Below are 144,179 nucleotides of genomic sequence, written 5' to 3'. Positions count from 1 at the left end.
CTGCTGTTGGATCTGCTTCAAAAGCTTTTTTGGGTAAGCTGATGTATTTATACCTTCCAGCTTTGAAGTTTGGTCTATGCCATATCCATTAGTTAATGGATGCTGAAGAAAGTTCCAGACAGTTACTATGCAAGAATGCAGGAGGTGGTATCTGCAGGAGACAGCAAGCTGCTGGTGATAATGGCTGCATAGTGACCTCTATCCCTTCCTGTCCATTTCATCCTGCCAACGTGTTGCTCTGCCTTTGACCTAATGGTGCTGCGCCCAGCATACATCAGGCCTTAGCGTGAGCTGTGTGTTAGGCCAAAACTGAAGCAGGAGTTGCATGAGCAGAGTTATGCAGTCATAAGGCGTTGCAATAGCCCAGGTCCTGGAATGCAATGTAATGTTTCAGTAGTGTAGAGAGCAAGAACATTCAGTCAGGAAGAGAGACTAACAAACAAAAAAAAAAAGGTATTAAAAAGACAACCATTTTTCTTTGGGAAAATCTTATTGAATTTCCATGGAAAAAAAAGTGGTGAAAATTTTTGATGGAAACTAAAAATAATTAAGTGGGAAATTTGCATATAAAATCCAGGGTCTTGTCACGCCAAAAACCTAACTGAAATGTGGAGTTATGATTTATCCTTTTCAGAATTCACGTCAAATCACGTAGCCCATTCCTATTGCAAGTATTTAGTTTCAGTACTGTAGGGGAGGAATATTCTTGCTTATTTGCTGTTAACTATTGCATATTTTTGTAATGTTTAGTATTTCTTATGTCTGATACAATATCCTTGCGTTTATCTGTAGCATCATGGAGGAAAAAATGTAATGTTAATTGAAGTTCAGTGATGCCAAATAAGGAGGGGTTTTGTCTATTTTCCTTAAATCCCATATCGAAGACCAGAAGCTTTAATTTAAATTATATCGCAATACCCAGAGAGTTTGAAAAGGTAAAAAAGCTTCCTGTTGTATCCCAGAGGTGACTGTCTTTAGTGCACTTTTATACAGTTGGTAAAGAGTGTTTTTTCATAGTCTGGTCTCTGACTGGCATTAGCAGTGTAGTCGGAAAGGACGGAAAGGCCCTGAAATACTGGGACATTTTCAAGAAAGCTCGCTTAAAATGTCTTTGAGATCCCTCATTTAGATATGTGCAAATCTAACATAAACCTTGCTAATTCTGTATAAACCTAAATTTTGCTCATTCTGTTCAGTAACATTAAAGCCTGTCTTCCATGACTCTGTTATATCAATGTTACTAATATTATCCATCCACCTGGATATCATAGTAAAAAACCCAGCAAATTGGTTTGATGAGACCTAATTTCTACGAATATAGGAGCAACTGGCATTGAAGATCATCAGGCTATTCAAATACTTCTGTGCTAGCTTGAGTGCTCTGCTTACCAAGGTGCCCCTAAAGAATCACTAGCCAAAGAAACCCAGCAGACTCTGCAGCATTACTGCATTTCTATTCATGCTGTCATTAAATTTCCAGAAAGAATTCGTGGGGCAGCTGGGGAAAAAGGTCTGAAGTTTCTTAACTGGTAGACTGTGCTAAATTTGTAATTAATGTAAAAATGCCCATCTGGCAACCTTTGGCTTTTCATATAGTTAGCAAGTGTGTATCTCAGCAGGTATATCCTATCCTCCATTATGATGTATGAAAAATGTAAGTAGTTGTTTGTAAATTTTATCACCTCGTGTGAACTGTATGTTGTTAATGGTCTTTGGAGTGGAGATTATAAGAGAATGTACTTCATTGAAAGATAGCTCAATCATCAACACACTGCCAAGTGCCTGAGATTACATTCTTGTTTTTACTGCAGTGATAGATGAACAGTTTTTATCTTCCAGTGGTTCCTCAGTTGAAGTACCATACTTCCCAAAGTCTAATGGGAAAAGTATTCTATGTTATATAATTCCATTTTCTGTGCCTATGGATTGAAATGAAATGAAAAATTCCGAAAATAGCCAAAGAGATTGTTGGCTATTCTAATGCTTTCTCTATTCAAATGAGAATTCAGAAGGTTATTCTGTTCTTTTATAGACAACATAGGAGGGCCTATATGAATGTATTAGCCTCAAATGCTTTGGAAGTGTCCACAAGGAGACCAGATAGCCACTTCAGCCTCTTCAAATACAAATCCATTTTAGAAGCACTTTTCAAATAGTATATTGTAACTGAGATATCATAACTAGCCCAGGAAATTCTGTCCATCACTTTCTGTAGGAAAGCTGGAAGAACAGCTGGTCGATGACTGCTCAGAACTTCAGTGGCAGGAGCTGCGTGTGTCTGCTACTGTGGGCAATGCCGACATAGGTTTTCTTCATAGACTGATTACTTACCTTTTTAAGACAAGTCCATTTTTGCCATCTCCTGTCTATATTTGGAAGACTCTCTCAGAAGGTGGTCTATGCTCGTTAAAAACTTTCTACTAATTTTAGCATATACGTATTCACAGACAGCTTGTACCTGTTTGCATTTATATGGATGAAAGATTGGTATTTTTCCTGCAATGGCCACAGGCTGATCAAAGTAAATATTTTTTACATAGTTAGTGGTGGCCCAGTGAGTGATCTTCCTATCAGAGAGGATGAAGACTTGGTGTCCTTCATGGGATGATTTTGGATGGAGGAAGAAAGGAAGGAGAAAGGGAGAGAAAGTTTTCCCATGTTAAATAGTGTGACTTATGTAAGAGAAACGCGAAGTAATGTCCTTTTTTCCATTCTGAGCGGATTTATTCTTCTAGATTCATTACTGACTGTACATGCTAAATCTTGTCTTCCAAAGACATTCTTAAAAAAGATAATATAACCTATCATTTTCCATATGTACATCTTCTGTATCCACTGATGGGAGTAGCCTGACTATGGAAGAAAAGCTGTTCCTGCTGCTTTGCAAAACGTAAATAATTACAGTGTAATTAAAATAGCTATCATTTACACTTAGAACAGAATATTTTCTTACTGTAGCCACTGAAAAATTCTTTTTTAACGATCCCTGAATGTATTATCATAAAGTATACATTATATTTATAGATAGCACAAACAAAAAATGACAACACTAGGTGAGCATTAGGACAACCTCACATAACCCACTTAGAACTGTGAGTGATACCTTTCTCGTATGGGTGGTTTTTACTAGTGCCCTGCTTGTGCAAGGCTGGACTGGGCTGCCCGTGCCCTGAGCGGGGCTGAGCTGGGTTGACCAGGCGCCCCGTGGCCAAGTGCCCATTGCCCAGCCTGTCTGAGCTCCAGCTCTGCCAGTGCCGCCGGGGAGGGGGCTGACAGCCCCAGCCAGTCCCTGACGGACAAACGGCCCCTGGCCGCTACTGGGGGGATGCGGGGCAGCTTGCACCCCTTCCCTGGGAGTTAGGGGGAAGGGAGCAGGTGGGAAAAAGGAAATCCACCATCAGTATCAGTCTCCTGAGAAGAATTTGGGATGCTGATGTCACCCTGCATCTCTCTGCTTTAAGAAAACTGTCACCATTGACAGTAGCAGCCAGAGGAAAGGTGAGCATAACACATTAGAGGCATAGGTAACTTGTAAGTCTTCCTCTACAACTATTGGAAGGGTTTTATTGTCAGTGAGTTTTTTCTTTACTAGTTTGAACTATGAGCATTAGTATTTTGTAACTACTGTTTCATTTTGATTAGTGTTAAAATTTTATTAGGCTGACAGTAAATTCTTGGCTGAATGTGTAAGGTGTGGTCCCTTACACTCATAACAAGATTTTTACCAGTGTACACTGCCCTTCGTACTGAAGCTGTATACAGAGCAATAAACAAAAAACCATTAACATATCTACTTCAAGTCACAGCAAATGCTGAGGGAAAATCAAGGCATAGCATGACATACACAATAAGAGATGAAGCTGGGGAGATGAGTGTGTATTAAACTTTAGAAGAGTTTACATGTGCTAGTGGAACCTATGGCTGTATCAGCAGATTTCACTTGCCTTCATTTCAAGAAAAAATTAAAATAAGGCTGAAGCAATAGAAGGGCAAGAAAAAGACACAAGTAGATACATGAGTTACAGAGATACTGTTTATAAACTCACAGCTATTTTTCCTCTTATTTTGCTTCAAATCAAAGCCTTTGTTGTTGACGATGGTGTCAATAGCATCTGACATATGAAGGACATTTTGGAGGTGATTTGTGGCTATTTAGCTCTTTATGCTTCTTGTTCAAAGCATAAGAGAAGTGACCTGAATTTTCTTATTTACTAACTAATTGCAGCCTACTTGCTTAAAACCTTTCAGCAATAAGAAAATGAAATAATAGAATCATTATTTATGAAGTGTCTACTTATGGCTTCTGACTGTGGTCCAACATTATGAAAACATGCAAATGGAGAAAAATAGAGGAAGATAAGGGTGGAATTTGTCGTGGAGCTAAAAAATCGGTGAATTTAAAAGACACAGTGATCTTACTAGAATTGAGCTGGGGATGAGAGGAGCAGGCTGGAAGGTGACAATATAAAAGTTCTGGGAGATGCACAAAGTTGAATTTTGAGCCTTGTCATTACCATGCAAAACTTGTCCAGATTTAATATCAGATCAGGTCTTGCCCCTGCAGCTGAGAGAAGCTGAGGTGGTGCCAATAGAGAGTCAACAAATCTAGAAGGGCCCTTCGAGTTATCCAATAGGGAGTTACAGTTTCAGTATCCAAAGCCTTTAAAAACTGGAGAAATTAGCAAGGGTGAGTAGAAAACGAGGTCAAAGTACAATTGGATTCACTTATTTTTATTTGAGAAATCCCTTGAAAATATTTTTTCAAACAGCAATTTAATTCTGCAATTAAAATAAACAAACTGACTAGATCTATCACTTCACAAACGGATCATGCTTATTCATGCTTATTCTTGTAATTTATACCCTTTTTTGAAACCTATGTGACTGGATCAGAGTTTTAGGACCATAACTCTTTCCCTAGGACAGCTCTCATTCTGTTGTGACAAGGAATAATGATGATCTTACGCAGAAATCTCCTCTGTCATATTCAGCCTTGTTTTCCATCTAGCACTGTTGATGAGCTTGGTTGGACTTTGTTAAAAATCCTGTAGAGAAGACTACTTTAAATTGTGCATAAAATCACCACCACGCTGGAGATGTTATTATCTCAGAAAACCTTTTGGGATATTTCCGTGTTTCATAAACAAAGTTTTCATGAAGAAAAAATTGTGGGGGTTTAATTTTCAGTGCTAGAAAGCCTGAGTGATTATGATCCACTGTACCCGCCCTTAACACATTTGAAAGTTGATAAAATAGCAATATTTACACAGGTAGTGGTAAAGCAGAACCTAATAAATGCTTGTCTCATCTTAATGTGCAGTACTGAAGGTGAGAATTAATGCTGCAAAAAAGTGTCTCTATTTCTCTGAATAAAAATGTGCACTAGATTTTAGTCTTTTTTTTTTTTAATCTTTCTTAAATGGAAAGATTTCAAGAAAAATAATCTCAATTAATTTTTGTTGGTATGTTACTTTGTTTTCAGGATTTGAATAGAAAGTGGATCTTGCAGATGCATAGGCACATGCATTACTGAAAGATTTGTACCCAAGGAGTTCATGCAGCCATCTGGAATGCGTTGCTTTTCCTGATCTTTTTATGAAGAGGCAATCATTTTATCAAGAAGCAGAATTGTTCTCACATAGCATATGTTATCATCACTTTCCAAGTGAATGAAAGAACCAAATAATTTTGGTAATTACTCAGAGACCAAAATGTAACGCTTAAAGCTTAAGTGGAACAATTTCTGGTAACTGCAACTTTCTCAGAAACAAAGTCTGTTTGTAGCAGTTTTCCAAAATTTCCTAACTGCAACAGTAACAACAAAACAGCATCAACAGTGTTTTGAAGCAGGAAATCAAGGCTGTCACTTTCAGAAATACACTTTATTGTTAAATGCTTCCATTTTTGTTTAGCTCAACTTGAGATCTATTATGCCTATCAAAGTTGCATAGACTCAATATAGGCAAAACCAGGGCAAAACTAAACTGTTGAAGCATCCCCCAGAAGCATACATGTGTACCGTGTAGCTGCCTAGCCACTGGTTAATTGCCTACATCCAGAGCGTAGCTTGGTGTGAGAACGTCTCTGTGCGTTCTCCCTAATCGAAGCTGTCGGTGCAATACTAGGAAGGGCAGTAAAGGTGCTCTTTTCAGAGTTGTACCCTGAAACCCGTGTTTGTTAGGCTTGTCCTTTTTTCACTTCCAAAAAAGCGGAGGCGGAAGATGAGATTGGTAAAGAGCAGCACTGCCCTCCGCTGGGCACATTAATCCTTCACAGGGATAAGGCTTAGTTTTTCCTTCAACACTTGGAAGAGGTTTGTTTGAAAAGCAGAACTGTAATGCCAGCAAAACATATGTCCATGGCATTGAAACTTTCAAGCTAGGGTTTGAATATGAATAATGAAACCCCCTTGTTGTTGTTGTTGTTGTTGTTTTTACAGAAATCTGTAAAATATTTCTAGGCAAGATTAGAAATCACTGCAAAATAAAAGTGGAGTAAATTTGTCTTTAGTAACCTGTAAACACTACAGTGTCTAAGGAAGAGTTCACTTGCTTCATGTCACATTCACTGTCTCATGAGTTTTCAACCCCAAGATGAAGCATTTAATGAGGAGTTGCCATTAATCTGTTTGGAATAAAATATTCAGCTTTTTGAGATCTTAATCTTTTGGTCACCGGACAAAGCACAGCAGACGCTAGCTCAGATAAATAGCAAAAATATTCCTATTTGAAGCTGATCAGAAAGAAGCATGAGAATAAAATGTGTATATTTTGTGTATATACAATTATGTTTACATAGAAATAATTCTTCCTCTTTCTGGTGGTTTAAGCTGTTATATTTAGTATCGGTATCTAAGCTTAACTCTGTAAGCAACTAATTGTTAACAACATCTTTATCATGCTGCTTCTGGGTTTGGCTGTGGTCTTTTAGCAATGTTGAAAAACTTACCTCTATTTGATAAATAAACTTTATAATACTGTATTTTCCTTAGCTGAGTTGTTTATTTTATCATAAATATTATCATGCTTGATAAAAGCAAACAGATTTGGAGCTTTCATGAAAAATACCCATGGCTGTTTTTCAAAGCTCGGTTCTATAATACATTTGGATTTTTGTCTAGTGAAAGATAATACAGACTGTGCTGAAATTAGTCCATCATCTGTAGAAATAATTATGATGGAGTTAAACCAAAAATTTAATCATCAACTTACTGAAAATCAGTTTTTCAGGTAGTGATACACTACAAGCATGTCCTTCTTTCTCTTATGTGTCAGGTGCAATTTTGATTCTCTCATCTCACCTCCACCAGCCAGTAATGTTGTCTTAAGTGAAGAGATACCACTCTCCCAGATTCCACTCGGTGATCAATATGAGGTTGGCTGGCTGTATTCACGTGAGTATCAATAATGATTTTACAGACCAGCTTTGTCCCTGGTTCCTATGCTGAAAGATGCCAATTGCAGAACAGCCTTAATGTTCCATGTGTTCCAAGCAGACATTTGAACTCTTCCTGCTCACCAAAAAACTCTTTCCATACATATTTACAGATTACTTACATCTCCCTTAATACAATCCTATATGTTAATACTGAGATTTTTAAAAGAACATTACAGGAAGAAGTTACTCAACTCCCATTTATATGCAATAAACAGTAGATCGGTTATCCTACTTCTTTATACTCCTGTTAAATGCCATTTCACCAACTGCCCAGATCATAGAAAATGCAGGAAGGATAAGGTTATGTAGTACATCTGCACCCAGCATAAGATCAACATGTTTCATTCTTGAAGTCCATTTGAACTATTCTCAATACTTACCTCATTCCAGTGCCTCAGTATCCTTAAACAAAAACTGTATATCTATCTAACCTGAATCTTTCTTGCTGCGATTAAAACTCATTGTTTCCTGCCCCACCAATATGATGAACACATTATTCTCTTTTTCTTCACAGCAGCATTTTACAGTATTTGTAACATTTTATTGTGTTTCCCCATCAACTTCATGTACCTGAGAGGTCCTCCTGTATTTCACTATAGTTGACAATTTTGATGCTTTAGATCCTCATAATGGTTCTTAATTGGATTTTCTTCCATCAGTCCACACACCTTTGATGTGCAGTCATCAAAACGGAGGCCTTAACAGGGATGAATAGAGAAGGAAGCATACTTTGCTTGTCATATCAAGACAGCCTCTTGTCTCACTTTCTGACTGTAATCTACTTAAATCCCTGGACCCTGTGGTGCAGAACTGCCAGTCGTCCTTCATTCCATAGTTATGTCTCCAGTTTCTGCTTAAAGGTAATCCTTGTGAAACCCTTCCACAGGCATCCTTCCAGTTACCAGACTATCGATGGCAGCCTTCTCAGAATGCATTTTGAAAAGCTTTGCATCCACCTTGCAACTTTTTTATTATGTGAAATTTTCCCATAAAACAGAATCAGAAGTCTAGTTAAGTCAAAATATCTGACTGACCCAGGCTACAGACTCTGCTACCCTAGGAAAAAAAATGGAATTAGATTGTTCTGAGTGAATTGTTCCTGAAATGTTCGTGTTGTAACTTCCCTGTTTTCCTAAAATCTCTGTTCCATTTAGAATGCTTACAACTGGTTGGAGTAATTTTTCCATTGTTTTTGGATGTTTGTTCTGTGAATTGAACCTGCACTGATAGATCTGTGATTTTCAGCCGGTCCTTTCTTCCTTTTGGAAATATATTACCTGGAAGTCCTTCTGCAGTCATTTAATATTTGTATTTTAAGGTTCCTTTAGAGAGGTGTTTTGGGACTTTTAAGTACCTTAAGAAAAAGTTCCTCAGATCCAGTTAGCTGAAAACATCTAATTAATCCAAACTACTGTCTAACCTGTTCTTTCCCCCCATACTTCATGCTGAGGCCTTGACCCACTCTTGTTAATATTGACTTCTTTAGCCACATGAACATGGCTGATATTTCTAATAAAGGAGTAGTATTTACTCTTTAGCTCTTTTTATTGGCACATCTTCCCTTACAAGTGTATTTTTCAAGCTCTTATGTCATTTTTACCCTTGTATAGTCTCACTAGCTCAATAGAAATTCCTCAGAGGGAGCATTTTTTACTCCCCTTGTTTTTCACTTAAAAGACTGAACTGACTTTTACCAGGTCCATACCTGTAGTAAGATGGATAGCATTCCTGATTGTGACATAAACTTGTGTTTCTTATCCATCCAGATACCATCTGTTTTACATTAATAAAAAAATAAACAAACACATTGCATATAATCTTCATTTTCAGATGGATCTGTAAGTCTGCAATTATCATATTCCTGTCTCCTAGTACCTCAGTTCTCTTGACACATTTCCACTTCCCCCTGCCCATCTCCTCAAGAGATGCAAACTCATACTTGAACTCTTACACTATAGCATCCCTTTCTCTGTTTTAATTTACTCATTCATGTTGGCTGCACATTACAGACAAGATTAAGCAAAGTATGATAGAACATCCTTAGCATTAAGCATATGTTTTCATGCTTTACTGAATCAAAGCTAAAATTATGAATCAAGTTTAATTTTCTTTTGATGATTTTCCAGATGTTGTGGTAATATCCTTCCCTCAACAACTAATTTGTTTAATATTCATGAACATGCAAGATATTTTAAAACTATTCTCAAGTTGACCATCGGCCCATCCCACCTAAACACTTTTTAAAACACGGGACTAAACTTCACTGATGTTAATCAAAATAATGTAGAGACTTTTAATGTGGTTTAGCTTCATTTTAAATATTGACAGGAGTTCAAAAATAAGCTGAAACTGTTATAAATACAGTAACTGAACAACATGCATTACAGTTGGTTAGATAATTACTTTTAAATATGTTTTCTTAATTAAATATATATTTAAGAAGCTGTATTTGGATATAGATTTAAAATACCACTGAAATCTGGGATATTAACAGTGAATTTAGATTTGAATTAACCTCTATAAGTATGTAATGCAGAAAGATTCAAATGTAAGTATGATTTTTTATGTATTTTTTTAAAAAATATAATCACCGTTCCGTGATCTCCTAGGGCTTGCCTCACAACCAGCTGACATGAGTGATGGTAGCAATGGTGATGTCAGTGAGAGTCCGTGTTAGAGTGGACATTGAATCAGGCCTATGAGCAACAATTTCCAACTATGAGCAACTTGCTTTATAAGAGTTAGTTGACATAATTCCTAAAAAAGCAGTGGGCTATTCCTAAAGAAATGAATGCATTGCACCCCTAAGCTTAGCTGATCCTTTCAGATATTAGAACAGGTAACCTAATTATCTGAATCTGCCCATTTTGGGTGATAAAAGGGACATATCTCCTTGCTATCTAAATGCCAGTATACAAAAAAAGACCTAATGAAGCTGAACCCACAGCTCCAGGAAAGAACATTTTAGTTCTATTATTCTGCAAAATTGCAAGAGGACTAATACAGCCTGGGGAAGATTGTAAAATGTATTATCCTTAGCTGCACTTTCCCTTATGGCCTGATTCCAAAGCAAAGCACTTTACTTTCATTCCCTATAAATATCTTTTCCTGTCATCCCCTGGTTTATTTTACTTTAGGGACATGATCAGCTTTTATCTGCTTTTAAAGATCCATTTCTGACAGAAGGTAATGACATTTGGAACCTTTTGCCTTCACTATCACTTTAGACTTTTTGTGCCATGAAATTGCTCTTTTTTTTCTTCTTAGTTTGCAGATGGTGAAAGCTGATGGATCAGCCTCCTTGATGTTTCCCATTGGGCACCAAGAAATGACCAGGCAAAAAGCCAAGTCTGAATGAGATCAACACAGAGACAAAAAAAATTCAACAATGTTGTTTTTTTCCTCAACTTTTTACTTAGCTAAAATTTCATATTGACTCTACAAAGTGGGAAAGACTGACTCTCTCCAAAACCATTTTATTTAACAACCGAAAGCTGAAGTCCTCATTTACTGCGGATGGAGGACACACTCTCTGATTAGTCACTTTGCATACTGTGATGTTTAAGGGAGCAATGAATGATTCAGGGTGCTTGCAGGGCTGCCAGAGCCTGGTTGCCTATATAGTCCCCTGAGTTGAAACTGAATATAAATCCTGAATTTGTCTCCTTTATCCATGCTACTTAACCTGTGTATCTGTTCATCAGCACCAGAACCCCCTGGATCATCTGCCTGCATGCACTTTGGAGTTGGTAGGCAATATGATGAGTCCATGTCCTGTGTTCTGTGAGCAGTTCAGTGGTATGGAGTGAAGAATTAATGCTCTCTGACTCCTCTGCAGTCATATCTGGCATAGCTGAGCCACTGCAAGGAGCACAATTAAAACCTGATATAGCCTGGTTAAAAAAAAAAAAAAAAAATCTCCTTTAGAGAACTCAGAAAGCATTTAGAAACCATAAAAGGTTGTGTGACTCAAAGAAATACATCTGGGGTGCTGTTCATATGGACTTCACCTAAATCTGCACTTAACCCTTATGACTAATAGCAGGATGTCATACATGGTCTTAGTGCAACTAAAAATAAGCTGTTTCCCACTAACATTGAAAGACAGTCTAATATTCTATTATATATTATGTTTTGGTGCTGCTTATGTTATAGAATGAAAAATTATGCTAAGAAAGGTGTAAAAGATACAATTAAAGTTAGATTAAACCAATTAATAATTTCTTGGAGAATATTAGTTTTATAAAATGAAATAAGGGATAATTTTTCATTAATGTTTAATTTTATGTTCATTTCTATTTATTAAATATTTTTTTAAGTTCATATCTACTTAAATTTATAATCATCACAGTATATATAAAGCACTACGAAAAATAAAATAAACACATTTTTGCGTTGAAAACAGAGTTGATAACACAGGGATGTTTTCATTCCTGCTGAGCAGTGCTTACACAGAGCCAAGGCCTTTGCTGCTCCTCACACCACCCCACCAGCAAGTAGGCTGGGGGTGCACAAGGAGTTGGAGGGGACACAGCTGGGACAGCTGACCCCAACTGACCAAAGGGATATTCCATACCATATGACGTCATACTCAACATATATGAAGCTGAGGGAAGGAGAAAGAAGGGTGAGGGAAATTAAGAGTGATGGTGTTTGTCTTCCCCAGCAACCATTACGCGCGTGATGAAGCCCTGCTTTCCTGGGGATGGCTGAACCCCTGCCTGCCCATGGGAAGTGGGGAATGAATTCCTTGTTCTGCTTTGCTTGTGCGCACAGCTTTTGCTTTACCTATTAAATTGTCTTTATCTCAACCCAGGAGTTTTTTCACTTTCACTCTTCCAATTCTCTCCCCCATCCCAATGGGAGGGAGTGGGTGAGCAGCTGCGTGGGGCTCAGCTGCCGGCTGGGGTAGAACCACGACAGTCAGGCAGGTTCTAAAAACGTTGCTATTGAAGTGGTGGTCAGTGAGCAGAACATACATGCTACATTCAAGTATCTGTTTAAAATTTAAGATTCAACAGTAAACAAAGCGTCTGCCTCTTGACACCTAATATGTTTTTCCCAAAGGCTTTCAAAACGAGCAAGGAGCATGATTTTTAACCTAGGAAAGACTCTGAAATTGAAAAATAAAAATGTTTTCATTTGCCGGAAATGTTAAATTCTCTTTTGGAGTTGCACTAATATACAGAAGAAAATTCACAAGAGCTAAAGTATGACTAATAAGTAGTTCTCTTTTCCAGAACAAGGGCCAGAACTAAAGGTTTTAGTGCAACTTCCTGAGAAATGAAATTTAACTCTGTCGCTTAAAAAATTATGAGTAACATCTGACATATATTAGCTTAACACAATGGATTTTAATGTCTTAGATCACATACCAGACAGATCTTTTTTTTTATGAAGTCATGGTAAGTGCTATACATAAAGCTGGAAAGTGTATCACAGTGAGTACATATAAGTAACTCAGCCTATGGGTCAAGGAAAGGAAGCATGGGCTGAAGAAGTGAACATAGATGAAAAATTTTGTAGCTTTGGTTGCAATCCTAACTCTTCCACTCTTCCATTTACTGTCATATTCAATATACGAAGTGATTTCATATATATCCATCAGTAGTTTCCTATGTAAAGTGTGGATAATACAGGTTAGCAAACTACCTTGCAGTAGAAGAGAAGGGATAAACTAGCTAGTGTATATAAAAAGTATTATTAAATATTAGGAAAAGGCAATCTGTAAGACAGAAGGTACTAATTCAAATTGTGAGTAAAGGCCCAACATATATAGCATGAAATCAAAAGTGCTGAATTAAAATAAATTGTTGAGTAAGATTACATAGTGTTCCTATACTGTAGTGCCATAGAAGAATTAATGTCATGTCATATATTTTCTGCTTTACTCATGTTAAATGGTAAGGAAAAGACATTGTATTGGTTTCAGCTGGGATAGAGTTAATTTTCCTACTAGCAGCTGGTGTAGTGCTGTGCTGTGGATTTAGGCTGAGAATAATGTTGACAACACACTGATGTTTTAGTTGTTGTCAAGAGGTCAAGGAATTTTCAGCTTCTCATGCTGCCCTGACAACAAGAGGGTGGGGGGCACCCAAGAAGCTGTGAGGGGACACAGCCAGGACAGCTGACCCAAACTGGCCAAAGGGATATTCCATACCATATGATGTCATTCTCAGTATGTAAGTGGGGGAGTTGGCCAGGAGGTGCGTGGCTCAGGAACTGGCTGAGCATCAGTTCCAGGTGGTGAGCAATTGTGCTGTGTATCACTTGTTTTGTATATTATTATTATTATCTTTTTCTCTCCTAGTAAACTGTCTTTGTCTCAACCCATTGTTTGACCTTTCTCTTTTTGATTCTCTCCCCGCCATCCCACTGGTGTAGGGGGGAAGTGAGCGACCGGCTGTGTGGTTGTTTTAGCTAAACTAAAACAGACATCAAAAAGAAGGATTAACTAAGTGCCATCCACTTGTAACTGTTTCATTTTATCATGGGATTTTTATTGTAAAGTCATACATTACTCACACTAAAACATTTTGCTTTTTAGGTTCAGATAAACTCTTCTGGTTTAGAATGCCTTTCCCCTTTCAGCCCAATCAGAAAGTGTTTTTCTTATTTTGAAGTCTGGGAATTTTCTGCTTTAACTTGGTACCATCAGTTCTATTTTAAATACCTTTCATGGGTGCTTTTTGTAATGAATTATGTAAACTGTAAGTGATAGAAAGTGACAGTGGAAAAAAAAATGCCTTGAACACAGGCAGATTAGTGAAAAATAGGTATACAGGCTATGGTGAGTCCAGTAGTCTCTTCTAACTCTTACATCCTTTGCCAGTTGCTGCAAAAATGCAAACAAACTGTTTCATAAATAGTTACTAAAAAATATGATTGAGAAAAAAATACTTTATCTTAATGAATGTTCCTGTAATTTAGAGTTACACATTTTAAAATAATAAGTACCAGTACTTTAGTGGTTCCACTGAATAAGTAAAATATAATTTTCATTGATATATTACTTTCCATCATAGGCATTTTACAGAACCTAACAATTAATGAAACATCCCTGGTCATGTGTCAGTACAATTGAATCATATGTCACATAATCATAGAATGGTTTGGGTTGGAAGGGACCTTTAAAGTTCATCTAGTTCCAACCCCCCCTGCCATGGGCAGGGACACCCTCCACTAGACCAGGTTGCCCAAAGCCCCATCCAACCTGGCCTTGAACACTGCCAGGGAAAGAACATCCACAACTTCTCTGGACAACCTCTTCCAGTGTCTCACTACCCTCACCGTAAAAGAATTCTGCCTTATATACAATCTAAATCTACTGTCTTTTCGCTTAAAACTTACCCCTTGTTCTATCACTGCAGGCCCTGGTAAAAAGCCTCTCTCCACCTTTTTTAGAAGCCCCTTTTAAGTATGAAAGGCCTCAGTAAGGTCTCCCCAGAGCCTTCTCTTCTCCAGGCTGAACAACCTCAACTCTTCTTAGCCTTCCTTCATAGGAGAGGTGCTCCATCTCTCTCATCATTTTTGTGGCCCTCCTTTGGACCTGCTCTAACATGTCCCTTTCTTTCTTGTGCTGTGGACCCCAGAACTGAATGCAGTACTCCAGGTGGGGTCTCATGAGAGTAGAGTAGAGGGGGAGAATCACTTTGTGCACCTGGTGGCCATGCTTCTTATGCAGCCCAGGATATAGTTGGGTTTTGGAAGAGATAAGAGCTACAATTTTATATTAGAGGAAAAAAATCTCCACAAAGTTCTCAAATTATCGTCTTCAAAGGCAAAAATTCACGCAGCAGTCAACATTCAATCAATTCCAGTTTCCTTAATGAAAGTTCACAGTGTACAGAATGGAAGAATCTGTGTGCACATACACACTGACTGGATAGTCAGTCTCCTTAAGATTTACCAATTGTTAGCATTAATGCATATGGTTACTGAACAACCCAAATCAAAAGTAGCTTGTCTGAATCATGGACACAGTTATCTATCAAGTATGGATCTATGAGGTGACTTCTTGGAACTTGTGGGAATGGTCATGTTGTGCCTTTTTGACTCTGAATTCACTGAGTAAGAGTATGTCTTGAATAATGAGAAGCTTCCTGTAAAATTGCACTGTTTGTAGTACCTTAAATTTTTCTTTTCTGTTCTGCATAAAGTTTCTGGTCCTGAATTCTCATCCGGTAGTTTTAGAGGAACACAGTTCAAGCATAGGGCTCAATTTTCAGAAGATTGCAATCTTTTTTTAAGCATGAATATGACATATATTAGGCCCTGTGTGAAGTTTGAAAGCAGGTTATGCTGTTAGATTAATATAGCTCTAGTCTGCTGTTTGAGATCCAAGGAGATTTTAGCCCACCAAAGACACAGAAATGCCTATTTCCTCACATGAGTTTAAAAAAAAAAAAGTACAATTTTAAGAGTGGAAAACTCTCCCTTCTCTGTGCACTGATGATGATTCATAAAATCGGCTTTCCGACATATCATACAGAACCACAACAGCTCATTTTCCAAGAGATATGACATATATCTTGCATGTTTTTTATGGAATTTGCTCCACAGTTGTACAATAAAATGCCTCAGTGCTCTTCTAGTCATTGGCTAAGTTAAGGTTAACTTTGCAAGTGCTTTACTTATTACAATTTGGTGATAGGCTTTGTTCCTGTGCATTACTCATTTCCTTTACTTGAAACATTTTAAAAGAGGAAATGTGTAGCGTGAGGCCTATATGACCTTTTCAGCACACCTGTATCTTTATTTTGTTATTGATTGTCGTCTTTACTTTGGTTGACGATATCAAAATCAATCCTGAAGTAACTAGGTACATTTTACTCATCAGGTGTTTTATCATGTCAAGCTATTCAGTCACCTTTGAATAGCATTTTTCTTCCTTCTATAGATAATGACATCTCTTCCAGTGCAAGCTCTGAACTATGCAATTTCTTCTGTGAAGACCTGAACCACTTTCCCTTGACTTTTCCCCATTTTAGCTGGTTTTACTGGCAAATATTTTAGTTCTGTTTTTCTGAGATCTATTTTTTCATTCTCATTGCTCTCACTAAAATCATTATCATTTGTATTCAGAAGTGCCCATACCCTCAATATGTTGTATAACCTGAAAAAACCATCCAGAAGAACAAACATCCAGTACCAAGATCAGTCACTATCATGAAGGTGCAGGCAGCTTCCTTTTATTTTCCCTCATTTGTTTTTTTGTGGAGAAAATGACATCCTGAAAAAGAAAGTTAGATTGTAACTAAGCAATTGCTACCCATTGTCTGAAATCAGTGCTGTTTTCTTTTATTATGATAATGTCTAGAGATTTTATGAGTGAGGTGCTATCTTGCAACATGCTGTGCCTGTTGTGACGTCCAAGGTCACAAAATTACTGCTATTCAACTTTTTTTGTTTCAGTGTCCTGAGGCTTAAGGACATATCTGCAGGTAGGTGTGAGTTTATGTGCTCTTCTAAATTAAGGTCGTAGGTTTTGCTTCAACAATCAAATCTAAGTAGGTATAGAGTGTAATTGCCATGGCCACGCAGTTCTCTACTCACAGAAAATGCGATTAAATGCTGAAGTCTTTGCTGAAAAATTATACTGAAGGTAGAACGTGCACATCTGTAGGCAAATAATTCATTCTTAATTCATTAGAAATGGCATGTACACACTCAAAGAAGAGAAGTGCGTCTCTGCAGCCCTAATTAATAGTGGGTAATATTTGAGTAGATACTGGATTACAAAGTAAAAAAATATACTTGAAGGGACTTTTAAAAGATACTTTTAATATATACTTTTTTACATTCTTTTAAGTATATACAATGTTAATGATTTATTTATTTGTATGTGTTATATATATAAAAATATTCCCATACAACCATACTGAAGTGTTTTACTACCCAACGGTACAACTGTTAAGAAGTTACTCATTAACAAAAGAGAATCCTATCCCACCATGGATGGCATAGGGAGTTTTCAGGAAAACTAAGGCAGCTGTAGCCTTCTCTGCTCTCTCACTCCTGTATGCACTCGGAGTCAGAAAATTCTGGTGGTTCTTCATTCTGTGTTCATTGAGTAATTTTCTCCCAGTTGTGGTTAGTCACCTAAAGGTAACTTCAAATTTTATATCCTTTAAGTTTATTATGAATGCTTCAAATTAAGGGTTTGAATCAAGATGATCTGGGGGTACAGAAGATAACTTAAAAATTGCTTTAGCCTAGATTAATTTAAATCCACTTTAATAAATAGATGTTCTTCTCAAAGCTGATGGAAGCTGATTGTCGCCTAGGGAAGGAGGTAAACAAATCCAGGCAACTAAAAAAAGAGTCAATGGGTTAAACAAAACAAACCCTAAGAAAAAGATTGCTAAAACTGCGGTCTTATCATTATGTGTTTACTCTGCTCATAATGACAGTGACTTAATCAAATTCCTGCCTGATGCGAGAGGCATAAAGGGGAATGGAGAAAAATTCAAGCAACTTATACTTCGCAAAAACCTCCAACAACAACAAAAAAAAACCCCTAAAAGTAAAAAAATCCAGCCAGGTGTCTACTAAATAAGCTGAAATGATCTCCTTTTCTCCGGGGAACTGTGCAGTAGAATAAAAAAAATTCTATTCTATGCAAGAAAGGGGCTGTAGCGCAAAAATATGCCACATGAGCGGAAGCTTTCAAATAGTACAGCAATTTCTTGTAACTTTTAGTTTTGGTTTAATAAGAGAGGGGATACGATTCTTCCTTGGGTGCAGTAATGGCAATACAACGCTAAATTCAGAGTTTGTAATAGCCCTGCTTTTTATTTTTAGATGGAACAAGAACTCCCCTGGCCCCTTGATGAAAGAAAGAGTGCTGAAAGCCGCAGACATGGGAAGCAATTCTAAATGGGAAGCACTCATTTAAGGGAGCGGCCCTGTGGCAGCCCCTCTTGTGGCTCAGCCCTCCCAGGGGAGCATTTCTTCCCCCTGGCTTCCTCTTCTCCGCTCTGCAGAGGCCGAGTAGCTCTCAGCAGTTATTTTCCTCAGTCCCCTACTGCCTCCAACCCCCATCCCAAACAAAGGTAGTTTCCAAAAGGCTTTCTAAATAGCACAACAAACAGAAGTTCTTGATCATAAGAGCTGCAGCTGTAATAATGCCATTAACTATCAGCCTCTACCCCGCGCTGCGCTCAGATGCCCACTGCTGCTGCCACCATGTTAACAGAAAGCAGTGAAAGTGCTTTTTTGGTCTTCACCAGCTGTGTTAATGTGAGAATGCTTCTAGTTGCAAATAGTTCTCTCCACTACCTAAAGCTATCTTCACCTGTGCCACTCTCCCAGTAGCACATGCAGGCCTGTGCGAAAGACTTCTAACCAACCCACTCTGGTTTTCGTTTGATCCTCTTGTTGTAAGGTTGTGGGCGTTTGTTTGTTTGTTTTTTAATATGGACTTGATGGTGAAATCAATATTTTAGCCTCATTCCCACATCCTGTCCACTGTCCACTGTGGCAGAGTACAAAAAGAAAAACAGGACAGAAGAAGAAAGCTTAGAGGCCAATAAAAAAGGAAAAGTGGCATAGGGAACATACTTCAGAAACAAATATTTTTCAGTAGAGGGTCTTAAAAAATACAATTTAAAAATTTCAAAGCTTTTTGAAGGTGAAATAATTTTAAGTAGCAGAGTCATAAATTTTCACAAAATATCTGTATCAAGTCTAACAGTCTACAAATTAAGAAGCAGATACGCTCATTAAAATTAATATTTTGCAAATGAAGTGTATCTGAAGCACTTCAACCAACTATCTGCTTTTTGGAAGTTACTGATATTTGGTAATGTTTGGTTATTTTCTCTATATTACCTTTTGTTGCACGTCACAGAACCACAGAACGGTATGGGTTGGAAGGGACCTCTGGAGATCATCTACTCCAACCCCCCTACCAGAGCAGGATCACCTAGAGCAGGTTGCACAGGATCGCCTCCAGGCAGGTTTTGAAGATCTCCAGAGAAGAAGACTCCACAACCTCTCTGGGCAGCCTGTTCCAGTGCTCGGTCACCCTCACAGTGAAGAAGTTTTTCCTCATATTGAGATGGAACTTCCTGTGTTCTGGTTTGTGCCCGTTGCCCCTTGTCCTGTCACTCGGCACCACTGAAAAGAGTCTGACAACATCATAGGACTGATTTAAAACCTATTCAGAATAGGACATATGGGAAAGGTAATTTTAAAAAAAAATCTTATTTAATTTTTGAGACCAAATCAGAACTAATACTCTGAAAATAACAAGAAGTCTGGACTTATATAAACCATGATATGGGTCTGGCTACCACTTTTACTGGCAGGCCTGGAAGACTTTAGTGTAGGATAATTTAGAAAACTATCACGCAATCATTTTCATACAGTGGATAACTATATTCTTCAAACATTATCATTGTTATTCCACACTCTTTGTTATCTTATACAAAACACTGTAAGATAGAATAAGGAAGTAGCTTAATAGTAGCTTAGCACGTATAAGCACCGCAACATTAAGTACACAACAGGTTACTTGTGCTGACACAGCATTAGGTTAGGCTAACTGGAAGCAAGATGACCAGGAAATACTTATGATGTCACAAAGAGGTGAATTAGTGCTCTCCGCAGGTAAAAAGGTCAGAATAAATAACCTAACTGCAAAGTAGCTCATAATTTACAGCCTATAAACTTATGTGAATCCCTATATAGAGTTAAGTAGTTTTATATTAGTGCTTAAGATGATAAAAGAAAGATCTATTATGACATAGTATTGCTCTGACTTTGAAATTTGTTAATGGAGGGGTTTGTATCTTCTTGAAACTTCTCAGAACTGAGCTGTTAAGATTTTCCTCCCTAGGAGGTTAAAATTCCCTACTACCTAAGTAGTGTTAAATAAACATTAAAATAATCACTTTTATCTATTAATATTTTTCCCTTTTTTCTTGTCATTTAGAACCCACAGTGTCACCAACTGTCACCAATGTGTATGCTTCATATCACTGCATTAGATATAAGGATTATCATATCTACTTCATTGCTATTTATTTATGCGGTAGGTTACGTCATTAGATTAAGTAATATTCTATGTATCTGTTGTACTGGGTCTGGCTAGAGGGGAGTTAATTTTCTTCATAGCAGCCTGTATGGTTCTGTGTTTTGTATTTGTGGCTAAAATTGTGTTTCTAACTCCGTAATATTTTGACTATTGCTGAACAGTGCTTGCAGAGTGCCAAGGTTTTCTCTTTTTCCTGTTCTGACCCCCCAGTGAGTAGAATGGGGTGGGTAAGAAATCAGGCAGGGACATAGCCAGGTCAGCTGATGCAAATTGGCCAGAGGGATATATTGTGCCATATAACGTCACGTTTAGCAATAAAAAATACTATAAATACCTTAAACTTATCTTACTGGGGAGATATGCTTGAACCTTTGTAATTCTTTGCTAACCGTTTGGAAGTGGGGGTGTCAACAAAAGGACCTCTGTATCTCAAGGTGAGTGTCTGGGCGTGAATGTGTTCATATCCTGCTGTACTGCAGAGATGAAAGGAAAGGAAATTTTGAGCATATTTTCATAAGCAGATCACTCCTGAGGTAAGAAGGGACTAGATCACTGGAACCAGGCTCAAGCATGGTAGGCAAATGCAGTACTCTAACACATTTAACAGTTGGACCAAGCTTTCCATACAAGAGTTTAAAGGAGAACATGTGTCTCATTCCTCAGCAAGTCAGGATAATCCAATTTCTGTTGAACCATAAACATGTAAACTTGGGATCATTACTGGACTTGTGTTTAAGAAATAAAACAACACAATATCTGTATGTAAAGGAGGCTTTTAAAAAACATAAGGCATGAGCAACTTTGTCCATCTGTCCAGGAAATCTCAATAGGACGCTCTGTCTCTCAGTGAGAGACACCACTTAGGAAGCATACAGACGCCTGGTTACTCCCAAACCTGAAAACTTCAGTTGCCCTCCCTCTGTACCCTCCCTAAGTCTCCTCTGTTATTCTTGAGATAAAGGGAATGGAAACTGTCCATTCAGCAGACGATAGAATCAAGATGAGAGTGCCCAAGGGTTTTAAGCAGCGTTTTAAGTAAATTTTAATGATGTCCTCTTTATTGTTGCCATTAACGCTCCTAATGGTTCCCCCCATATTTCCTTTGCTCTCCTGGCTGCCACCATACACTGAATTGAAGATTTCAGATGACTGCTAACAATTCTCCCAGGATCTTTTTCCTGAGTTATAACTGCTACTTCCAGCTTTAGCATCACGTAGTCACATTGGTGATTGTTTTTTCCCCTAGGTGTCTGATCTTGCATTTACCTGCACTGAAGGTCATGTTCACCTTTTTTACCCATTAATTCAGGTATGAGAGATATTTCTATGGTTCCTCATCATTAGTGCATCTGACAGTTACCCAAAGCTTAACATCAGCAGCAAACTTGGGAGATTTCACTGATTCCTCCTTCCTTTAGGTCATTGCTGAAGAAGCTAGCTAAAAAACAATCCCAGCACCAGTCCTTGAGGGACTCCATTACAGGCTCTTCTCCACCCTGAAAAGTGAGAATTAAGCTCTCTGCTTTGCTTTCTGTACATAAACCAGCTTTACGGGTCCCTATTAAGGGATCTATCTAGCAGTTCCATGGCAATTTAGTTTCTGTAATGCTGCTTCACGTGAAATCTTGTTAAAGTATTTTGAATATCAAGATATTTCCACTCTATCCCTTTATCTAAATGCCTGTTGACACCCTCACAGCACATATTTCCAAAATACTGACTTAAATATTATGCACAATTGTTTCAAAATGACACACACATTTTGTTCATCAAAAAGTATAGACATTCAGAAACACTGACAGTATTTGTTTACATAGTCTCCCTCTTACATTTTAAGATTTAAATCAAAAATCATATATTTGTATCCTTGAGTTTATCTACAACAAAATGACTTTACACTCACAGTTTCTTTCAACACACTCTTTCTTTTAAAGATTTCGTTTACCAAGATAATTTCTTCTCCATTACATGCAAAATTTCACATTACTGTAGATAAGAGTAATCAATTAATGTGTGAATTACTGGACAGTGACAGAAAAGAATTTTTTGCACATGATGTCACACCTTAGCTTATGAATTTTGGTTAGGTTTGGGGGTTTTTTTTCCAAAATTCATGATTTTTTTTTTACTTTTTATTTTTTATAATTCCTAATTATATTATAATTTCCTAATATTTCTGCTATTTTCTTCCCCTAGTTTGCAGGGTTTTTACCTGGATTTCATTCTTCTTCTAGTTTTCCAGCATGACCTAACATTTCCTTCTTTAATTTTCATCTCAGTAAATCTAAATCTCTCTTTGACAGAATATCTCATAATTCTCTGTATACTTATTTTTCATTGAAGATTGATCCTTTCAGAGGATGTTATTTACTAGAGGTGAAAATTCAGCTTTTGTACATTGTTTAACAAATGGTCTATCTTCATGTCTGTGACTTTTGAATGAGCAGGTATATTCTGTTGACTTTCCCAGGGGCAGTGTAAATCCTATTAACTCATCTTCACTGTTTCAAAAGTGTCATATTTTTTCATGTTTTTCTAGAAAATAGTTTAGAAATAATTTTCAAACTAAAATATCTCTAACTATTTTAATTTTTTTCACATAATTCCTAGTCAAAAGAAAACAACTGAAATAATACAATAGCAATAAATGCTATTTATAATTCCATTATTCTTTTGTCTTTCTCAAATTTTTACGCTTTGCACAAATATTATTGTTTGTACAGCTGTATTATTACACCATTTAATAGACATTTTACTAGGCTGCTTCACCCTGAAAAGTTGCCCTTTTTCTTCATATTTGATTATTCATGTCATCATATGTGACTGCAGTGAAAATCATTGTTCTGGGAAATTATGCTGTTTTCAGCCTCCACATACTCTTTTTTTTTTTTTTTTTTTTTTTTGGAAAACACTGCAAAAATGCATGTGATAACACAATTTGACTTTATAATTTATGACCTCCTTTTTCTCTTGGATAAACTTGATCTCAAAGATAAAGTCTCAAAGATAACTTTAAATATTACTGGGGGTGTGGGGGAAAATGTATAGTGGTACAAGCAGGACATTAGTGCCCCCTAATGAAACTGTAAGCTTGTTGAAGAAAGTCAGATGTTTGCTACATTGCAGGAAAATATTTTATTTAAGAAATTAGGAAAATAAAATCAAACAAATTTAAATAAACCAAATTTATTTTCCATGCCTTTTCTTTTAAAAGGAGCCATCTATCATGGTTATTCTTTGTTACTTCTGGAAAAAAACAGAAAGTAGTGTTATTATTTGTTATAAAAGACGTGGGACTCTGCTAATTCAGCATTTACAGATTCTGAATGTTACATCTGCATTGCCCTGCCACCTTAAATCTCTGAAAATTTGTTAGATCTATGGTCCTTATTCATCCAGAGCAGAGTCTTGGAGGCCAGTGTCTAGCAGACTGTGCTAAAATCTTTTTGTCCCCAAGACAATAACTCTAAATATATACGGATTTGTTTTTTTCAGTTCGTAGCAACGGGAAAATGTTGCAATATAGTTTTACCCTAACAATGATGCCTTAGAATATATGTATAAATCAATCTAATCTCCAAATTTTAAGTTAAAGATGATTATTTTGTGACTGAAAATAATTTAATTTTCCATTCAGAGTTTAAATAATTGACAGAGGTATGAGAGAGGGAATTGCATTCTTTGAACAGAATTGCCAGCTTGGTTTCACTTCTGTAATCTTTTATCACTTCTATGTGTAAATGAAATAGAACAGACATCTCAAATCCATTTGCAGGGCTAGTACTTAATAAAACAAAGTTTTAAAGGTAAATTGATTCGAAATGGGTTGCTTATGCAAAGACAGAAAAAATCAGGGCAGTATAGTGATTGCAAAGTTTTGACATTTCTATTGAAATAATTGATGTATCTGTTAGCTGGAAATGCTGAAACTCTTACATACTTGTATTTTAAGGAAAAGTAAGATAGATAAATAAAAACTAAAATGCTGACATATTTGCAAACTTTAACATTCTTTCTTGTAGAAATATACTGAAGCATCCCCTTGCCATTCCCTGTCCCATCCTTCCCATGAGGGAAAGAATATTGTATGAAATCTGAAATATTGGTCTCATCTAAATGGATTTTTTGGCAGCATTGTCATTTGATCATTTTCTAATATTTTTTTTTAACTTTTTGCCATGTTTCAGACTGACTTTAAAAAGCAACTGTTGTTCTCTCTCTTTTTTTTTTATTTTCCTCCAAAGCATATCAAATCTGTGAGAACTGATTTACATGTGTATGTAAATCCTTTCATGCAGAGTGATCCCATATGTCAGTTGTCCAGTTTTCATTTGGTTTTGAGTGGCATTTCTGATTTTCAAGTGAAGACAAAGTGAGGCTGAAAGCTTGTCATAGAAAAAAGCTATACAATTTCAAATATAGTATTTAATATTTCACGTGTTCTGTTATATTTGATATCTGGTATTTTTTCACATTTCGGATAGACATTAAAATAAAGTCATCAATAGTTTTAACAACACAAAGTTATAAAGCTTTTTACCATTCAACATCTTGGGAGCATTTAAATCGTTTTGAAAGAGATAGTCTTATTTCTGTAGCGCTCACAATGGGTAACGAGGAACAATATGAACACAATGACCAAAATTTGAACTCCTGTTCAAATAGACAGATCCAATTATATCAACCTTTGAGAAAGTAATTACATGCTTAGTTGACCTCATTTTCAAAATCCAAGAGCATTTTCCTCATCATTCTGTGTTACCTGTCAGCAACTGTTAAAATAATTATAATGAAAAAAATAAAAGTAAGAAACGCATTGTACATTCTTTATTTTATGTCTCCATCACCTTGTTAAATGTCCAATGTGAAAAGTTAATTCAGTGCAAGAAGCTAAATGGATTATCACAGGGGTCTAACTTGGATGCCTTTCCACATGCGTTTAAAAGAATATAAATTTTCTTTTGTTCAGTAGTTATCTTGTGGGTCAAGTACAGAGAACAAGAAAATAGGAGTGATCAAATCATTTCAGGATCTAACTTTTCATCTGTGTTAACTTGTTCGAGGGATCTTGAAAGATGGAGTACAGTAGTTTACTTATCATTCCTTTTCCCCAAAACAAACACATAATTGTTGCCCTACTGTTATGTTAGCTGTAAAGCGTGACTTTTCAAAGGGTTCTGCACTGATGCAATTCTTCCTCTACAAGTCAGGCTCAGCTTCTACAGAAAGTTTTACCACAAATTCCAAAAGGAAAGGAGCAAGACAGAGGTCAAGTGCTTTTGGAAGTACGTGCAGAGTATTTTTAACATCAAAAAATGTCATGCTGTCAAAATGCTTTGTAATATGCAAAGATAGCAAGCTTATGCTTACATTTGACACACTGAGCACAAGGTAAATGCTTATCAGTGCTCTTTTACAATTTCTTTGGCCTCAGCTTTCTCCTCATTTTGTGCACTATTTATACGAATGAACTCCAAGGATTTCAGATTTACTTCTTCCTATCTTCTCCTTTAAATTGAATATTCTCTGTCTGACCTGCGTATCTGATTTCCCTTTGCTCTAGCTGATGTGGCCAACCAGAAATAACCCTTATGAGGTGGTAACAAATGGCATAGTAATGGAGATATTTGAGGGTTTGTTTCTTATGGTCTGCTTTTCAGAATCTCAGTCAGTTCAGAGTGCTGTCACATCCATAATATAGCTACACAGGAGTACAAATGTTTCATAAAACTGAATTGGATTTCACATACAGATTTCCCAAATCATTCCAAAGACTTATAGACAAACTATCTTGGTCTTTCTAGTATTGATTATATAGGTTAGAAATAGAAATAATTACTGCTTTTTAGGCATTCCTTACACTTTCTGCTATAGATACAATTATGGCTAGGATATTCCAGGGTTGTAAGAAAAGAGATCAGTTCTAAATATGAGTTTGCCTAAAAGAGCCAGAGATTTAGCAAGATGACCTGCAGACTGGGACTTTTAAAGCACTTAAATTTCAGAGAAACAGGTGCTATTTCTATTTTTTAATAGTGAATGCTTAATGATCTTGTAAGTACCTTCAGCTGGCTGATCTGCAGAACGGGGGATAGTAATACTTATCAACTTCCAAGATCTGCAGTCAACAAAGTGTTCAATGATTGAAATAACACTCATGAAATACAGGTCTTAATGCTTTAATCCGTATTTGAACATGACATATCTCATTTTTCATATTATTTTGAGACGTACATTTTTGAATATGTCTGTGTCTTGGTTTCAGCTGAGAGGGTTAATTTTCTTCATAATAGCTAGTATGGGGCTGTGTTTTGGATTGGTGCTGGAAGCAGTGTTGATAATACAGAGATGTTTTTGTTCTATGGACCTGTTCCTGCTGAGCAGCGCTTACACAGAGCCAAGGCCTTTGCTGCTTCTCACACCGCCCTGCCAGCCGGATGGCTGGGGGTGCACAAGGGGCTGGGAGGGGACACAGCCAGGACAGGTGACCCAAACTGACCAAAGGGATATCCCATACCATATGACGTCATGCTCAGCTTATAAGGAGCTTGGGGGAAGAGGGAGATGGGGGGTGGTGGCATTCGGAGTAATGGCGTTTGTCTTCCCCAGTAACCATTACACGCATGACAGAGCCCTGCTTTCCTGGGGATGGCTGAACCCCTGCCTGCCCATGGGAAGTGGGGAATGAATTCCTTGTTCTGCTTTGTTTGCGTGCGTGGCTTTTGCTTTACCTGTTAAACTGTCTTTATCTCAACCCAGGAGTTTTCTCACTTTCACTTTTCCAATTCTCTCCCCCATCCCGATGCAGGGGAGTGAGCGAGCGGCTGCGTGGGGCTCAGCTGCCGGCCGGGGTAAAACCACGACAGTGTGCTAACTAGCATTGACAACCTCAGGAAAGATTGCTGGAGACTAGACAAAGAGAGGGGGGTGCATTTCAATGGCAGTTGTTGAATATTTAAAAACAGTATTTTTCCTCATACATTGCAGAGGTTACAGATATCATGAAATGGTTTAGATAGGATGGAAAGAGGTTAGACTAGCCCATATCTAAGCCTTTGTTCCAGACCTTTTTCTTTTCTGTGTTTTGTGGCCCCTTAACATACAAACAGATACAAAGTTTTTATTCCTTCTTTAGAAACAAATATCTACTGTCAAAAAACTGTGTCTAATATAGAAAAAGTAGTTTGCTTTTATTCTATCATTCTAAATAAAAGCTAAGGAAGATGGAGGAGAACCATTTCCCTGACATTTTAATTTTCTTTTCAAGTTTTCCATATTGGCCTATAAGGTACAAATCTATATGCACAGTAATGTTGCTGTAATTGCTGAAATTCATAGAAACTATTACGTTGTGGTAAATTTACCGCTGTTTTCAGCTACTGCTCCACTCTGGCTTTTACACTAATTCAATCAGAGCAGCAATAATGTTGCTACTTCCTCCTGACCTTTGTCTTTTACCTGCTTATTTTGCCATTCAGTGTTATCAGTCGAGTTAAGACTCTGATTCTTTCCCATGTGAGCTATATCTGTTCCTGCCTTGTCCTGTTTACTTGTCACAGACAACTCTGCATCAGCATGCTGTTTTCATCACTCACATGGTTCTTGCTATTTCCTGTTTTCTTCTGTCGTCAGCCGCCGCTAACTAGTGTTTTATTTATTGATTGTTATTATCTTCACTTTGCTCCTATGATCTGCACTTTTTTTCTCCTAATATTAAGGGGGAATATAATAGAAGCATGTGTATATAGGGGTGCAAAACCAGCTAAATGATTCAATATGACTAAGTAGCTTATTTTCTGAATGGAGGGCATCATGTTATACTCAGCTCACCTAAAATATTTTTCTATGATGCTTCTTTAGTCAATGAAGAATTATTGACTGCCTCCATAAGAAAATTCTTCCCCTCACCATTAGATTTCTAAAGTTAGGTGAAAGTCTTCCTTTACTCTCAGCGCTAGCTGCTAGCTCTGCAATCACTTCTGCTGAAGTAAACTGGATTCATCTCAGATTTCCTTTCTGGATACTTTTAATCTGCCCCAGTTTTTAGTATAATCTATTAAGAAACACGTCTCTGATTCTGACTTAAAATAGGATTCTCTGATTCTGTGTTAGGAACTGCTGGAAAAGTAAGTGAATGTTGAGCTGCAGCTACCCAACAGCACACAAGGTATTGATTTATCTGGAAAGGAACCTCAATGCTGTCTGGTGGAATCTTTCTGGATGTGCTTAAGCAAGGGAAGTTATCATTTTGCTAGTGCTGGAAGGGTTTGTACTTTTGTTGTTGTAGTGGTTGTTTTTGAAAAAAAAGGTCTTCCTTCAAATTATGGGAAAGGTAATATATTCCACTTTTGCTTTCTGTACTTTTTTTTTCCCACCAAGCCAGTCTGAAGAATTACAACTGCTAATGACAGCAGTGCATTTTTAATTACTTTCCTGATATGGATCATTTAACATGGAGACAGATTAGTTTCCAGCAATCCATTTGGATCATTTCATTGAACAGTTAATTGTAATTCATATTTCTGAACCCTCTTCAAGGGTTGTATAAAATCCATGGGGGTTTTATGCTTTTTTTCCCCCTTTTTGTTATAGGCTTATCAGAAGTCAGAATTTAATTAAATTGTGAATGCACAAAACAGCACAGATATTAGCTCGTATGATAGGAATCTAAAACTCCTCAGAACCCTTTGTCAGAGTTTCATTATGATCTTCCATATAAAGTAAATGTATCAGTTACTTAATTGCATTCAGTTACCCATTACTGTATTATTTTGTACATTACGCATCCCATCTGTTTTGTGGTCACTGCTAGGAAACTCTTATTTCTTGTCAGGTGTGTATGTGCAAGTTCTTGGGTAGTGTCTTAGAGCAAACACCCTTCTAAGATGACTCCATGAACAGATCTTCCTACTGCCAGTAAATCTTCCAATGCGATGAAACCTACCAGACATCAACTCAGAGTTTTCAACAATTGTTATTTCAATATATATTTAGAGCCCCAACTTGAGAAATGCTTAGGGACTGAAAGTAGATATCACTGTCCAGTTCCCTTCTCTTATCTTCCCACCTTCAACATACCCTAGCCTAATGGAGACATACATTACCTAGCCCTCTGAGCAGTTATAATATGATCCTGAAACCAGAGGCAGGGTTGGTTTGGTTTTGGAGGGTTTTGGTTGATTGGTTGGTTGGTTTTTCAATTAGCTCAGACTGAATGAATCCGGGGGGAAAATGGGGACATTGTGCCTTTCACTTCACTAAAATACAGGTCTTTCCAAATTTGTTGAACATTTTTGTGTTCTACAGCATAGTTTTTTCATCATCTCTAGTCCAATTTAAAGAAAAGAAAATTACTCATTACTTACATCTTTAATACTGTGCACACTTCTAAAATTTTGTGTTCTTGTCTGAGAACCTCAGGATAAGGAATGTCATCCTAGAAAACTGAAGATTCAGCAAGTCCTCCAAGTTGTACTATCCTGGAAACAGGTGAAAATAAGGTATATACAAAGACGATGGTAGTCCTCTGCTAAATCATGACTCCTCTGCCAAGATATCTCTTGCTGGGTCAAATATGCATGAGAAGATGTTTGAAGAGAAAATAGCACATTAGTGGTGTATATTATGCTATTTTTAGTCAAGCAATATTAAATAATGGATTACACAAAGAATCATATATTTTTACTACTAAAAATTCTAATAACTTATTTAGTAAATGACGTCCATGTTTTTCATTTCATATAAAGTTTGACAGCTAGCTGACTTCCATATCCTCAATACATGCAGTTGGAAGAGTTAAAGGCAATCATTATGCAGAATTTTAATTTTTTAAATGTGGCATTACCAAGAAGTTGTGCTTCCATATGAGCTCCCTTTTAAACTTCTCTTTATGGTGTAATAGTAAAAATAAGCTCATAGTCTGTTTCTGCACTTTCACTGCAGATCCATTGATTTGATTTTCTACCTTCCTCTATGGAAGTCTGCACAGCAAAAGGGACAAATCACTTAGACATCTGAAAACAGCTGCCATAAGAAAGCTGATTTTCATTTCATTTTGATAGGGGAGGGCAAGTCTATGTGGGTAACCAAAACATTTTCCCACAGATAGCTAGCTATTAATGGAATGTCAGTCTTTAGGTATGTTTGTGATAGACTGGGCATTAGAGGAATTATCTGAACACAACATCCCCTCCTTTCTATGTCAGCAGTCTTTTCACCCTGTGCTGGAGATTGATTGAACAAGAAAATAAAGGCAGCCCAATAAGGCTATAAAACCTGTGGAGCTGCAGATGTGGATGCAATATAAATGAACTAAATTGTGAAGTTGTTTGGCTTCTACCATGGCAATGACCTATTTCTTTAAAAATTACCTAATCTCAAATTTCACTAGTATGACTATAGTAACAATTTAAAAAAAAAGAAAAATCTATTATCAATACTTAAATAAGTTGCCATATTTCTCTGGTTTTGAACACATTAATAGAGTATTTGCCTTTATACCATTTAAACTATTTTTAAATCACAGCATAATTGTTTTATCATACAGTTCACAAGTGGTATCATAAAACTAGAGCTTAGAAAATAACATGCAACTGATTTAATTAGTTTTTTCTATTTGCAAAATTTTGCCAATAGAATTGAATAATCCGGTTTATTATTTTTAATTTTATATTGTTTTCTCCAGTGAATAATTTCTGTGCTGTGGGCTGTTCATTACCTGTGAATACTCAAAACTTGCACTAGATGGATATTATCTCTAATTTGGTAAGTACCGTCAGTTAATGATCACTCTTTTTCTGAATGGATCACACCATTTCATCAGTTTAGTCATGTAGCAAACCAATCAAATCCAACTTTAAAGAGTCCTATCAGTCTATAGAGGAAATGGAAGTGAAATAGAAAATTTAGAATTAGAATCAAAAGAAAAAACAACTACTAAGTCTGCAGAAGGAGAATGAACAGGAAGAGAAGTAATTAACTGAGGAATAAAAGAGGAGAAGCAAGTGAAGTCAATGGCTAGTGGGAGGTGCGCAGTTACAGGATGTACTTGTCATTAAGAGACATAGAAATGGCCTGATAGAAACTTCATAAAGTTCAACCAAGTTCAACAAGCGCAAAGTCCTGAATCTGTGATGGAATAACCTATGTACCAGTACTGGCTGGGAGCTGACAAGCTGGTAGGAGTGTCTAATTGCTGTCTTCAGCTACCTAAGGAATGATTGCAGAGAAGATGGAGCCAGACTCTTCTCAGAATTGCATAGCAAAAGACTAAGAAGCAATAAACACAAATTGCAGCAACTGAAATTCTGGTAAGACATAAGGAAAAAAAAAATCACTATGCAAGTAGTCAATGCTGGCACAGGTGTTTTTTCCAGAGTGGTTGTGGGGTCTTCTATACCTTGGAGGTATTCAGATCTTGCCTGGACACGGCCCTGAACAGCCTGATCTGATTTCAGTTGGCCCTGTCTTGGGCAGGAGATTGGACCAGGACCCTTCCAGAATAAACTGCTCTGCTTCTGTAATTCATGATTAATGGTAAGCTAGCATTGGCTCAGTGTTGAAGTCTACTCCCCTCATTTTGAAGATTTACAAATGAGTATGTGAAATCATGGGTTCTTATATTCTTTTTTAACCAGCTCATAGTACAGACTATAACATGTTACAAGCAAATTAATGGAAGAGCTCAGTCTTAATTACTATTAACTCAGTGTCCAGGGCTTGCCTATTAATTATCGCTACCATGACTTGTTGCTAGCTAGAATTGTTTAGCAAGTGAGTTCATTTGTAGGAGTCACAACTCCAATTGGAGATTACCCGTGCTAAGTTATGTCTTCAGCCAGACTGTAATCAATGTATACAAACACATATACGACTTGACTACCACATGTAAGGTGCTAGTAAAAGAACTGAACTGTAAATGCCCACAACTTTTACTTCTCCTCTGGTTAATCACTTCAACATTAGGGCATAAATTCAGAATTTAAAATACAGTGACATCTTTGGGTAATAGTGTTTATCTTTTGCTAGTGATATACAATGTCAGTGATACAAATAGCTAAGTTATGCAAAATATGAAAGAGGAATCCAAAGTCTATCTGTACAAAACTCAGAAGTGTGATAGAAAATGTCTGATTAGGAATAACACAGGAATAAACTAGTATTGTTTTATGCAGCATGGACAATTGCAGTGAGTTGCTGGTTGCCTGATGCCCACCCAGCCGCTTCCTCACTCCCTCTCCTCAAGAGGACAGGGGGAGAAAATAGGAAAGGAAAGCTCATGGGTAAAGATGAAGACGGGGAGATTACTCACTGATTACTATCACAGGCAAAACAGACTCAGATTGGGGAAAAGTAATTTAATTTATTGCCTTCCCCAAGTTGCACAAGGTGACAGGGACTGGGGAGCTGTTGTCAACCCATAACAGCTCCTCTCTGCTCCTCCTTCCTCCTCACATTCTTCCCTTGTTCAATCTGGATCCTTCCCATGGGCTGCAGTCCTTCAAGATAAACCTGCTCCAGCCTGGGTTCTCCACAGGCTACAGTTCCTTCATGAAATACCTACCAGCTCCAGCATGAGGTCCTCCATGGCTGTAGTGTGGATACCTGCACCACCATTGTCTTTCGATGAGCTGCAGGGAAATACCTGCTCCAGCATGGTGTCTCCAGGGGCTGCAGGAGATCCCTTCTGGGTGCCTGGAGCACCTCCTCCCCTCCTCCCCCTCTCCCCTCGGGGCTCGCAGGGCTGTTTCTCACACTTTTCCCCTCAGCCCTGGCTGCTGGGCAGCGCTTTGCCCTTTCTTACCCAGGCTTTCCCCGAGACGCCGCCATGGTGGCTGTGGGGCCCAGCCGTGCCCTGCGGTGGGTGGGCTGGAGCCGGCTGGAACCGGCTGTGTCCGGCACCAGGCAGCCCCGGCCCCTCTTCACAGAGGCCCCTGCAGCCCCTGACAGACCCTGGGCACCTGCACCTGGTGCAACTATCAACGAATTAAGTACTTCCGCTGGATGGGAATAACCTAACAAGTATAACTGAGCAATATCAGGTATTTAGAGGTATTCTGAACTTCTCTAATAGAGTGAAAATTCAGAAAAATAGAGAAAATTACATCCCTTGCAATGAGGGCTATTAAAATTATTGCTGAATAATCACAAATAGTTACAGAGATACCACTGTGAAGTTTTCAGCAGTACAAATTTAATTTGCTGTTATACACACATGAATATATATATACACACGGACACTTTTATATTCGTATATATGTGTATGTGTTATACACAATATATACAAAGCAGTTCTTATTCTAATTCATCTAGCACAATGATTCAAAGATCTCATCAATTTGCAGGATATAGACTGAGTTTACTCTTGCTCTGTAAGGGCAATATGATTAAGCTGCCCTGAAATTTGTTTTAAAAACTTTTTTTTAAAGTAAACAATTCTTTATTGTTAGTAATGGGAAATATTACTAAATTTCTTTAATTGTGTTATGATAATATGCTAAATCAAGGATACTACTGTCAGGCCAAGATTTTGATTATGATTTAGAGTGCTTTAAATCTGATCAGTTGTGTTGCAGGTGTTTTCCCAAAGTTCTCAAAGACTAGGCAGAGAACTGTTATGTCATCCAAGAGTCTTATTTTGAGCCTTTCTAATTTCTTCCCAATTTTTGTTATATCCCTTTCTGTTAATTTACAGGTATCTAGAGCCTCACTCTTCCAAAGATTGACTCAGACAAGTTTCCCTTTCATTTTACGGGCAGGAATATGGCTGGTTTCCTCAGATTCTCCAGTTCGTAAGGAGAGCTGAGAATGTCATGCCATAAATCTAGATTTAGGACCTCTTATCCAGAGTCAAAAACAGTAGCTCAAAGGACACAAATCATAAAATCAGAATAACTTTACTCTTCTGAAGCTGATTTACTCAGAAGTTTTGACAGATTAAATTTGTAACAAAAAGTTTTGGACTGGATGGTGCATTGTTTGTTTAATTTACTCCTGCTTTATTAAGGATGCAGTACAGGCCAATGCTTTAACTTTATCAAGGGCTTGCATCCCATGGCACATTTATGCCTGGCAATAAAATATAAAACAAGCATACATTTCACAATATCTTCGCTGGTTAGCTCTCCAGATATGTGGTGAAAGAACCACACCTTACGTAGGTTAAATTTGTACTGCTGAATTACTGTTCAGTGCTGAACATGTTGCTGAACTATGGCACAGTACTAAACAACTCCACTGCCAGCATTATATCTATAATTAATTTTAACGAAACTTTTTAGGCAGAATGATGAAAATTTTCACTTCAAAATATCAAATGACAAGAAATGGTGCAAATCCAGCGATCAACCTTACATTTCTGTGGGTTTGCTTATTCTTTATGAGACATAATCCTAAGTGCGTCCTTTCTGAAGAGATTTCTTTTCTTTGTATTTGCCTATCTTGTGCATGAACATGACTGTTCAGGAATGTTGTAAAAATCTATGACAGTGAAGTTTTATGGTGTAATTAATTTACAAGCATCTCCTATAAATATCAGTTCATGTGGATTATTAGGCTCCTTTTCAGGTTGAGTCCTTTGTCAGTCTTTAATTCATACAAGCTTTCAAGACAGACATGAAGCTGAAAAAATCATCTGATGAGAAATATGTTCCTCTTAGTTACTATGAAATTTTGTTTGCTTCTCTGCTTGCAGTTCTTGTGTGCGTTTGTGTTGGACTGATTGTACTTTCATGGTTATCAGTCCAGGAGTTAGAACAAGGTAAGTAGCCAATCTTTAAGCTTTTCAGGAGTTCTTCAGTAGACATTCAGACTTTGAAGCTGGTGGTGTTGTCATTGTAATTATATTTCATATTTCATGCTATGCTTTGAATGCTGGGGGGGAGGGGCACACTTTGTGGGTTTTTTTTAATGTGTTCCTTCTCTTCTCCCCTGGAAATTGATGTGAAAAAAATAGGCAAAAATACAAGCATTTGAAGCATGTCCTGAAGACACAGAAAAGAATTTTCATAGTTTAGACTTTGGGAGAGGTCCATGGAATGCAATCTAAGCTATAAAGTTTTGGTTATTCAATTGTATTTATCAACTAGAGAAGGAAGTATGGCAAATTGTGAATTTTTGCTTTGGAGATAACCATGTATAAGTTTTGACTCATTAAGACATCAATAATCCACTGAAATGTGTAGGGAACTTTAGATGTTCTACATTTTTTGGAATCTTTTCATTTTTCTATTAAAAAAATATTTTAGAGTCATTTATTAGTGTGAGAGATCCTGCATTAGACAGTCAGCTCCCAGTCCTATGTAAATTTAAGGTAAAGTCATTCTTAAGAGTCATTTTTGGTGCCTTCATTAACCAAAAGTCCATACTATTTCATACTGAAGCACATGAAGACTAAACCAGCTGTAAGTTATATTTTTTAAAAAAAACCCCCTGTTTTGTCAGAATATTCATATTTATTCCTTTAGTTGCTATTGTTTTTCATTCCAGATTTTAAAACTTCTTCTCCCTACTGACTTTCCTCTCTTACCAGAATACTATTACACTCCAGTAAAATAAAATGTAAAGGTAATGATGGTGTATTATTGCATCTAGTTAAAGACAGGCTTGAAATTAATTACTTAGGTTTTAGAAGTTGAATAGACAAGAATTTAATCATGTAAAAATAATAATTATAAAATATTTTTTAAAATTATATTTGACATATAAACCCAAAAAAGGCCTTTTCTATTTAGAAACATTTGTTTAAACAGATTTGCAATTATAAGGATAAATAGTCATCAAAGAAGCTCAAAGTGGTCTGCTGTTACTGTTTGATAGCAAACTGGTGTCACTAGGCTGTGTCTTCCATCACAAGCTGTTTATTATAGTATTTATTAGCTATCTACTTTTGCATTAAAACTCTATTTGGATGTTAATGCCTTCAAATGCAACCTAAAAATACCACTGGTACTGTAACTGGTAAGCAAAAGGCCATATTAATTCAGGTCTTATCTGAAAATTTCCAGTATGTTACACAGTGAGAAAATATATTTAATATATAATGAATTGCTTTATGCATACCTCATATGCCATAACATTAAAAATCAAGATTAAATTTGCAGTAAGGACCAGTTATCTAGTTTCCTTATAAATCCTCCCAGTATTTCATGCTTTATTGGTAAAAAAGGTCAGGTTGAAAACAGTGTGTATTTATATAAAAAGTGCACAGCATTTAAAACAGAAAGTGTGGAGTAGTAATTCTTAAGATTTTTTTAATCCAGAACACACAAAAACCTCATAAATCACTATCATTCTTCCCATGTATCTTTGTCCCTTGTGTTAGACATAAGTGGACATACTATCCCTTTATCCATTCACAGTGCTGCTGGAAAACAGTATTTAAAACAGAATTGAAAGTAATGAGAACCAAGGGCAAATAGTATTCATAAAAATATGTTTACAGTTGTAACTATTGTAAACTTTGAGAAATGTCTATCACTTTTTAAAAATCAGCACTAGGCAAAACACCTCTCATTACAAAGCAAAACAGAAAGATTATAATTATTGTACTGATGATCTATGTGGAATAAAATTTAATGTAATATTTTTCATTTATTTCTGTATAATTCAAAACATTTAATTTTATTTTTAATTATTTAGCTGCAGCAGATGGGAATACTCATGGCTACACGGGAACATTTAAAATACTCTCTGGGACATCATTCACTCCTGCTTTGCAAAACAGATCATCAACTGATTTCAAAGTCCTTGCCTTTGATGTTGAAGAATTGGTAAGAACTTATGGTCTCTGGTTAATTCAAGAGTATGTGGTAGGTACATTAATTCCCTAACATTAAGTTAGTTCTTGACTTTTTCTTCTCTCCAAAATGAGATATTTCAGGTCCTAAGCCTGGTCAGAACTCAACATATTCCTTATTTGTGCAAATCAGTGAAGCAACAAAGAAAAAGTTTGTTTCTGTAATCTAGAATTGGGAAGGAAAAATTATTTAGTGTTAAAACCATGAATGCAGTGTGAAAGTGGGTGTATTTTTAATTACTACATTGGTTCAAGATTTCTCTTTTCCATATAGATACAAACAGTCTTTCAAGCAAGTGATCTGAAAAACGAATTTGAGAGATGTGACATTTCCCAGTTCACGTAGGTACAGTTTAATTAAACTTTGCAAAGCAACGTCAGAAGTCTTCAATTAGCTATTTCTCTCAGGAGTGCTTACCAATACCTTGTTTTTCAAGATTTCCTTGGGAACATCCTATATTAATTCCCTTCATGTCTTACGTCTTCCAAGTGCTGCTGCGGGAAGTTGGACACCAGCGTGTTTCCCTGGGCAAACGCCCTTCTTGGGCTGTTGTATGTCCACGGCTTGACCAAACAGTAATGCTGAGCCCTAAGGCCAACTCATAAAACTTCTATATTTTAAAGAATTGTTGAATTTTTTTTTTTTCTCCCGATGTTTATTAGTTATGCTGTGTTTGCAGGGTTGCTGGCCCTTGCCATCTAGAAGAAAGGTCAGTTTAGAGATCTGGCATAAACTGACATGAATGGAAATACACTCTTATGTCCGTGTGGACATGGATCCACTTAACTCATATCATAGAATCATAGAATCATTAAGGTTGGAAAAGACATCTAAGATCATAAAGTCCACCTGTCAACCCAACACCACAATGCCTACTACACCAAGTCCCGAAGTGCCACGTCTACATGTTTTTTGAACACCTCCAGGGATGGTGATTCCACCACCTCTCTGGGCAGCCTGTTACAATGCTTGACCACTCTTTTGGTGAAGAAATTTTTCCTAACATCCAATCTAAACCTCCCCTGACACAACTTGAGGCCATTTCCTCTCATCCTATTCCTTAGGGTGTTAGCAAATGAGGCTGTCATTTGACACCAGGTAAATAAAGCTGCACCTTGTGTGTCCTAAAGAGTCCACAAAATAGGTACTGTAAGACCTGCTTCATTTATTAAGCTTGTTTGACCTCATTTTTCAATATCCTGTTATGTTGGTTGTCCTACTGAAGGCCAGCAGGCAAAAAGTCCAGTATATGCAGTGAGGTCTGTAGTGTTAATTCTATCTGCACTGTTCTTAATAAGGTCCTGATTCAGGAAAACACATGTAATACTGTCTCCCATTATTAAACAGTTTCAAAACACATTTCCATCCTATCCACAACATTATAAACTTAAGGCGTATCATATGCTTTTGTGTTATGTTTTGGTTTATTGGTTTTTTCTACAGGAAATCTGAAGACAGCCATGAAAGATTCAAGAAATCAGAGACTAGGTAATTGCATACGACAAAATTTACTTAAAATATGGGCAAGAGACAATGATGCTATTAATTTAGAAAGTTCTTCTGTGGATAGTGAACAGATGAAAGAATACATCTTTAGAGATTGGATAAGGCTCTCTAAAGATCATGTGAAGCTTCAAGATATATCTTTCCTCCAACAACATCCTTTAGGATTAGAAGAAAAAAACATGCAATAGTCACTGGGACTGTCAATTTAGAAAGAAAAATGGGAAAGGTAAGGACAATGTAGTAGGTAGGAAACTAGCCAAACAGGAAAGGATATCAGTTTGTTCTGAACTTACTTGTGGAAAGCTGCTTAGACTGGGGGCACAGATCTCACATTATCATTAGTAACCTAAGTTTTAAATAAGGAAAGGTCTGATGACACACCGTGATAGGAAAGAACAAAACAGCGGACAAAAGATTAAGACTCTAGAAGATCTGGAAGACCTTGAGAAATGAATGATATAATTAGTTGTCTTATAGGTGAGACGGCAAAATTAAAGTGGACGTTATATGACAAAAGATGATACAATTCTGTAATTCTGTGATACCAGCTGTTCTGGTATCACAGAGTGTTTTCTGTAAACACATAAAATGGATAGTTCAGTTGAATGATTGTGCTTGCAAAAGAAATATGGATATTAGCCAGCCATGAATACATGTATGTTGAAAATGGGAGGCAGATTTGAATTAGAGCAATATTTTGATTGGAATAGTGAGGGCATAAACTTAATTATCTAGAAAGGTGGAGTATGATCATTTTCTGAAGGATTTTGTAGCATCAAGGGAATGGAGTACACAGTGGTAGGAGTAAGGTCACTTCCAGGTTTTTGTCCTTGTGAAGGTAGATCCAATCAGTACAATTTCATTTCTGCATGTGGGACTATTCTCATCAAAATTTAGGCATCAAAGATGGAGACATCCCTGAGCTAGTTGCTCAAGACTATCTTTGTAAGAGACGGGGTTTTAAAGTTTTTTCATCTGGTCGATTTAGATGCCTTTTTAGGAGGAGATCAATTATGCCAAAGAACATTTTATTTCTTTCCATCAACTATAATTGGAATCTAGATATCTGCACTGTAAGCATCTATATTTGGTAAAACCAATTCCACCCCATATCTTGACACAAATACCATAGAAATCACAGAAAATCCAATGTCAGTGAATGTTGGATCTGGCTTTTAATACATTAGTAATATTCTGCCTTCATTTCTGCTTTGAAATAATACTTGAAATATTACTTTGTCTCAGAAATTATTTTCTAGTTGACTCTTTTCATTTAAAAAGTGTTTACCCCTTTGGGCAATCTCCTTCTTATTTCATCCTTGAAACTCTGTGGAGTCACAAGGATAGCAATAAAAGCTTTTGTTTGCTCAGCATGGCCTAAAGGTTATCAGAAACATGTAAAAAATTAAAGAGGAGAGTGTTTCCATATATTGCAAACTGCAAACTATGCTCAGCAAAACAGCAGGATTAATCACCCCTTATCAAAAAGGACTGCTGGGTCAGTTGCAATTGGGTAGTATAAATGCTTAAGAATAAAAAAGTTTGCACCTAAATTTAAGTAAATGGAGAAAAACTTTAGCAAGCATCATACTCTGACACTACCTAATAGTAGTGGTCACTTTGTATTATATTTTTGTAACATGAATATACTGTATAATTTTCATAACACTTCAAGGTTCACCATCACTATTTTAGGGCTTAAACTGGAAGACCTGTTGAATAACAATAAACCTACTTCTCCTTTAGCTTATTCAAATTCAACTCCATTGTAGGAATTGATAAGAATGTTGTTTTCTTTTTTCCCCCCAGTGAAAATAAGAGTAGATAAAGAAAAAATAATGTTTCTCCAAGGTTCAAACCTACCTGACAATTAAAAGGTGTTTCTTTATGTGTCATCTTTGCCAGCCAACACTTAAAGATACTCTGACTTTGCAAATGGAACCCGTGTGCAATGAAATATTACCTGGATGATAAGTCATATATCAGATTTACTTCATTAGCTTACATAACTAATCACCTTCTCTGTTTTGTATTGCTAGTGTTGTTGTGACCTTCAGCCTTTATTTTACCCAGATGATAACAGTTGAGAAAGTAAAAACTGAGCTGGTTTTGGGTATCAACGCAAATAAAACTAATCTTACCCAGACTTTGAAAGTTGATGTGAACAGCATACAAGTCACAGGTAATGCTAGTAAACATTTTTTCTCTATATAAATCCTTGAGAACTACAGGTAACAAGAATAAAAACTTTGGCTCCCAAACCACAAAGGGATTGTTACTTATGCTCATGGATGCCTTCCTTCCCCGTTACAGAACATTCAGTAGCAGATGAAAAAAACCATTTACAAACTTGTCAACTAGGAAGTATAAGTCAGCATTCCGTACGTTCACTAAGGAGGGAGTGGAGGACAAAGTAGCGATTTCCCATTGAAAACTACTCAATTTCATCTCTTTTATGTAGCATAACATTTGTAATTTTGTTATCCCTCAAATTAAAGCAATTAAGCCCCGACTGTGGTGTTTTATAAGTAAATGCAATTATCATTTTGTTTTGCTAAAGAATAAGGAAAAGGGCTCAGCCTCACAATGAGTGAAGACTCATTTATTGAAAAGATGTCAGTGAGAACAGCAAACTGAATACAGAGTGTGGCTTCTGGAGAAGTACGCCCAAGGAATTGACTTAATATTCCTCTAAAGCTTAGGTAAAGTGTAAATGGAAAAAAAGCAATGTGGCTTTAAAGACTAAGTAGATTTAAATTCTGCAAATATACAAATATAGTGATTTTATGTAAGTACCAGAAAATATATCAACGCCTAAAAGGAAGCCCAACAAGATCAATGGAAATCTTTGTTTTCACCTCAATAAGCTTCAAAACAGACCTTCACTGAGGATGAGGATAAAAAGTAATTTGAAACCTTTGAAGTGCAAGTTGATTAGCTGACATTTGAAGACCCGCTGGAGATACTAATAAGTATCAACTGATTGCTTTAAGAGGAGTGGGACATCTGGTGTGCAATGTCTCTTACTCTATTCTAAAAGGTGCATTTTTACTAAGTACTTCAGATATTCAAACCCTAAATTCAGAGTCTTGACACCTTTACTTCTCTGTACGACTTGCACCACATACAAGAAATTGTTCTAAATAACTGCACATCACTGTGGAAAGTGATTGCTTATTATACTTCAAAAATGTCACCAAAGAAAATTATGAAGAGCTTTTTAAAAGATTATATATCTATTGATGAACTTTGAAGTAGTCAAACTTTTCTTGCTGTGGATCATTAAAATGCCTCTTTTCACATGAGACATCATCTGTCCATTCCATCAGCAGTGCTTCAATAAAATAACAACTGTAACTAATTAACAATCATAATCATATATGGCACTTTTGCGTCCTGTATCTCAGTGTGTCCTGCAAGAGAAGTCTTATTCCTATTTACAAGAGGGAGGGAACTACAAGACAGGTGTGACTTGCTTGAAATCACAGTTTTCACAGTGATTGAAAGCAACTTACTTTCTTGCAAATTATGCCAGGTTAATTTTTACTTATTTATCTGATTTAAATACTGTTCTGTAAGACACAGGTGCTCTGAAAATCTCCATAGTATAAAAAGTGTCAAGCCAGAGGTTTCCCAGAGGAAGACATTTTATATGCAAGATAATGAAAAGGGATCGAGGATTGAAAGGGATTAATATAGACCTTTCTTCCTTAGGAAGATCATAGAATTTGAGAAAAGGCTGGGAACAAGGTGAGATGGTCAAAAGGAGGGAAGTGGGACACTGCTAGTGATTCAAAGAAAAGTAGTCAGAGTTGATTTTTTTTTTAATCTTTCTTTCTCTGAGTTGTATAAAACTAGATACTGTGCTATAACAGGAGTTTATAATGAACTTGCTTTCTTCCAGCAGCTGCTGAAAACCTTACTACAATGATGCCTTTAACTTCATCAGGTCAGTATCTTTCATAAAACAGAAGCTATTTTTGGCCAGCAATACAACATGAAGAAACATAAGACTTGCTGTTCAGCTGGTATAACTCAGTAAAGCTGCCTTGGCTGTAGTTGGGGCTTCACTGCTAGGGTCCATTCAGTGACAGTTAACCGCCCTTCATCGTTTCTGACCATTTGAGAAAGCAGTGATCTGAAAAGGCTCTAAAAGCTTAGTTAGTGGTTCAAACCAAAAGTTGAGTCTCCATCAACCAGCTGAATCATGAGCTGAACTTTTCACAGATTTAGAAAGGTGGATGAGGTTTGGAAATCCTACTCTCGTGCTGTGGTTACCAATGTATTGAGCAATGTCGATTGATAGACTTTCCTTCCACTATCACTGGAAGTCTTATGACCATAGGGCATGAAGCAAACACAACTCCTTGGTCTCACAAATTCACTGAGTACAAGCCTGCCAAAAGTCAGTCAGAAAGCTGAATAATACAGTAGATGCTTTGCAGCACTAGATGCAGGTTGAGTTGTCGCATACAAACTGCATGCAAATTATCACATACAAATTCTCCAGGGCAGGGTACCAGACCAGGAGCTTCGTGTGATTTATGTGAGCTGAAGAAATGCATCTGTGAAGACAGATATTTATTGATAGTCTAATTACAGCCATAACAATAAAAGAGTTATTATTAGTCTAGTTACAGACGTACTAATGTGTATAGTCCAAAGTGTACAATTACTACAGCTTATTCCCAATGATATAGTTGAAACTGCTAACATACAATTTTTCTCCTATCTATCCCTTCCTCTGCTATGCTATCTCAATGCTCCCCTGAGTCCTAAGTTCAATATTGCTAATCATCCTCCTGAAGAAATTGGGAGGTGGGGGGGAGTGCAAGAAGAAGGGGGAAGGCAGTTGGGAGTGGTCAGCACCCCAGGCTGGAATGGAAATAATGTTCCTGGTGTGGATTCCTTCCCCCTTGATCCTGGGTCTGCTGGGGTTCATTTTTGTATGGTTGCTAACACTGTCGGCTTCCTTGCTCTTTCTGTTTCAGTCCAAATCTCGTGATATACACAAGTTTTACCATGTGTGGTATGTTTACATCTTCTGGATGCTTGGGTTTTGGCTCTGTTGACTCTAAAACCATCCTTATCCACCTCACGTGTTCCTTTAGTGAGATCACACAGTAATTGACCATTTGTGATTTATGCTTATACCACTGATGCCTCTGTCACTGTTCTGTGCTCTTCCTTTCATGGCTTTTGCTGTCAACTTGCACATGCACTTTTGGGAATGCCTGTATCAATCCCAATTTTTTTCAACAGTCTTTAAGATATAGCTTCCTGATAATTGTTTTATTAGAACTGTTTGCTTATGCATGCATCCATATTTTAGGTCTTTGATTGTTTCATTCATTCCAAAATAGTGATGCTTTAGAAAACATATAGAGAGATATGTAGGTAGATACATGTGTCATATAACACTTTGGTAACTACTGTGAAGGTATGAATGAAGCTTCCTTCTCCAAATGTACCTGTGTGAGAATGGTCCATCCAGCTGCACCCTCCCTGCACCTTCTGTTTGGGCTCTCCTCTCTCTCTGCCAGAGAAACTGTGTCCTTAAATTTGCTGACATAGAATGCTCCATAATTCATTTAAAACAAAATGGCCTAGCTCAGCTTAATAGTGTTAGCAATAGCTAAATAAGCACGTTTTTGATAGAAAATTGGTAGGAAGTCCTCAAGCAAGTTTGTGCACTAGTAGGTCTGGGAGAGCAGGAACATCTAACAAAAATCTCTGATAGCCAATGATCTGCAACTTCTACCAGCAAAACTGACAGATGTCAAACTATAGAGAAGGCCTTACCACATCTCTCACTTTATTCCTTCTGGACCTTCGTTTTTAAAACTAAGGGACAGGATCCATTAACTGTAGTGACATGGGGATCTTTTTCAGCTGAGGACATCGTCCTCCTACTCACATATTTGAGTCTTAACATAGAAAGTAAAAATAATTTGAGTCTTAACATAGAAAGTAAAAATAATAAACAGGGATGCTAATGCAAATTCTAAGAGGAAAAAAAAAAAGACTATTTGGGAACTGGGAACACCAGGGACATCCTCAGTGATTGTTATTATAAGCACCACTAAGTGGAAGTTGTGTTGGAGCCATAACAAATAAGTATTTCATTTTTCCAGAATGTTTTGCAGTTTACTACTATCACTAATATAAATCTACTTATACGCCTAGGCATTTGTTCATGTGTAAATATGTATACACAGAGGTATGTATGTATGCCTCTATGTAAATGTACAAATACTAGACAGGTTTGAGGCTACTCTCCTCACACTGCAATAACTGATTTGTTGAGCAGTTTGTTATTTAAAAGAAAATATATTTATATATTTTAGTAATAATATTGAACTTGTCATAACTTGTCTTGTTTCAACAGATCCTATGAGTCTAATTACAAGCTCCCTGACACCAACTTCAGGTCAGAACTTTTACATACCGGGGGAAGACAAGAAAGCATTGCTGTTATTTTAATGGGGGGGTGGGGGGCGGAGTCTTTTGAAGTTATTGAAAAGCGTGTGACTAGAGCTGAAAGAATGATATTTGAAATCCACTTGGGTTCCACATTATTTTTTTTATGTTTATTGTGACATTTGACCTTCAGTATCAAGCCACTCAAGCTGGCATTACCATATCATTACCTAAGCTGGGGTTTGGGGACACAGCAAATAATTCAAATATAAGACCAGACTAGCTGCTGCTTAGTTTTGCCCAAGCAACTGCAGAGGTGCTTCGAGAGAGCAAGAAGTAGAGTTCTAACCTTGGGTTGTGTTTGCCCAGGTTCAGGACAACTCACTACAAGCAAGTCCTCAACAACTGTAGGTAAGTAACTACATATGGGGAGAAGCAGAGAGATTATATGAAACAGTCTGAGATCTTAGCATTATACTGTCTGTGTACAGCCACTTCTCACATCATTGAATTCTCTCGTCCCATTCCTACAAATACATGATATGCCGGTTTACCTTTGATTTGACTAAGGAGGTCTCTTCAATGAGATGGGACTTCTAAGACTGTACATTCTACAAAAATGGTGTATGTGTTGTGTATATTGATGTATATATTTACACTCATACTGATTGCTCATTTTTGTTTTGTATTATTTCCTGGGGCGTTTTGGAAAAAAAAAAAAACCAAACCAAACCAAAACAACAAAAAAAACTTGTTAGCAAACTCTCACGTGACTTCAAATGGACAGAGAGCCAAAGCTGTTTCAATCTTTGAAAAAGTCCCCTACCCTTTAATGTACTTATTGCCATTTTTTAGTTGAGTATAGCAATTACATTGCAATTTAGGGTAATTTGCTGTTTAAAAAAAAAGACAAAATGTTCTCCTAGAAAATGTTAATTTCTTTCTATCCAGTAGGTGGCAATGCTGTTTAGTTTTCTGAGTTGAAGACTAAAACTAGAATTGATCATGTCGTATGTAAACAATGTTTTCTTGCATATTGGGCTTGTGTGATACATATTCCCAGATTATTGGTTGGGTTTTTGTTCTGGGTCTAGACTGCACAGTTTCATCTCTGCTCATCTGTGGCAATTCATTAATTGACACTGTATCACTTCTAACACTTGACTAAAGTATGTTTGGTATGCTTCAATTACCAATTGGATGCAAAATGGCAGCTCCTTTGCATTACACTGCATTGCTAACACTGAAAGTGTTTTGTAAAGCACTTTGCAATGCTACAGTACATCCAAACCAATTTCAGTCTTTGTCACTTATACTGATATACAATACAATATCATACAGGCATTTATTTAATCTGATTACAGTACAGTTTTATGAAAAAATATATCAAGCAATAATGGTTAGAGGATGCAAGATCAGTTTTACAAATTAATATTTCATAGGTTAATATTTTCTATAGAATTTATGCAGTTTTCAAGAATTTTGAAAATAGTCGTTATCCAAAGCTTATTTTAGCTGCATGTTTTTGTTCACTTTAATAGGACCTACTTGAATTCCACAGATCTCTAAGACCAAAATCACCTAAAGACTAAAAGGGCATGTTTGCAGTGAATGAACATTTATGCTGTAGGAAAACACTATTAGTGAGATTTCACAATTTTAAGGGTCTGCCCATGTACTCTTTTTTGCAGAAATTTTCTCTTAACTTCTAAATTTAATTTTGCAAATATGAAAAGAACAGGGTTTCTGATATTCTTGATATTTTGAAATCCAGCCTTAAAGGCTTTCATTTTCAAGATATGCTGGTTAAAAAATGAGATTCTTTAGTATGATGAAATACAACATTGTGATGTGTTGAAGAAATTAAATTAAATTGTATTCAACTAAAACCAGAGATTTTTTACTGTTATTTAAACTGAAGTACAGTTTTCTCTTGTTATTCAAGCATAAGAAATTGGCAAATGTCATATATTATATTGCATAAAGTAGTTTATTTGAAGAGAAGAAGGAAATGGGAATTCATAGAAATTTTCTTCCAGTCCTACTTCAAGCTTAGTTTCAAATAATATGTCGCTTCTGAGAACTTACTCCATTCTGTGCCATATTTAACTTTTTAGTATGTGATATTTCATTCCAGCCTTCTAAAAATGCAGTTTTGTAAAACACAGTAGAGTGGCTGATTTGATTTGTGCTAGAGTAACCAAAGGTAAGTCAATTTTCCTTTGTAGTAAAACTTCATTACTGCTGTGCTGTTATTGCTGTTGTCCTTATTATTTCAGCTGAGTGTTTGCCACCTGCTGAACTTTGTGACGATGGTGTAACCTGCATTAGAAAAGATTTATTTTGTGATGGAGTCTTGGACTGCCCAGATCATTCAGATGAATCTGAAAAAAGATGTGGTAAGAATGTAAACCCCTGTAAATCAGTCTCTTTAAACACACAGTCAATAGTTTGTAAATACTTTCTAGGCAGCAAACTGCACAGTGAAGTCCAAATCAGTTCTACTAAAAATAATGAGTGATTGTTATAATCTTTATCTCGTAAATGGAAAAAAATTTCTTTAAAATTCTTAATAAAGAATATGCTTAATGAATAATGAATAAGTATTCAAAAATAAAAACATTGTTAATAAATAATGAATAAGTATTCAAAAGCTGTCTGGACATGGTCCTGGGTAGTCAGCTCTAGCCAGCCCTGCTTAAGTATGGGGGTTGGACAAGATGACCTCCAGAGGTCCCTTCCAACCTCAACCTTTCTGTGATTCTGTGAAAATCATGCAAACCTGGGACCTGACTGGTTTTTAATGGAAAAAGTTTATATCCTTCAGTGCCAGTAAGTTTGTCTGCCTTTATCTGACTGCCTAGTTTCCCTGAGCACCTTCTTGTGCAGAGCAGCCACTGCTCCACGTAGCAGTGAACACTGTGAAATTGCACCAAGGAGTCTGACTACGTTGCTGCTTACCAAAGTGTGTGTGCAGCTTTTTAGCAGGCAGGCATCTGTGTCAACGTTGTCTGCATTGCTCTTCTCAGTCTCAGCTCTCAGTTAAAAGTCTGTAAAGTTTTCTTGCAAAGAGAAATTTGCAAATGTTTTAGGAGAAGTTGGAGCAATGAACTCCCTGAGTGTTTTCTTTGTTTGGTTGGCTTTTAAATACAGAATTTGGTGCTAGAAATCTGGAAAGCTTCTTTCCCTTCTGCTGTGAGAACAGCCTTCTGAGCTTTCCTGAGAATAATGGTGAGGACTGTCTGGTCTGAGCTTTCAGAAACATGTAAAATGCTGGGCTGTGGTTTAAAAACAAACAAGCAAGTAAAAGACCAATTTTTAAAAAAAAATATGCAAGCTTGATTCTGAAGGCTGGTGACATGCTGACCCCTTCTGCCAGAAGTGGAATTTTCTTCAGGAAAAAAAAAAGTGAACAGCAGACCTGCCCATTACCTGCACTTTTCTGAGCGTAGTCAGCTCAGAAGGGACATTTAGCTGAATTTTTTGGGGAAAATATCCATCAAAATACTTCAGTGGAATATCCACTGAAACACGTCCAAATGTCTATTTAACATAACAGCTGCATCCAGCTAGATCATAACAATGATGGCCTCTGAGCAGGTCCCTCTACAGTTGAGGAAGTCAGAAGGTCCTAAGGCAGCCTCCACTAGACCTTTGTTCCACTGCGAGTGTTAAGGTAGCACAAATCCCAAAGAGTTAGTTGCTCATTCATTTCTACCATCATACTGTTGTTCTGAGACATAGATTTTGTTTGGGATATTTGTTTGTTTTGGTTTGGTTTCATTTATATATAGCTAAATAAAAAAGTGCAGGTCCTTATAGTTAAAAAGTAACTTTTAGTTACCATGAATGATTAGTCTGAGTTTACAAGTTTTGCTCACATTTTGTTAAAGATATTACAGTCAGACCTGTTACATACGACAGAATTTAATTGATATTCAGACATTGGTAAATACAGAAAATAAGCTCACCTACTTGCAGTCAAAGCTATGTAGACATGCTTCAGCTGTGCCCTGGAGGCTACACAGTGGTTTAAGTTAACGAATTGTGCTTGAGTAGAGTTTTTCAGCTGAGGCATAGCCTCTTATGCACATGGCTTTTGGATCTGATTTGCACCTCTCCCTGAATCTCTAACAAATACAAGTTGTGTATGCCCTGCTCCTTTGTAACTGAGGATATTATTTCTTAATCAGTGTTTTAACAGTCACTAAGGAATATGCACAACTGAGCTGAAAATTTCAGGAATGTACATACAAATAAAAATAGACAGAATGTCATAAGGAAACTAGCTACAGTTAGAGTCCACTTCAGGGAGCTGGATGATTTGCCCCTGTTCATCTTTACTGATGCCTGGTATTTCCAAGCAACTCATTCAGTTACCATCAGTTTAGCAGTTTCAGCACATAACCTTACAGAAATACAATTCTGGCTGGAGGACAAATTGTTGCTCCGTGACTCTTATGTTACATTTTCAGTCTTAAAATTTTCCATCCGAAAACTCAGAGCTTTTCTAAATTTATATATTTAGATTTCTTAGCAGACTCCGCAAAACCAGTGGAATGAGTGGCAATAAGCCGTATGTACATTTGGGATACCTGCCAATTTTTCCACCTCTCTGATTTTTTCACTTATGTCCCATTGCTGGAGTAACTTAACACAGTCATATAAAAGCTAAAATTGTCTAGATTTTCAGAAGCGCTTCAGAGTTTCACAATGAGTTTTACAGACAATTTGTAATTCATGCTACAAGTGCCCTCGCACACAGTGGAGTTGCTGCCCTTTAAAGCTCTTGCCCAGAGAAGCTGTGGGTTGGATGAGGCTTTGGGCAACCTGGTCTAGTGGAGGGTGTCCCTGCCCATGGCAGGGGGGTTGGAACTAGATGGTCTTTGAGGTCCCTTCCAACCCAAACCATTCTATGATTCTATGAAACAACTTGGTTTGTTTTTTTCAGCTTGAAAATTATTCCCTCTAGTACTTCTGATTTTAGAATATGTTAGTGGTTTTAAAATATAGGATACAAGGGTGAATTTTAATAGTCTCTTCCTGCATTAGACAGAATTCAGTAAAATCTCAGATTCTCAGCAGACATTCAGGCAACTGAACACCTTCTTTGTTTGGTTTTATTGATTAAAATTATCTTGAAAGGTTTCTTTCTGGCTCTGCAATGCAGTGCAATAACAAAAGGCATTGCAGAAGTGCAGTTAGCAATTTCAATGAAAGGGTCTCTAGAGAAATGTGAAAGTCTGAACAGCATCTATTAATAATGGCTGGCATTGCTGAAAAGCAGCCATGTAGCACATAAGTGTAAGGAAAGGGAGACTGGAGGCTGATCCCAGGAGGTGTTTCTCTCTGCAGACTCCCTTTGCAGTTATTATAGTCTAGGCTAACATTTTGTGATTACCTACCTCACAGCATCACTACAGTACTGAGAGACATTAATCAGATGTAAGCCAGGAAGTAATGTACTGCCCTTGGCAGAGAAAGGTCCTGTCAAGTGAAATATGTGGGTTTGATCTAACCAGTTTGGGAAGCTTCTCCCTGCAATTCAAGGATAACAGGATTAAGCCCTCCTAATGTGCCCTATATGCAACATAAGTAAATAGAAATGGACAGCAAGATGCACGTTGGGGAAGCAGCAAAAGTGGCTCCTGCAAAAGATGTCTCCTGTCTTATTAGGAGAACAAGTGAGGCTTTTCTGAGGGTTCCAGGAGGAGGCAGAAATGTAATGACTTCTGTGACCCTGCACATCTTTGATCACAGCTGCCTCCTTCCTGCAATGAGGAAACACTGGGGGGTTCTTCAGGGAAATAGGGCCAGTCCCAGCTATCTTCCTGCTCATTCCTGAGGTACTAAGCACTGACTATTGCTAGGCTGTGGATGAGCAGCCTAAGGACTTTTGCCTGAATCTTTCTGTCCTGTTTCAAGTTACTCACCGTCTCTTAAGAGATAAGAAGAAACAAATAAAAGGAAAGAAGAACAGAAATGAATTGTTGACAAGAGCAAACTTTTGTTATTAATTTTATTATATCAATATGCTATATCTCTTTCTATTCCTGCCAGTGCTATAAACTCCTTTTTAGATCAGAACGTATCTTGCTAACCACTCGCTAACAGTACCACTTTTTTTGCACACTTCATTAATAACAAGCTGAGCACTTTCCTTCATCTCACACTGATTTTATTCTTCTCCATGGGAAATAGTTGTAAATATTAGCCCATTGGTAAGGACAGGAAACACGAATTAAAATGGACAGAAAAAGTACTTCTATACCAATACCCAGCTCTAAAGCTGTAGCCTCTTCTCATAAAAAGGTTATATGGAATAATAACTCTCTCCTTCATGGACCTTTTTTCTCTATGTATTTAAAATTTTGTGTGTTCTGTTTTCCTCTCAAAGGCCATGAAGTTTGCAAAAGGGAATATGTTTCTATTCCAGCTCATGCATTAGACATATCGTCGTTAGTGAAGTTCATTCTTCACAGTCTTTATTAACAGTGCGTGCCTGAGCCTGACTGAAACAAAGCTATTTTTTATGTTGTGTTTGCTTCAGTGGTAGTCAGAAAGAATTTTACACTTATAAAATGAACAGACAAGGAGCCCAAATTTATCATTTTATATATCATTTCCCTGAGGAGGACTATGCTCAATAAAATTTCCATTTAATTTTCAATATGATTGATTATTCATAATTTGGATAGTCATTATAGGTATGATTTCATTTCTGATGTTAATGAAAAGCCCTATCTGATTTCTGATTATCTGCCTCAAATTGATGAACTTGTCCTTACCTTTCCAGATAATCATGTATGGTACTGATTTTATCCTTATTTGAAAGCTCTATCATGCTTTCTGAAAAACTGAAGAAAAAACATCATCAGACAGATTTCTAACATAATGTTCAAGAGATGCAGCAAAAGCTTCAACAGTGCTTCAGTGTCTGCTGAAATAAAATAACTCTACATCAACTAGCATTTCCAATCTTGCTGAGGCTTAAAAATACATTTTTTTAAAATAACTGATTTTTAAATTTAGAATGGAATAGCAGCACCAAGGAAACAAAACTAATAAAAGCTTTTTGAAAAAATACATGATGATGGATGACATTTACGTCAGATGAATGAATTCGATAGCTGGCAGGAAACCTGGGATATCCACTTATCTCTTTGAGTACTTAGTAACATATAAGGCGAGGAACTAGGAAGCTCATAAAAGTAGAGATAACAATAGTCAACCATATCCCTTCCTGCTTTTATTCACATGGTATCAAATTGTTTCTGGTAGTGCAAACACAGTTTCCGGATTTAAAGTAGCTGTAGATAAGAACCGTTAAGGCAAGTTCCTGTTTCCTTACAAATATATAAAATAAAATTAAAGAAAGCAAGTTGGATTAGTTGAATCCAACTGTTGGATTTGAATTATTTGGATTGGTTTGGACTAGCTTGGGTTGTCTCTAATTTAAAAGTGAATTATCTGTATTGCTTTTCTTCTGATACAGTACTTTGAGATCAAATAGTCATAGGAATTAGAAGTGGGAGTAAATTGGTAGTGTGTTTTACTTTGTCTTCCCATCGCTGCTTACAAAGCATTTCCAAGGTAATCCATGTAAACAAGTGTCTAAGGTCGCCCTCATTTTGGCTGTTATGTTTTTCAAATGGCATTTTGACAAATGTTTCTCATTATATCTTTACAGCTGCAGTTTGTGATGGAAAATTTATGTTGACTGATTCCTCTGGGTTTTTTCACTCTATGAATTATCCAAAACCATATAATGCAAATATTGTTTGCCAATGGATTATACGGTAAGCCATTTCCCAATAATTTTCTACCTAACATTTTTTTGACTATGAGGTCATATTGTTTCCTGCATATCAACCTTATGCCGTTTGTTTGTATTCCCAAATACCCCAGCTTGGAAAATATGTAATAGCATTTTCTCCTTTGTATTTATGTAACTTTTCTTTAAAAACTTGCATGCCTAAAACCCGTAACTATATAATTTCCCCACTTAAAAAAATTCTTAGGTATGATTTTGAGAAATCTTGTGTATTATATGCATGCACAGGAACATATTTGCAAGCTCAAAATAAATCATAACTCAAAATAATTGCAAGATATTTGTTTCAAAGTATTACAGTAAATACTGGTCTGTAAGTAATGTTTTTATATGATATAACTAACAGACAGAGTTTTCAAGAATTCCCTTGTCATTTATGGGTACACATTTAATCTGGGAGTTAAGACCACCTGTGCTCCTAAGCCATTTAGGAATATGTTTTAAAAGCGCATGAGTATCATTTGACATAATAGCACCAAATGCTTTTTAAGCCCTATGCGTAAGAAGTGGAATTTGTTTAATCAAGGATACATACCTACATGGAGGGACAGCTGTTTGACTTTGACACTCTAGGTCCACTTCAAAGGCCAGGGAGCAAAAAAGATGTGACAAAACTCATCCTAAAGTATACATTCAAAATAAGTTAGATGATTGCAAGTTGGAAGCTCCTAAATATGCCTACAATGACTGCAATTCAGAAGTTACTGCTTTGAAATGCAGTAATTCTTATTATTGCTTTGTAATAGTGCCCATTCTTTGATTCTGAGAAGTATTAATTTGGTAGAAGAGTTTCAAAGGAGTTTAAGGACGTCTTTAAAATTGGATGAGATTTGGATTTCTCATTCACAAGGCTCCTTTGAAAGTGCTAGCCTTTAAGTTTGTTCAGGACTTTAATCTTCACCTTGACACTTCAGGAAAAAGTCATGGGTTTCTTTCTGTTTAGTACATTTGTTCCTTGTCATCTTCAGCAATACTATTCACCAATAATTACTGGCTACACCTGGTTTTAAAATATAGGTGTGTCACAGGAAAAGCACAAGATCGTATCTTTCAGAATATAAGCTTGACTTGTTCCTCAGTTTCTGGTGTCACGGAATTTGAGCACGATAAATAATCACATCTCAAGTGCACTACCTTCTAAGCTGTTAATTTTGCTTCAAATGCTGCTATAGCTGCGAGAAGGATTGTATTAGGTAGATATCTATACCAGGTATGTAGCTAACAAAAGCTTAAATTTGGAAAGAATCATGAGTAATCGCAAATAATATAGTACAGGTGCTGCAGATCTGTGGAATTACAGATTGATCAATGACAAAAACAACCACCTGGTTTTATTTTCCAGTGATCTGCTTTAAAAAAATCTAGCAACACTGACAGTAAAGGCCTGAAAAAAATCAATATGGTACTCAAATATTGTCTCCCTTTTGAACAAAATTGTTTCTATGAGGGAACATTTTGGGTTTTCCAGTAACCAATAAGAGACATTTTGTCCTATTATTTTTATTATCCCTATAAAAATGTGTTAAAAGTCACCCTATAATACATCCAACATTTCATTTCTCTTCTGCTTTTCTTTGTCTAGAAAGATTTCCCTATTACTTTTAGGAAAAGCTTTAACATTTTCACCCCATTTAACTCCTCCCCAAAAGAAGATGTAATTTCCTCTCCTTTTAAAAGTAAGGCCAGTATGGTCAATAAATTTCATCTACATATTTTACTCTTTTCAAACCAAGGACGGGGGATTTTTTCCTATGGAGAAATATATTAAAAAAAAAAAAGGCAAATGCAAATATTCAAATATTTACTTCATACTTCTCTGCTAATCATTACTGATAAACACCAGCAGATTGCTGTTGAAAAGCTATCTTCATTGAGTCTCTCAATTCCAGAAAACAACAAATGTTGGTATGGGAAGCTAAGCTGATTGTGATAGTAGAGTTTTAGAATTTGGATACCATATTTGTTTAGTGGAAAGGCAATGGGAGAGCTACTTACATACAGATTACTGAGAGAACATAACTGCAGCAAAATAAACCCCAGCATTTTTTACACTTTAGTTAAAGTGACTTCTGTTATTAAACTTACTGGGTGATGGTTGGGTTAGATAACATGTTCCCAAACAGCGGGTTTGAGATCCTCAAATCTTCATGCAAATCCTGTTTTTGTCATAAGAGACATTATTTTGGACTTTCAGGAGACAGATTTTAATATCTTGCCATTAATACCGATAACATGATACCATTTCTCTGACTTTAGGAAGTCTACCTGACTAGTGAGATATTATCTATTACTAACGTAATTGTAAATTAATGAGATACAGAGGAAAAAAAAACCAACCACAACAAACTCTTCAGCTGAATATCACATTCTAGAGTTTAGAAGATTCAATTCCTAAAATAAACTTAACTCCAGTGAGTAGAGGAGTACTTGTACTGTTACAAAAGGTCTATGCCCTGTTCCTTTGGTAATTTTACACACTAGAACTTAGCCAAATAGGTCATCTTGATTAATAATCTTGATTAATGTAATTTTGTATTGTTTCTGATCTTAACATCATTCAAGCACACAATGAATTTACTAAAAAAGATTATTAGAACATGACTTTCAGTTTTGAGGTTTATTTTTCTCTTGTTATCTTAGAGTGCCTCAAGGGTTATCCATTAAACTGAACTTCACTTCTTTTGATACACAACAATATGCAGACAATTTAAATATTTTTGAAGGTACAGGAGAAAACAAGTTTTTAAGAGGTAAGGTTATTTTTAAGTTAATATTACTTTTCCATTAATAAAATCTAAGTGGTAAAGTAAGCATCTTGAAGTGGAAAAAATTGCATGCATATGTTTAAGTGGAAGAATACATCTGTGTAAAGTTACCCTGTTAGACAGTTGATCTAGATATACATATCTACGAAGTGACCAGATAAATGCTTCCCTAATATATTAATAAATCTCTACTTTTTTTTTTTAAGATCTTATTTGAACAATCTTGATAGTTGACAAGAGCCATGATCTTGCAGGGTTCATGTTTCCTTGGAAATACGTTGTCAGAAGATCCTGTAACATCACACACAGTAACATAAAATGAATGATGGTGTCTAAATTGAAACTGTTGGGAGAAGTACTATGATACTCCCTGAAATTCACTATGAGCATGGCATTGCTTTCCTCAGACCTTGAAATATTGATGGTACCTTATCTCTGTCTCTATTTCCTCGTCTGGAAAACTGGGATTTTGCCCATTTTTCACAAGACTCAGTCTATCCAGCTGAATTCCATCAAAGGTGGAATAAATATACTTCAAGATAAATATATAGAGTTAAGTTAGAAAGATATATTATTATTTACCCTTATTTTTGGAAGCAGGGAGAGAATGGGAATGAGAAATAGTAAAAGACTCATAAAATAAAGAACAGATAAATTCTACCCTTTCAGTACTGCTTTGAATTTGACCCCCTCTTTAGAATTCCAATGTAGATGTGAGAGATTTCTTCAATAATATTCTCTGCTGCAACCATTAACTTGCATGATTTTAAAGACTGCTGTGGAGATGACCAGTGATACCACAAAGACATAAAGACGATGTTAAAGACTGTCCTTCAGTGGATTGCCTAATTGAGGGGTAGATTTCCAGGTATTGGAAATACCAAATATAGAGGAAAGAAAGACTACAAGACATTTCTGGATTAAGACTCTCTACTTAAGTACATAAAAGAACCGGAGAAGGAGGAAGGAAAATAATGCACATATAATTAAAAGTGTGAAAGATGATGCCCATTGTCTTTCCTTAATAATTTGGCACTGTTTCAAATATATAGTATTGCAAGTAGGTAAATAGCTCCTCTTCAGAAAAGCAAAGTCTCTCTATCTGTGCAAAATTAGGCAAGAACTTCAGAAGAGAAAAAGCAGAGGCAAAAACTTTTACAGAACAGTGAGGAATTCAAGATTTTCTTTATCCTGAATACAGTCATTAGTCTAACTGTTGTTGCCTGGCATCATACCATCTTTAGATGGAGGAGCAACTGCTTCATTGTATGATGACTTGTATCGATCCTTTCATTTCACATGTATGGAGTTTATATGAGTGAATTTAAATTAATTTAGAATTTAAAGTCAAAATTTATATACATTGTACCCTATGGTACAATGATAGAACTGCCCAGGTTGGAAGGGACCTTGAAAGATCATCTGGTAAACTTTTCATGGGAAAGAAAGCCTAGGTGAGATTACCTAGCACCCTGTCCAGCCACTTCTCGGAACTTTGCAATTGTTCCTATGCTATATGCCTTCATGCATACATCACAAAATGAAATTCCTATGTAATTTCACAGTTTCCTTACTCTTTGAATATCTGTAAATGTATGTGCTAATTACTGAACTGTGAGAGTAAGTATATATAACAAAAATATGTAATCAGTACTATGATTCTAGAGATTCAGAGTGCATATCTGTAAATTTTGAGAACATTTACAGCATAATATGCATGGATATGAAGATTATAGTGTTGAATATGTGTACTGTAAGAGTCATTTCTCCACTAGCTGATATCCATATTGATGGATATGAGAGATGGGATATGCAGAATTCTTATATGGCAGTCAAACAGCTAAATGCCTTCAGGGTTTTGAAGCTATTGTAGACAGGATCACAGTACAAGAGGGAAAGCATTCTTTAAGACTCAAAAAGCTAATCCACTGTATTTTTGTGACAGCACTGGTGATTTTAACGTGCATGGGATCATTTTCTCTCTGACTATATTATTCTTTATTTGTTCTCAGCTTCTCTGTCAGGGACTAATCCTGAGACAATTTACATTTTTTCTCATGAGGCTACAGCACAGTTTATATCCGATTATTCTGAAAATTACAATGGCTTTAACGCAACGTACACTGCATTTAATGCAAATGAACTAAACAGTAAGTCTTCTTTTTGTGTGTGTGTGTTTGTTTGTTATCCTGAATGTTTGGTGAAACTATATTTTCAGTTTGACAAAATGGAGATGAAAAGGGAAGCAGTATTTTCAGGCCTCAGTACACAAAGTAGATCACACTATTTTAAAGATCAAATCACTGATTTCAGTAAGACTGTCCACAGGTTTACAGGTCTGTATCTAGCAGTAGGGTGATGCCTTACAAAATTAATCTGTTTAAATAAAACTCTGGCCATATCTCCATCAGATTTCTCTCAGCCAGTTTGTTCACTAATGAACACTGTTGAATCACTGACACTAATCATTATTCTGTGATCACCTGACAGTACTTGCTCTCCAGAGTTTCTGATGTCCTAAGTCATTGCCAAAAGTAGTAGTCCCAAATGGTAAAATGAACATACAGGAAAATACCTGCTTCAGTAAACAGGCATTGGAAAAATTCCAGATGCACTAAATCTACAGTGACAACAAAATGCAGCAATATGCCTCATGCATTCTTTAGTAGTCAGAAAAAAATTTAGATGCAGATTGGACAAATGAAGGCTTCTTCAGATGCTAAATTTTGAGCAGGATGTGAATAGGGGATGTTACTGGGAAGAGATATGCTGCAGGAAGCATCCAGAGTGCCACAAAACTCTTGTCATGTGGAAACCCTTGCTGGGGCCTGACCTGCACTTCAAGGCACCAGGGAAAACACTGAGCAAAATATCAGGAAGAAAAGTGGTGATGAAGATGTTGCAGCAAATATAAGCAAGTAAAAAAGGAGCAAAGGAGAAAGAGAAGGAAAGGGGCATCCCTGGTGCATGGAGCACAGCACTTATCTTCTGAGCATTCAGCTCTGGTGGTGAGCCCTTTCAGCTGGAGCAATCCAGACCTTGGCAAAGAAAAGAGGAAAAGAGCAGGGTTAGCCCTTAGTGTTAGCTATGCAAGGGGTCCTCTCTCATTCCCCCACCACATTACTGGTGAAGGATGAAAAAAGAAGGTTGGTGAATGAGTGCAAGAGCATGTAGGGCCACCTTCAGCTATAGTGTTTTGTTAACAAGTATGAATGACACATTTATGTGAGTAATTATGTTGCATTTCATAGAAGAGGAAATTAAGTTGCTGTTGGCTCCACTTTTCAAACATATTTAAAAATTTACATTGTTTGTCAATCATTCTTACGTAATTCTGAGAAAATATTTAATGTCTCTGTCATTTTTATTTACTAGAGGTTCTTATTCACAGATTATGAGAAAGTCAATTGCACTTTTGAAGATGGCTTTTGTTATTGGATACAAGATTTAGACGATGATTCAGACTGGGAGAGAATTCAGGGCCCTACTTTTCCCTTTATGAGTGGTCCTGATTTTGATCATACATTTGGCAACATGTCAGGTAAGATCAAACACGAGTTGCTTGCAGATTAAAGGAAAAGCTTGATTTAGCTTATGTTATACCACTGTACAATGGATTCTTCACAGTGGTATCATTGGGATGTAATTTTATTCTGCCATAAAAATGAGTCAGGGCTACCAGACAAAATGTTTTGTGCTACTGATTGCCATCTTGTCAAAATACACCAAAACTGAAAGAAGAAATAAAGGAATACATAAAGTGATTAAAGTGTGAGGTATTGAAAAGTTTCTTATCTGAGAAAGGAATTTCTATTATGCAGCAGTGTTATAGGTCAAATAACTGCATGTTTACCTTAAGGAAAATAATAAGTATATTTACATTTTACGGAAATCACTCCTATTTTGTCCCTATCTGCTGTTGACATCCTCATGGTTGTCACAGGATAATTTTGATTTAACGTAAAGTTGACCTCCAGGGTACACAGGGCACCTGTGTCCCCAGTTAGAATCACACTCCAAACACACTAACTTTCAACACGTGTACAAAACGCTCAAACACTCCAACAATTGCTGGACAAAACTTAATTCGAAGAGTGATCATATCACATGTGGGTTTTAATTAAAGAGACAATACTGATAGGAATCAGGTTTTGAATGTGTATTATGAATGCTTATCCCAGAATTAGACTCCAAAAATTTTTTTTCTGCTTCAACAGGAAAACCAAACAATCTCTTTCTCAGCTGATTTGTCCAGCTAAAACTAATTAACATAATTTGTGTTTTGCAATGGTTGTATGTATTCTGTGCAAGACTTATATAGAATTTATTCAGCAACAAATAACTGGAAAAAATTTCAAATTATTCTGGCAGAAGTTACTCCCAGGAAAAGAAAAATATTATTCAGCATGTTATTGGATAGAAATTATTCACCTCTCAATAAATGCACATTTTCTAAACAATCTTCAGAAAACTGTTTTATTTTCCCACTTAACTTCTAGAATACAAATCAGAGGAAAAAACATAAAATTTGTTTAACAAAACATTTTGCAATGATTTCTAGCTTTGTTGAAAATGCTAATTTATTTTAGGTGCTGTCTGGTTCACTGTGCTAGATCTAAGCTGACATATGTAATGTTGCTATTATATCAAATATTCAAATTTCTACAACCTACATTTGAAATAAAAATGTGAGCTGCATCATTAATATCTAGATATTGCATACATTCAGTGAAACAGTGTATTTTTGGTTTACTGCTCTTGAAAAGCAAAGGACTTAATACATACTCAACAATTGATTCTGAATGCTCAGAGAATTGATAAAACAAAGACAGAGAACTGTCACTTTGACTATGTGAAGACCTATTCTAAAAAAGAATGCTATGCTCACTTTCTTAAAGCTAGGCACCATGTAAATTTTAATGCAAGCTTTCTAAGTCAATAAAGGAAATGAAAAGCCTAATTCAGATTTCAGACTAATTTTCAGGTACTTTAACCTCCCACATGAAAAACCTAGCTAATCTAGAACTATAAATAACAGAATATAGTATCTATAATGTAAATTATATAATTATATTTATATTTATTTGTAGATTCTATGGATATAATATTTGCATATATATGTATTAGGTAGGTAGGTAGATAGATAGATAGACAGACAGACAGACAGACAGATAGATAGATAGATAGAATAAAATCCAAGATTACAGCCATGATTTCAATAAAGCAAGAATTTTATTTTAGGACTTTAAACTCTGCCTAATTTTGCTTTTCTAGTGAAAAATCATAATGCTTCTGGAACCTAGCATCACATTATATTTCCATATGGCAGCAAGAAGTCCAAATTCCCAACTGGTATTAACTCAGAAAAAGCTAAAACCCCAGTTTCCCCAAATAATGTCTTTTTCTTGTTTAGAATGCTTCCCCTTGCTAAAAAATATTCATGTAGTCATTCTCTCACCCTCCTTCAACACACAATTTCCCATATTTCCCATTATTATGTGGACAAAAATTATAAAAATGTCAGGAAAATCGTCTGCAAAATCACAAGCAATGTCAAACAGGAAGACATTTTTATAAAGTCGAAATTGCTCATGTGAATCACTGCCTTCACTAAATAAAAAGCAGATCTCCCACTAACTTCAAAAAGGGCTAGTTTCCCATTTCATGTCTAGTTCAGAGGAGTGTCCAAAAAAAGCTTAAAAGCTTATTTTAATATGTCATTGACTGATGACTGTAACTTGGGATAATCATTCACATTTATTTTGTCAGGAATCTTCCAAGTCATGCAACATTATCTGCGCTTGATATTATTGTTATTATTTTCAATGTAAAAACTCTCATTTAAAAAATAAATTAGTAATTGTGTACTGACTAAAATGTGCTCATTGTCTTGCAGGATTTTATATTTCAACACCCACAGGACTTGGATTTGGAGATGAGAGAGTCCGGATTCTGAGTTTGCCTTTGGTCTCTTCAGATGCATTTTGTCTAAGCTTTTGGTATTCTTATGCAATTCTTAAAAGAAAACCAAATAGCTTTCTTTCATATAGAATATTAATCCAAGTCAGTGTGCCAGCAATACAAGCCTGCTTCTGTCTGGATTTCCATGATCAGTCTCAACTCCAGGCCTGAACCTTTAACTCCTTTATAGGTTTGAATCTTGCAGTTAGCTTTAATATATTTTCTTTTTCACCCTGCATCCAATATTCATTTCTATACAGAAACTATATTAAGAATCTCTGAAGTGTTTTTTGTCATGAAGCTTAACTAGGCCTCTGCAGAAAATATAGCAAACTACCAAGAAAATCTTCCAGGTGTAATCTAAACATACAATTAATTTTATTTTCATGCTCACTGCAAATTTATCCCAATTCCACAAAACCATTTATAAAATAAAAAGCTTGACATTTTTTCATGAAATTTCACTTTGTTCTAATACTACCAAAATTGTTCTTCCCCCTCTAGGTATTTCATGTACAGTACTAATGTTTACCTTTTAAGAGTTAGCATAAGTAATGAGCATGGTTTGGAAAAGATTATTTTCCAGAAAGAAGGAAACTATGGAAACAACTGGAATTATGGACAAGTAACTTTAAATGAAACATCTGATTTTAAGGTTTGTTAAACTGCTACTTCTTTTGAAAATTTGTTTTAGCTAAACCGATATCAGAAGTTTCTGCCAAATGAACCCAATGATCCAGAGCTCCAAAGATAATATGTAGCACTATTTACTAATGCGTGCCATCAAATAAATGTTAGCATACAGAAGACTGGAGTTCCCATTTGAATTGTCATCCCCCACCCCCACCCTGTCCCCTTTCCTGCTCTGGAACTTGAAGTATTATTATTGCTGAAAACAGAAAACCTTAACATTGTCATGAGACAATAAATGTTACTACGAAAGAAAGGTTTCCACAAAACAAGGGTGCTCAAAGACTATCAAAATCTGATGTGGAGTTTAAAATTTCAGCAGTGAGTGTGATATGAAGTACTTATCCATGAGAAGATTTAAATTCAATCGCTTCAGATTGTGAAGCAGTATTTTCACTAATTAATTACAGAATAATTGACTGAAAGTGTGTTCCAGACAGAAATGTATTTGGCGCCGCATGGTTAACAACTGACCTGACTTATCTGTAAACACGAGAAGACTTATGCTAGACAATTCCTTCAGCAAGTCTTTATTGAAAAAAAATTCTTTTTACAGGTATTTATGATGGCTTGTCCTGCTATAGTAATTTTGACTGATACAAAAGCACTGCCAGAAAGTTGCATTTACCATCTGAGGAAGCAAATGCATCTGTGACCTGGCTGCATCAGATTTCCGGCAAATGTGTGTTTTATGTTCTCAGGAAGAGTACTATACCTAGTGGTATTTCACCAGCATAAATTCTTTCATAGCAGGATTACTTTAAATATGTGGATATTAAAGCACAATAACAAACAAAGGAAATTAATTTCAGTTTTCCATGGAGAGATACCATTAGATCAGAGAAGTTTGGACTGATGAGTAATACAGAATTTGTATTTCAAAAATTACATGTATTTATGTATAAAAAGTAAAGTTATTTAAGAGATTTAAATCATGTTCATCATTTATATGAAGAAGTTCCTGCATTCCTTAGAATGATCCACTTGGTTTGTATAGTGCTGGTTTGTTTTGTGAGGAATCCTGTCTTATCCCTGATGCCCTCTTCTGAGTGTAGCAGCAGTGTAGATTACAGTAGAAATAAGAGCACTCAAGAAAGAAGACAGAATGGTTCAGCATAGGAAGCTGAAAAATGTTTCATTAAATTATAAAAATCTAATTTTTTTTTTAATGAACTTCAGGTTCTTTTTGATGCCTTTAAAAAGCGTGGTCCCAGTGATATTGCCTTGGATGACATTGGCCTGACAAAAGGAAAGTGTAATGAAAGTATTTATGTAGAGCCAACTGTGATTCCAGATGTTACCACTGTCCCTTCAGTTCCCAGTAAGTAAACACTAAATTACAGTTGGTTGCCATTTCCTACTACTGTATTTGTGTATGAGTGATTCAGAATTTTCATCCTTCAATTTTATAAAAATCTCTCTTCAGCATTATAAAATTATCTTCAGGATAACATACTGGGAATCAGGTTCCCTGCCCACAGCTCCATTGATAGCAACAGAACGGGTAGATTCACAGCTTAATTTATGAGTACAGTATCTTCCAAAACTTGAAGAGTGGAGGATAATTAAAGAATTCAGAATTTGTCTCTAAAAGCTTTAATTAGTAAAGCTTCCAGGAAGTCACTGAAGGGCAGGGAAGAAGAAAGAGAAGGAAGATTATAACCTCTCTATTTGAAATTATAAGCAATGTAGCAGGGGAATATGAAAATGAGTAGTCATATAATAGTATCACTAGAGGTCTCAATAGTAAAAAATCACCAAGCTCCAAGAACACATACACACTGAAAAATCCCATGTTTATGGGAATTTATCTAAAATAGTGCCAAAATGTTTTAAGAATGGAGCACAATCTATGTGAGTGTCTAATACCCAAAATGGAGGTATTATCTGGAACAAGGCTCACCATGAATGAACTCTTTCCAATGTGCATTTGGTTGTATTGTTATACCTACCATATCTGATTACATTAAAAAGGAAAAAGGAAGCAATATTTGCTTTGAAAAAAAAATTAAACAGGGAAACAGAAAGGACAGAAGGACAGTTAGCAGTTCTGGTTTCAAAAAGTGGACAAAAAAACCCCCAACTAATCAAAGGACTCATCTAATGAGAGATTTCAATATTTGTGTAAATTATGGAATGTATCAAAAACTAACCCTGATTTCCTCAATTTTGCCTTTACTAACTCTACTCCTTGTAGTAAGGCAGGAGTGATAAAAAGATGCTTGGTCTAGTAATAATGGATGGGGCTTCCTTCCTGCCTCTTGAATGGGGCCTCACCTCATTTCATCTCACTATCTTCTTGGCACCTCTTCTGAATCCCAGGTTCAGTGGGAAACTGGAGGAGGGTTGGTTTTGTTTGCACATTTTTTGCCATCCTCTCCAAGTAGAAGTTAATGAAACACAAAATGTCTCTACCTATAGCACATATGCACTCCTCCAGACAGGTTGTACAGCTTGATGCAGACCCATCACATTGCAGAGTCTTTTAGAGGAAAGCTCAGAGATTTAAGGTTGCTTGAAACATTCCAATCACACAGAGTTAGTTAGAAGAGTCTCACTGAGAAAAATATGAAAAAAATACCTGTAGGCATCATTAAAAATCTGAAAAATATATATAAAACAATGGAAAAATATTGCATATTACGTTAACCAAGTCCATGCACATTCAAAGCAAAAACTGGTATGAATACAAATAGAGAATGTGGAAAAAAAATCATTAAAATATCTAATAGGGCTTTGTAATTTATTGTGAAAGAGGCATGAACTTTTTGAGAAAAAAAGAGATTTCTACGAAAGATCTATTCACAGATGGCTTCAAATCATTAAAACAAATAGTGAGTATGTTCCAGAACTGTCTCCTATTAGAGTTACTGTCACTTACAAAGCACAGCTAGTTGCTCTCTTGGCAGTATATAGTAAATAAAAATGTTCTAAAATTAAAACAATAGAAAAAGACTGTTTTCATTGTATTCATGTTGAAGTATGGTGTACTAATATTGTCATTCTATCTACTGCATCAGGACAGGTAAGAAATATAAGAGCAAAATTCAGTTTTAGAGCTCCATCCTGAGACACAGAGAGATAAAGTTCAACAAGATGTCTCCGTCAGGAAATTAAATTTTAATAACACTAGTAATTTCAGTCATAATTTGTCAAAGTGAGCTCTGGAATTTGATTGCAGTTTTCACTGAAGTAATACTGTGGAGAGGTGCTGATGTCTGCCACCTCCAGCCATCTTTCGGGTGCTGTAGGTAAACACACCTCACAAGTTTGCACCAGTCTAATGATTAGTGGTAGAACGACCCTGTAGTAAATAGTAGCTGGGTGCTGCTGCCTAAGCACCAAAGAAATGTCGTTCAAACTATAGATCTGCACCCAAAATACAGTGATAAAGTTTTCGTATTCAAAAAAAGGAAGACGTCATGTCACATATAGCTCCTTGTGAAACAGATTAGAGAGGATCCATACTGTCCTTCAATATGATACGAAAGCACAGTCTAAGCTGTCGCTGGGGAAAAACTAACTTATTTGCGTAACTTTGTTGAGGCATGCTACATATATGCTATCTGTAACCTGCTGAAAAAAAGTGAATGTTATCAATCACCTTCAAAGAAGTATGAAAATACTTTGATGGATGTGATGCAAGCTTACTAACACTAATGGTTTCACTACAAATGTCATGTCTATAAGCAAGAGATGAAAGAATTTGAGCTGAGCCAATTTCTTTTGCTAGACTGGAAAAGTAAAAGAAAAAAAAATAGTGTTGGGATAAGAAACTGGATTTGCTTTTGTCTTTTGCACAAGACTGTCAGCTTACATTTTCATCTAAAACAAAGATTGCTTTCATCTTCATATTCATTTATAACCTGTCTTTTAACACAAACAACAGTGTGAAAATTACAGTGTAGATTCCACACCTAAGATGTGTATGTCGATATAAATTAAAGTTTTGGCCAAAACACAGAGGATTTTTTTTTTTTTTATGAATAACTCATGTATCATTTTCTACAATGTTGAGAAAATCATCTATTAAGCTCAATGAAAGGACCAAGATTACTGGTGCTGATTGCTATTTGGTTCTCTAATGAGTGACAGCTATACAAATAACTCCATATAAATTTGTGTTTAAAGATCACTGGAAAACAGTTTTTCCACACATGAGTAAAATCAATTACTTCTATCATTTTTCCATGCAAGAGAAATAAGATCATTACTAATGTGCCTTACATGTAGTCAACACCAGATCAGATTTCATCATAAGTTGCCCTTGTTCTGCTATTAAGAAATTTGTGTTTGCTCTGCTCGTACCATCAGATGATACTGGCTAAGAATCATATATTCCTCATGCAGCTTTACAATAGTTGTGTGTCTGTTTGTATGTGCAGTAATGTTCCATGATAAAAGCCAATGTAATCTTATTTGTTGTTAATGCTATTTAAAGAAAGTAGTCCTCATTGTGAGCCATACAGCTGAAAGATAATATACCTGTTAGCATGCGACTGTTAACAGTTCCTTTTCCTTTCAGAGAGTTCAGCATTTCTTGCCAGGAGAATTTGTAGAGTTCCATAAGACGGCTGTCGTGAGAAAGTTCAAATTTTTCTTGTGTTTAGTGGAGCTTCTTCCCAGTGGGATTCAATGGGCAAACTCAGTAGGACTTGTAGATGATGCAGTCCCCAACCAAGTGGCTCAGAGTATGCAATACTGACAGAAATAATGAAATGCAAAATTTGTCCATAAAAGGTGTTGGGGGGGGGGGGGCAGTGTTACATTTTAGCCAAAGTCTGAAAGTTAGAAAAATCAATTTTAATGCCAAGAATAAACCAACAACAAAACAAAATAAAAAGGCAGATTTCTTCTACCTTAACTTTTATTTCCTGAGGCAGGTGGAGGAGCACTGTTTATTTTTGAATAAAGGAATTGTGAACAACAGAATTGGGAAAACATCAAAGTTCATTCTGATGGTACAGCTGAAATGAAAATAAATAATATTTCTCCATATGAAGTAAAATTTTGGAATATGAAGCTGACATATTTGGGATGTAAACCACCATCTAAACTATATATTGAAAGAGAATATTGAATGTATAAAGTACAGTTAGCTATGTCTATGTGTGTGTCTGTATGTGTGTATATACATATCTACAATATTTGCTTTTAAATACATTTTATTAATTTTTATATATAATTGCATATACATGTTTATGATAAAGTCCTTATTGGAGCAGTTGTTTCAAGGATAAAGAAAATGACTACTTTAATCATTTACAAGGTTTAACTGTAAAAGTTTTTAGGGTCCTGATGACATCAAAATAACAGTATAAGGGGTTTTTTTTGCTATAATGTTTATTTGCTACATGACAAAAGGACTATCTCTGCTAATCTGAAGAAGATCCATCAGATAATAAGCAAGGCATACAACCTAAGTGCATAAATAACTTATATCTGAGGGAAGGGGGAGGGGCCTTTCCTCTCTTTCCTTGACATTTTCTAGCTTTTATATTAATGTACTAGTAAATTATACGGTTGACTGTATCACATTCTTTTCTGCATATTTCCTGTCATGTGCACAGCTTGCAGACCAATAATCACCAAATGAAGCACAGACTGCTTCCTTCCCCTAACTACTTGGGGAAGACTTCTCATAGCACCATCATGAATACAGTTGTACTAGCACTTACAGCAAGATATGACCTGTAGCTGTAGATAACACTGTGGCATCGATTGAATGTGTCAGCAGGTCTGACTAAGACACTGTAACTCATAAGGACAGGGAATTTCTTACACACCTTGTTTCTTCAGTGCTCTGTGTCCTTACTGGAGTGTTGGCTTCTCGCAACTCATTGTTCAAGCTTTATACCAATGGCACTATAACTGAAACCTTACAGTGGTGAAGTTAGCTTGAATACCCTTTTCATAAAATTAGTTTTTCCAAATTATCTTTGTTGCAACAGATTGCAAAAGTAAGACAATAGGTTAATTATGTTTTTGAAATGTTTTCTTTTTCAGCTGACTGCGGAGGGCCAGTTGAACTGTGGGAGCCAAACAGTACATTCAGCTCTGAAAACTTTCCAAACAATTACCCTAATCAAGCTTTTTGTAAGTCATTCTTCTCCAAGTCTTCAGGGAAAGTTTAGCCATATAAAAGTAGAGATACTAAATCTGCTTTCCCAAGTCAGATGCTGTCAAGCAAAAAATATTCTAAGCTATATACAGTGAGATCTTTTAACTGATGTCTATATGGCACTTACCAAGAACCTAAGGAATCATGTGCCAGTTGATTAAAAAGTGATGAAGACAAGTACAATTCCTTGGAATGGGTTCAGATGGGCCAATTCCATCATGCCTATTATATCAAATATCTTTATGTCAATGCAACAACAGACAAGGTGCTTAAAGTCCCCTTTTTAGTATTAAGCTCCAACGTATTCACCAGGTTAATACCATCATTTCTTCTGTATAAATAGTTAACCTTTTCCAGGGGCAAAGAATGTGTGTATGCATTTTGCAAGGGATCCTCTCTTTATCGAATGTTTTTTAACATATAAGTGAAAAGACATCATTATTCTACTGATGTTACTTGTTTTAGTTTAAGCTACAGCTGGCAAAAGGGAAAATGTGTCAAGGTGGTCTGCTATGTGCTGTTGAGGGATGAAGCAAGGGAGAGAACTTTGTCATTGATTCTTAATGAAATTTTAATTATTTAGTATTTCATCGTTAACTGGAGAATTGTGTTGGGATGGTAATCACAAGAGTTGTAATTTTGTGTTTCTGTCCTACTTGAGATATGACTTTTATTTCCAGGTATTAATTTCACAAGTTCCCAGGTGAGATTCCTACTAGTGAGAAAATACTTTTCATTCTATAAACAGATTAAAAAACAGTGGGATTTTTTTTTTTACTTTTTTTTGCAAGATTTCCATACTATCCATACTTACATAGATTAAATATGATAAAGCATAGGCTAAACAGAAGCAAATACATCTCTAAAAAGATATCTAACTTGAAAGACAGGCTTCTGTCTTCTGATTATAGAAATTATTGTACTGTCAAATAAGACTTAAGTGACAAGACTTATTTGTCACATTTTCACAGTTACAAAAGAATTAGCTTTGCTACTTTAGGGAAACTCACAGTTGTCACAAATGCTAAAAAATGCATCTGTGCATGTCTTTGGAGCCTAAATCCAGTTTTCAAAAGTGTTTTAGAGAATGAGAGTCAACTGAATTTTGGATCTTGACAGCATAAGTTGCTTTCAAAGATAAGATTGAGACTTCTATGTCTCTTGGGTGATTCTTAATAGTTTAGCAGAGATTAAAGATTTTTTTCCCCAAATCCTCCAACATGAAATTGACACAGTAAATGCATGAACTGAAAAGGTGATATTCATGTGTGTGTGTGTTATTATTTTGTAGGTGTGTGGTACTTAAATGCTGAAGAAGGAAAAAACATTCAACTTCATTTTCAGGTTTTTGATCTGGAAAATATTTATGATGTAGTTGAAGTCAGAGATGGCAGAGGACCAAATTCCTTACTTTTGGGCAAGTAACAGCATTGAGTACTAAAATGAATGTAATCAGACAGCTGAAGCAAACTGATGGATATAATATTAAGGAAATTACTTCCCTCTAATTTCATTCTACATTTCTCCACATTTTTGGGTCTCAAAAATTAGGGGAAATACTTGAAAAAGCATACCCTATGTGACATCATATTTCCCAAATATTTGCACACACTCAGCTTTCTATGCAATCCAAATGTAATTAACTTCTCAATAAATAAGATTGCTCATGTATATGGACAAACAGAAGCATAATCTCTTCGTTATACCTTATTTTTCTGTACTCATTTGTCAAATTTGGGTTTGAGCTTTGATCATTGCAGTCTGAGAGTTAAGTTTGAGAGAACAACTGTATTCATGTGGTAGCAATACTTGCTTTTGAACCCAAAACATTTTGAAATACATAAGAATAAAATAGCTTAAATGTATTAATGTTCTTTTGGAAAATAGCTGTCTATACAGGACAAGACCCATTGCCAGATGTCTTCTCTACAACAAACCAGATGACAGTAATCCTCCTTACGGACAAGTCTGCAACAAAGAAGGGATTTCTTGCAAACTTTACTACTGGCTACCATCTAGGTAAGTATATGAACCCTTGTATTTAAGAGGTTATACCACTGGTCAAATACATTTGAGAAAAAGTGGAGAGTGGAAGGTGACTTGATCAACAGAAATATGAAAAAATTAAAGAGAAAGCCTAGTGGTTACCCATGTGTACTTTATGTTTTCTAGCATGAAAAGTGACGTTTTTGTTGCTTTACTGTAATTGGACCAATGTCTGTATGTTCTGCAACTTTATGGGATATTATGTGAAAAATTGACTATTTTGACCAAAACCTATTCAAATATTAAGAGGGCAAATATGAAATATTCCCTATACAACCCCAGAAAAGAACATCAATTTTTGACTCATTTGAGGATGTCATTAATGTGTGTTTAAATGCATTTGTAAAATATTTATTATCAATCACATCCATTAGAAGAGAAAAACATATATGGTAACTCTGATTATTGTTTGCAATATGGTCCTACTTACATCTTTAAAAATTTGGTCCTTAGCGCGTGAAGGATCTGGGAAGAGTTGGTCTTTTAAATATTTGGTCAGCAGTGTTTCTGGTCCCAGCCAGTCCCCTTCTGAAAGACTCCTGGTTTTGTTGGGGACTGCAATTAGACTTGTCACCCAAATAAATAATTCAGCAATCAGCTCTCCAAAACCATGTGAAATGGAGCCAAATGCTAAAGTACATGGAACAGCAATATGCTTACCAGGACAAACACTTACACTAACTCTAGGCCAAATATCTTGACGGAATTAATTAGAGGCTTTGTATTACTTCTGTGGAAGTCTGACAGCAGAAAAAAAGAGAATGAAGCAGCAGTCTGTATTCAGAGATGAGTGAAGTACCATTCATTTGCATGAACAGAAAGTTAACAAGAATCTACACCCTTTTTCTTACTTTAAGTATCATAAAAGGCAAGTGTCTCCCAGGATGTTTATTTAACTGCAACTTTTATGTAAGTTAGCAGTAATAATAATATTAATTTTCTTAATCTTTCAAAAAATCTTAACCATTGATTTACCTTTGTAAAATCAATTCCGTTTAGTCCCTTTGTGCAAGACTGAGAGGCAGGTTTATATGGACATATGACCGTTTTGCTGTTTCTTGTTCTGCCTTCTCTATCACATTTCTTCAGTCCAACAACATTATGCCTTTTTTTTTTAGCTGGTTCAGCATCTCTGCTGAGCCAGCTTTGCCCATATTTTGTTGTAAAATAAAAATTAAGCTTAGCAAGGCAGAGTTCTCAAAGTGGCCATTGCCAGTTCTGGTTAAGTATATTAAAAAGGTTCCATTTGCAAAAGAATTATGCTTATTCATGATCTTTGCAGCCAAAGGACAGAGACTAATATCATTAGCATGCAGGCCCAATGATAAAAGGATTGTCAGTAAATAAATTAATTTTACAAGAAAAGCAGGTTTTTTCTTTGTATTTTTTTCCATGAAATACTGAATTTTTGAAAAGGAAGCATAATTTGAAAAAAAAATACTTTTTGGAAGTATGCAATATAATAAAAAAATGGTATAAGTGAGAACTAAGTTCTATGGAAAATCTGGTATCACTTATGGCCACTGAATGTGTGAAAATCTAGTTCAGGCCTTTTATAAACCACATTCTTCTGCTTCCATAGTGTACAACAGGCCATACTGACTCATGAATGAAAAATTTTCCATGAATATTAAAAATTCAGAAGTAAATCAATTATCTTGCCTTAAATAAGACTTCTAAATAATTAAATGTTTCAATCAGTAAGTCCAGGAAGGTAAAATAAAGAAATAAAAAAAAAAAAACAGTAGAATTTAAGTTTATGACTGTATATTTCCTGTAAAAATATAGAATGGTGACATTAAGAATATGCTTTGGCCATAGAAAGAATTACAACTTTATATTTACTCTCTATCTGATCTGCTTTTTGTACATAACTGTTACTGAAGTAGCTTAATAATACTTTTGTGAATGTTTTCCTCATTCATTTCTGTTACTTTTGTCTCTTCCACTTTTCCTCCCAGTCAGGTTTTGAAAGAAGATTCTTGGTTTTCAATGCCTCTTTACTTGTATGGTTGACTTGATGTACTTTAAGGTCTCTAAACTTTTGTGAAAGCGCTGAACATCTGGAACTTGAAATCCTTAGTCACTTTTGACAGGATTTGATCAGGATTTGACTTTTCTCATCCCTCCAAAGTTTCTTACATGTAACAGAACACTAGTAACTGAGCAATGCTAACTATCACAGAAACTACAAAGTATAATGCCATAGATTTTATTCTTAGAATCATAGAATCATTTAGGTTGGAAAAGACGTTTAAGATTGTCAAGTCCAACTGTTTAACCTAGCACTGCCAAGTCCACCACTAAACCATGTCCCTAAGCACCACATTGACACGTCTTTTAAATACCTCCAGGGGTGGTGACTCAACCACTTCCCTCGGCAGCCTGTTCCAATAATTGACAACCCTTTTGGTGAAGACGTTCTTACTTATATCCAATCTAAATCTCCCCTGGCACAACCTGAGGATGTTTCCTCTCATCATATGACTTGTTACTTGGGAGAAGAGACCAACACCCACCTTGCTACAACCTTCTTTCAGGTAGCTGTAGACAGCAATAAGGTCTGCCCGCTCAGCCTCCTTTTCTCCAGACTAAACAACCCCAGTTCCCTCAGCTGCTCCTCATAAGACTTGTGCTCTAGACCCTTCACCAGCTTTGTTGCCCTTCTCTGGATACACTCCAGCACCTCAATGTCTTTCTTGTAGGGAGGGGCCCAAAACTGAACACAGCACTCGATGTGCGGCCTCACCAGTGCCGAGTACAGGGGGATGATCACTTCCCTAGTCCTGCTGGCCATACTGTTTCTGATACAAGCCAGGATCCTGTTGGCCTCCTTGGCTGCCTGGGAACACTGCCAGCTCATATTCAGCTGGCTATGGACCAACACCCCCAGGTCCTTTTCTGCTGGGCAGCTTTCCAGCCACTGTTCCCCAGGCCTGTAGCATTGCATGGGGTTGTTGTGACCCGGGTGCAGGACCCGGCACTTGGCCTTGTTGAACCTCATACAGTTGGCCTTGACCCATTGATCCAGCCTCAGTATATCTGTCTAAGCCATGAGCAGCCAGTTTCTCCAGGAGAATGCTGTGGGAAACAGTGTCAAAGGCTTTACTAAAGTCTAGGTAGACAACATTCACAGCCTTTCCCTCATCCACTAAGTGAGTCACCTTGTCATAGAAGGAGATCAGGATAGTTCAGCAGGACCTGCCTTTCATAAACCCATGCTGACTGGGCCGCCATGAGAACAAGGGCGAGTGATTGTGAGACTTCTCCCAGCTGCTTGTAGAATATTTTGTCTAATTAACTTCTATTTATCTGAAAATAATCTTTATTTTTTAAAAAAGAAATGGATAGGAAAGAAAATAAAAGGAAATCAAAGGTCTCGCATACTATCCACTCTTCTTTCAGTTGAACTGTATGATCTCCAGTGAACATCAACCTTCCTCATAATTACAGATTAATTTTCCTTTCCTGTTTTCTTTCAGGAGCTTGTGCAATTGATGAGCATCAGTGTGGTAGTGGGGAGTGTATACCATTGCATAACCTTTGTGACAACCTACCTCAATGTGAAGATGGCTCTGATGAAGCAAAGTGTGGTAAGGTTTCCTTGACACAAAGAGAAAGAATGCATACATATTTGGTAGAAATTACCTAAGAAAACAGCCACAAAACCTCAGCTAGTGTAAACTACTGCAGCTGCATGCAGGCCATGCCAATTTACACAGAAGTAGCTCATTTAGCTTGTCAGCGCCGAAAAAACCAAAGTCCCTTTTCTGAGATAGTGTATGTAAGCTGGTGAAGATCTTTGGAAAAGGTAAAAAGTTCCTCTGTGCTTAAAACTATGGCTGCCTATAATGGCCTCAAAATTAAATGAAAAGTCATTATATGCTTCCTGTCTGTATCTATTTTATATTCCAAAATTCTATCACTTCTTCCTGTAATTAATTTGAGTTTCACAGCAGCAGCAGTTCTGCGGTGTAGGGTAAAGAATAAAAGTCGTCTTGATGGTTAATCTTGTGGGTGTGAAGCCAAACTGCAGCACGTGGCACCCTCCAGCCTGTCTGAACTCCATCTTGTGGAGGCATTGCCATAGGGTGAAGGGATGGCACAGCTGCAAAAGCAGCATCCATTGCTCATAGTGGATGTGCATGTTCCCACAACAAGGAGACCAGCAGCTGCTATTGCTTAGTCCTCTGGTGAAATGGTTCTTTCCAAAATGTAGGTGTACAGTATATGGCTTCATTTCACATAATATGAAAATGGCATTCTCTAAACAATAATTTAAATGTAAAACTGTAAAATCATGTTGGGCCTAGCACAGAAATTAAATTGCTGTTTCTGACAAAGTGCTGTTCTGACAACCTACAGTGGAGAACTAATGAAAGAGTTAAAGTACAACATCATCTTCCCTTCTTTTAAAGAGGACTGATAGGGATCAGATATGTCTTTGGGTGTGTGCTGACAGATCTCATTGATTTCAATGTCTTTTACATGCGCATATATGTATATATTCTCATATATGCCATATATAACATATATGCCATATATGACATATATATGTCCAAAGACATGGATTCACTCTTAGCATTAGTGCAATTAGCTATTTTGTTGCAAACATATTCTTCCTTTAAAATGCATAGAATAAAATTTACTTCAGCTTCTTCTTAAGAAAAGAGGACTTGAATGGTTTTTCTCTAGCCATTGCTAAAGAAGATCTGAACAAGGTAACCATCACCTGCATTAACATGATGTACATTTTCCCAAAGATTTATTTTGCCATAGATTGTCTATTACTTCATAACAAATTACCTCACATTAAAGGACTGGGAGAATTGTTTCCAAAACCCCATTTAATCCAAACATTGGCCCAATCAATCTAAGCTTTAAAATAAAATGAAAATTCAATTAGACATCCTCACATTGAGTCTTTTCAGTGTCCAAAAGTCTTGCTCATTTTCCTGAAACCAATTTCAATTTCTTATCAGAAGTGACAATTTGACCAAGACGAATTGTCATTTTCAAATACTCCAACTTCTGAAACTTCCCAGGGACTGCAAAGAAAAGGCATACGCTATCTCTTCCTTTGCAGAATTCTAAAAAATATGACATTTTAATTAAGCAGTTGTTGAGTGCTCAATGACTCTCTTAATTCCTTACCAACAATGTGTTTGGAGAAGAACATGGATCTGATGAGGATAAAGGAAAAGGAACTGTCATTTAAGTAGAAGAGAGGAGAGGTATCAAAAGTAATCTGGAGAAATCTCGCAGTGCAAGCACTGCTCAAAAATTTCTCATGACTGAGGTCATGACGTTTACCATTAATCACTTCTTTCATTCATGTACTCTGGGTATCAAAGAAGCATTCCTAAAAATCTATTTTTTTTAAATTTTTTTTTACTATAGTGGGTACACTTTACTTTTTTGTGGAAATATTTTGGTGGAAAAGGGTTTTCTGGTCAACTAAAATTAAAAAAAGAAAAATATTTTGGCAACCAGTAAATTTCAAATGCATTGTATATTTTCCCTGCTTCATGCTGGCAATAGCTATCGTCTGCCTGAAATGCAGCTGTAGCTCCTGAGACGTATATGGGATACTTTTGATCTTCTTAAACCTTATAGACCAACTTCCTTAGTTATTATGCCAGTAGCATAAAATTTTTCACCAAATACTTAATAAGTTTCTGAATTCTTGTTCTGAATATTTCGTTTAGGGAAATGTTTTGATAGATTGGTTTTCAGGGAGCTTTTATTATTTTTGTGTGTGTGTTTTAACTAAAGCTGCAACAAAACCAGTGAAAATTCTCATAGCAATTGGAACTGGAAAATCCAATTTTTCTGTCAGCTCTGGTTTTAACCTTATTTCCAATCAGCGTTACTGAGCATTGTGTAGCTAAATCTTCACACAATATCTGGAAATTATATAATGCTGGCTAAGAAAAAACATTGGTTAAAGTTGATGGAAAATATACTGTTTGACTATTTGTAAAATAATGGGTATGAAACTCTCCTGTGGCAGAAATATAGAAGGAGATAACAATAACATTTCTTTCCTGTGGGAACACAACATCCTGGAGATGCTGGGTTTATTACTGCTGTAACATATTTTAACTTTTTTTGTTGTTGTTCTTTGCTGGCAATAATAATTCTGTTTATATTACATTTCTGTTTGCTTGGGGCAGGGGGGAGGGTGGTTTACCACCTATCTAAAATGCTTCTGTCCATTTTGATCTACAGTGAGATTGCTTAATGGTTCTCTAAGCACCGAAGGGCTGGTACAGGCCAGGATTGGGAAGATGTGGCACTTGGCATGTGCAGACGATTGGAATGAACAGATTTCAGACAGTGTTTGCCAGCTGCTGGGGTTAGGGTGAGTGAAAAGTATTCATTGTCCTTGTAAATTGTTTGCAGGTTTCTTGAGTCTGTATTTCAGTGTTTTCCTCATCATTTTACTGATGTCTTTACCATCCATAAAAAGGGCAAATGTGTTTCTCTGTGGCAAGTGAAGTGCTTGGTGTGCTAACAAATTTGTGAGTAAGTGTTGCAAACCCTGTTTTGATGGCATTCATTACAGAATTGATGACTGAATGTGGCAGATTAGGCATGAGGATACATATTGGAGAATATTGGGAGACTGATGTGGAAATATTAATATTTTATCACTTTATGCCATCATTTAAGTCTTCACTTTCACGAGGATGGCTCAAGAGTAAAGCTAGAGCAAACAGCAGCATCCTTGACTGCTCTGCTATCATACTAATGTTCAAGTAAATTCAAGATAATCACTTGGGTATTCTGCTATTGGGCTCCCAATATGTTTCATACCTATCATTAGACCTGAGCAGCTGGGAGAGGAAACTGTATTTCTCTTGAGGTATACTTAGAGGAGGGCAGGAGGAGTGAAATATATGACTGACAAAAATAGATTTAGTTTCAGTCACTGTTCAGCAGAATTTCCAGGGAAGAGGTGGAAAGGGTTGAGTGCAGATATGTTGTATTTTTCAATCTATGGTAAAATTTATGCCCTGAATCCTGGCCTTACTTACACTTTATGCAACTTCCCTGCCATCCACTGAATAATAAATAGCTTTCCTACAGTGCTGAGGTTTTTAGGGAATGTCACTCATCCAAGTAATAATCAAATTAAATTCTAAGCTTGCAATTCATTATGTTGGTCTCTGACCAAAGTAGGATGCCTGCAAATGCCCTTCTGATAAATTAATTGTAGAAATCACAGAGTTAGGCAGACTTAGAAAAATATTAAAGTGTTATTTGAAAATATTTTTAATCACTGGATGAATGTGTGCTGGTTTGTTTTTTCACTTTTTTCCCTTTGGGTAGGTACTGCATTTACATAAATATCAGATACCTGCATGCACAAATCCTTATTGTAATTTATATATGTAATTATCTCATTTATGCATGCATATAAGAACATGCAAACTATAACTAAATGTTCTTCTAGTCAAATACCTTCTCCTTTACGGTGGCCAGGAGCCTTCTTCCTCTGATTCTTTCTCTCCCTCCCCTGCGTCCTTTTCCTCTATAACTTCTGGACACTAGTCATTTTGTGGTCTGTTTGTTTAATTTACATTTTTATATTTGATAGGCTTCAGTGAACTTTGTTTTCCATGGTACTTTCTATTACCTTTTAAAAATTACTTATGCTTTTGTCTCCATAACACTCTGTGGCAATACATTTCAGTTTGTCTCTATAAACTAGCCAGATATTCTTGTTAAAAAAAATCCTATTAAGTTTCCTAGTTACTTCTTTTTAATTCCATTTCTCAGTTTATTACATATTCCCATTGTCAACAAAAAGTATTTATAAATGTAAATTGCATCACATTCTCGTATCCTGGGTGCTACTGCTGTTACTGATCCTACAGAATACGATAAAATAAAATTCTTATATACGTATATGTAATTCCTGTAAGCATCATGTTATTTCTGCCTTTCACGAATCCCCCTGTAGCAGCATATTTGTTAATAAATGGCACCATATTTGCTAAATTGATGCTTGTAATAACAGGTCTTGAGTCGGCTATAGCTCATGCTCCTATACTGAATAATTATTTAGAATCATGATTTATTAGAGAAAGAGGCTAAGGTTCATCTAGGACAATTTACTTTGGCTGTTAATTGCTTATACATTTGCTAGTTTCATTTATAGTTTAATTTATGAAAAAGACTGAAAAGATAGGGGTCCTGTAGCACATCCTAATTATTTATGTAGCTGTAGTATTTATGTGAATCCTTTTGCCTTTATTTTTCAAATGTGTGACTGTCACATTGGTGATATGTGTCAAACAGGAAGCAAATCTGGAGGCATCCTTATGTGTTCATCTACAAAATATAGCTTAGGCAAATCATTTACAAATATTCTTAATGAGTCTGGAGTGCAAAGTGCACAAAATTATGCTCTTGAGAAACCTAACAAGATCCTTTGCTTAGCTTGCACTTCTAACTGCATGCATCTGACAACACTGTTAAAATCTAAGTATTGGTGGTTCAAGGAAAAGCGATGCTAACAAAATCATACATTGAACTTTTCACAATTCTACTGGTCTGGTGTGAAACATGCTGGTTTCTCTGGGCCCAGAGCCAGCTGGGTCTTTACCACCTCTCTGGGCAGCCTGTTCCAGTGCTCGGTCACCCTCAGAGTAAAGAAGTTATTTCTCATGTCCAGATGGAATTTCCTGTTTGTGCCCATTGCCCCTTGTCCTGTCACTGGGAACCACTCAACAGAGTCTGGCCCCATCCTCTTGACACTCGCCCTTTAGATATTTATAAGTGTTGATCAGATCCCCTCTCAGTCTTCTCCTCCAGGCTAAACAGACCCAGCTCTCTCAGCCTTTCCTTATAAGCGAGATGCTCCAGTCCCCTCATCATCCCCGTAGCCCTCTGCTGCACTCTCTCCAGTAGTTCCCTGTCTGTCTTGGACTGGGGAGCCCAGAACTGGACACAGAACCCCAGATGTGGCCTCACCAGGGCAGAGTAGAGGGGGAGGACCTGCTGGCCACACTCTTCTGAATGCACCCCAGGATGCCATTGGCCTTCCTGGCCAAGAGAGCACACTGCTGGCTCATGGAGAGCTTGTTGCGCACCAGGACTCCCAGGTCCTTCTCTGCAGAGCTGCTTCCCAGCAGGTCAACCCCTCACCTGTACTGGTGCTTGGGGTTATTCCTCCCTAGGTGCAGGACCTGACGCTTGCCCTTGTTGAATTTCATTTGGTTCCTCTCCACCCAACTCTCCAGCCTGTCCAGGTCTCGCTGAATGGCAGCGCAGCCTTCTGGTGTATCAGCCTCTCCTCCCAGTTTTGTATCGTCAGCAAACTTGCTGAGGGTACACTCTGTCCCCTCGTCCAGGTCATTGATGAATATGTTAAACAAGACTGGACCAAGCACTGACCTGTGGGGCACACACCACTAGCTGCAGGCCTCCAACTAGACTCTGCACCGCTTATCACAACCCTCTGAGCTCTGCCATTCAGCCAGTTCTCAACCCACCTCACTGTCCACTCATCCAACCCACACTTTCTAAGCTTGCCTATGAGGATGTTATGGAAGTCAGTGTCAAAAGCCTTGCTGAAGTTAAAGTAGACAACATCCACTGCTCTCCCCTCATCTATGCAGCCAGTCATGCCATCATAGAAGGCTATCATCAGATTGGTCAGGCGTGATTTCCCCTCGGTGAATCCATGTTGACCACTCCCGATAACCTTCTTTTCCTTAGAGATGACTCCCAGAAAGAGTTGTTCCATCACCTTCCCAGGGATGGAGGTGAGGCTGACTGGCCTGTAGTTTTCCAGGTCCTCCTTCTTGCCCTTTTTGAAGACCAGAGTGACATTGGCTTTCCTCCAGTCCTCAGGCACCTCTCCTGTTCTCCATGACCTTTCAAAGATGATGGAGAGTGGCTTAGCAGTAACATCTGCCAGCTCCCTGAGCACTTGTGGTTGCCTCCCATCAGGGCCCATGGATTTGTGGATGTCAAATTTACCTAAATGATCTCTAACCCTCCTTTTGCAAGACTTTCTCTCCTACCTCCAGGGTCTGGGATTTCTGAGGGCCAGCCTTAGCAGTAAAGACTGAAGCAAAGAAGGCATTCAGTAACTCCGCCTTCTCTGTATCCTCTGTCCCCAGGGCACCCACCTCATTCAGCAGCGGGCCCTCATTTCCCTAGGCTTCCTTTTGCTACTGATGTACTTGAAGAAACCCTTCTTGTTCTCCTTGACATCCCTTGCCACATTTAATTCCAAGTCGGCCTTTGCCTTCCTCGTTGCATCCCTGCATACTCCGACAACATTCCTATGTTCCTCCCAAGTGGCCAGTACGTTTTCCCACACTCTGTAAACTTCCTTCTTCCCTTTGAGTTTTTCCAGAAGCTCCTTGCTCATCCATGCAGGTCTCCTGCCTCCTTTGCTTGATTTCTTACTCTTCAGGATGCACTGATCTTGAGCTTAGAGGAAGTGGTGCTTGAATATTGACCAGCTCTCTTGGACCTCCCTAGCTTCTAGAGCCCTAACCCATGGGATTCTCCCAAGCAGGTCTTTGAAGAGGCCAAAGTTAGCTCTCCTGAAGTCCAGGGCTGTAATCCTACTTATTGTCCTGCTCCTTCCATGCAGGATCCTAAACTCCACCATCTCATGGTCACTGCATCCAAGGCTGCCCCCAACCGTTACATCCCCAACTAGTGCTTCTTTGTTTGTTAGTACAAAGCCAGCAGCACCCATCTCCTCGTGGGCTCCTCCACCAATTGTCTCAAACAGTTATCATCAATGCTCTGCAGGACCCTCCTAGACTGTGTGTGCCTGGCTGTGTTGCCTTTCCAGCAAATATCAGGGTGATTGAAGCCCCCTCATGAGAACCACGGCCTGTGATCGTGAGGCTACTTCCAGATGTCTGTAGAAGGCCTCATCAACTTCCTCTTCCTGATCAGGAAGCCTGTAGTAACCACCCACAACAATGTCACCCATATTAGCCTGCCCCTTAATTCTTACCCATAAGCTCTCGACTCAGAGAGCTCAGTATACTCCAGTTGCTCTCTCACATAAAGAACAAATCCACCATCTCACCTTACTGGCATGTCTTTCCTAAAAAGTACATAGCCATCCATGACAGCATTCCAGTCATGTGAGCTATCACGCCATGTCTCTGTAATTAGAATGAGATCATGGCCCTGTGACCACACACAGATCTCTAGTTCTTCCTGTTTATTCCTCATGCTATGTGCATTGCTGTACAGGCATTTCAAAGAGGTAATTGAGCATGGAGGTTTCCCTGGAGGGGTGCAAGAGGCTCCACCAAAGCCATACACACCCTTGAGATGGTTGGCCTTCTGGTTCTCATCTTGGGAGGCAGCTAAGGAACATTTGTTACTGCTCTGGTTGGCCTGGCTTATTCCCCAGTTGGATACCCAAAAGTCCAGCAAGGACTGAGAGTTTAGGACTTGCTCTCAACCCTGCAGTCTGTTTTCTTCATGAACTTGCAAAATTCTTGAGAAGGATATGAGTTCATTGGAATACAATGTCTTGTTTGAGATTTCCAGGTCAATTAGGTTTTCATCCTCCTCACTTATGAATGGTCATTAGTAGCTACATGCCTAGCTCCTTGAGATACCTCAGAAAATCCTGTCTTTAACTGTCAGACCCAGGTTCTCCAATGTGCTGGTAATATAACATATGGCCTGAAAGGGGTGAAAATGATCCCCCAAAATTTATGCACAAAAAATTTTTATTCTGATGGATAAATTAGGATAATAAACAGATAGCATGATCTTACTCGGCTGTAAAGTCAATGAGTTATGTGCTGGATGTAAGAAAAAACCTGGTTCTCAGTGTATTCAGGCTGCGTTTGCAGCATTGAGGACCAGAATTAGGACAGTCCCAATGATTTGGCAATAGACTTAATTTCACGTCAGTTGTCACCAAGCAATAATGTGCACTTTGACCTGAAAGCCACAGGACGAGTCTCAATGATTTTTTTGGATTTGTAGGTCCACAGTTTCATTTAGGATCAGACACTGCTAGTGAGCTTGGCTTAAATCCATTGCTTAAGAAGCTTCATTTCAAATTCAGAAAGTATAGAGAGGTCACTTTTATTTATCATTTGCAAATTTTCATATAAAAATTGTGTGCATGCAAGTATTTAGAAAACAGCAGCTCTTCATATGAATCCACATGTGAACAAAGCTTTTTTATGCCAAAGAAAGTGTTCACTATTTGTAATTTGCCACTATTCTTCATTGTTTGTTTTTCTAACTGTCAGAAAATCAGCAGATGAAAAGAAACACTGCCCTGTGACTCAAACACAAATTAAACAAACTCCAAACATTCCACAGCCTGAGAACTAAACAATGAATTACAAAATGTGTGAAAATATTTTCTTCAAATAAGAAATGAGTTGTTCTTTTTTTTTTAAACAGGGAAAAGAATTGTAGCTATCAGACAATTACACTTCTATCCTTATTCTGAATATTTTTTTCAGCATGGTACCACATCATCTGAGTCTTTCTCAACATTTGCTACTGCTTATTGTTACTGAGCACATCTGAGACAGAGTTAGAGACTGAAATCGTAGTGATCCATTGAGTATTCAGGTACATGAGGACCAATAATATCTGAGGAATTTACTGCACAGATATGTCTGTAGATTTGTGTGTAAGAAACTTGTAAGACTATTCTCTAAGTTTTCTGTAAGCTTTGCCTAGTAAGCATGTGGAATCAAATGAAGGTTACTTAACACCTAGGTTAGCCTCTTAAAGGCCATTTTTGTCACAACCTGCAAGATTTCTAAAAGATCATTTCCATTAACAGAAATTAAAGAACTGTGACACTGCATTTCTGGATGTGCAAAACAAACTATATTCTTGTTACTAAACTGAATATCTCCAGGAAAAGTGTATGATTTCTTATACTTACAGAAATGCTTAACCCTCATCATTTACCAATAAATTAATTTAAAGAGTAGCAGATTGATTTTTGCAGTCACTCATAAAGCTTGGAGGTTTTCAGCTGTGTATGCTTCAGTGCACTAAGAAACCAAGTAAAATTATCAAAGATTTTCTCATAAAAGGGCTTAGATTTTATTTCAAAAAGCTGAGGAAGATTAATAAAGTCTATGTGGTTAGAGAGAAGCACAGAGAAGTTCCAAACTGCAATCCAGAAATTTAAGCATTTATTAAAAAAACAAAAACAAAAAAACCCCTCTCCCTCCTCCTCCCCCCAAAAAAACAAACAAAAAAACCCGGAAGAGTGGGAAATGGTTTGCTCAGCCTTTGCTGAAAAAGACCAATGTTGAGGTGAGATGAAAGATCTTATGATTGCTTATAAAATATTTGAGGTCAGTGGAAGCTTTGACTTGGAAGGTTTATAGTGTTTACTCCATTACAGGGTCTGTTACAGTAATCTAGTAAAACACACATGCATTCAATTGAAGTTTCCTGGTATAATGTGCCATGGAAAATGTAAGCCAGTAATATTCATAAATGTACATACTCTAAGCTTTTCCTAGTAGCATGTTCATTTTTTATACTGGTAAAAGCTCCTGCTCACTAACTTTCTCAAGAAACAACTTAGTGCCTTTTACACACATTTGCACTTATTGTAGCTCAGTGATTAGCCTGGTCTCAGCAAAGTTCCTCATCATAGAATTTGACTCTACCTACCCGGGTCAGCACTTTACTACTCTCCCGGACCGTCTAAAAGGTCGTCACAGCTCTGGGGGAATCTCTGAAGTACATATTAGTATACTAGTGGTTTGTATTGAAAAAAGTCTGTACAATAGGCTATACATATATCTAAGGACAGAATTAAATGGCCTTTGTCATTTCTAGGTTGAGAAATTCTGCAATAATGACTTTTCCAGTAGGGTGGGTCATGCAGCTCTCCTAGTGGCACAGCAGGGCTACTGAACACCTCCTTTCTCCTGCGCCTACTTTTACTCTTCATACACAGCAGATTTGCAGGCAGATTCTACACTTCATTCTTCCCAAGAGAATGAGATTTACTGCATTTGAAGAGAAGAGGTGGTACTTCCTTGATACACAAGTGCTCCCAGTGTATTAAACCTGCACAAATGGTTCTTTTCTTGCTCCTGAGATATGTATGGCTAAAGGGTCAGATGGGAATGGCTGTCACCCCCAAAAAACCCTATGTAGTCTGACCACAGCTATCTTTTCCCCCTGTGCTTCCACAACAGAAAGCAAATATGTTTCTTGGGTGTATGTTCCAAGCTGGGCATATGCAGTATCACAAAGTATATGGTGCAGAATATAAATTAAATCTGGATATGGGTTGGCAACATCAAAACAATTTATCTCACCAATAGTACACAGAATAAACAAAGGCTAATGTTACAAAAAAAGTGAGTTGAGGAGTACATCCCACTTCAGAGGAACTATCTTGTTCAATAGCAAACATGACACGCTTGAATTATTCCACAGTTATTTTGATTTCAACAGATCTGTGAGGTGAAACTTAACTTCTAAGGAAGGCAGCATTTATTCCATTAGATTCTTCATGATATAAAATATAGTTTTGTTTCTTCTCTAGGCACAGTATAGTATCACTGTAATCGCCCCCCTCAAAAAAGCAAAACTGTGACATGCCAAGGTTCATCTAGTACTGTTCCATTTTACATACTAATTTTTAGCTCCAGGCATTTAAGAATTGGTACTGCAAACCCTTCATCATTGCACAGAAGAACAGAAATTGATAATTTACTGCTATTAAAATAATTAATTTCTGTCTCTGTCAATATTATTGTAGCATTAGAAATCTTAGAATAAGATATGAGTGAAAGTAGGTGAGTCGCATTTTAACCCATGTGAGTGTCAAGCCTCAGAAATCTCCTGATAAATAGTCATTATTTCAGGAAAAAATTATGCAGTTTATTCCACCAGCATAATAATTTCCCAAACATTCCTCCACTGCTGGAACAGGACAAATATCTAAAAATATGCATGTATGTGTTATTTCCTTCCAGGGATGCAAATATGTCATCAACTGTATTATTCACTGGAGATGGTCCTTTTGTCAACATCACCAAAGCAGCTAACCAGAGCCTAATGTTTACAAAAAGGTGGGTAGAGTGAGGTTGCTTCCTCATACAAAGGATAACTTAAAGTATGGTGGTGATCATTTATACACTAATTTCTAGCTCAAGTTTATCTGAGAGGTAACATGATTCTGTATGAGGTCTGGACTATAAACATATCTAGTTTTTATTCTCTGTCTACTGCTGAATTCTGTGTAACTTTGAGTAACTCATTCTTCCCCCTTCCGTTCTTGTCCATCTATTCTAAATTTAAAAGGAAAGAGACGCTTGCTACAATTTTAGCTAGCATTCAGTACAATCTTAAGTGAAGTCTTTATAGATTTACCCTAGAAATTATAAATACTGCTATTTTTACAAAACATTTCTTATCTAGAAATCTCTAAATAATGACTATATAATATAGTAGAAGATTTAAAATGGAGTGGCATTGACTCATGGTTAAATAGTAGTTATCACACTAGTTCTCTCTGTAATCAATAGAGAAAAATAAGCACTCCAAACTGCAGTCCATCAAGGCATCTCTTGAAATGTGATGAGTCACACTCTATAATCCATTGACTTTATTGATACAGACTTAGGACTAAGTGTGGATTGCTAAGGTAAGAAATCCATAGACAGGTATCTATATTTAGACAAATTAGTCTAACTCAGAAATGACTTCTGGATTTGTCTCCCCATTTAGAAGTGAATCATTAGATGAGATGATCCTCAGAATACATTTGATTATATTCTAATATTTCTCAGTCCAAATAACAGCTGAAGTGATTCTAACGGGTCCTATAAACTGGTAGAGTTTCTTGTAGATTAAATGAAACATTACCACAGGATTATATTTTCAGGAAATTCTGGGATTTACAGTACACCTCCAAAAGGAGAAAGGCTTGCCATCATCAAATAAAACAAAAATATAATGACTTCAACTACTGTCTTTCTGCTTATAAGAGGGCTTATTACACACATTTTCCTGGAATCCTACCAAAAGCACTGAGGCCGAAAATCGCCGTCTAATTGCTAAAATGCTGAAACCATGTTGAGGATGGCAAGCATCCATGTTCTTTCAGGTTTCCTTTATAAACATACCACATAGTAACCAAGAAGGAGAAAGTTCTTAATTTTCTATGCTGTATTTTATTTACAGTAAAAACAAATTTAAAAGATACATTTTATGTTCTAATTATATTCTGTTAAACCCAAACATTTATCATTCTGACTGGTGGTGAAAGTATCTTAAACTAATGGAATATCATTGCAAGCTATTTTTCTTTTTTTCTTGAGTGGATGTCTAAACTAGCATTGCCACAAGAGATCTTAAAGAGTGGTAATGATTTAAAGATGTCTTCTGTTAATATCTATTAAACACTAAAAAGTGATTAATGCAGGAGGAAATGGAATAAGTTCATTCATCTTAGTTGTATTTCTGTTGCAGAAATAGGTATCTTCTACCATGTTTCATCTGGACAGCTGACAGAAATAATTTTACAGGGTGACACCGTTACAGATTTGCATGCTTTTTTGTACATATAATGAATGATAGAAAGATCACACAGATTTGATAATTAAAAAAACCCAAATTCATTAACTGGTAATTAAATCATTAAATATATTTCTCACATTGTCTTTGGTCTTTATTCAAGCATAACTACCATTGAAGCAAAGGAGGGCAGATATAATAGGACTTGAAAGCCGTGGTGGCAGAGACAGCAAAACTGTTCTCTGATGCCCTTAGGTAAGGCATTTCTTGGCAGGATAGCTTTGTAACAGGGCAAAATCCTGTCTTGAAGATATATGTGAGCAGATTCCACTGGCATAATTGCTTTTGCCAGTCCTAAGTGAAGATCATACTCACAGATGTCCCAACTACTCCAGATGTCTCCCTGACATGCTGCTTCATAGATGACACTCAGAGAGGCACACAGGGCGGGTATTCAGGACGTGCAATACCTCTGTTGGCTTTTGGACTCTCCTGTGCTGACCAAGAGGCAGCTGAGGACTGGTGAATTGAAGTGCAGGCAAGGAAATGGTTTTCATAATGGGAGACAGCTTCAGAAAGAAGAAAAAGCAGAGGCCCATGAAATAATTTCTACTAAAGCAATCAGTAGGTACTGGTGGTGGGACAAAGACCCTCATTACATGCGACTCCCTGCTTCAGTGTAAAAAAATAGGGATAAATCTGAGATGTTGGATGTTAGATCAGCTAGTTTATGCATCTACCTAAGAGAAAGCATAGGACTGGATAAAGGAGCTAATATACAATATCACTGACCACCCTTTTAAAGCCTATGGAGGAAGCTTGGTCAAGAGTATTTAGTTGCTATGAATTTTATGCAGAAGATGGTATTGGTTTCCTTTATGCATTTCTGTTTGTCCTCCTTGATGTTTGTCTCACCACCAATGGACAATCTTATGAAGTCAATACAGATTTGAATACAAACTACAGAATTTGGTTTCCACTTTTTAAATTACAGCTTTAAAATTATGCATCTATCTTGAAGTAGAAAATGGCTATGTAAGACTATTCATGGCTGGAGGGGTATCTCATTCTTACACCCTCTGGAGTGAAGATTTAACTGGGAAGGCGGGGGATGGTTACAGTTCCCACTTGCCCTTTTTGCACCGCTATGCCATTGCGAAAATGGTGGGTCACGTCATGCATTATTGCCCTCACTACAGATGGCAAATTTTAAAGCTAACATAGTGAGGGATACATAATACCATATCACGTTTAAAGTATACTTCACTTTTTCTTTTTCTATTTAAAAATGATGTGGAAATGCATACTGTAAAATAGCCGTTTTGGTTTTTTTTTTTCCCCTCTGATGGATTTCTCTGTGTATCGGGTTTAAATTGCTAGCACACACACTGTCCTAAGTGTTCAGATTCATTACAGGCTATGAAGATAATCTTAAAACCTCTGGGTATCAGAAATGCTTGAGTAGTTTTGAACGGTGGTCTTCTGCTCTTCAGACTCTGGCTTTATATCCCTGCTAAATAATTTCTAACCCTGTGTAAGCAGCTATATATTTTACAGTGCATTATAATCTTAGTAAAAAGATACAGTGATATCAAACTAACCTCTTAAATTCTTTGGTCACACTGATCTCTAGTGGTAAGGTATTGGAAACATCTCAAAATGTAGAAAAAACACCATAGTCACAATTTTATTGAGAATCTGTCACAGACAGAGGATTCATTTCCCTAAAACACAAGGGGAGTCTACTTTTATTTCCATAACATACACCAATTAAGTGTCCATTGAAGAGGAATATGTACATTTAATATTATATATTATATAATGTTGTATATTTATAATTAAAATGTAATTAAAACATGTAGGACAAAATATTGTATTTAACAGTTTGATACTGATAAAGTAATGTACTTATATATATAGGCATATATATGCTTATATAAATTTTTATATATATATATATGTCTATCTGTGTCTATTTGACAATCATTTAGTGTTACCTGGTGTGCAGATACTTGTGATTTAATTGCACTTTCATTCTAGAGAACACTGTTTGAACAACCTGGTGGTTCATCTGCAATGTAACATTAAATGTAAGTACACATACCCTGGGAATATTTCACACAGAAATCAAATTGTTCAGTTCATAAAGCCTAATGTTTATAGTTTGAATTGAAAGGTTAGGGAATGGACTATAAAAGCTAGACTCGTAATAATATAAACACAGGAAAATTCATAGTCTTCACTTGTTTTCAAAGTTAAGTATACACTAGAGATGGGTCTATACTGAAAACACATATATAAAAAATCCAGAAGGTGTGAGGAAAGAACACATCTAAATCCCAGTTATAAAGTGACATCTTGATTTCAGCTATAAAACACCAAACCTTTTTCCACAGTAACAGTATTTCTGAATAGCAGTTCAGATACTGCAAAGCCTATTTTTCCAAGAATATTAGCTAGTCTAATAAAAGATGCTATATCACCCTAAAAATCTACAAATTTTTTTTAATTTCTTTTTTTAATTTTTATTTTATTTTAGCCTGTGGAAAATACCTGGTAACTGAGAACAATCAAACAAAGATTGTAGGTGGAAGTGATGCCAGAAGAGAGGCTTGGCCTTGGATAGTTTCACTCCATTTTAATTCCAGACCTGTTTGTGGAGCTTCCCTTGTCAGCGATGAATGGCTGGTGACAGCAGCACACTGTGTATATGGGTAATGGTCACTGCACTCACAAGCTAACGCATTCTGATACTCCCACGACATGCAAGTATCCAAATGGTGGATAGCTGTCAGTAAAGCTGGGCTGAAGTATGACCTGAGCCATCGACCAATCCTGTATAGAGCAAAACACACTTTCAAAGGATCATACTGAAATCACTGGGGAGCGGCACTTTTTACAGGGTTTCTAGATGTTTACTTTAGAATGAAATTAATATAAATTCACAAGTGCCTCTCTCTCTCCAGTGACTCCAGGGCATCTTTCCAACTAGCTGAGATGGCCACACCACATGCATGCCATGTTTTTTCTTTTTGATATTAATGATGATGAAACACTTGGTTTATGTACAGGTTCACTAAGGAGGCATCAGATTATGAATAATTTGTGACACTGATATAAAAAAGTAACAATTAGCTCACTGTTTAATTACTGTGTTTTGAATCACTTGGGGGCTCAGCTAAAGGCTCCTTTACTTTCTGCTCAACCCTTAGTCCTTACTTTAAAGCAGAGATTCATGGAAACTAAGCAGCATTTTCTGAACAATGAGGAATTGCACTTTAAATATATGGTATTAATACTGAGCATTTGCACTTAACCTGTAATTAATGTGGGCCTCCATTAATTAGTTGAGTCTCTGCCAGTGGTATAAAGGATGACACCATACCTCATAAAGGTAAACTCAGTGTTGTCTGTTCCTCCTGTATATTATCATAGATTGATCGAGATTTATTGTGCATCATTGGAATGAATCTTGATTTATGTGCATTGATTAGGCAATATTGGATATCCTCTAGATGGTGTTATTTGTACCATTCAAAGAAATGATGCATATTTAAATATTTTCCAGGGTTTGCTTCCATAACATCTATAATAAAAACAAGTGCTGTAGAAGATACCTAGAAACTGGAATGGCAAAAAAAAGAAACATTAATATTCAAAATTGCAGTAGAGCTTTCATTATAAATAGCTAAGTAGTAAGGCAGTGGAGACTATGCCAAACATTAAAGCTGCCTCATTGCATGACAGGAGCTATATTCCACACAAAGACACTGACATGAGAAGGATCAATCTGCCTTAGTTTTCACACAATAAATCCATACCTGTCTTGGTATTTCCTTTTCACTTAAATCTCCTTTCTATTTTCACTTCAATCTCATTTTATCATCTTGATTTTGCTGGAGTTTTCCTAAATGGGAGCTTGCAGTTTCACACCTGAATTCTGAGCATTTAACTTAAACACTCCTAGTTTAGAACAAGATAACCTCTTGATGTCAAACTAAAAGATCCGCAGAAACCAAATGAGCACAAAAATCAGGCTGAAAACATATTTTTGAAACTATGAACTCGTTGATTAAAAAATAGAAAATAATTCTAACTTAAAATACAGCCTCAAACCAGCATGCATAGCTCAGCAAAAAATGCGGATTTTTGTCATATTTTGTTTTAGCATATCTTTCTCGATTTAGATTAAAAAATTAAGAGACCAATTTTCTGAGTTTATGAGCTGCAGCATTTCCAATGACATTGTAGACCTATTATTCTTTAGATATTCCATAATAATTTTCTAACTGGGACGGATATTAATTGCCTGGTGGGCAGTCAGCAGTATTCTTCGCAGCGTTTAAAAAGCCATAATAATTTAGTTAATGTATGTTTCTCCTCTGCACTACTGTCTCATTAATTCTTCATAAATAATGCATTGTAAACTTAACGTAAAAAATCAGCCACATACTTCTACACATCTAGTGTGGATGTTTAAGATAGTATTACTATCACAAAATTGTAAGGACATCCACTACATTCTATTTATTTTGACAAAATGTGCAAGTGCTATGAATTAACGTGAGGTTAAAGATTAGCATTTTACCTAACATATTTTTCAAAACTTTCATTAATCATTCATAACTGTGAGTATTCCTTGCAACTTCTAGGAGGCAACTAAAACCATCTCAATGGAAAGCAGTTCTTGGCTTGTATGACCAATCAGATATGGCACAGCTTTCAACAGTAGTTCAAAACATCGATCAAATAGTTATAAATCCTCATTACATGAAGCATACAAAAGATAGTGATATTGCTCTCATGCACCTTCAATACAAAGTGCAATATACAGGTGAGCTGTTATTTTGCCATAAAACAGATTTACCCTATTGTGCAAATCTCTAATTGTGTTAAGCATATGAGGCTGATGGGGTGCCTGTACATCTTTTACAACCTAATCATTCTGGAGTCAGCCCAGTGCTTCCTTGCCCCAACAGCGGGTTTGAATTAATGAACATTTTCTTATATGACTTCATAAAAACCTGAATACAAGGAAGAGGTTGATTGCTTGTTTCTCATTCACAGATTACATACAACCTATCTGCTTACCAGAAGAAAATCAACAGTTTTTACCAGGAATTAACTGTTCCATTGCTGGCTGGGGTAGTATTGTCAATGAAGGTGGGTCATCTGCTTGGGAAGTTATGACAGGCATGAAGCCGAGAGGGAAAGCTTGCTCCTGATTCCACAGGGTTTGTTAGGGTCAAATAGTTTAGAGGGGTGCTCCTCCATATGAAAATTTGGGAATTATCTCCCCCCACTGTTTCTTCTCTAAAGCAAAGTAATAGAGTTATATTTGTTAAAAAAATATACATATCTAAGATCATTAAATTATGAAAAAACTTATTGCATCTCCTTGGAAGTTATGATAACTGCTTTTCTCAATATGAAATATGTACATCTTATTTCCAGATATTGGGTGGGGGAGGAGGAAGATTAGTCTTTCTGACAATGTGCAAATGATTTTCCCCAGAAATCAAGCATACTGACCGTAGTGCGAAATGTATGTTGTTTGTATATCCCATGCTCCAGATTTGGAGTCTCTGTGAAATAATAAACGTGCCATTTCACTTCCACAGTTACTTGTACAAATTTGCTTCTACATTTTCAGAATAAAATTGCATTTAAAATTTTGGGTAGGAATTAGTAACAGTAATTTTTATATAAACTTGAAATAGTCAATCAAAGTTACACAATGAATAGTGAGGAAACATTGGACAATCCAAGCTCCTAAGCCCTTAATTATCCCTTAGATCTCCCCACAGTGAGTTCGTAGTCATCGATTTTAGTAATTTTGATTTAATTATAACCAAATTCTGTCCCATTACACAAATGAAAGACAGGATTCAGTTAATGAGCACCGTTTAATCAGTGACTGTGTTACAGGGGTAGAAGCCTGAATAATACAGTGGTGAGGAAGGGCTTCCTGCCGCTCGGTAGCATGCCCAGCATGCTGGAAAAGGAACAAAACCATCAGTGTTCTGAGTGGGATGTATTACATCGGATATTCATTTACAGCGGGTAAACGTACTTTGTATTTTCATCAGGTCCCACTTCAGATATACTGCAAGAAGCAGAGGTCCCTCTCATTTCAAATGAAAAATGCCAACAACAGATGCCAGAATATAGTATTACTGAGAATATGATCTGTGCGGGATATGACATCGGAGGAGTAGATTCCTGTCAGGTAAGTACAAGCGGCTCATTTCCCCTGCTAGCATACAGCACATCTAATTATTGAATAAAATGCTCCCTGATCCTCCAGTCATGAAAACCAGGACAGTCACTGTCCATGAATGTAATTTCTACTCACAGTATTTCACCCATTTAATACTTTATCAGGATACGAGTTGAAAAGATAAAAATCGATTTGTAACCTCTTGACATAAACAACCATGGAGGGAGATAAATATGAGGACTGGAAATTTTCTGCACTAAGCTTTGAATAATTACTGCTGAATAATTCCATGAAGGAGAGAGAGACGTGCTTAGGGAAAAGCAGAGTACAGAGAAATAAATACTAGATAGATTGAAGTCTCAGAATTGGTTCATGCATGGAAAGAGAGAGAGAGAGCGAGCAATAATGCTTTTTCCCAGAATCTGTAGACTCTGGAGTCTTTTATAAGTTGATGCCACAGTATTTTGGAGAGGTTGCCTCTCTGCATTGATCTCTCATGCTGCTTCCTGGGGATCTAGTTTAAATCCATTCCAGCTCTGCTTGTAACACATTGTTTCTCTTTGAGGAGGTGTAGCCAGAGTTGGCCATCACATATTTTTTCTTCCACCAATATGGAGTCTGTGGCGTGGAGACTGGCTGGTTCTCCTCAAGTCTGATGAGGAGTCCTCTCACGTAATTGCTCTTGCCTTGCCCTCACAACCTAAGCCTTCATCAGGTGCAGTGAGTTTGGCTAGTTTAGTCTAGAAGGAGGAGTGTATGCATGCCTAATTTCAAATGTCATTCCTTCAGCCTCTGTCGCTTTCCTCTTTCCTTGTTGCCTTCTGAACCTCATACTGAAAAAAAAGCAGTGTAGCACCATAGGCTGACATAGAATACAAGTGACCAGCGTTGTGATCAATGACCATTCAACCATGAGCAAAGACAAACAATTGAGTCTTGATAGTGCTTTAGCCTTTAGGCTGCTGTCACAGCCTTTGAACTTTTGAGGATGCTCTAGAGTTATGGGCAGAAGAATTTTAATGGCCAAGTACTTGCAGAACTCTCCCTTAAAGAACCATTCGCAGGGCCCTGAGAAGACAAAAATAATACTGGTTCAACTAATTCAACAGAAAAGAAAAAATAGCCATTGTTTTCTTTCTCATCAAAACAAGACACTCATGGCTGACTCATCCTCCACTCAGGCTGTGGGATGAATCAAATTGGGTCTCCCACACTCGATTGCAATGCTACACCTGCTAAGCTATTGGGAAGGAGCTGTGAGAAAAGGACGCCTCTTCTGGCAATCTTGCCATCTTTTTCTCTAAATCTGAAATTGCAGAAACTCTGGGGTGACTGAAAATAAGCACTGCATTTTGGCTGAATAGATTAAACTAAAAAATAATCCTACACATTTACGCAGGCTTTGTGAAAGAGGAAGGGCCAAATGTAAAAGTAATAAGCAAAAAAATCGTTTGAAACCCAGTCCTCTATTGAACGACTGGTAAGAGCTTAAGATCACATCCTTTAAAAAAAAAAATAGAAAGAAAGGAAATGGATTATCTCAAGAATTTTTCCACATGCAAGAATTCATATTTATCTCGCTTCTGGTGCCCAAGACATATAGAGATACAATGTCTATGAGTAAGGATCAACACAAACAAAACATCAGAAACAGGTTCTGCTTCAGAGTTGACACTGTCACTTTTAACTTTTGCCTTTCATATTGCAGGGAGATTCAGGTGGTCCTCTGACGTTTGAAGATGGTAATACATGGTTTTTGGTTGGTGTAACATCATTTGGCTACGAGTGTGCACTTCCCAAACGACCAGGAGTGTATGTTCGAGTCACCATGTTTGTGGACTGGATCAAAAAAATCATCTATTAACTTGATATTTTTTAATGATAGAAATAAAGGTTGAACGTAAGCCATTGTATCATGATGTAAACCAGACTGGCATTCCAATCTCACAGTTAGAGAAACTGAATAAATATTTAAATTTCGGGGAGGAAGATATTAATAATTGAGAACTCCATTACCAATTGAGAGCACTATTTCAAAATAGATGCTGTGGTTTTGTTAATAAATAGTTTTATCATCTTACTTTTTCTTTTATATGAGACCATGGGGAAACAGTTACTCTGAACACCAGTGCTTTAAATACATAGTGGAGGGCTTTACAAAGCCTTGGCAGTAAAAAAAAAAAAAAAAAGTTTGCAAATGTTTTATTGAAAAATGGTCTAAATTATTAATTTCAGGTCAATTTCAGTGTTTTTCTGTTTTTACACTGTATTTTTCAATGTGCATTTTCATTTCAATGCATAGTAAACTCTTCTCAGTAATCTCACCACATAGGAAAATGAAGGTATATGTTATTAGTTTAAACTGGGCTTATGGGAATTCTGTCTTGTCTATTAGAAAAAGCCCTGGAATGAGGTTTATGGATTGTGCATAAAGGCTGATCATGTATCATGCTGCTTTCTAATGAATAAATTGAATGTAAGCCAAAAGTTCTCTCCTGCGTAATTTGTTTGGAATTAATAGAGTTAAATAAGGATTGAATACAGCTTTTTAGTTTTCTTTGAAGGCAAGTGTTTTGGCAATTATTCAAGCAATTACAGATATGTGCTTGTGTACACCCAAGCACAGACTCACAATACTGCAACTTCCTCATAAAAAGTAATGGTTTTAAAAACATCTGACAATAATGAGTATCGGCTATTCCTGGTGAATAAAAAGTAATAGGGGTCCTTTGATATATTACTTGCTTTTTCTGTACTGGTGACTTTTAATACCAATTTTGTGCTTTGTATTAAAATTATCACGATAGCTTGTTACAGCATTCTAGAAAGAATAAGAAGAAAAAAAGAGGGGTTTATCCTCTTGAGCTCTTTTCTAAATAGGTTTCTATTAAAATATAATTATCTACTTTTTGAAATGCCTTAAATTCAATGGTGTCTTAGTGTAATATGATGCTTTTCCTTTATTTCTGTTTTCAGCCTAGTGTAGGAATTTAATATTTTTTTTTAATTCCAGAGTAGTGCATGAAAATACAAAATGCATTCTAACTTACTGTGTATGTGTATCTACACACATGCACACAGCTGTACGATTTTTGTAAGGAGCTCTCGCACTCGGTGTTTACAATACTAAGTGCAGATATGAAGTGCTCCAGGTACAAGGGCAGCTTACAAACATGGGTTGGCAGTCACTGATAAAAAATATCAACTCCCAAACTGTTTTCAGGTCTTCATAAGCATTAGAGGACTAGGTCCAAACCACAAGATTTAGTTTTATAAATACATCTGTGACCACAAGGAACACAGACAGATGTAATTAAGCCAGAGAGAAGATAAAAGGTGTTTTAGACACCTTCTTTCATATAAACTACACAGTTTTTAACACTAAAATGTTAAGTTGCAAATCCTAGTGGACTACTGCTGCTCCTGTTACTCTCCTTCACTTGAAAACAGCCACTGAAAATAAAGTGCATTCTGCTAACAGTATAAATTGATTCGGATGAAGCAATCACATTAAAATGCTTAATTAAAATGTGACATGATTTCTGCATTATTTACCATACATCACTATTGTAAATGGTGTTTCAGTCTGTTAATGAAATACAAGAGCCAACTACGAAGCAGATCCAGTCACTAGAAAATGTGCTTCCCAGAAATACAGTAATGTACTCTTATTTATGTGTATTTTTTGCTTCCCAAAATGCAAAGCATAGAGGTATTTTGAGGTACACATTAATAAACCATCCCCTCAGACTAAAAAAATTCCTGTTGTAAACTCTGGTATAGAAACAGATATATAACATAGATTAGTATAATTAAACACTTTATTTCAACTAATTTATGTTTAGATAAAGCTAATATAACCTTAGTTGACCGCGTTCTTGCCTTCATTCAGCAGCCATTACTTCAGTTGCCTGCACGTTAAGGTGTGAAGAAACCAGTTGTTACTATGTTAAAACAAGTGGGCAGCATGGATTATCTTCAATTGAGTCACAGTTCCATGGTGCTTTGAAATAGACGGTGGAAGCTTGATGCTGATTTACACTTGCTTGCACTCAAAAAAAAAAAAAGGTTAAAAGATTAAAGAAGGAAACAAGAGCTTTCTCTCTCAGATGCTTCTTGCTTGCAAAAGGCCAAGATCACTATGGAAAAAAAAAAAATCTATTCCCTGGGGAAAATAGGGGCTGTGGGAGTATAATGTTTTTAAAATGCCAAACTGAAGCCATGCCATCCATCTGAGGACCAGCTAAGGCTTCCTGTTCATCCTTCAGTTCCTCGCCTCACCTTACTGCTGCCTTTTGGAAGAGATTTAGAGAGGCAGTGAGCAGAAGGGAATGTGGTCACTGTGAGCCAACGAGCTTATACAAAGTGGTTCTAGTTGATGAAATCTGTCAGCTGAAATTGGAAATCACTTTCCTTTCTCCATTCTGTAGATTTTTATGTGAATATGAAGGACAGAGAGGGTTGGGGGGTTTTTTTGTTATGGGTTTTGGTTTTCTTTTTAAATAGCAATTCTGTTGCCACTAATGGACCATGTCACATAAATACCTGTTGTTCTTTTTCTGGATTTGCTAAGCCCCAACAAAATCCAAAGGAAATACCACCATAAATTCTAATTTCTAGGTATTCTCTCTGCAAGAATGCAACACAGCTATCTTTCCCTCCTTCCTCTTTTACCCTTACTCCTATCTCCCTTTTGTGCATGGAAAGAAAGGAAATAAAGACGAAATAATTTGTCTATGTATGGGATTTGTATGTTTTGCATGGAAAAGAATCACCAACTTAAAGGTGGGAGTCATGAGACTATAAATTTAATCTGTGCACCATTTGCAGTCTTCTACATAAGATTCTTATGTTTCTTTAGAGTTTACCTGGTATCTAGAAACAACATCCTAAGTGAAGGAAATACATGGAAGGAAACTATTTCCTTCCCCTAAGCAGGTGATATGGTATAGAAATATTTTATCCCAATAATCAATAATCCTTATTTACATATAGAATCTGAGTACATTATAATAAAAGCATTGCATGCCACTTTCCATTCTTCCTTCACACAGAGTTTAAGACTGGTCCACGCTGATACCTGCCCAGCAATCGCCTTCACCTCGTAAGACAGACATCTGAAGGTATTTGCATTCTCCTAATTGCTGCATGGAAATCACTTCTGCTGCATTAATCATAATATCAGTTGCTACACCTTTACACATCCTTTGGAAGCTTAAAGTATGTAAAAATAGTTAATCTTTAAGTTAAAGGGAGTTAATCCATCAAGACTATTAAAAAAGAACTAAATTCTTTTTACCACAACTGTTCCCAAGAAAGAGGAATCTCTTGCTGTCGGTTGAGTTAAGTATTGCTTAAGTCAGGAGGAAAACAATTCTGGTCTTGGTGATCATGCAGGATCATAGTATTTTTCTCTATTTGCAATCACTACAAAGGAAATCGAAGTAACAGACTGAGCAGAGAAACCAGTTGTGACTGACTGGAAAAGCTACAGAATATTTTAAGTAGGAATAGCAATACTTAGTCTGAACTACAGAAGGCTTCTTCAAAGAGGAAGTAAAAACACAGCTTAACAGCAACTTTAAGATGCTTCCGATAGTACCTCAGCAATAGTATTGCACAATTAGTGGTACTGAAGTTTCAAATGTTTTTTCTTTACTCAGAAAAATTGACACACATTTGTCTCTGAACTCAAAGCTGTGGTCAACATCAGTTAGCCCAGTACAGGCAACCCAAAGAGTAATACACTTTCCTTCTGTCCCTCTCTCCCCAACTTCTACCCAGCGGTAGTTTTGAGTCTGTGTTAATATAAAGCCAACTAGCTTGAACTCGTGCTCTTGAACTCTTGCTGCAACTGCAGCAAAACCCTTTAACTTTCTGCTACAGCACCAGACTGTCACCAACAAATCAGCCAGAGTGCTATTGCTACCACCCCAAGTTCTGCCCCTAATGACTGGTAAAACCATTCTTATGGCACAGAAAGGAACCAAGGAGAATGGACATTAATGATGTTAATACTGACTCTAAAAGAAGACTTTAAATGCATCAGGGTTACTTCTAAATTAGCTTTTCTAGCTAATAGTCTGAGTAATGTTGGGATCGATCTATTAGTGCCACTTCCAAGAAAAGCCGTTTGTCTTCTCTTTGATCCAATGTTACAATATTCCTAACAAACTATTACCTATGTTTAAATGATCTTTAGTGTCATTTTTACACAGATTTACTGAAACAAGTAATTTTAATCTTAAACTGTTGTCCATTGTAATATCATTTTTTTTCCTCAGAAAAAATAAAAAATATTTTACTTAAATAACAACTAATGGCTGCCTTCAAAGGACACCTCATTAATGAGGTATCGCTTGCCAAGTTATTTATGTTGACCTTGGACCAATATTGCAAAAAGTTATGGTCATTACCTGGCAAAGTGGATTTATTATATGATATCAAATGTCTCTTATGAATCCTTGAATTTTGCTGCATCAGATTGATGTCACATCAACGTGGCTATCTTTGCCAGTGAACATGTTAATATTTAATAAAATAATTTGTGTGCCTGAGGATCAAAAACTGTGTTAAGCATGCAAATAAATACTAAACAAATATTTTGTATCAAACATTTATGCAAAGATAAATAATTGTTACACTGTAAAATTGTCAGTTCCATTTACAGTACATCAACTAGGTTACAATGCATGAGAGACTAAAGGAAACAAAGAGGGTTTGTTTAACTACAAACAGTCTTAAAACTGATATACATTGTAGATATTTCCCCATAAAAACTTCAGATGCTCTGTTCATTTCATTGCTCACAACTAGCTAACTTGCATCTCTTAGCAAAATAAACACATACCCTTTATTTAGCATGGCATATTTTGTTACTGAATTAATAATCCAACATTATATAAAAATGATCTGAACAGTTGCCTCAAGGGGGAGCTTACAGTTCATCCTTGTAGATCCTTTGCATTTTCAAGCCATTCCAAGCTAATGTTCTTTGACGACATTATAATACAGCCTGACTGCAAAATGTTGGGTTTGCTTTGTTTTCAGTCAGTGAGTCATTATACCTCCATGCTACTGTCCTTCCTAGGCGTCTTTGAAATCCATAATGTGGACTGGTTTGGACTGGTTTTTGTTCTTCCTTTACTGCAAAATAAAAATATAAACTATTTTCAGTGCATGTGTGCCTTAGCAGTCCTGATTCAGGCTTGTGATCAGAGCTGGGTATTTCATCCCCTCTTTGAAGGCCATCTTTGTTGCTCTCATAGCACAGGTTCCCCATCCACAAAAGGGTTGTGCCCATGCTGCCCCAAGCATAGCACCGCAGCGATGCGTCGAGGTAAGCAACTGTTACCAGACCACCCTGCTTACCAGCGCTCCTTCAATGAACTGAAGTGACTTGGCCCGGTTTTTGGTTTTGTCTTTGTTCTTTTTTTTTTCCAGTTCACGTTCATCCACACCTGCTCATACAGAGTGGTCTTTTCAGGGAGGGCTGTGGACACTGTTTGAGCAGGGTGGTGGGAGGCTGGGCGCTTCCCTTGTCTGGGGGGCGCTTACGGGAGATGGGAACACGCCTGCCCCCGAGCCGACGTCCAACGTGCTCAGGGTGCAGCCCACCCACCCGGGGGGCCACCGCAACCCTGCCCACGCGCGTCCTGGAGCTGCAACCCCGTGACCGCAGTACACTAACGCGTGCCAGTGTGTACTGGTACGCCGGAAAGCCTCTTCCCTTCAGGGCTTGACCTAACTTCTGATGAAGTAATGGCACATGAATCAGAGTCCTAGTAATGAATGACTGGTAGAAAGCTTCCTTAGGCCTAGTTTTCATTCAAAACTGTCAATAGTAGCTTTTATATTTGCAGGGGTTTTTTAATAAAAAAGATAAAACTGGCTCCAAAAGAACTTGCCCTGCAACACTGCAAAAACGTTCACTCTAATCTTTACAGGGAGCCCTGAGGTACCCTGTAAGGAGAGGCCAGTCTTTCCACATGACTAGCATCTCTGCTACGACCACCACAAGGCACCAGTTTCCCTCACTTAGATGGCAGATGACAGTGCACTGCAGTCTACTGAAAAGAAAAGGCACTTCATGAGCCACTGCAGCTGCATTTCAATCAAAATGTTTTAGTCTCTGGCCAGAATATTGCATACTGATGTTTTTTCCAATTAAGCAAAAACCAGAGGAGGAGAAGTGGCCCTATGTAATTCTGTAAGTTGGAAACCTGAGAGTCAAGATCCCAACAGTCCTATACATTCAGTTTTACTCCCTTCCTGGTGTGTAAATGTAAGTCAGCCTGAATTGATTTTAAATGTACGTGGAGGGAGCTGGACGGTACAGTAGTTTTTAGTCCCTCCAGACTTACCTCTGAAGTCCGACAAAGTAAAGCATTATGTACCTGAGCCCATTGGAGTAATTGAAAAGACTCCCACTGGTTCAGTGGACTTTAGATCAGGCCACAATGCTATAAACAAAGCAATTGCAATGAATCAAGTAGTTTCAGCACTTCTTTCTTTAAGAAACGCATTCACTACTTCCAGATTAATACAGCAAAATCAGGCATATTTCGTAAATTAATGATGAAATTCTTTGAATGGAGAGTCCTTGCCACACAGCAGGAACAATTTCTAAATACCTTGGATCAGAACTTTAGCTGTATAAAATGAGCTCATCTTCAGCGAACCTATGCTGATTTTCAACAGCTATACATCTGGTTCAGGAAACAGATTTTAGTAAGAGAGGTAAGGAAGATGCAATAAATAGCTTGAGCATATCGCTGTTTTGACCATCAAATGCAATCATAGAAACTGAGAAATATACCAGGTTGGAATTTAAACTTTCTGCAAGGCATTCAGATGATAATGGAGATGGGTCTTTGAAGCAGTGTCTCCTTGCTTCCCTGGAAGAAATGAAAGGGAGAGCATCTAAGCATGAATGAGCTGATCATTTCTAGTAGCTACAGGGAAGATGTTTTGCTTTGCCTCATTACTACCCTTTTAGAGCCCAACGCCAGGCAAAATTAGTCATGACCTTTCAAGCTAGGCATGTCCTGGTTGGCCATGGATTGTGGCTTTCAGAGGAAAGGTCACCATGGTGTGGAAGCCTAAAAAAGAATGAGAAGTCAGGTTCATTTGGAAAGTTGGGGATCCCTCCTTCCCCAGCAGGACAGAATCCCTTTCCTAAAGCTCTACAGTGTCCAGATGATCAATTCAAGTGGTTGCCTCTTTTTTTGATTTGCTTTTTACCCAAGAACTGTGGTAATTTTACCACTTTTTACCCAAGAACTGCAGAACTTGTGATGAACCAAAACGATTCACAAGATAGGTCATATGTGGAAGTATAACTGAAAATAGATTGGGAAACATTTTATAAAAACAAAGTTCTGTTTCAAAAGATAAATAAGAAAATACTTCATTTTTGGTGATACCAGAATATCCTGTTTTCATTTAAATGAATTTTAAAAGAAAAATTGTTTTATTTTCTTTAATTAAAAGCTTTGGTGCAATGCAAAATGAACATTCTGAAAAAAAAAAAATTTGTTTTGATTCAAATCCATTTTCTCCCTGTTTGTAGCATCATTTAATCTACCAAACTAAACAGCTAACAGAAAAAGTACAATCTTCCAAGCTGAATTTCCAGTATCTGTGCCATGCAATTTTTAAATCTTGGAAGTTCAGATTAATTACTTCTGGATGAACTGCTATAGCATCAAAGGCCTGATCAAAGCCCACTGAAGACAACACTACTATTTCTATTGATTTCAGTGGGCCACGAATCTCTCATTGTTTTCCCAGGGGTATTCAAGAGCTGAAGAACCTTTTCTGGGGAGAGAAAGAGCTGCTAGAAAAGGTATGAACACGTATGTCATACTTACCAAGAAATCCAGGTCCATCCTAATAAGGGTTCCAGATTTAGATTACTTATGTAATGGCTACTGTTATACATGATTCCTTTATTACTCTTTCTGCCCTGCGTTTCCAACCTTCTAATACCCGAGCGTGGAGCTTTGGATACAACCTTTCATGACAACGAATTTGCCTGCCATAAGACAGGTTGGAAAATGCACATTTTCCTTTTCTTTATAGGAAAGTGCATAACTTAGACACAATCATCTAGTTTACGATGCGGACCTCATAATATCTTTTCTTTATGTTCACTTGTTTCAATGAGACACATCGCTAAGGAGTGCTGTGAACATCGGTGTACACTCAGTGATACAGATAGAAGCAGACTTGACATTTGGAGTATTTTCTCACTTAAAATAAGGTATTATTTTAGCTATTTGTAGAAAATGCTAAATAAAAATCACAAAAAAATAAAGACTAAAAGTAAGGAGGAAATTTTTTTTCTGATTTCCTAATCCAGTGATGTCATATCCCTTACTAGTATTCCTGCTCTTCAAGAGGGATAACAGCTTGTGAATCTGTTTATTACTGGGTTTTTACCAAAATAGTATTTATCCATAAAACATATTGTAGTTTAAACTGCTCTGGATTACATTAACTTGAGAACGCTTCCTGAAAAAACCTGCAGAATGAAAGATGTCCTTGAAATTTTCAGAAAGATTAATTTAGGAGGAAAAAAAATTATACATTGCCATATCTTGCTGTATCACATTTTGAGAAAGATAAAAAGTCCAAAGAGTTTTAAAGCCTGGATCAAAACATATCATGTTTCATAGGTTGAAATGTTTCCTATTTGCATAATAATACAACTAACACTACATCTATGTACACATGTCTATTTACTTTACGCATCTTCTTTGACAGATACATGATGTACAAAAGAGTTGCACTGGTATGTGGCTCAAAACATGGTTTTGCTTTTTGTTTTCAATTTATCTGCTCCAGTGGCTCATCTGTTGTATGTATAGGATGTGCACCGAAACAGCATTAAACTGCTGCTGACCCCTCAGGTTCATCCTTGGAACAAACTGCACTTTTTGTCAGAAACTGAGGCGAGTCCTTGAGTTTGCCCTCTACCAGTGTGAACCCCAGTATTATTCCCCAAAGCCCAGATGCTGTACAGGTGGCAGTCATGATGGAAAAGGTGAAGTAAAAGTGCTGCCACTAGTTCAGCCTATCAAGTGGTCAGCAAAGACACCTTCTTCAGAAAGAGACAAAGTCCTAGTGGCAATATACGTGGAGAGACCTGGAACTATTTCAGTGCATTGTGGAAAAGCCTGATGGTGAATGTTCAGCTGTAAACTACCTGGATTTTAACAGATGAAAAGAATGTTTATTTGCATATATGGGGACAGATGTTAAGTGGTCTTCCAGTATGAATAGCTTGTCAATGGAAACATGAATTCTGCATTATAAGATCATTTTGGATAAGTATATTTTACCTTTTATGAAGCATCTGGAAGCAGCAAGTCCCAAAAGCCACCAGTATCAATAGCAGTAGTGGTATAGTGGGTATCACAACATAAATTAGATTTGGAATTATACCTACAAGACAAAAAGTTCTCATTAATGTCTCCCATGTTGAAATACTCTTAACCACGTGAGTAAAAATCCAGAGCAAAATATCAGAGATACATTAATTTACACAAAAGAACATTTATACACTCCTTCTATAGGAAGAGCTCCAAAAAGATGACTCAGGAATATCAAGAAGAAAATAGTAGTTCTCCAGCAATGTGCAAAACATATCTTAAGGACTTAAATTCTGACATTTCCTATGTGCATCAATGACAGATTTCCAATTTTTTAATTGAAAATTCAAATATTTAAAGAGAGCACATTCCACAGCCTATTATTTTTACAGTGCATATAACCTGTTTACTCGGTTGCACTTGCATGTTGGATTCCCACCCATGCAGGACCACAAAAGGAACAAACCCTGCTCTTGTCTCCCCATTCCCCTTAAAAGACAAAGGTACACTGTCCTTGACAAATGAGGAGAGAGCTAATGGCGCTCCCCTGCAGGTCTCTGGGCAAAAGGAGCGGGAAACGGTACAAGCTGAGACTATTACCTGCCTAGAAAAGAGGATGGGGTCTACAACTTCCAGAAAGGGTCTGCCTGTTTTTCAGTAACTGTATGTCCCTGGTTAATAACAGTACACATTTAACATGCAAATTGTGGCAACTTTCTTACCCACTGTCCTCTTTTGAGCATATTTTCAGTAGCAAGAATAAATGTGAATATTCAGGTTGGGTTTCTTTACAAGTTTTAGACGCAGAGTCTTCACATTGTTTGTATAAATAATAGTATTGATTTTAAAACACAGTTCATCGGTACATCCATTCCTCTGGAGTTACAAACAATGGGAATATCATTTCAAGAAAATGGCTCAAATCCAGCCAACAAGCATGGAAAGGGACCTCCAGCTTTCCATAATCCCATGCTGTAATCTTGTAAAATCCTGAGCTGCTCCTCAGAGATGTTCAATTCTTTGAATTAAGGTCGTGTTACAACACTTCATGAACCGCAGGGCTCCGTTCAGGACATAAGTTGTGAAATGAAGTAGCTAGGAGCATTACAGAAAGCCCCTAGGCAGTGGGTACCCATTTTCTAAATATCAAGAGCCATCTCTGCTAGAAACCTCAACAAAGCATTTAACTCCTCCTTAACTTTACTTAACTTTAACTGTTCCTTAAAACACACAGTACCTGAGGGAGCTATGGCACAACGCTTATTCTGCAGATGATAACTGCAAAATTCATGCCCTATCAGTTAGGAAAGATTCGTTTTGTTCGAGAGCCCCAGGTATCAGCTGTAAAAGATAATATATGCTTGCTATGTGTGTTGGGGAAGAGGTCAGGAGGAGGAGGAGGAGAGAGGCAAGGCACTGGTTACACAGCCTAGGAGACGCTCCACAGCTGGGTGAACGCTGGTGAAATCTTGCATCATGACAGAGACTCACCAGGGTCAGAGAGAACGGTGCAGATTTCAAGGACTGCTAAACTGTAGATTTGGATCAAAGTTTGAGGAGACATGAAAATAATTTGTTTCCACAGTCACAAAGAGGACTGACTAAAAATCTTGAATTGTTATTCAAAAGTATACTTTTTCAGGGCACTTCCTGGGGAAACAGACTGCTTCCTCCCACTGACAGTAATGGAAATTGTTAAAGATTAGTTTAACCGAGTTCCCTGTTAATACTTTCACCAGAACACTGAATTCATATGAACACATTACCTGTTTCAGTAGCAATAACATGATACTGATCTTCTGGTTTGCTTGTGTCATGAGGATTTCCTGCTGGCACCGTTGGAAAAATACCTGAAAAGAATATCAGACGTTTGAGGAAAATAGCGAGTGCAAAATATGGCTGTTATGTTGTTAAATAAATTAATAGTAATTACATCTTAATTTATATTGGAAAAATGAACATTTTCAGGATTGACTAAACTGCTGGATATAAATGTGTAAACAGGATTTTATTACAAAATTGGGATTACATCTGGAACAAGAATTATGAGCAGTGCTATTCTGAACAATAGCCATATATTTGTAGTTATTGCTCTCTAAAGGATTAATTTTCCTATGTTCCAGTTCTAAACGATGCCTGTTAAACTGAGTAATTTTGGAGGTTCTTGTAAGCTACCCTTACATTTACGTATTTACCATTGCAACTCAATTTAATGTTTCCAAATTTCTTACCGTAATCTGGTTCCGCTCTGTCTCCTAATTCTTTTTCTAAGACATTATCTGTTAAATCAATATCTGAAATCAATTGTTGAAGAATGAAAAATGTGTGTAATAAACAGATGTTTTCATTACTTTGCATGCAGTACCACAGAAATAGATACATTCTCTGAATAATTGCTTAATTCTTCAGCATTTAATCTTCTTTCCAAAGGCTATTTGCAAACTAGAGTCAAATCACTTCTAGTTCATACTTTTTTGCTCCTTAGAAAAGGGCTATAGTTTATTCTAGTTCCAATTCTTGGTGGCTTCTGCTAGGTTACTGGCTAAATCACTGAATCCCGTAATTTCTTACGTTGAATAAAACTCCTAACACATTCAAAGTTTCATTTGTGCAGACAATCCTAAAACAATGTAAGAGAGAAAGCGTTCTTGATTAACACTTAAATCTTATTCACATTTCCAGACTAATGCTTACAGAACGTTGGCTATGAAGCAAAACAAAGCAGCACAAGTTTTTGAGGTCAGATGTGAGCTTCACACAGTTTGGTTTTGCAACAGGCAGCCCTAAAATACAAATCATGGGCAGTGGGTCCTAATACATCACATAAGGAAGTGAAATTATTAAAAGAGGAACAATAGTATCATACTTCTCGTAATGCATCAGAAACTGGAGAACCAATTCATGGCTTTGAGCTATGAGTATTGTAGAGGCTTGCAAGTTTACTTATGGCTATTGTTACAACTAAGAGTTTACAAAGATTATAGAAGTAATTACCTCATATTGAAAGGATGGGCACAGGAGTGGAATCTGCATGATTGTTTGAATAGCATTCATTTATCATAAGATTATATTAATATAGCAGTGTTATGAGCCTGCAGTTCCGAGTGTCCTGATAAACACGAAACGCTGGGAGAAACTGAAGCAATAAAGCCTACTAGAACAAAGGCAATTATTTCATTTACTCTGGTAAAAACTGGATATGTTTGGCCATATATAAAGAAAGATATCAAAATACCACAAAGAACTGAGTTGCTGGCTCTAGACAGCAGAAAAGGAGATGAGTTTTTAATTTGATTGCATAATCAAACCTACAGGAGCGGGACAGGAACTAAATGTGGTTGCAATTACCAACCTATAATTAAATTTAAGATCACTGAATGATCAATATGATTTAAAGCCAGACTGTGCACTGCAACAGTAAATGCTGTCAAGGGAGATACTATGAAAAGGGCTTAGAAAAATGAAAGTGACTACCAGAAATGTAGTTGCTGCTTGAGTGAGACCGCCTAATAAGTGCAGCCCTGACCTTGCTGCTGATACAATCAGAGGCAGCTTCACCATGGTCACCCACAACCTCTGCTTTTTGGCCTACGACTGGTATCATACACCATATACTCAAACCAGACAGGAAAGTTGTGAAAAACAATGTACTCAGATAACAAAATGAAAATCAATATGCATGTGGCACTTCAATCGTCCTGGTAAAATGGATGTATTTTGTGTTGCAAATGGCTGACGTTGAAGCTATTACAGTGATTTGGGGGAGAAAAAAGGTCATTTGTAAGTCTCACTAGCTTTTAGATAGCAAATGTAATTTTCCTACAAACACTGCTGTACTTTCTTCAGGCAGTGAAAGTAGTGTCATATACCTATTTATATACATTTATGCATCTACTTTTCTTCTCCAGGTGGTAGAAAAATACATTTCTGGAGAAGAGTGTGTTTTGCTAAAGAGCACAATTCCAACAGCTTAAAAAGTAAATAGCTACAATTCAGCAGTACTGTATTTAGCTGCATAACAATGTCAATCCTAATAATAATCTACCTATATATTGTTTGCCTTACTATATGCCTCATTATACACTAGTAATCTGTTTCTACATAGTGAAAGAAATAAAATCTTCATTGTTACTGTTATCACTTTGTTTTCTACCAATCCCAAATACTTTGCATTTTTTCAGGTGGTGAAAGTAATAGAAAAAAACCAATTCTTTATCACAACACAACTAGAAAGGTTGTAGTTCACTATTAAAGAATAAATATTTAACTTAAATTTGTTTGGTGTTAAAGACACAAAATATACTTGAAACTGAACCCTTTTAATCAAACCTGTACTTTCTGACATAAATATGTCATTTTAACAACTTAAACCATTTTTATTCTGTTCTCTTATTTCAAAATAATTGTCATCAGTTGTAAAAGTAATAAAATTGTATACATCACAGTACCTTGAATGGCCTGCGTGACCATGATAACTGATCACCATAAGACTGCGATAGTAACGAATAATTTTAGAAGCTGGAACAGATTTGGGAGGTGGGGGTGAAATGTGTGCGTATACCAAGCCTTCCAAGTATTTAATATTTGCTTGCAATATTAATTGCCATTAATATCCCCACTAAGATATTAGACAGTGAGAAAGCTAGCTATCCATCAAAACTGGAGGAAGAAAACAACCTGAATCTCTACAGACAGATGGATCTCTACAAAGAGTATGATTATTGCTAGATCACGAGCATAAAGAAAGCAGGTAGGAAACTGCAGAATTAGCTAAGTCAAATAGCTGCTGAGAGTAGGATTTCATATGCATTCTGACTTTTAGATTAGTTTTTGAAAAGCAGACATACCATAAATTATTTGGAAATATTTGCATGATCCTGCTGAAAAACATGTTTTCATTTACAGTAACTACCACCAAAAGTAGAAAATATTACACATTCAACTTGAAAGTCTACTTTTCATGTCCCTTTTCTGTTTGCACAATTTTCTAGTTTATAGTTAATGTTTCCTCTACTGACATATACAGAACCTATGTCATGTCTGGAAGTACAGCCAAATTGCCTAAGATGTGGCTTTTTCTGTCACCATCTAAACTAGTGTGCATCTGCTTTTCATTTCTATAAATCTACAGGCATGAATGTAGAATTTTCTTCCTGCTGTTCTGGACTTCTATTTTCTTTCTTTAAGCCAAAACTTTTAGAAACAGCCACCGCACATAAAATGATATAAAGTGTCAGAGATCTGCAACTACAAGGACAGCGTATTTTTTTTACCATAGGATCAAGAGATGTCTTGGTCATCCAACTTGATAGCAAGCGACGGAAGTAGAAAATGGCCACTTTAAACACTTTGTGGAGAATAAAATAACTCTTGAATGAGATAAATCAAACTAAAACTGGGAATGCTGATAGTGAAGCTAACCTTGAAAACATTCTTATCAGATACAGGTAGTTTTATTTAAATTATCACTAGATGTGATATATTACATCCCTTGTTAATGTCAGCTCAGCCACTCACACACCAAAGGAATCAATACCACAAGGAGGTCTAACGCTGTGGCCACAAGACACTTGTGGATTTCCTCACAAAACAAGAGGCAATTGTTTTTCTAAGAAAGCATTCAACCCGTGAAATATAACTTTAGTTTCACCTACCTGGGCCATACTTGCAGATAAAATTGTGCTTCATGTTGCATCTATCATCATTCCACTGATAAAGGTATGGCCCTCCCAGACCAGGGTTTGCAGTTGGCTGATGATACATCACAACACAGGCTTCACTTCCACAGGAAGGCTCATCTGTATACCAATTTCTAGTGGTACATAAAGAAAAACTTTCAAATTCTGAAGGTAAGATTCCTCAGGATGCCAAGGAAAGGAGTTCATCAATGCAAACATGTGAACCCAAATGGCCCCATCCTCTTCAAAGATATGCTGCATTTCCCACAACTCTTCTGTGAAAGGCATTTAGGGCCTGAGCTCCCACATGTCTGGATTGCAAAAAGCAATCTGACCTGTGAAAGCACCTGTGTAGAAATAACACTATACTGCTCTGTTACCTGTTTTCCTTCCTCTCTGACTCTTACCTGTCCCGTTGTCCTGAGTCTTGTGAGCTGCTGCTACTCTGGCCTTTGGCTTAATCAAAAGACAGGGTAGAAACTGGACAAATTACACCAAGTAACACGCATTAATTTATATCTGGCTGGCTCCCTGATTTGAGGTGGCCAGAGTCTTGCAGAATTTGCCTGCCTGCTTTCAGACCACATCCTAAATCCTCTACGTGGGACATAAAAACCTCCAAAAGCCATATAGAGGCAAATTCATGAGATGGGAGCAAAGAAAATAGTAGGCTGAAGCCACACTATCATCCTTTTACAGCTTCAAATTCAAAACCCTGGTTGCTAGTTTCCCTTTATTTGGGGAAGTCAAGGAGGGATGCTACTAACTTCATGGGACAGCAAGTCTTCAAGTGTCTTTATAGAAGACTTGACTTGCCAGGCATTTCACTCTCCGTTTCTTTCCGTGAACCTTTCCCAATAAGCAGTTTTACAGGCTTACCTGAATGGTGAAACACTTCCATCAGCCCACTGGTAGAGGTCAGGGCAAGCACTTGAAGTGGCTAGTCCATCGCCACTTCTCCACAGCCCAATCCAGAAGTCACCATCAGAAATCCCGGAGCCAGATTTCGTGAGGTTTTGCAACATGTTTTCTATCAGTTGCTGCTCAGCTTCGCTTTCCAAGCTCAGTAAAGCCCCACCATCAATTTCACAAGCTTGGCGGGCCTCCTGAAAGCCCACACGTCTAGACAAGTCCTGGAAATAAGCTAACTTGTAACAAGAGCGCTTGAAGTCACCATAGCACACCTTTTGACCTGAAAAATATAAACACGAGAGTGTTTAGAGTATACTAATGCATGTCACAACTGAAAAAAAAAAAAAAAAGATATAGCATAGCATGCACACAGTGATGGAGAAGGACAGTAAGTTTTTTATCTCGTGCCCCGTCTTCAAGGACTCACGGTGATACAGTGACACTGCTGAAAACCTTAGCTTTAATTTAAATAGCAAATATCATGTAGTTCATGGGAATCTATGGCTTTCTTCCCAAGGCCTGTGAAACTCTCCAAGACACTGAAGACTCCCACTAACTTCTAGAAAAATGTTCTCTTCTTTAATGACTGTACCATCAGGCCCCTCTGTTAAAGCCAGGATCTGTTTGGAGGGTATTTTCTTAACTCTTTCACACTGGTGGAACAACTCCACTTCTATTTGGTAATCAAAGCTATCTGATCAGAAAAAAAAAAAAATTAAAATTCTCAATTTTAGTGGCAAGAAGAAGCTAGCAGTTTCTTGATGCTGCTATCTAACCTTGAGAGGGTATATTCACAAAGACCTCATAGCTACTCTTTGCTATCATGTGTCTAAATACAATCTGTAAGGGTGTACGGGAGGAGAGCATCTGCTCCTTTGTATCTGGTCAATGACTTTGAGTACAAAAAGGAACAGTAAGAAAAGGAACAAAATATACAAACACAAACCTGACAGGAAAACCTAATGGAGAAAAAGACAGGAAAAAACCCACCTCATCAGATACACTAATTGGTGGGCTATCAAAAAAACTGCAGGCAAACAGAACTTTGCAACTTGATAAGGATGTACAGCTGGGGAGCCAGGATGTCTGGGGGGGTGTTGGTGGGACTACGCGATCTGATGAGGGACCGTGAAGGGTTAGGGAATGGGGAGGAACAAAGGGGGAATGGGCAAAAAGGGGTATAAAAGTTTGGGCTGCTCACGTTTAAAATGGGGGGTGGTGGGGAGAGGTGTCTGGACACGTTCCATCCCTAGTGACCTCCTGTCTCTGCCAGACAATGAGCTGGAGGGGACTTGGCTATGTCTACATTTACGTGGGTCCCGCACGTGGGTGCTGTTGAAGGCAGCGCCTGGACCGTGGCAATCTGTGCGACGGCCGCGTCAGCGCCCTGCCTGCGTGGCGCTGGGATGCCCGCTCAGCTCTGACACGGGTTCAACCAGCCCAGGGGAAAGCGGCAGCCGCGTCCCTCGGCTCAGAGAGGGGCCCTGGGTACCCGCGTGGGCACCAGCTGCCAGGCAGGAGGGAGTCCTGGGACTGGAGGTGCTGGAGGAGGTGGCCACACTCTTAGCATCCCTAAACACAGCCAACAAACTCCAGACCTTAGCAGGCATCACAATACTACCCAGACACCGTAAAGAAGCCCTGTGATGCTTTCAGAAAGCACTACATCAACTCCATTCACATCAGTTTTTCCTCACCCTTCAGAGATATGACTGTGGAAAGAATCAAAAGTCAAATGACAAAATAATGTTTATTCCTTCCAGTTCTTTGGCTGAGAAGGACACATGCTTTTTTCCAGAAAAGGAAAAATAATTATCATCATCTTCAACTAGCGAGATTCTCTAGAGTTTATTCAACATATACAACATGCGGAATGAACAAACTCACTTATCAGCTGCAACTGAAGTCCAGTACGTTTATTTAGGGACAGTAGAATGGTTCTAAATATAAGGAAATAAGCTAACCATCTCTTAAAAAATCAAGTTTTTTCAGTATGGAAATTTATTATTGGAGAAGAAAAGCAAGAAAGTTTATTTTGCTAAGTTAGAGTTACTGCAGGATACCAAAGTAATAAGAACCACCAGGCATTACCTAGGCTGTTTAGAAATCAGCAAATTCTATATTTCTACTGGAAAATTTGGCAAGGATAGTATTTTATTGTACCATGCCAGTTTTGCATTTGAAAATTTACTTCTAATCTTAAACAAACCCAGATACACAACTCAGGTAAATAACCCTTTGGCTTTACCTTTGAACATGTTTTACCCTGTTTTACCTTTTAAAAAAATTGTAATTTTTCACTGGGAAATGGCAACATCATCCTATAACTTAAGCTGTACTGATGCTTTTTAAGCCAGTGTTTTTCTATACACAAGAAATAAACACAGAAGTGAACAAAAAAGCCTAAGAGATACAATAAAGTTAATTATTCCTGCTTTAGTGTTCTTTCATTTTCATATTTAATGACAAGTAGCATACTTCCCATAGCAGTCTGCACACAGCACAAGAGCTGACTGAAAACTTCTATTTGCACAGAGCATAGTTTCAAGAATGTGCAGAGAATGAGCAGACTGTAGCACAGCTGCATGTTCATAGGAATGTAAAAACAGGATCATCTCATGACTTTCAGCTAAATCTGAAAGTAACTCTTATTTTGGGGATCTTTTTTATTGTGGAAAGTTAAATTAGAGGGGCAGTAGGGATAAACAGTGTTTAGTTTTCTAGTGTTTCCTATGATTCTTGTACTCTTTCTCAAAAAACCCAAAACTCTGAAACCTTTTCTTTATGATACCGTATTAAAGTTCATCTGGGAGAAGGACTGTCAGGAAGGGAAGCATCTTTCCGGTCTCATTCTTACTTAAGCTTGGCAGACAGACTTCTTAGAAGTCACTTGTTTATCGGTAGCTAATCTGCCAAAATAATACGAGAAGAAGAATAACCTAATGTAAGGACAAGCTTGTGCCACAGATATCTGTGGAAAAAGCCAGGCTCTGAGATCAGGAAGAGAGCACCTATTTGGACTTTCTCTGGCAATGTCCTGACAACGTTTTGTATGTCCCGATTCCTTTCCTGCCATTTCCCTTTATAGGTTAAGAGCCTTGCTATCAAGGAATGCAGTAAGAGCCATAGCACCTGGGCAATGGCACTGAAGAATCAATGGGCAGATCCTTTGTTAGAGATGCATATAAAATAACGGTTTCTTCATAAGACTTCTTGGAACAAAAAGAAAAAATACCTCTATTATCAAAGTTATAAAGTGATAATTCTAAATGCTCAAAAGAGGGAAGTGCAAGAATGAAAGCTGCATGTGCAATCACAGCTCATTCCCTTCAACTGTAATGCTGCAATTCAAATTTTGTTAACATGATCATCGCCTTTTTATTTTCCCCAGGAGCTCTTCTCATTGACAGGGTAGAGTACACAGAGAAGGAGGAGCTGATTGACATTTTGATCTTCACCACTGGGTGAGTGACAATGGCTTATCGCCAGAGTACACATCTGTACATAACAGTGCAAACATCCAAAGGCTAGCACTGAATTATGTAGGACACTAATCATTTATAAGGAAAAGGGACCACACCTCTCCCTGTAACTAAAGATTGGATTCAAAGCATTAATTCAAGACTTATATGCAGATTTATGGGAACTCCTTTGTCCATTGTCTTGTTCTTTATTTGCCAGACAATTTTCAGAAATAAACTCTTTCATGATTCCTTTCATTCTGTGCACATACTCCTCCTCGATGAGCAAATTCAGGTATGAAAATATCTGTCACAATTTCAGTCATGCAGGAACATTCAATCCACTGAGATGAGTGGGCTGGCCACTACCCATCTCAATTCCTGTGCTGCGCCTCCCTTTCATGGGAAATAACTAGCTTTCCATCCACAACACACACATCCGCCCCCCTACCCCCTTTCTCAGGGGGCTGAAGTGCCCCCCATCACTCTCTGTTCTCACGCACAGTCTCTGCTCTTCCGTGACTCTCCCAAAACCTGAATCAAATAACCTCTCCAACAGGACAAACGGGTCCTTGCTGGCTAACTGACCAAGCTTCTTGAGGACACTCATCTCCCAGTCAGCTGCTGCATGGAGACTCACGTTGCCAAATGGCCCGTGCTGTTTCTGAGCTGCTATAAGGCTCATGTCCGTAAGCTGTGCTGGATACTGGGTCCAATACGGAGGTTGCACCGGTGTCAAGGCTCAGCTCCATCACTCGCACCAAGCTGAGGAAACCAGGTGGGACTGTACGGAGCAGGGAAGAGAAGGACAGGCGCTCGTGACGCACAACGGCGGCAGAGCTGCTCATAGGTGCCACTGCAGCCCCTCACGCGTGCCCAGTAATGGCTTGCCGCTGTTGTGCACTTGGAGCAGGAAGCCCTCTTGGAGCCATCCAGAGTACAGACACGATGGCCCAGCATTTACCCAAGGGTTTATCTGAAAAGGTTAAAATCTCAAAACTTTGTGTGAAACCATTTTTTTTCTTCCCCAAAACTGATCTGAATCATTTTTGAGGATACTATCATTATTGCAGATGTTTGTGTAGGGTTAAATAACTCTAAAAATCAACTATTATAAAGTGAAAGAATTGAACAAGTGAAAATTTGCACACAGTCCAACTCCTAAATTACTTCTCTTCCATTTGTTGCTCTCTACACCTGTGGCAAAAGAAATAATTTCCTGCTTACAGCCTGATCATTTGTGCAAGAATATACCTCTAGAAAACAACAGAGGAAACAGCAAGAAACCAAGAAATATTTGGCATTAAGACCCATCCAGTGTGAAAGAAGTATGTGATGCAGTGTAGTCAGCTTTCTGGAAGAAGCTGTGAATTTTTTTTTGTTCTAGTTAATTTAGTCCCTGTGTTCAGGCAATGACCTACTCTGAATCTTTTCTTTCTTCTTTTGAAGAGGACTTTTATCTGCTGTAGCAGAGCTAGTTCAATGTGTTAATGGAAATCTGCAGTTGTGCCTTAATAGCTGGCAAATCAGTTGACATTTTAGTGCTATTCTCCGAGCATGCTAAGATGTCAAGTTTTCAAGCCTCACTTTTACAGCTTTTTCTCACTACTAATTTCTGAAATACAAAGCAGAAATAATTTACCAGTGAAAAATGACAGAATGGACCACATTGTATAGCAGACAAGTATGGAAACATTAACTACAGGCTATTTTACCTTCTTCTAACATCTCTGCAGCAGACAAGACTCCATTATTAATTCTAAAGAAACATTTGCTATAAAATGAATTCCAATTTTTCTGTCACAATCGAATAGAAACTAGATTTGTAAGGAAGTCTATTGGAATGAATCAGGCTAAGATACTACGCAATGTGAATAAATATAGGCGAGTTAGGCCTTTACAACCTTTCCACACAACCTGCCCTGTGCTGCTTGAGAGATGAAAGGAAACATGAACGAAAACGTTGTTTCATCACAGGGTGTCCAGAAAGGAAAAAAGAAAAGCACGTTATTGTATTTAGTCCTCCGTTCAGCATCAGACCAAAGACCTAACTAATTAATTTAATAAGATCTAAGAACTCATTCTTACTGGTTTCCCTTACAAATGCTCAGACAAGTTGTGAAGGTGGAGTGCTTACACCCTTCCTTTCATGGAGTCTATCAGCTTCTTAATCCTTGACCCACCTTCCCTCACCCAAGGAGAACAGCCCAGACCCTGGTCAGAAGCACGCAGAGAAACAGGCAAAACACGCACTTGGCTTGGTATCATGAACCCACACCTTACTTTTTCAGCAACAAATGCTTTCTTGCCTGCTGAGGGAAAGCGCTGTGCTGAAGCAACAGACAGACAAAGACTGTTCTTCTCATTTTTCCCAAGTTGCAAAACTGCAAGATTAGGTCTCCTCAGTTTCCTTAATGGCAATGTTTCCAGGTTGTTCTTTCTACCTCTCCTGCGCACATCTGCCGTACAACTCTGGCCCTGTTCCTGCAGCCTTAGCAGCTCTAGTTGCCTACTGCAGAGAAACTGATCTGGCCAAAATTCCCTTGCACTCACCTTGTCTCACCATCCCGTTAGCTGAAGAAAGCAAGTCTACAGTACTTGCTCTGAGTGCTAGCTACCATTTCCATCCATATGAATCAGTTTTCATCCTTGGGTGTCACACAGCAGCTCCATAGTAGAATTTTTTTATTTCAACATTAAAAGAAAAATAGCTTTCCATTGAAACACTTGATACTTAGTTAAAACGTTTCTGCAGATAATTCTGCAGGGAAAGAAAATCTCTTTCAAGAAAAGGAGAAACAAGTGAATTCTCAGCTGGTATTTCAAACAATTATGTCTCCATTCTGTTTTAATAATGATGCTTCACTAAACAGAAATAGTAGGTTCCTTTACATCTGTCATGACAGAAGTTATAGCAAAATGTCATTTAGAAGCAAAATTATTGCTAAAGTCCCCAGCTCAAAGACTCATCTCCCTAAGAGCATCGAGGCTCAGTCCTAACTACACTCCCATGGGCCATGAGGGGCACAAAGGTTATCTTGAGTAACAAACATGACTCAGCTGGAGGTTTTGAAGATGTGAAGTCAGGTAGAAGATAAGGTCCCTGCTGGCAAATCCCATCCCTCTTCCTCTTGAACCTCATAAACTGACCTACAGGCCAGGGTCCGCTACCATCGGCGTCCACCTAGATTAGCGGGGAACAGCAGCTGCATGTGCATAGCACGTGTGAGGAGAGAACAAAGGAATGCACAAAGCCTGCTGTAGAAAATTCCATTATGCTTTCATATTGTGACTTTTTTTCTTCCCAGTGTAATGGATTCAGCAGAAACCACAGAGGAGCATTTGGTACAAAGGAATGTGAAATATTTAACACTAACCATAGTCTGAGAAGGCCGGCATGAGGCTCATGGAGGCCTCTGAAAATAAAGTAACAAAATAAAGACACAAGGACTTAAGTGAAAGTGATCATGAAATAACAGCAAGACAGAAATCTATCTAAATTAACCAAAATATTCCACTGGCTTGATAATATTTCTCTGCTTGTGTTATGAAAACTAGCCTTGGTCTTGAGCTTGTGTGAGCACATTGACCTCAGGGGCTATGTAACCAGCACGCAGGACACCAGGCACAATTTGTTTTCACCTGTCCCCGTGTCACTGGGTGCTCCACGCCAAGTCCCAGCAATGCACTTCAGAATGTGTCCCGTAAAAGGCTGAAAGGTATTAAATTCTCCTAATCACATTTTGATTCAAAGCTGATGCTTCTTGTCAACAGACCTTTGTATTATCCAGTCTGATTTTGATTGGGTTCAGCTGCTGGTCATGTTTTGATACATTATGTTACTGCTGTTGATGTTTTACTGCATCATATTTGTGTCCATCTACTGAATTTATTTTGGTTTTTTGATGATTCATATTACTTTTTTAAAAAATATTACTGTAATAAGATTTCATAATTACATTCTGTTTTCATTTACAATAAAAGTAAATTGCCATCTTCTCTCCCAAAGTTTGCAATAGTGAAGACACATTGTTCTCTAGTTGAGTCAGTATTCAAATCACAGATGTTGCTTAGCTCACACTCCTGAGCAGCTTAAGAAATTCTGGGTGCTCACAAATTTGCCATTCAAATACAAACTGCTATACAGACCATATGCCAGCCTGTATCTGTATCAGTATCTTCACAGCTAACTCTTCCATACCTTAATAGGTACTTTTTCCTTCGACCCTCCTAATAACCAAGTTCACAGAGAGAAGAGACATTCATTACTGATTTATATTTTTTCTGGACTAGGGGTTATGCGTAATTGTCATAATACATTTTCTCTAACATGTTTTTTCTTTTGTGAAAAGCTTTCAAAGGTTCTAAGTCCCTTTTAAGGGGTTATATAAAGTAACTGAGGACCACATTTGCCTGTTAAGTAGCTGTACTTCAGGTAGATATGTATACAGGCAGACAGTTTATATACATCATATCTTATAGTTACTAGCTTGTAGACAATGTCTAAGGTGGCTTAACAGAGACTGGCCCCAAACTCTCCTAAGCAAAACTCTATTAGCCAGACTTCTTACAATACTTTTCATAATGGAGTCACCTTCTTGCTAAATTCTTAGGCATTAGCATGTGAAAATTATACATGTACAGATAGAATAGAAAGAATTTGCCTTTTACCTATAATTTTATACATGCTGTCTCAAGCACAGGCCAGATAATCTATCTTTAGTCACTGACCATCTCATATCTTGTGAATTAGCAAGGATGATGACAGAGATCCTCAGACACCAGCCAAACAGCCATCTCTAGGATTAATGCAGCTCTTGCAGAACGAGAAAACAGGGGACGATGGAAGTCGTATAGAAAAAGAAAGTGCTGTATTATACCATTCATACAGAAGTTTAGTACAGTTATGCAGAATATGAAGATACACAAGAAGAATTTGTCCCACTCCAGTCCCTGTCTTCTTGATTTTCTCCTTTGCTGTGGGAAGTGATTTTCAGTTCATTTATTGCTGAAATTGAGTTTTCACCTGTATGTCGCCCTTTACTAGTGTTGTGGTTTAGCCCCAGACGGCAACTAAGTACCACACGGCTGCTCACTCCTTCATCCCCCGGTGGGAGGGGGAGGAGAATCAGAAGAAAAAGGTAACACTTGAGGGTTGGGATAGGGACAGTTTACTGGGATAGTAAAGGAAGAGGAAAACACCACCACCACCACTAATAAAAGAATATGCAAAGCAGGTGATACACAATGCAGTTTGCTGACCACTCAGCACCTGATGCCCAGCCAGTCCCCGAGCAGCAATTTCCCCCTCCCCGGCCAGCTCCTTCCCCTGCTAATATACTGAGCATGACATCATATGGTATCAAATATCCATTTGGCTAGTTTGAGTCACCTGTCCTGGCTGCGTCCCCTCCTAGCTTCTTGTGAGAAATAACTCTATCACAGCCAAAAACCAGGACATTATCCACCCCTTATTCTATGCCATCTATGTCACGCCCAGATCCTACACTTTCCAATTAATCACCACCACTTTTCTGTCTTTGATAAATATATCTGCATGTTGTGCATATATCATCCCCTTAGTCTACGGGCCATCCCTCTAAAATGTCCATTGAGTTCATTTAATCCATGACTTTGGGCTCCACCTCTCATAACAGCCTCTCAGGGGAGGGGAGATGGTGTGTATGTTGGATGGTTGCACGCTGCATCCAGAGCTCACAGCTGGTGTATCTGGTGCAGCCCATGCCCACGGTCTGTGGGTTGAAGGTGTTGATTTTGAGGAAGTTGCTGGGTGCCAGTTGCTGAAACCAGTTCTAGTTCCATCATTGCTGCACTTTGCACAGTTTCATCAGAGTTCATCCTTCATTAATTTGTGTGATTCTTACTGTAATACCATTGATACAGCATACAGCAGTTGTTGTAGTGATGACATATAATGGCAGGATTATTTAGCAATTAACATCATACAATTGAATTTATTGGCTATTCTCACCCAAAATCAGATCCCCTTGAGGTACACATTGGACTTCCCCATCCTTCCACATCACCCACTTAGGTGCACCCAGGTCCTTGAGCAAAAGCAGTCCCACAGACGGGTTTGCCTTTGCCTGAAGCAGGGCTAACCCAGACTGTCCTCCCTAACATATTCTTCATGTGCACTATGGGGACTTTATCCCCTTCTACAGTGCGTAAAAGTTTTGATTGGGCAGGGCCGGCTCGATTGGTAGACCCCTCAGTGTTGACTAACCAGGTGTCTTTTGCTAAATGTGTTTCCCAGTGTTTGGATGTCCCAGCACCCCTTGCTCTCAGTGTAGTTTTTAGCAGTCCATTGTATCGTCTGATTTTCCCAGAGGCTGGTGCATGACGGGGGATGTGATACATCCACAATATGTTTTCCCACAATTCAACCTGACCCATCGGTGAACAGGGCATATTGCTTATTTTCTGAGAGTTTGTGATAGAGTGGGGCCTCTTCACCACATGTCACCTCCTCCTCTGGCGATAGTCCAAAATCTCTGCCCTCTGGCCAGTCCATGATCACTTCCAGAATTCCTGAGTGACTTGGGTTTCTTATTTGAGCCCGCTAGAAACTGGAGCAGCATTTTTCCTGGGAGAATCCCCTTTTGTAATTATATTTTCTCTCAACTCACACACTCCTACCTCTAGGGTCAAGGTAGGTTTTCCATCCCACTTCCTCACATCCTCTCCATGGTCACACAAGTAAAATGACAGGGTGCCTTGTGGCGTGTACCCTCTATATCCTCTCTTGAGCAGAGGAATGCTTACTCCTAATATCCGAGATACTCGTCCATACAGATGGGGAATAGGACATATTCTCTTCACGTTGCTGGACCTTCTGGGACAGTTTCTCCACAGCTGAGATGAGGAAGGAAGAGAGATTTTCTTCATATTTCTGAAGCTGGCCAGCCACTTCATCCACCATTGGTACCTCTTCACCTTTCCAGGACAGTACTGCCAAGGAGTTGGCATATGCTGGTGGTGCACTCCGTGCAAACTTCCACCACATAGGTCATGTGCATTGGACTTCACCTGGATCTGTGGGTAACTGTGTTGTCCAGGTCATAATAAGCCATCTCACGCACAGCTAACTCCCTCAGGTACTGGACACCTCTCTCCATGGTGGTCCACTTGCCTGGGTGACATATAACATCTTCACTGAAGGGATACCTTTCCTTCACACTGAGTGAGTGGGAGTCACCTCCAGAGTCTGAGGGCTTGTGACCCTTTTGCAATCACCTTGTCAATGGACAGGGATCCCAGCTGCTTGGCTTCCCTATCCTCTGATTCCAGGCTACTGGCCCTGTTATCCCAGCATCAGAGCAGCCAGGTAACAATTTGCTCATCTGGATGGTGGCTGAAATCTCTTCTCATATCTCACAGCTCACTCAGGGACAGGGATCAGGTGGTTACCTCTGGATCTGTCCCTTCCACCTGTTCTTGTGATAGTCCTGGTTCATTGTCATTCCTACCTCCCTGCAGTTGTTTGGGAGTGAAGTCCCAAACCACTGGAGGTGAGAAGTTCTCTAGATACCTGCCCATATTCTCCCACATGCCATGTCACCCATGACTATCCAACCTCGGGGGAGATCTCTGTGTGGTATACTTAGAACAATTTTTTGTAACCCTAAACAAGACCTGGAACACATTCATGAGACATACCAATAGAAGCATGCTGGATTGAACATCCCAAGGGTATTTAAAATTATCAAAAGCTGCTGTAATAGCCTGAAGGAAAAAGGGGAGGTGAAAAAGCAGGAGAAAGTATCTCTGCCCATCTTCCTCATAGATAGGGTGCGATTATTAATCGATTCCTAGAGACATCATCCAAGGTACAGGCATGACAGCAATGCCACATACAAATACCAGCTTAACCTCATGATCAGTGATCTTATTATATCATAAGTCAATATTACACAGTACAGCAAAGAGAATCCTGACCCCTCTCCCAGTGGCGACAAACAGCACCAGAAGAAATACGTACAGCAAGTAAGGATTTATATACCACAGTCATGCGAACAAATAAAACACCATTGTGACCAGTGACTATTTAACTGATATAATAAATGGATATAACAAATTTGTTTTAACACGCTCTGGTCAGATCTGTCATTATCTCAGTCCTTCATGCCCCATGTTGGTTTAGCCCCAGCTGCTCGCTCACTCCACCCCCCTGGTGGGATGAGGGGGAATCACAGGAAAAGGTAAAACTCATGGGTTGGGATAAGGACAGTTTAATAGGACAGCAAAGGAAGAGGAAAATAACAACAACAATACTAATTACAGAATATACAAAGCAGGTGATACACAATGCAATTTGCTCACTGCCCAGAACCTGATGCCCAGCCCGTCCCTCAAGCACTGATCCCTCCTCCCCAACCAGCTCCCCCCTTTATATACTGAGCATGACATCATATGGTATGGAATACCCCTTTGGCTACTTTGGGTCAGCTGTCCTGGCTGTGTCTCCTCTCAGCTTCTTGTGAAACTTAACTCTATCGCAGACAAAAACCAGGACAACTAGTTACGCTATTATGCTTCCAAGCACTTTTGGGGACCAGGAGTTGACTTGGTTATTTCTGAACAACAACTGTTCTCAACAGACCCATAATAGCCACGCTTTTACAAAACCAAACAATCAGAAAAGAGACAGTGTCTGTAAAGGAGCATTGAACAGTGCTGATTTGAATATTAAAGAATATTACTTATAACTAACACCAGGATTTTGCCATCTGGCTGAATACAGATGCCACTAAAATGAAATCTGATAGCTCCCCTGCAAATTGCAGCAAGATAGCTGGTTAGTAGAATAGGTTGTTAAAAAAATATACATATGAACACTGATGACAAATATTAATCTAAATAGATTATTTTTGGGGAGGTTTGTTAAACCCTCTACGTGCTCAGAACCTGCACTGCTCCAGGTCTTGGGAAGATGCAAGCAAGGATTCCTTGTCCTGCAAAACACAGGTAAGTTTTTCATTGTGTTGAATAAAGCACTGGGAGGATTTGTCTTCCCCAGAACAGACTACAAGTTTGTCTGGATTTTCAAAACCAGGGATGCGTCATTTCAGATACAGGCTTGTTCTTGATGCACTGGGAACTGGAATACCTGCCCACATGAAAGGCTGCCATCTTCTCCAAGTGAAGTGATAGGCTTATTCACTCATTTCACAAAGAAAATAAACACACACATTTATTTCTTATAGTTATCTACTCAGCCCTGGCACACATGGCAGTGATCTCAGGCCACTGATAATGGAGCTGTGAAGAAGTAGCCTGATATCCAAATCTCATTAGAAACTAATCAACACTTCACCATCCATAATTACCCTTGCAGGAAAACATACGATTACAATTATGTAAATAAATACACAGTAAGTGTCTTCAACTGGAAAATAAATACCCATTTTTATGAAACAGTTTTAGTCACTGATTTGAGTGATATATCAGTGTCAAAAAAAAATCTATAAAGTATTTCCCAAGTACTTCTTTCCCACCTCTCAGTCAAATCATTAAAGCCTTGACAGTTTGCCTTTCTTCTAAGTGAAACATATCTACTTTTTGGCATCAGCTCTGTTTCAGATATCTAGCATATCATAAATTTAAAGCCTGAGATCCATTTAGCTTTTCCTGTAATAACAGTTTTCCTCTTTTCTGATCATTTGAACTTTACGGGTATATATCACAGGGCTGATCATGGCAGACAGCCACTTGCTTCTATAAGGGGCCAGTGCACAACTGCACTGTCCTAGGGGTTCATGCAAAGTACCAACATAGTTGCTAAGACAACCTCCTAAAAATTGCAAGTTGCTTTCCTTTTTCCCATGATAAGAAGGAACTGAGATTGGTGTCAGACCTGTATTTTTCCCTTGTCTGTCTTTGAGATGTCTAGCAATATTGTCACCGTGAGCAACGCAGGCTCCTTGGCGTCACCAAGCATGATGAGGACAATGCACTTAGAGACTTAGGGCTGGCATCCACAGAGATGATAGGCTTGCATTTCAATGTGGTATCTTTTCAACTGGCAGTAAGAAAGAAGTCACCATGAGCACAGGACATGGAGCATAAACATTTTCTTTTGCAATATATAATCAGGACCTCGGTTTCCCTAACAATGATTTGTTTGTTAAAAAAAAAAGCAAAACTACCCAAAATATAACACTCTTCATGGGTATAAATAACCCTATTCAATTCCACAGACACAAGCAAGCAGGCCAATGACAACACCCGAATGTCAATGGAATCTATTTAAGCCTATTCAAAATAAGAGGAAATATGATGTGTTAGAAAGATCTACACATCTACAAGTCTGCTCCAGGATGTGGATTATTTACCCAGGACTTAAAAAACACACGTACTGCTGAAGCTGTTAGCAGTGGTTTTGCTTGATTGTTTTCATTTTTCTGAAAAATCTTATACACACACAGTAACATAATAAATTTTTTATATATCACAGTCTGAAGACACACCAAGAGTGTTCCATTATTTCAGCTGTTTAATAAAAAAAGCATAAATACTGACACAAACACTGACAAGACTGGCAAATTAAGCTACTTCATCAATAGCTTTCTGTGTAGCTGTACAGACCAGAACAGATTTCCCAGATACTTTTAAGACAGACATAGTATCACATAAAGTGAGCCTAGAGTGATTAGCTGTATACTGCAGCTACATTTAGATTTAGCTAGAGCCATGCCAACTGTTTAGTTAGGACTCAGTATTTCTTAAGATTGCTTGGAACTGAAGATCCTACTGTCTGTCAGTGGTGGGAGAGGGGTCTGCTTCAGCAAGAGACTCAAATAACTCGCAACTAGTGAGTGACAGGTATGAGTATTACAGTGTAGAAATTACTATCAAGTTATTGCTTCATCTTATTTCACATTAGTACTATACATTCTTTTCTGATACATGTGAGATTTGCAAAGAGACAGTCATTACAAGAATTAGTTTTAAAGAGTAGTGCTGTGTAGAGCACTTTATGAACCAAAGCTTGTTCTCCTGCAAACGTCTTCTAATCAAGAAGTTTGATCTGCACAGGATCAGACCTGAACTACAGAGAAGTAAACTCAAGGTACAGAATATCACTTCAATAAGGTGAGAGACTTTTTTTGCACCCAGCTGCTGCACTGGGACAGCACACCAGCTTTGTCTCAGTGGGAACAAGAAAAGCCATGTGAAAGACAAGCAGACTATCCATACTGTCCCACATGTTATTTATCATAGCTCCTTCCATGGTAGGTATTTTCTCTTGGGTCTGCTAGCCAAGTGGGGTACTGGGGCTTGGCAATCATGAGTTTGAGAATTGCAATGCCTTCTTCTATCTTTGAAGAAGATACTGAGAAGAAGTTGTATTCCTGGAAAAGCAGCATGCTCATCTGAGACAAAATGCTAGAATTTTTCATCACTCCTTCCTTAGCCCCTGAATAGAGCCACAGTCTGGCCAACCTGCACAGCTCTCCCCCAGAGGCAAGGTAAGCTTTACAGGGTTGATAAAAGGGGGTCACCTTTAATATGGAAGTCTGATTCCTGAAACTGATTTAAGTACTTTGGTATTTCTACCCTGCTATAGAAGGATTCATCCACCATCACACATCTCAGGTTATCAAAACTGTTCTCATCTATGAGTCATAGCAGTTTACCTAATACAGAGTGTGTTTCCATGGGGTATTAAGCAATGTCTTGGTTAGGAGCAAGGCATGTTTAGTAGAAACATGTATTATGTCCAAGAGTCATCATCTCATTTCACTTTAAGAACCTAAATCATTGATTTGTCCCCAAGAAGACACTGCTCAGAATAGGTGCATAAGGAGACAAATTAATAAAGGAATCTACGAGAGTTAAGTGCCCAACCTCCCTTGCAGTTCTCAAAAATCTCAGTTTTAGTGATTACCAAAACCTGAACTGAACTAAAAGATCTTGTACCATGTGGGCATGCATGTCCATTAAAAGCTTTTCTAGTGTGGAACCAACTGCTGGTCATTCACAACAAAGTGTTGTGTTCAATACACAACTGTTGCATATGTATCCTGGAGATGAGACTGGTAGTGTTTTTTCAAATTATACTTTCTCAAATTCCGAGCTACAAGCATAGCTTAAAATTAACAGTCCACCCAAAAAACCAGTGTAAGTATTTTCTGTAGATGAAACCTTCAAGTCTGACAGACAAAACTCAGGTGTAATAAGCAGGCCAAGCCAATTGAACTAAATTAAATTGTCCCTTTTGAGAAAGGGTTTGTTATCTCTATTCAATTCATTACCTATGAAGATACTTCTTTAATTATCGTTACAATATTTTATGACCAACTCAAATCTGGTCATAAACTGTATGAATGAACACTTCCACATCCTTAAAGGCATGTGAAGCAAATAAGCCTACACTTTAGAGGCAACTCTTGCTGTTTCATAACCAAAATATTTTTCTTCATTTAGTGTTTTATATATATGTAAATACTTTTACACCAAAATAGATACACATTGCTTTAAAATACTATATCGGTATTTAATCTGCTGGTGATGCACAGCAACAGCAAAGAGCAAAATTTAAAAAGCCACAGAAATACAAAAAGACAGCATAGAGCAGTCATTAAAGTATAACATCTATGATTAATACATAGGCTGTTAAATGATTAGTAATAAGATTAGCTTGCATCTTTCCTGCCCAACAGATACTTAAAGTAATTGCATCTTTGCAAACTGCATTATCATCACTTCATGTTATTCATGATGTCATAGGACAGCAAGGCAGACTCAGCAGTTTCTCCTGAGCCTGCTTTGATTTTTTTTCTTTAAGAATCAATTCTCTGACAACACTAGATATTCTGATATGGAGGCTGTGAGCACTGCTCACAAAGATCTGTCAAGTTACATTAAGAATTACAAAGCATTTCTATTACTTCTCTGCAACAATTCAAAAATTAAAGATGACAAAGAAATGTGAATTGTTTGATGCAAATAATAATTTTAATTATATCCTAGTAAAATTAACATACTTGAAAAAAGAACCAGAAAACATTTATCAAAGGAAATGGCATTTTGAAAAGGTAGACCCTTCCTTCGCTGCCCTCTTGACACTGTGGTCAAAATGGTTGCAATTTTGCAATTATTACTAGGTCTGCTGCAAACTTACTGCAGTAAATGGGAATCTTTCCACAAGGTCCAACCAGCACTCAAGTCAGTTTCAGAAACAGTTTCTACGTGAGTGATAGGAATTATATATTTAACTTATTTGGAATGAGAGCAGTGGGATTTCCATTTATTCCAGATTTTCATGATTGAAGTATGAATTAGCAATTTTCCAGAAACAAATCTGTTTAAGATGTAGACATGTTTTTACATGTAAGCCTGTTCGAGTCCAAACTGTTGGTTCTTATCTAAGATAGACAGATAAGCTAGATGGAAGTCAGGTGGACAGCACACGCTGCCCAATAATTCAATAGTACTGTTTCTTGTTTAAAAAAAAAAAGCCAACTACTACTAGCACTAGACCTCTCCATGTGCATGTGGCAGGATAGGGGTGTGGTCCTTGGGAGAAAAAAGTTCTGCCAGTATTCCAGAATATTCTGGCACAAGCATACTGAATATCTTCGGCCGTTATTGTCTAGAGAATCTTTATCTAATGAATACGGCTTCAGCTAATACACCTGACAGTACATAAATGGTTCCTCCCGTGCCTTCAAATCCTCTCCTGTTTTCTACCAGCCAAGTATTAGCCACATAATACAGTGATATGAGACTCACAACATGCTTTAAAACACTTCAGAGAAATACGGGGTAGAGCCTGTATTCTTTCAAAACCGCAAAGCTTTAGTATATGCATCTAGGAACACTTTGACTAAGCAGTATACACATATTACACATTGCTTTAAAAGCTGGACCTCTACTGCTAAATATGTCAGTTAAATGCAGAAGGTTCAGCTAGAAGATTAAGGGACGGGGCTTCCTCAGCCACACATGCACTCCTGCACTAAGACTACTGATGCAAAATGCATCTCGTGGATGAGTAATCGTCACTATTCCTTAAAATAACAAATTGTTACATAGTATTCATATAAATTGCTTATCTAAGAGCTTTGCTCTATAGTATATGACTGTACAATTCACATTATAACAGAGGTAGAAGAAACATTTCGGGGTATGCTTTAGGCAGGCAAGTTTTTTCAAGATGTTGGAAGTACTGCTACTTAGCTATTGTTTCCTAGAAGATACAGTTTCATCAAAAGCCCAACAGCACATCTCAGTTCTGCACATGAACTTGCTTTAAATAAGACATCACCAAAATGGTCAGTGACTCTACTATATCAGCAACCAAGAAAATTTGCAGAATTCAGCAACCAGATGTTTGCTATAAAAAACTACAAAGTTTTCTTGACATGCTACCGTTACAGCCTCTGAAACAACTGCACACAAATAATTTGCATTGTTCGGAAGTCAGTTTGTAAAAAGACATGTTCTTACCTGCGTACATAGAGATTTACACACACAACTTGTTAACAAGTGCAGTCAAGTGTGTAAATCTTTGTTTCAAGACAAATATATGGATGTGCATGCACACCCAACGTGCCTCTGAGAGCTTGTTAGCTTTAGCTTGGAAGGTTTGACCCAAAGGGCAATTAAAAATAGCCTTTTCATTAAATTTAGCAGCTTCTGAGCGTATGCACTTGTGTGCTGGAAACATACAATGTGATCCTATATCTCTTATGCCTAAGCTCAAATTTAGATACAGATTTCTGAAGTATTGTCTTCCTCTCGGTTCTGAGAGTTGTAGATATACCCACACATAACAAAACTATTTATGCTGTACGGTCTTAAAAGTTTGCTTTTTCCTCCTGTCACAGAAAAAGAAGACACATTCCTGTATAAATGCAAACAAATCTCAATGTACAGCTACTCCTCAGAAAGACACTGTAGAAGTACATGCTCTATCTTTTCAGACAATTAAAACGGAGCTACATTATGCAGGCAATCAATCAAATCTAAAACCCTGCCTGTACAAGGCAAGACCGTATTGGCAGGAACTGACTTCAGACTGCTGCAGAAGTTTGACAGCCGAGTTTTGTGCCTCTGAAGACCCAAACCTATACTTGCTTCCAGCCCTGACGGGTGCACTAGTGCCCGCCTAGGCTCACCCGGCCAGGACAGGCTTACTAACGCCATCGCTGCAGCTGCTTAGAAGCCGCCGGGACAACAGAGGTGCGCCAAGTCGCTCGGAAGTCCATTTCACAGCTCGCCTCCAACACGCGGGTCACTCAACGAGTGGGTTCGGTCCCAGTTCTCCCCGCCCCCCGCGGCCCCTGCTCCTGCGAGCGCTGAATTCCCACACCGGCCCCCGCACCGACGCCGGACACGATCCGCCCCCGCCGCACACCGGCCCCGGCGCCGCGCACTCACCGCTGAGGACGCGCCCGGCCAGCCCCCCGGGCCCGCACAGCACGGCGGCCGCCAGCACCGCCGCCAGCCCCAGCCCGCCTCCGGACCCCATGGCGGCGGCCCCGCTGCCGTCTCCCCGCCGAGAAGCGCCCCGGGCGCTCAGGGCAGGCCGATGCCCACCGGCGGGGAAGGCGCGCCTACCCCGCTCCGCGCCGCTGCCTGCCTATATCTGCTCCCCCCGCCGAGGGCCGGCCCAGGCGGGCGGCCGGGACCGCCCCCGCACCGCCCCCCGGCAGGCCCCGACGGCGGCCGGACCTTGCCCGTGCCCCAGCCCCAGCCCCGCCGTGGCATCGGCCCGATTCCGAGTGGGCGAGGGACCGGTGTCCGAACAGCGCCCGCCCCTCTTCGCCGGCGGCCGCGGAGCTGGGCAGAGAGCGGCAAAGGTATCTGGTGTGCGGCACCCGGCTGGCTGCCGTCGGGGCTGCCGCGTCCCGCTCCGGGCGTGAGGCTCTCGGAGTGGCGGCTGCCGCCAAGCCCCGCGCTGACGGGTCAGTCGGGATTAGGAACCGGCCTCGGGCTGCTGCATGTGAGCGAGACCCAGGTCCGTGTGGGTTTCGTTATCTTTTAAAGGCTTTATAGACTTTCCTGGTCTGCGTTTTCTTCCCTAGCAAGAATAGAAATGTACTGTTGCCAACTTAAAAATGTATAAATATGTATGCATATATACAGGTATATATTCTGGAAAGTCCCCTTTTCTCACTGTCCTAGAAGATACTGTAGTCAAATTCACATCACTGTCGCTCTGAAAATACACTGTGGTAATTCTTCTGGACTTCTTCAAAGGACTGCTTTAAAGACGTTGTTCTTCAGAGTCATGTTAACATTTTTTCTACAGATACAATTTGTAGATTGATTACTTGTGTACTTGTGAATGCCTTGCTTTTAAACGGGATAGATCATTATAGATAGGTTTAAAGAATACCTTTTATGCAAATTATTTGATGATTTGCCCGTTGACTTCATCTTTCTCAGAACTTAACTAGAGTTCATATATATATATGGCATATTGGTAAGTCATTTTCACTTTGGAAGTTTATAGCCAGGTTTTGAAGCCAATACATCTCAGATTACTATGGATTTTAAAACACTTGATGGATTTTCTAGCTGCCTTAAAGCTACCTGAGATCAGTTTCTTTCTAAAAAAAAAAAAAGTTGAAGTTTATAAGTAGCAATGGAAAATTATTTCAAGCGCTGCTGTGTTTTGCTACCAACTTTTTCAATTTAGTAGCAGGCTTAGTTATTTGTTTGACTGATACAGACTTTTTCCATGTGGATTTTAGGCTTCCAAGCCAAAAACTAATTTTTTCTACATCTATAGGTAAATTGAGCTGTGATCTAAAACTGGTCATACTGAACACTACATTCTGAAGTGGAGAAGTTACCTCAAATCTCCATGGCATCCGAGACTCAACCTTTTCTTCATGTAAAGCTGATGGTATGCAGACAGAGAAGAGCATGACTAAACCCTATATGAATACAGTAAGAATTTTTAAACATGTTTGGTAATCAAAGCCTTTCAGCTCTATATGTTTTAAACCTATTCCTGTGTTGCAAATATGAGGGAGTTCAAGTTTGTCTGAATTAGCTTGGATCTCAAGTGATGTTCAGCCAAAGGAGGTGGGGAAAATTAGAAAGACATTGTAAGTTTTCCAGAGTGTAAAGTCTCCTACTGTCTCAGAAACAGCATATGGATAGTAAGGGTTGAAACCCTCCACACTGGTGGGAATCTTATGTTGAATACCAGCCGTAGATACTAAAAAGGTCGTCTTTCTTTTTCTTTCGCCTTTGCAAAACTTTGTTAGCTTGCCAGCTCCTAAAGCCACGTTGAAATAAAATAGTCATATATTCGCACAGCTAAAGAAAATCTCTAGGCATCTACAACACCATCTCTTTTCCAGTGGAATTAATAGCATGCAGAGGGAAACAAAACAAATTCTGTCTTTAGTAAATTATGCAGCACTTTTTTCACACACTTTATGCTGGTTTATTAGCCAAAATTGTATACACAGTGACTGTTCCTGGCATCCTGCTGATCTTTGTTGCACATTTCATCTCATCACACAAGTCTCTTAGGGCAAAAAAAAAAAAGCATAAGTGCAATTGTATTGAGACCAAACTGCATTTTCATAATTATCTGCAGAAACTTTCCAGGCTTGTCTTCATCTTACTTGCAGACACTTGCTGCTTTCTTTCCTGCAGAAAGAAAGCACAGAACCCTGTGATACTGCACCAGAGGAGCTTTCCTCACAGTGCCAATTCACACCAGCTAAGAAGCTACCTATTAATCTGCCTACTTCTCCCTGTTCTTTTCATAGTTTAAGTATATTTCTTTTTTTTTTTTCCAGGAAATAGTGATTTCACTTTCAGTTAAAAATAATTGCTTCCCAGACCTGGCAACTGCATAATTTGCAGTTGTTCATCTGAGCCTTCTAAACAATGGAAACAGGACTCACTGCTGGGACCAGGTTTATGGTCTTTATAATACATTCACTCTACTGATACTGTGGTTTCATCCGCAATGTATGAACATAAGACACAGTGGCAATGTGAAGCGACAGAGCAACCTAGAATTTTAACAAATTACAATAGCTGTATTACAACTCAAAAACCTAGCAATGCATATTTCAAGGTTCTGGTACCCAGACTATGAATAACTTCTAGTGCATTAAAATTTTATAATGTTTATTGCAAAATCCTAATAACTTGTACGTCCATGGAACGACTCGTTGAAAGGTGAACTGTCTTTTCTCTGGCATCATTATTTTGCCACATTGCAAGATTTTATTTCCTAATCTGCAGAATACAAAATTAGAAAGAGAATAGTTTAGCCAAACATAAAGCTTTCAAAATATTGCTATCTTCAAATCAGAGTTAGGTACTTTTCTAAGGTAACTTTTACTCTAAGTCAAATTATTTGCCAAATCAGAGAAGAAAAGGGGTAAACTGGAGTGGTTTTGTTCCATAAGGTAGCTAAATCATTGGGCAACTTAATGGTATTTAGCCTATAAATTTGTGAATACCTATGACCATTAAATGCTGATGTGTTTCTCCTTATTGCTTTTTAAACACCTTAAAGACCCAGTTTGGCCAATCTTAAAAGATGGTTACGATTTAGTATCACTAATCAATTTTCAAACAAGCCTAGAAGGGAAAAAAAGGAAATTAAGTTGGAATAGTTGCTCTTTCAGGTGGCTTAAGAGTTCTTCTGTTTTACCATTCACCAAAGTGGTAGTGCTCTATACTTCACTTTCATGAAGTGCTGTTTAAAATCTGAGGTACAGCTGTTTGCTTGGTTCATTTCTCAGCAATGATTATTTTACTTTTCTTTTTACTTTTCTCGCTCGTATCTAAAATTCTTCTGTCACTTGCCCATGAGCTTAGATGACACAGGCTCTGAAGCTGCCCTGGTATACAACTGAAAGTAAGAGGAGAAAAGAATTTTGTACATTTACCATGTGCAATGGCTTCCACATGGATAATTTATTAAATAACTTTGCTAGAGCTCAATCAGTTTGATATCTCATTGGCTTCCAAAAATGGTTTAAGCTACTTAGGTTCTCCTGCCAATTTTCTTGGGACTATAATAGCATTATATTTTAAATGGGTTTTTTATTCTGTAGTTATGGAAAAGAATTCAGTACAGATGCTAAAAACATTTGATATACTAGAGGACAGAAGGGGTTAGAGAGATTTTTAAGCTTCCTTCACCCCTCTTTAGCAGCATCTGAGGTACCATCCACTCATAAAGTTAATGCAAGTCAAAAGAAAAAGAGGAACAGGAGAGAGGAGAGAAAGGACATGTACCATCATTTGTTACTCAAGTGTCTAAAAACGTATGTCTAGCCTGCACAATACATTGCCGCTTAGAAATTCCCAAACTACCTGCGAGTGAGTGGTCTGTGTTGCTGGGGCCAGCGAGGTGCGCTGGCTTGAATTGCGATACCCCGGTTGGAATGGCACTGTTCCCACCTTAATCTGTCCAGCTCTGAAGCCAGCTAATTCAGCGCTAACTGAGGTATTTCTGCATAGTGCTGCATTGCACAGCGCAAAATGCCGTTGTGGCTGTACGCAGTATGACTGACAGTTACACCAAGTTCTGCCAAGGAGGACCAAAGTAATTTAATTTCCTTCGATTATAATCCATTTAGATGTAACATATAGCAGAAGTAGCTTGAAAAAAATGAACAAGACATTTTAGATAAACAGGGTTTCTTAAAGGCCACAGGACATTTGTTACATAATAGCACAAAAATTGTAAGCTCACAGATTATTTAAGCATTCTTAAACTGTGATATTTTGTACCTACTAAAATAATATGCTCCCCCCGCCCCCCCGCAAAATGCCATTAAAGCTAGTTCTTCAGCAAAATCTTCATGGCTACAGACCAACCTTATTAATATTTCTTTGGTTTGGATCAGACTAATCAGCAGAATGAAACTGTGCATGTAAATTAAGCCTGATTCTCAAACCAGATGCAAAATACTAACTCTAAGTGAACAGCAATTCTGTCCCAAACCGGGATAGTAATTCATGTTTCGAACTGCCACGATGAGCATTTTGACAACTTCAAAGCTTTATTATGAAAACACATTGAAGGCAAGCAAGTAATTGAAAACAACCATTATTAGACAATTCATCTTTCTGGGTAAAAAGAAGTGGTCCACCAGAATTCACAACTGAGTCAAATTTCTAGCCACTTCTTTGTCCTCTCAGAGGAAGCAGCAAGTGCGCAGCAATATTCTCGTAAGACGTATGCCCATCTTCAAGTCCAGGTGGCCTCTACTGGGGGAGATTAAATAATATCTTTGGGTGGCACAAGCATCTGTATATCTTTACTTGATTTGCCTGAATGAGAACTTAAATCCTGGTTATTGGTGTGCATCAAATATCATGTAGCAAATTTGTGAGAGTAGAAATATTAAGATTAATATTATTCTTTCACTGCGTTACCCTGTTTTCCCTATATCAGAGGTGAGGATAGGACCTCCTTTGGATGCTAGGGTCTCCTTGTATTACAGATACCGGCAGTATTTGCGTAAGCCTTGCCACTGTATACCGCATGAAAGACGCACTGCACGTGTCCTTTTTGCTGTGACCTTTGTGATTGTCTAATCCTGTTTCATGCTCGTATATTTTATCAAAATCTTTGCAGTCTGGAATTTTCTATAGACTTGCTGGACAGTGAGTTTGTTCAGGAATGTCGCGAGATTAACTCATTCAATTTTCAGACCTTGTTTTTACTGCTTACTCTTAACTACTATTGTGACAACTGAGCAGGACAGGTTTGCTAGGAGGGTCGATCAAGAGCTTTTGTGAATCAGTAACTATGTGAGATGGAGTATAGATTTTATCTTGTACTTCTTTAGTCAAAGTGTTATTTTCTCTTAAAAACTTTATCTGTTTCTTAAAGCGTGACTAGTAGGCCGACACACCCAGTCTTTCCTTCTCAGCTGCTTTTAGGCATTGCAAGAGAAGGTGTGATAACCAATAAAGATTGATGACTATTATTATGTCTGCTCAGCAGCACAGGTTGCCTGACAGTCTCAGGATCCTTCCTTTCCCTGTGTAGCCTTAGCTGTGGGCTGTGTTTTGCTGTTTCTTCTTACCGCTGGAGGTGTTTGTACCTACCAACAGCAGGGGTTCGCCTAGGCTGTCAAGGACAAAGTGAGCATTGCATATTGTTTTTGAGGGTGTAGTCATGTTTCCTTTTATGCACTTTCTTGCGATTCATTTCTCAGTTTTTCTCAGCCCTACCAATGCTTATTCTGTTCCTCTACTCCTTTACCCTGTTATCCTAATTTGATAATTCTGTGAGTGTTACTGCAAGTATCCTGCAATGTTACCCTGTCTCGACCGTCTTCTTTCAGCACTGGGCTTCCCTAACTCTGCTGATATTGAGGCTCACAGCTCATTCTTCCTCCCCCGATAAGTCTGAAACATGTTCCATAAGCCCTGTAATGCTGTGAAAGCAACTCTGTAGTGCTGCTTAGTCACGATCTCCTCCTAACAGCAATCATACGGCCACATGCAGAACCTTCTTTGTTCCCTGCCACACCTTTCTTTTTCATCTCAGTTCACCAATAAGCCTGTTTTCCTTTTCAGGTTCTGCTGCCTCCCAATGCGGAGACAGGGGATCTACGTGTCAGCCGAAGAGGTGAGAGTGCTCAGGCAGCTGTGAGTGGTAGGTATGTCTTCTCTCCCTCCTTCTCTGGGAATGTCTTAGTGTTTCTTAAGTAGAACAAGAAATCCTGCCTGTCGCTCCGTGTTTGCTTTTGTTAATGTCTCAACTTTTTAATGACCTAAGTAGCTCCAATGCAAATCAGCATTTGAGTAGAAGAAAAGACAGACACAAAACAAAACAAAACACCTTTGTTTCACAACCTTGTTCTGTTTCCTAATGTGTTCTGATCAAATCATGCAATTTGTTAGCAAGAACTCTCACCAAGCTTACAGCTTTGTGTTACGAAGTCTGTAGTGCACCTGCTTCTGTCTCTTCCAAGCAGAAGAAAGAGGCGTTGATGCTGGCAATGTTACTTGAAGTCTACCTCATTTAAGTAGCTGTTAAGAGTCTGTTCCTCCTGGCCTGGACAGGTCAGCTCACATCTCTTAGCCAGCCTAGCTGATGAGTTTGCCTATGATACAGAGGGAGTGAGAGAGGATATCTTGTGTGTTGTGTCAAAGCAGACCAAACTATGCTTAATGTCAGGCTGGATACACTCACAGTGCAAGACTTGAGTGGGTGTGCAAAGATGATTTCTTGCACCTCTGCTGGCTGAACTGTGTGGACTGAAAGTTAAAGGAATTGTGACCAACTGAAGCAGACATGCAAGAGCAAAGGGAAAGGGGCATCAGAAGTACACAGGAGCAAGAATGTCTTGTGTTGCTCCAGAAGCTGTTGTACTTGGATATCAGCAGCTGACGTTTCAAGTTTTTCTTGCTGCCCTTCTGATCCATTCTTGCCAACAATAACAATATTACTTAGAAAACCTCAAAACAGAAACATAGTTCCTGGGAGAAAATTGTTATCCTTCTTTAGGAGCCACTCCAAAGTTTCTTAGAAGAGGAGGCCTGACAAGGTTATCTCACACTAGCACTATGTAGTCAGTGCTTCCCAACCTTGCTTGAACTTCCAGGCTGGCAAGGCCTATCTGCTTGGGACATAAACTGAAGTAAGAAATCCCTGAATCTCTGACCTGCTTTTCCCTGCTGGCCTAGCAAAGACTCATAGCTTGAATTTTCTGTATTGCCTTCCAGCTCATGACATCTTCATGTACAGGCACCACATCTGATCAACTTCTGTCACTTAAGTCCAAGTTTTCACTCAGAGCTCCATTTAGGCCTGGGAGAAGACAACATGTACAATACTCTGGAGTAGGACTTCTCCAACCCAGATGTGAGGAGAGAGAGGCCAAGGTCTCAGACCCTGCAGGCTGTGGTGTAGCATCAGGCTACAGCCACAAGAAACTGAAGGATCACTAAGGACTTCACATCCAGTGGCTTAGATCTTTAATTCCTTTCTATGAGAAGGAATCATCCTAATTCTCAGGCTTCAGTACTGAGGATTAACAGTTAGATGCTGCTGCCCTTGCTGCCTTTGTCTTCTCCTTCATTCCCACACACCAGCACGGTTCCTGTGTAAAACAGTCCTTTGTTCCAACCAGAAGTCCTGCAAATCAGAGGCTCCCAAAAGCTGCCCCTTGCTGGAAGCAAAGGGGTGGCGAGTGTGGTGGCGTTCCTGTAAAATTCCAGATTTCTGGCCTACTGTCTTTCTGGTTCAGCTGCTGGCAACTGGGTCTCAGGGCAGCTGGATCTCAGCCTTTCTGCCTGAGCAGCCAGTGGTTCAGACTTGTGTATATTTGCGCTTTTTCTGTGTGGACACAATTTAAAAGTAAAAGGTTTCTGTAATGAAGATGGGTTGCATGTATAAATACAGCATGAGAAAGAGGAACAGGGTGGGGTGGAGAAAAACTTGGAGTTCAGCTGGTAGGTAACTGCAAATAAGGCAAAACCTGCAAAAGCGTAGACTTGTTAGATCAAGCACACCTAACCTTTAGTATTCTAATTAGGGAAAATGCTCAGTATTTGCACAGTAAGATAATCGTCTTTCATTTGTATCCTACATTGCTATACCTATGGTGTTCCCTGCCTTGTTTACTGGCCTTTACCATTTTGTTTGAAAGACTAGGCGGTATGGCTTATTAACATGATCTAGTTCTCTGACTGGAATCAAATGAGCTGTGATGCTGAAGCTCTGGAAGAAGCTAAACCAAATGTCATATTGCTGTTCTAACCTAACGTAGCACTAAACCAGTGGTCTCCATGGATTTGTTCTCTTGAACAAATGTTGATGTTTTCCAGATGCGAGGTCTATTAAGGCTACCTACACCCTGGGGGGATCGCTCCTCTAATAAGGGGTAGCTTCATCACAAACCTCTCTTCAATAAGGAGAGAACTACTATGGTCTCATAACTTTCAGTAATTCAGATGGCGGTAACAGGGTGTCAGTGACTCCTCGCTGTTTCATGGTTCTAATTCCTGGAGAGCTGGGATTAATTCAATTGCAGATGTCAATTGCTGCTAATTCAGGTCTGCAGTGATAAGGTGGCTGATTCAGCAGGAAACAGAATTCATTTTCTTCTAGACACGTACTGGTATCTCTTTGCATGAGTTAAGCTATTTGCAATCCTCCCTACCTTGCAGAAGCAGGAATGCCAGTTATAACTACTGTTCTTGCATTCCTAATGAGGTCTAATCAATGTTAGGGATGCCAGGAACTCTGAAGACTTGGCTCTCATACTTCTGTCCAAAACTGAGCTTTGGCAACTGATACCATCTGAACATGCTACTGATCTTAAATTCTTCTGTTTTCCTCCTTTTCATCCCCTTCTCCCTGCAACATCCTGACGTGTACCACTTGGGGAGGGGGCAACTCAATCCACACACAAGACACCCTGCAGCAGCTATTTGAATGGATAAGATACATGAAATATAAAATCATCCTCTCTAGAAAGTCTAATCAGTAGATTTTACTTCGTCTTTACAGAGGAGACTGAATAATCTCGTGAGACTACATCACAGAATTAAAGCTTCAGTTGTTTCAAGGGTGGAAGGTTATGTTCAAGGAGGAAGGAAAGAGAACTGCTGACATATGCAGCACAAAAAGAAATCTTGAAATTTAAGAAATAAGAATTCCTATATTAAAAGTTTGATTAGTAAAAGCCTGAAAAAAGTGTATCGCTTTATAGAAGGAAAGAGGAGATGATTCTGTTCCTGGAGAACATTTGGCAAAGGTTATTTTTATTGCAAGAGGATATACTACCCAGGATACTACTTCAAAAACAAACACCTGGGGGATTTTGTCTTAGCTAAACCTAAGCAAAAACAAATACTGGCATGCCAAGAATGCTGGTTACACTTGCTACAATGAAAGCTCTACCTAATCAGCTTATGCAATACATACTCCGACTTTAAATATGTGGAATACCTTAAGGATATCTGCTCATTAAAATGATTCTTGTCAAATGCTATATTGCACAAGCTGACCCATGGCTTCATGAGTTTCCAAACTTGGAATGCCTTCAGCTCTCTAGAGCTGAATGTCAAATGACAGGCTGTATTGAAGAGGGGATGGGATGGAAAATGCTTCACGTCCTCTTGGAGGAAACTCACTGCAGAAAACTGATTTGAATGTTTATTGTTCTTTTTGAAGTCACCTGGCCATTCTTCTGTATGTGGTGTAAACTCTTAGTTTTGTAAACAAGCTATAGAACAACTCAGGGAATGTATGTAGTGAAACTGCAGAGTCAGTATTACTGGCAAAGCTTCCACCATATGGCTAGTCCATAGGTGAGGTAATTAAGAATTACTCTTAAACTGTTTGGATCATCTTCCCAAATGAAGGCCACTTTAATTAGTCTCTGAATGTGTTTGGATTCTCTTCTTTCCCAAAATCCTGCTAACAAGCAGTTTGGTGAGGTAAATATACTACGTAACCAACAATAAAAGCTAGTTACTTTTCATAGCTCAATGAAATAAAATTAAATAAGTAATTATATTAAAATAGAACAAAAAAGGCTAAAAGTTACTATAGAATCAGTCTTTGGTGTCTATTAGCTTCATACAGGTTAGCAATTTGCAAGTGTCAGACTAATAGAACTGCTCATGAGAATTGAAATTATACCTAAAAGCAGCAACAGAAAACCTTTTCATTCATCTTTGAAAGATCACATTATGGACAAAATCTCTATTCTTTTGGAGTTGTCATTTAATTATGATTGCTTCAGTAAGAGAAGAAGCTTGAATTTTTATTTTTCTTTTTGGTACTTAGTTTCAGAGAGACCCAGACTGTGTCAAGAATTAGAGAATATATATATATTATAGAAACATATATATGTAATAATATACTAATATATGATAATATTTTAATATATATTATATATGTGTGTATATATAATATTCCCCACTGTCCAAGAGTGATGATAGCTATAAAATAATCAAGTGCTGTAAGCATGAGTTTATCTGTCTCAAAACTGCAAAAATCTACTAATTCCTGTGTTCTATATAAGCTACTTCAGTCATAAAACTGAAAATATGATCATTTGGTGCATGTATCCCCTTGCTCTCAGTGTAGTCTTTAGCAGTCCATTGTATTGTTTGATTTTCCCGGAGACTGGTGCAGGATGGGGGGATGTGATACACCCCCTCACTGCCATGCTCTTTGGCCCAGGTGTCTATGAGGTTGTTTCAGAAATGAGTCCCATTGTCCGACTCATGTCTGAGGTGCCATGTCGCCATAGGACTTGTTTTTCAAGGCCCAGGATAGCGTTCTGGGCGCTGCCAGTTGCTCTGCTTCCACTGCTGTAACCACCCCCACAAGGCATTGGCCACCATCCATGAGTCAGTAGAGAGGTGGAGCATCGGCCACTTTTCTCATTCAGCAGTATGTAAAGCCAGCTGGATGGCTTTCACCTCTGCAGAATGGCCCAATTCACCTTCCCCTTCAGCAGCTTCTGTGACTCGTTGTGTAGGACTCCACACAGCAGCCTTCCACCTTCGATGTTTTCCCACAATGCAACAGGACCCATCAGTGAACAGGGCATATTGCTTCTCATCTTCTGTTTGTTTATTATACAGTGGGGCCTCTTCAGCACATGTCACCTCCTCCTCTGGCGACATTCCGAAATCTTTCCCTTCTGGCCAGTCCATGATCACTTCCAGAATTCCTGGGCGACTGGGGTTTCCTACACAAGCCCACTGTGTGATCAGTGCGACCCACTGACTCCACGTAGCATCAGTTGCATGGTGTGTAGAGAGGACCCTGCCTTTGAACATCCAGCCCAGCACTGGCAGTCAGGGTGCCAGGAGGAGCTGTGCTTCAGTACCAATCACTTCTGAAGCAGCTCAACCCCCTTCGTATACTGCCAATGTCTCTTCTTCAGTTGGAGTGTAGTGAGCCTCGGATCCTCTGTATCCCCGACTCCAAAACCCCAGGGGTCGACCTTGAGTCTCCCCATATCCTTTCTGCCACAGACTCCAGGTAGGGCCGTTCTCCCCGGCTGCGGTGTAGAGCACATTTTTTACATCTGGTCCTGCCTGGACTGGCCCGAGGGCTACTGCATGAACAATCTCCAATTTAATTTGTTCAAAGGCTTGTTGTTGCTCAGGGCCCCATTTGAAATCATTCTTTTTCTGAGTCACTTGATAGAGAGGGCTTACTATCAGACCGTAATTTGGAATGTGCATTCGCCAGAAACCCACAACACCTAAGAAAGCTTGTGTTTCCTTTTTATCAGTTGGTGGAGATATAGCTGTTATTTTTTGATCACATCCTGGATCTGATGACACCCGCCTTGCCATTTAATTCCTAAAACCTGGATCTCCTGTGTGGATCCTTTGACCTTACTTTGTTTTATGGCAAAAGTGGCTTTCAGAAGGATTTGGACTATTTTCGTCCCTTTCTCAGAGACTACTTCTGCTGTGTTGCCCCATATGATGATGTCATCACTGTATTGCAGGTGTTCCAGAGCTTCACCCCATTCCAGTGCAATCTGGATCAGTCCATGGCAAATGGTGGGGCTGTGTTTCCAACGCTGGGGCAGTCGATTCCAGGTGCACTGGACACCCCTCCAAGTGAAGGCAAACTGTGACCTGCACTCTGTCACCAAAAGTATTGAGAAAAACACATTAGCTATATCAGTTATGTTGTACCACTTGGCTGCCTTTGACTCCAGTTCATATTGAAGTTCTAGCATGTCCAGCATGGCAGCACTCATCAGCCACATGACTTCATTCAGGCCACGATAGTCTGTTGTCAGTCTCCACTCCATTAGATTTTTGCACTGCCCATATGGGACTGTTAGAGGGTGAGTGGGTTCTGCTGATCACTCCTTGGCTCTCCAGCTCTCCAATTGACGAATCAGCTTATGGATGGGAATCAGAGAGTCTTAGTTGGCATGATATTGCTGCTGGTTCACCGTTGTGGTAGAGATTGGGACCTGTTGTTCTTCGACCTTCAACAACCCCACAATAGAAGGGTCCTCGGAGAGACCGGGCAAAGTAGACAGCTGTTTAATTTCCTCTGTCTCCAAAGCAGCTATGCCAAAAACCCACCGGTACTCCTTTGGGTCCTTGAAATACCCTCTGCTGAGGTAGTCTGTGCCAAGGATGGACAGAGCCTCTGGGCCAGTCGCAATGGGGTGCTTTTCCCAGTCATTCCCAGTTGGACTCACTTCAGCCTCAAGTATAGTCAGCTGTTGAGATCCCCCTGTCACTCCAGAAATCAGATGCGTTCTGCCCCTTTATAGGTTGATGCCATATGGGTACATTGCGCACCGGTGTCCACCAGAGCTTTATACTCTTGGGGTTCTGATGTGCCAGGCCATCGGATCTGTACAGCCCAGTAAAGCCAGCTGTCCCTTTCCTCCACCTGGCTGGAGGCAAGGCCCATCTAATCCTGCTCATCATATTTGTTAATCACTTGTTGTGAATACAAATCAGAAATCCCTTTATTAAGATCGGAAGTAAGAGGAGCCCTTCTACTCTGTCTGTGGAACTGCTCACTGGAAACTGGAGCAGCAATTTTCCTGTGTGAACCCCCTTCTGTGATTGTTTCTCCTTACAACTCACATACCTGTGCCTCTAAGGTTGAGGTAGATTTTCCATGCTACTTCCTCATGTCCTCTCCATGGTCACACAGATAAAACCACAGGATAGCCCAAATTGTGTACCCCCTGTATACTGTCTCTTGAGTAGATGAACACTTTCTCCTAATAGCTGAGATACTAGTCCGTACAGGTGGGCAGTAGGACATATACTCTTTGAAATGCTGTAACTCCCAGGAGAGTTTTTTGAAAAAGCTTTCAAACTTTTCAGACAGTTTTTCTACAGCCAAGACACAGTCCTGTAGGGAAGAAGAGACATTTTCTTCATATTGCCAGAGTCTGCCAACCAATTCATCCACCATTGGTCCCTCTTCATCTTTCCAGGACAGTACTGCCAATGGGTTGGCATACAATGATCGTGCGCTCTGTATGAACTTCCACCACATGGGTTGTGTGCATTGGACTTCACCTGGATCTGTGGGTAACTGCTTGTTGTCTGCAGCATTATAAATCACCTCCCGCACAGCTAATTCCCTCAGGTACTGGATACCTCTCTCCATGGTGGTCCACTTGCCTGGGTGACATATAACATCTTCACTGAAGGGATACCTTTCCTTCACACTGAGTGAGTGGGAGTCGCTTCCAAAGGCTGAGGGCTTGTGATCCTTTTCCAATCACCTTGTCAATGCCCCCTTCCCTGGACAGGGATCCCAGCTGCTTGGCTTCCCTATCCTCTAATTCCAGGCTACTGGCCCCATTATCCCAGCATCGGAGCAGCCAGGTAACAATGTGCTCACCTGGACAACTGCTGAAATCTTTTCTCATATCTCACAGCTTACTCAGGGACAGG

At 38.1% G+C, this 144,179-nt stretch overlaps 2 protein-coding genes across 5 annotated transcripts; one reads left to right on the top strand and one right to left on the bottom strand.

Annotated features, from left to right (window-relative positions):
• The first annotated feature begins 35,089 nt into the window (after positions 1-35,089).
• TMPRSS15 (transmembrane serine protease 15) lies at positions 35,090-95,220 on the top strand. The gene is made up of 27 exons (XM_054837332.1): positions 35,090-35,234; positions 37,115-37,245; positions 37,546-37,613; positions 38,716-38,760; positions 40,818-40,960; positions 42,683-42,731; positions 45,515-45,609; positions 47,478-47,597; positions 52,889-52,997; positions 55,673-55,782; positions 57,810-57,947; positions 59,189-59,338; positions 61,694-61,796; positions 62,263-62,413; positions 63,628-63,769; positions 68,455-68,544; positions 69,861-69,986; positions 70,457-70,588; positions 74,098-74,208; positions 76,847-76,979; positions 85,594-85,689; positions 89,177-89,226; positions 89,676-89,850; positions 91,789-91,970; positions 92,204-92,299; positions 93,226-93,365; positions 95,065-95,220. The coding sequence occupies exons 1-27, from the start codon at positions 35,090-35,092 to the stop codon at positions 95,218-95,220; spliced, it is 3,186 nt and encodes a 1,061-aa protein (XP_054693307.1).
• A 2,053-nt stretch (positions 95,221-97,273) lies between these two features.
• On the bottom strand, positions 97,274-130,379 carry CHODL (chondrolectin). Of its 4 annotated transcripts, XR_008578678.1 has the most exons (9): positions 130,191-130,379; positions 111,289-111,601; positions 110,386-110,543; positions 106,963-107,025; positions 106,498-106,581; positions 104,702-104,804; positions 100,298-100,502; positions 98,656-98,783; positions 97,274-97,407 (listed from the first exon to the last, which is right to left on the bottom strand). XR_008578678.1 is itself a non-coding variant. In XM_054837343.1 (7 exons), exons 1-7 carry the CDS (start codon positions 130,279-130,281, stop codon positions 100,418-100,420), a joined length of 897 nt encoding a protein of 298 aa, XP_054693318.1. In that variant the 5' UTR covers positions 130,282-130,379; the 3' UTR covers positions 99,888-100,417. The 4 variants fall into 4 exon arrangements, 3 of the variants coding, with proteins under 3 accessions (XP_054693318.1, XP_054693331.1, XP_054693341.1); XM_054837343.1 differs by lacking the exons at positions 97,274-97,407; positions 98,656-98,783 and having other exon boundaries at positions 99,888-100,502; XM_054837356.1 differs by lacking the exons at positions 97,274-97,407; positions 98,656-98,783 and having other exon boundaries at positions 99,889-100,502; positions 106,963-107,010.
• Positions 130,380-144,179: the final 13,800 nt, after the last annotated feature.

Source organism: Grus americana, chromosome 1 (assembly GCF_028858705.1).
Source record: "Grus americana isolate bGruAme1 chromosome 1, bGruAme1.mat, whole genome shotgun sequence".
NCBI lineage: Eukaryota > Metazoa > Chordata > Aves > Gruiformes > Gruidae > Grus > Grus americana.
The sequence above is the reverse complement of the archived record's forward strand: the minus strand, read 5'-3'. Positions and strand labels throughout refer to the sequence as shown.

What these genes read in the sequence shown, in the direction of transcription:
- CHODL (XM_054837343.1), bottom strand. Translation starts at nt 130,281, where the DNA reads ATGGGGTCCGGAGGCGGGCTGGGGCTGGCGGCGGTGCTGGCGGCCGCC. An exon ending in GGCCGGGCGCGTCCTCAGCG is followed by an intron (nt 111,602 to 130,190) that starts GTGAGTGCGCGG and finishes TATATTTTTCAG; the next exon opens with GTCAAAAGGTGTGCTATGGT. An exon ending in TTCCAGATGCTTCATAAAAG is followed by an intron (nt 100,503 to 104,701) that starts GTAAAATATACT and finishes TTTATTTTGCAG; the next exon opens with TAAAGGAAGAACAAAAACCA.
- TMPRSS15 (XM_054837332.1), top strand. Translation starts at nt 35,090, where the DNA reads ATGAAGCTGAAAAAATCATCTGATGAGAAATATGTTCCTCTTAGTTAC. An exon ending in ATGAAACATCTGATTTTAAG is followed by an intron (nt 62,414 to 63,627) that starts GTTTGTTAAACT and finishes AATGAACTTCAG; the next exon opens with GTTCTTTTTGATGCCTTTAA. An exon ending in CTCTGATGAAGCAAAGTGTG is followed by an intron (nt 74,209 to 76,846) that starts GTAAGGTTTCCT and finishes TTTGATCTACAG; the next exon opens with TGAGATTGCTTAATGGTTCT.